At 36.1% G+C, this 144,179-nt stretch overlaps 1 long non-coding RNA gene and 1 pseudogene across 2 annotated transcripts; one reads left to right on the top strand and one right to left on the bottom strand.

The window, feature by feature from the left end:
* Positions 1 to 14,393: 14,393 nt before the first annotated feature.
* LOC309650638 lies at positions 14,394 to 116,874 on the bottom strand. Its single transcript, XR_014257663.1, has 2 exons — positions 100,807 to 116,874; positions 14,394 to 20,039 (listed from the first exon to the last, which is right to left on the bottom strand). It is a non-coding gene; the product is annotated as an uncharacterized lncRNA (long non-coding RNA).
* LOC309650213 (large ribosomal subunit protein uL3 pseudogene) lies at positions 45,565 to 69,658 on the top strand (annotated as a pseudogene). The gene has a single exon. The product of its transcript is annotated as a large ribosomal subunit protein uL3 pseudogene (transcript).
* Positions 116,875 to 144,179: the final 27,305 nt, after the last annotated feature.

Below are 144,179 nucleotides of genomic sequence, written 5' to 3' on the forward strand. Positions count from 1 at the left end.
TCTCTGGGTTTCCTAGTTGCTTAACTTTGACCATTTCAGTTAATGAAATGTAAACATACCATCTAATTAATGAAGCCATTTCTCTTGTCAATACAGATATTTCTCTAACTCTTAGATCAATGTTTTTGTAGGCAGGTATTCCAGATATACAGTTTTACTCCTAGCATTAGTACATGAAATATTTTAGACAGTGTGCATTTGGCATTAAATTTGTTAGGATAACAGTTGCCTAACTCTTGTTTAAATTAATTCTTAAGAATTTTATCAGTATAGTCTGGGTACCTTGGCAGCATTGAGACATAACATCTTTTATATCCAGTGTGGAATAATTACAGACTGAAAAATTTAATGCAGTCCTGATTTTGTCAATGATATATCACTAGAGTCTCTTAAAAGTTGCAATAGTACAGGGCATATGAAAATCAGAAGGATATAAGTGCCTTAGCTTACAACGATAATGAGAATGACAGTTTGCTGAAGTAGCTGTAAATCAAATGTAGTATAGCTATAAAAAAAAAAAAAGAAAAAAATATATGGTATTCAGATAAGATCCTATATTGTTGCTTCCCTCTAAAAGCTGTGCATACAAATGAGAATGAGGCATCCACACTGTCTTCAGGGAATGGTCTGCCCCTGAGCAGAAAAGATGATGATGTAGAGTTGTGTTCGAAAACTGCTGAAGTTCAGCTTCATCTGGTAGGAGCCAAAGCAGGGCAATTACATCTGGGACACATTCGAAATCAGTTCAAAGTAATAAGAAACCTGAAATCACAGAGAACAAATGACATTCCAGGCTATAGAATTGAGGAAATGGGTTTTCCAATTTCATGTTTATTATCGTTGACTGACTAAAGATTTTTCTTTAAACTAAAAGAAAAAAGATGTGGGTCTGAATATTTTCTTCAAGTTATCCAAGTAGAAACATAGTTTTAAGTCTATTTAACTGACTTTTCCTTAGGAGGTTACATAAATGAAAGTCAAAAATGAATCCATCACTGAAAAAAGCAAAGTAGTAGAAATTAGATTTTAGTAAAATTAAATCGGGTAGACTTCTTTTTGGTATTATGTTGCTATTGAATGGAATGAGATGTTTTCTTGTTTATGTTGAAAAGATGTTCATTATAATTGATAAAAAATTAAGCTCAACATGTCGTTCACAAGGTGTTTTGGAAATAATAAAAACTGGTTATGGAGCAAAGACAAAAATTCAGAAAATAGTTAAGGATACTAATATTCATTTAAATGCAATTACATTGCACAAAAATTAATATCCAGTTTTTGTCCATGAGCTCATTGACAGCTATTAGTGTCCAGGTGGGTCAAACCTGAAAGAGAGTTATCAGATCAAGCTTAAGATGGCTTAAACAAAATAGAGTCCTGGATTCATCTCAGTTAAGAAGTCAAAATTGCAGCTGGCAAGACAATGACAGGTGTCAGATTATTATACAGTGGTGGGATGCAAGTCCTACTTGATGGTCCTGTGGCAGTCATCTGTATAGTTAGGATTCTGGGCTAATTTTAAGATATCTGCAGAAATCATGTACATCTTTTGCTATCTTCTTAGATTATGGCAGTTATCTAAGTCATTTCATCCATCAAACATTTATTGAATACCTGCTATTGGCAGGTATTGTGAAAAATAATGGGATACAGCAGGAATCAAGATACAAATGATCTCTGCCCCTCAGAGTTTATAGTGGGGGAAGACCAACGAAAGGAAATAACAACACAGTATGATAAGAGCAATAAGAGTTCGGAAGACTGGTGCTTTACCTAGTCTAAGAATGGAGGGTGTCTGGTCAAAAATCTTGCTGACAGTTCTTTAAATTATATACTTTGCCAGTGTCTAGGTAAAGTTTAACATGTTTACCATTTCCATGATTATTTGTGTGTCAGTAAACTTTTGCTGTGCAACATACCACCTCAAGATTTAGGGACTTGAAACAACAACCATTTATTTGCTCACAATTCTATTGGTCAACTAGGTGGTTCTTCTGGTCTTGAGCAGCTTGTCTCAACTGCTGCCAGCAGTCAGCTTGTCTGGGGCTAGGCACTCTGGGGTGGCCTTATGCACATGTCAGGACCTTCAACTAGGTTTGCTAGAGCATCTAAAATGACTGGTCTCTGATCTTCTAATAGGCTAGCTTAGGCTTGTTCATATGGCAGCCTACAGATTCCCAACAGCAAGAGAGAGCAAGGCCAAGTTTGCAAGATTTAAGCCTCTGCTTATAAGAAATTTACTAACACCCCATTGGCCAAAGTAAGCCCTATGGACAAACCCCGATTCAAAAGGTAGAGAATCAAATTTTTCAATAGATGGGTGGAACTGCAAAATATTCTCTATTACACTTTGTTAAAAGAGGAAATAACTTTGCTGTTAGGACACTGTTTGATTGATAAAACTTTTCAACTCCCCACTAATTTAGGAAGAAGCTTAAACCATTAAAATTGACAAAATGTTCTTCCCCAGTTTGTGCCACTTAACCTTGTTCTCCACCACTCCCTAGTATTAAAGCTTTAGACAGAGAGTTACATGAACTTTACTAATTCTCTCTGCAAGTGAGATTTGCTCATCTTTCAATGCTTAGCATAAGCTCTACTTTTTGTTCACGTGTTTCTTATTACTCTTAATGAAAATGACTGTGGCTCCAACCCAAATCACTTATATCCAAATTGTTTTCAAGAGAGTTGTCTGCTACTGATTTTCCTCAGTTCAGACAGTACCTATTCACTGCAGCACATACTGTTGTTCTTAATCTTAAACTCACTAGGATCTTATTTAACCACTTCTTTAAAGTTTATCTTTTTTCCCTAATTAGAAGCAAACCTCTTGAGGACTAGAGCTCTTTATTTTATGCTTTATCAGTAGTTTTCCTTGAGTCTTTTAAATGTATGTCAAATTATTCTTCCATAAAATATTGTATATTATTTTTCATGATTTTATTTATAAAAATATGCAAAATGAGATATTCATTAACTTTTCATTTACCTCAAAATAATTTACCATTTCTTCTAATATTTTGATTTTTCAACTAAGGAGCCCAAGACCATCAGTTTAATAGATTATGTGGCTTAAAAGAGTTGAGAATAAAAATTGGTAAAACATGGGAGTTGGCCAAATGTGACAGATAAGGAATAACCATTAAGACACTTTCAACAAACATTCATAATGGATGTGCCATTTCCTTCTTTGCAAAATCTTTCCTTCACTCATTTATGACATCTGTTGAGAATCTAGGACAGAGCAGATGCTTTGTATTCACCAAAGCAGATGCAGAGTGTTTGAAGTAAAACAAAAGGTCAAGTAGTAATCCTCTGCAAAGAATATGAACTTTCCCCTATGTGGATATCAATGTTTCTAACTTTTTGTTGCATATTGACATAAATGTGTTAATAAGATGCCAGAAAGTCTAATTGAAAGGGAGAAAGTAGCCAATTTTCTCCATGCTTAGTATATAAAATATCAAGTATATGTATACTTGGAAACATTTGAATCCTTGGAAAATTGCTTTGCTTTAACATCAGAATGTTAGGCACTGAGTAGAGACCTTATAACTACTTTCCTTTATTTTCATAAATATATCACCTTTCTCTCCATTTGAGTAAAAATCTTGAAGAGCAGGCGGCCTACATGCGTGATCCATCCTCTTCTATATAATTAGCTCTGTGACCTCTCTAAGCCTTTGTTGCCTAATCTATAAAGTGGAGACATTAATACCAATCTTTACTATTTTATAGAGTAATGAGAACACAATCAAATAACACACAAGAAAATTCTTTATAACTGGGAAAACAGTAGGGGGAAATTGCATTATTACAGTATTAGAGCATAACACCTAAGTGCTGTTCCACCACTCCCTACTCAATTGTCTCATTCTAGGTAATCCTAGACCAGAATCTCCCAATGATTGGCTATGTAGCCTTTAGCAAGTCAGTCACCTCTCTTTATCACATTTTTCTCATCTAGCTTTACTAGATGATATTAAGGTCCTTTCTATCCTTTAAAATTCTGTGATAAAACAAGTTAAAAAACCTATTATGGAATGCTCTTTGACAAAAACATTAAGAAATAATGTGAGCTTCCTCTCCTTTAACTGATGTCTCTTGGCAAAATTACATTTATAGATTTGATTATATTTATAATTTTGACTAATTAGGTTAATTAATCTTTGATCACTTCATTAATTATATAAGGTGATTAGATTAGAGATTATATTAAAACCCAACTTTTTATAGTGGTCTAAAAGGCCCTTTATTTTCTGGCTCCTGGCTTTGTATAAGTTTTTAAAAATGGCTCCACATTATTTGATACTTCTCCCAATGAGTGGCAGGGTCAATATCTCCTTCCCTTGAATCTGAATGACTTCTTCAAATAACAGAATACTGAAATGATGCTACCTGACCTCAAAGGCTGGGTTATCAAAGGCCGTACCACTTCTGCTTAGATCTTTTGAAATGCTTACTCTCTGGATGTTCCCTTTTGGGACCCTCCTTAGAAATCAGCCTCCATGCTGTGGGATGCCCAAGCCACAAGGAAAGGGCATATGAATATGCTTTAATCAATAGTCCCAGTGGGGTCTAATTCTTCCCAGTCCAGCTTCCAGGCTTGGGAGTAAAGAAGCATCCAGATGATTCTAAAATGAAGCCCCAGACATGGTGGAGCAGAAATAAGCCATCTCTGCTATCTCCTGGACAAAACATTGACCTACCAATCTATGAGCATAAAATAATGCTTATTGTTTTATACCACTTGCTTTAGGATTCTTTGTTATGCAGCCATAAATAACCAGATCAGTCTACCTCTTTGACTCTCTCTCATTTGTTATTCTCTAGATACCCTGACTTCCTTTGGCACCTGGACTATGAAAGGGTTTTCCTGTCTGGGGACCTTTATTCTTGCTGTGCCTTCTGCCTAGAACACTTTCTGTATACAACATCCACCTATGTGTAGATATCTACTTATTAATCTTTGATGGCCATTTAGCTCCTCCTAAGAGAGGTTTGCCCCTAATCACCTTGCCCAAAGTAACCTCCCTACACACCATCACCAGTGCTTTCCATTGTCTAAAATTACCTTATATGTCTATCTGTGCATTTATTATTTGTCTTACTTGTATAATATTCACCATAAAAGCAGAAAGTTTTTGCCATCTTGTTCACAGGTATATACACAGATCCTAAAACACTTTCAGCGAATAATGAACGTAATGTGCATAGGAAAGATCTTTCATATAGGCTTAAATGTATATTCTTAATCCCAACACTGAAAATTAATATCAAAAGTCTATAATGGGCCCTGTACCTTTGAATTTCTAACATGTAATTGAGATTATTCCAAAGCAAGTATACTGTGGATATTGTTTCAAGGATAATACTTTCTCTATACATATGACCATTTCTTCATAAAACAATAAGATAAGACATTATATTGTAATCTACAAAATACTATATCATAGATTCTTAATAGAAATAGCAACAGATATTATATCCAATTAGGATAAATTATCATAGGAAACTATAACTAAGAAATAGATTTTCACTATGCCTCACCTCAGTTCAATACTGATTTGTCTACGATTTTCATTTATTTTCTTGCACAGCTATAATTGATGGTATGAATAATAAACTTATTATCCTCCCTTTACCTCAATAATCCTCTTTCTCTGTCTACTGAAATCCAGTTCTTCCTTATATTACTATTCCCCTATATTTGGCCCATGTATATTTATATTTTAAGCAGATAGCACACAGAGTTCTCACATCTCCCCCTTCCCCACAAAGTTTCCTGTGTTATTAACCTCTTGCATTAATGTGGCTTATTTGTTACGATTAATTAACAAATATTGATACCTTATTATTAAGTAAAGTTCTGGTGGGCCTGGGAAGGCCTTCCTCTGGAGCCTCCTGGCCCTGTTTGCCTCTAACCCTTAGGACCTATGAGGGCAAGACCCTTCTTCTGGAGAGAAGAACATGGTTGTTGTTGTTGTCACTGCATGACTCCCCTTCACTCTCAACTCCATGGGGGGATTAACCAAGGGCCACCCTGACCTTGTTTTCATGGACACACAATAAAAAGATCATTTACTTTAAAAAATTAAAGCTTATTCTTTCTGTTGTACAGTCTATGGTTTTTGACAAATGCATATTTTCATGTATATACTATTACAGTATTATAAAAAATAGTTTCAGTATCCTAAAATCTCCTGTGCTCCATCAATTCATCCTCTTTCTCCCCTAACCCCAGCAACTACTGATCCTGTTGTTTCTATAGTTTTCTCTTTTCCCAAATGTCATATAGTTGGAATTATACTGGCTTCTTTCAGTTAGCAATACACATTCCTCCATTTCTTTTGTGGCTTAATAACTCATTTCTTTTCATTTCTGAATAATGTTCCATTGCATGGATGTACTAAAGTCTGTCTATTCATTCACTTATTGAGGGATATTTTGGTTGCTTCTAGTGCTTGGAGACTATAAGTAAAGCTTCTATAAATATTTGCATGCAGATCTTTGTGTGGCATATTATCTGGTTCTAAGTTACTATGATGATTGTCTAACTAGTATCCCTGTGTCCAAGTGTTTGACCCAATACAAGCTCTACCATGGAGTGATTGTTCACCGTGGAAGGTGATCTTTCTGGAGTGTAACCTTGTCACTGTCACCATTATGCTGAAAGCTTTCAGAATGTACTCAGTGAAGTTTAAATTATTAGCATGACATCAATGGACTTTTATCATCAAATTCCAAAAGATCTCTCCCAATTTATATACCAAACCACTGTGCCGCATGTACCTCTGCCCTCCAGACATGGTAAAACACCTGACTTCCCAGGATGTAGCTCTTATTCCTCTGGTTTCTGCTGATCTCTGGGCCTAGCATGCCCTTCCCTGGGCCTAACATGCCCTTCCCTATCTTGATTTCTTATTCAGACAACTTTATCTCCCTGATGCCTTTGTCAATTTCCAGAATAATCTCTCACCTCTTTATTCCCATAGCACCCGTAGCATATGCCTGTGATAGTATCCACTGAAGTACGTTGCAGTGATTTGTTTGTTTGACTCTTTTCCTCACTGGGTTGTGGCGATGGCATATTACAGTACAGGTTTTATGGTAGTCTACTTAGGTTGGAGAGTGAAGCATGAGGTTTTAGAACGGGTACTGGATACATCAGCAGACCAGACTCTGAGTTCCAGCTGTGCCACTTACTAGCTAGTTGTGTAAGCTCTTGTAAGTCTGCCAAAATTTCAGAAACAAATTTCTATTTGAAACTTTACAGTATTACTTTCTGCTTTACAGTTACTACAAATATTAAATAGTGTCTGCAGATTTTTGTAAACTCTAAAGTGCTAAACTTGTGAAATATTTCCAATGGACTTTCAAGAATTAAACCGTAAGATTATTATTATTAACAGAATAAATCCCATCCAAAACACAGAAAAAATAGATACATTATTATATAATTATAAACTTTCTATAGTTAGAAAATACCATAGAGGTAATTTCATTCAACCCTTTAGTTTTACAGATGAGGAAATCGTGATCATAATAGGTTACAAGGTCTGCGTACAGTCACAGCAATGGCATAGTTGAACTAAAAGCTGAATTCAGCATGGCCAAAGGAAACAGTTAAAGAAGATACGTTCGGCTAAAATGGGATAAATCTTGAAAATCATTAGAGCTTAAAAAATTTGCTTGAATTTTCCAGTTTCTTTACAACTTTAAAAGCAAATTTACTTTTCAGAGAAGATTCAATTCCAAGAAAAAATTCAATTTAATGTTTTCATTAACCTGATCATGGACATGATTGAACATCTATTGGAGTCCTTCCTCATAAAGTGCACAGATCACTATGATTGGGAAATTGCCATTTAGGAATCATATATTGTAAAACTATACATATTGTCATTTTATGTATCTATTATGAGCTCAGGATCTTAGAAGAGCCCAAACCTTTAAACAGCCCTACTGCCATCCCATCTACCTGTACTCATCTAGTTTTATCCTTTTAAATTTAAACCCTTGATCCATATTGCAAAATAAATATCCCATGGGAGGAAAGCACTTTCAAGTGTAAAGGGCTCAAAATAGAAAGATGGGGGCAGAAAGCAGACAGAGGAAATGGAGTCTTGAAGAACTACTTTATCAGTGTAGGGAAGGAAAAAAATAACTGTTAAATTGACTGTGGAAAAACTGTCTGCTAGGAAAATAATGTATTAATATAAGGCTGATAGCACAATGTTCAGGGAAATGGATTGATGATTTATGGTGGGTTAAGTTTCGCAAATGATTGGGGAGGCTTGGAACAGCTGCTAGGAAGAGAAAGAGAGGAGGACAAAGGGAGAGAGATGCTCTGCAACCTGCAGGAGGCCAGGGCACTTTATTGCCAGAGTGTGTTCGGGTGAGGTTCATGCTGAGACGAAGAATGGAGATCTGCTGAGAGGAGAGACTTGAGGGAAAACAACAATTTAGCAGAAGCAGCAAACAAAATAATCAGAATGTAAGTTTTTGAAGTGAGAAGTCCTCCATTTGTCCCTGGAGTTATTTGGAGTAATGTCAAGGTTCTACCTTAGGTGATATTCAAGTTCAAACCACTTCTACTTAAATCTTAAAAGACAAGGTGACTCTAGTACTTGGAGACTATGAAGGCCCTTGGCCTTCAGGTTGTGCCTGCTTGATACTTTATTTCTCTGTTCAAGCGATTACTTTTCAGTTCAACCATAAGAGATATACTTGAGAACATGAATGGGTATTCATTTCTCTGAACCTTACCAAGTGATCATGACTCAAGTTTTTTCTTTCAACCTCACGAAGTAAGAGGCTAGGAATATAGAATGACTGAGTAAGAATGCAACCGCACAAGAGGCAGGAGAGCCCACATGAAGATCTACCCTTCACAAACCAGTTGTGTGACTTGGAACAAGTCACAGTTTCTCTGACCCTTACTGTCTTCATGCTTACATTGAGGAAATGGGACCAGATCAGTGGTTTTCAAACCTTTTTAAAGTTATATGTGCTATATTATATGCTTAATAGATGTTATTACTTATGGGAATAGCAAACAGGCAAAATTTAGATGATAAGATTAAAATATGCACACTCAATTTTTTTTTTTTTTGGTTTTGACAACAAAAACAGTGATGTTAGTTAATATTTGAGGTGGGAGGAAGTATGTTAAAGTAAAATTTAAAATTCTGACAGTTCAGGAAGAAATGAGAAAATAAGTCTGTATTTTCAAAATATAAATTCTATTTTTGTTTATTTAAACATGAAATTTGGAGGGACAAGCATAGCTTATGGGTCTCATAAAAATGGGGCATGGTGTCACAGGCTTAAGAATAACACAGCAGTCAGGCTTAAACTTGTAATACAGGTTTTTTTCTGTCTCCTCCTATTTTTCATTTCACACCTCATTTTCAATTTTTAGTACTGATTGATAAGCCACATAACTTTAGTCTGCACTCATCCATCAGTAATAAGAGCAATTTAAATTAATCTCTTTCTTTTTGATTTGGGAGGCGTGGTAAGGACTATAGAAGTGAGGGCACCACTATAGGTTGTGGTGCAACATGGAAAGGGTTGAGCTGGGTCACCACTCATTAAGAAGTAATTCTTATCTTCAGCTAAAATGTAATTAAATCTAAAGCAAAATTGTGTGAAGCCTTTTGAATATCAGAAATCTTTTCACTCAAGAAACTCATTTTTAATTTTTTTAATTCATAATTTTATCTCAACTCAAATCTGTTTTGTCCATTTTGCATTGATATGGAGTAATGGAAATATGTTGTACTTGGCATCCACAAATCCAGATTCTAATTCTGAACGTACAATGTGCTAATGTGTAACCTCACACCACATTATGGAAACTTTTCTAAAATCTCAGTTTTCTGTCTTGTAAAACCTGTACTGTGATTCTTACACAATAAGACAGTTCTGTGAATCCAATAGACAATTCATTCAATAGGTATTCATCATACTACTGCATGAACTAAACACTGCTATAGGCGTCAGGGACACAGCAGGGACTGACCAGATATGATCACCTCCCTTATGGGGCTCATATTCTAGTGAGTGGACACAGTCAATAACAATCAGAATACGTCCAGTGGAGATCCCTTCTACAAAAAAACTATAACAGATTAAGGGGTGTAGAGAGAAACAGGAGTAAAGAATGTTGATTTTCAAGGGTGGTTGGGAACAGCCTCTGCAGTAAAGGGATATTTGTACACTGAGGTCTGTTTTTGTTACAAATAGCAGAAAACTGATTGAAACTATTTTCCAAGCCCTATTGCCACCCCCAACAAAAGTTGGAAAAGTTGCAGGGGGCCTATTACTCAAAACAATTATATTCAGCAGTTCAAACCATGTCATCAAGATTCTCCCACTCCCTCTCCCCATTGCTAGACTTCAATTTCTTCTGCTTTGTCCTCACTCTTGGGGTAGTTTTCTTATCTTTATTTTTTCAAATCCTGGAAAATATGTTCCCCAGCATACCCTTACAACTTGTTCATGCATAAGTAACCCCTTTTCCCCCAATATTTCCAGAAAAAATCTCAAGGATGGTTTTTTCCCCTGACCTGGCTTGAATCATGTGTCCATTTCTAAATTAATCATCTTGTCTACTAAAAATATTAAAGATGATATGTAATTAAGATATTTACTTTTAAAGGCAATGCTAAGAGATATTTTTTAATATTTCTTTCCTCTTCTTTTGTTCATTCAAGTTGTTTTCTCTAAATTATATGGTGATCCTGAACTTCTCTGATTGTATTTATAAATGAAGTTCCAGGTTGATTATTATAGGTCTGTGTTGCCTTGACAGTTGTAACGCTGGTTTCCACAGCAAGCCTCCCAAAATTGGAGGGCTGTGAACTCTTTGTAAATGACCCAGACATATTCAGGCAGGCAGCTCTCCTTTTAAGTTGCATTGGTGGAGAGTATATAGGCAACATAGGGTTCAATTTTATTGTCAGTTTAGAGACATTCTGTTCTGGGGGTAAAATGCTTAAGGTATTTAACTTCTCAGCAGAGTTAACTTTGTCGAATTCTGGTATGTATTTTGATATTTGCTCTGTTTTGATTTTGTTTAGTCTTTAAACCTAATGCTATGGACCCCTCCAGAGAGGTATTTATTTATTTAGTAAACTCGCATTGTCTCAGTCCTGGGTGGACTCCACATTCTATGTATTCAGGAACGGGTGGGGCATGGTTCACTGACTATGTAGCAGGTGGTCCTTGAACTATGGAAGTGTTTTGTCTCCCTACATGCCTCACGTTTGTCACTAATAGCTTTAGGAAGAAGAAAGTGCGTGGGCGCGAGAGGTAGATCACCTTGTTTTTAAAGCTGAGTATTGTCTGAGGTCAGTTGTCCATGATGAGGTTCTGTCAATGCTCAGGAGCGAATCCTTAACTACTCTGCCTCTGTCTGGGCTACCTCTCTCCAGACTGAAACCTCTCTGGATGACTATAAAAATTTAATTAGCTCATCTCTGGGGACCTTGATACATATTCCAAAGTACAAGGAATGTGCGGGAGTTGGAACAAGAAGGAACCAGTTCCTGTGACCCGTCTGCCTACTCTGTGTCTTAGACAGCACAAGGTTCAGTACCTGAGACCAGGGTGAAAGAAAGTGATGTCCCTCTTGGAAATTCCTCTGACCTATGAGGACATCTCATGAGGACACCTCATGAGGACAGTCTCATTTCCTTACTGTTCATCCCTACCTCAGTTCTTCCAACTCCTCCCTTCTCTTTGTTTTCTGGTTTCCTTTTACTCCTCATCTAATCTCTTGTTGATTCTTGAAGACTCCACAGACAAAGCAGTTCCCTGAATATCATGAATACCAATGACTTACTCTCACCTAGATCTGCTGTTCTAGATGGAGGAGGGCATTCATTGTAATGGAAAATAGTGAATGCACTCTTCCTGCTTGTGACTCACACAGCTATCCCCTCACACACACTAGAGTGTGCAGAAATGGAGGGAGCTTATTCCTTAGGGACCTTGGGAGAGAACTTTCACACAGCTCTGTGGCCAGTTTCCCTGAGAGTTTCTAAAAGCAGGCATCGTGCCAAAAAGAAGCTAAATATCCTTCAGATAATTCACATCTTCTCTACAACAAAAATTTCTACTCCTCTAATTAAAGTCACTTTGATCCTTTTTCCTGTGTACTAATTTCCTTGGCCTTTTTATGATAAGAGAGAATTTCCGTCCTCCTAGTACTGAATTACTCTGCAAAACATCTTATATTACCTGTTAATGAATGTTGCTTTACCAGAACTACTTCTAATTACAAAGCTCCCCACCACAGTATGAGAGATGGCCCTTTTTAATGTGTTAATTTCTCCAGAATCCTTCTGAGAAGAGTATTTCTCCCCTCTCCCAAAGTATTTTTCCATTTAATTCATTGTGTATTCACTAAAGCCCAACACTGTGCAAAGGGCTGGAGAGACAGAGAATGAGATCAAGTCCTTGTCCACTGAGAGATTAAATTATCGTAGGGGAAACAGATAAGAAACAAGTAAAGAAACAAAATATTAACAGATTTTTTAAATTATGTGAGCAATCAGAGATTGTGGTAAAGATATCAGGAGGAGTGACACTAGATAAGGTTGTCAGAAGAGGGGGTAACTTTTAGATTAAGATCTGAAAAATAAGGTGGAATCAGTTATGCAAATAGTTGAGGAGAGGGCCTTTCCAATACCTAGGGTACAGCAGATGCAAAGTCCCTACAAAGTCACAAACACTTGGCATGTTCTTAGAAGTGTAGAAGGCTTATGAAATAAAAGAATAAGAGAAAAGAGGAAAAAGAGCATTAGGTAAGATGGCAAAGGTCTACAGAGATCAAGTCAATCAGGCTATGATAATGAGCTGACTTTATTCTAAGTGCAAGAGGAAGATATCAAAGGATTTTTAAGGGGAGTGGGAGTATGTTACAACCTGAATTCTGTTTTAAAAATGTATCTCTGGCTATTTTATGGAGGTTGAGTTTTAGGGAAATAAGAATGAAGCAGAGGGATGAGGTAGTATGCTTTTCCATTAGCTTGTTCAAGCAATACAAGTCAGAAGAGTGACATTGCAGAGGGCAAGAAATAGAGCACATTTAGATATATTTTAGAATACAACAAATGGGACTTCCCGACAGATTAAATGTCAGTGACAAGGAAAGGAAAAAAATCAAATATCACTGAACCTTCTCCTCAATCTCTATTATTACTGTTTTTAAAGTAATTTAATCTCCCTGTGCCTTCGTTTCCTCAACTTTAAAATGAGGAAATTTTACCTGCTTCATAAAGTTGTAACTAATTTAATCTTAATGTATAGCAAGGATTTAGAACATTACTTGACATATAGTATATATTATATGTGTTGCTTCTATTAGTGTTAAAATATATTATCATTATTATTTTAATCAGATCAAAGCTGCTATTTTACAGATATATTTCAAAATTTCCTGTCAGCTCTTCTCTTCCCTGTGTTTCAGCACTGTTATGAAATTATTCTTTCTCACATATCTTTTTTCTGACATTTCAATTTTGACATTTTCTTCCTAAGGATAATATGAAGATAGATTAAACTTGTATACTGAGGGTACTATCTTGAATTGGAAGGTATTTATCATTTTTTCTATTACTGAATGATACACACTACTCCTCAGCCCCAGTGTGTAGGGGCTGAGGAGTAGTGTGTATCATTACACACTACATATCATTGTGTGTATCATTACAGTAGTAATGAAATATTCTGACCCAAGTAGTCACCACTCCCAGTAATTATACAGTTTTTTTTGGGGGGGAGGGGGAGCCATTCTTTCTCACTTGAATGTGGGCTAATCTCTTAGGACTGGGTTAATGCTGGACATAGTACTGAAGAAAAGCAACCTTTTATCTAACGTATTCAGAAAAGTCTGATGTGTAGAATAATTTTGAAAACAAATGGACATCAGAACAAAGATCCAGGTGTCAGAAAGAAAGTTTGAGTTGAGAGATAAACCTAGGAGTAGCCATAGGTCTGATGAAAATCAAAGAATGCTGCAAATACTTCAGGACCAGGAAGATGAGATCATATGGCGGCATTGTTGGGGGCAGTGGTCACCTGATGCTTTTGAGTCTGGATTTTAAAGTAACAATGAAAGACTTAATCAGCCTTGCTTGAAATGCCTGCTGCATCTTACATTTCACCATACTATACATCCCAGCTATCCTTGGTCACTGCTTAACATGGTGTCTCATCTGATATTTTATTATAATGTATACCTTCTGTTACTTTATTATTTTGAGGTTTCCTTCCTAGACCCAGTCTCCTACTCTTCTGCTTCATGTTAATACATCTAGTGATATCTGGAACCCTCTTATGACAGTACAAAAACAAAACAAAAACAACCTATTCCCAGAATATTAGCTCATTCACACTGCTTTATGTGAAACTTGGTTCTCCTCAAAGGTTGTCACTTATATTGAAACTTTTCAAGCAAAAGCTGCCTTTTCTGGTTCAACATATGGTCTTATCTTGCTGCATGTACCATGTACACTGGTATTCTGCAGCTGTTGATACTGTATTCTATAAATGTCAAATAGGTTAATTTGGTTGAAAATGTTTGAATATTCCATATCCCTATTGGGTTTTTTCTGTCTATCTGTTTTATCATTTATTGGGAGAATTGTTAATATTTCCAACTATATGTTTATTTCTCCCTTTATTCCTGTCAGTTTTTACTTTGTGCATATTGAAGATATATTTTTAGACATATACACATTTAGGATTATTTTGTCTCCATGATGAATTGACTGTTTCAGCATTATGAAATACTTATGTTAACTTCTGGAAATACTTCATGTTTAACATCTATTTTCTCAGATATTAATAAAGACACTCTTTTTTTTCATAATTAGTGTTTTCATGACAATATTTTCCTATCTTTTTAAGATATCTGTGATGTTATATATAATGACTATCTTTTGGAAACAGCATATAATTAGTTGGGTCTTGCTTTGTTATAAAATCTGATAATCTCTGCCTTTTAATTAGATAATTTTATCTATTTAAAAGTAATATAACTAGTTTGTGGTTGACTATAAGACTACTGTCTGGCTAATTGTTTTCTATTTGAACTATTTCTGTTCTTTGTTCCATGTTTCCTCCTTTCCTGCTTTGTCTTTGACTGTGTGCCTTTATTTCATGTTCTATTTTATCTCCCTGATTTACTTTTTTGTTCCTGTTTGCTCTAGAGATGACAATATTTTACTTTAAATTATCACTGTCTACTACAAATTAATATCATTTCACTAACAACTTGTGACTATTTCAACAGTATAATTAAATTTAATATCTCCACACCATCTTTTGTGCTACTTAGAAATACATTTACCTTATACATATGTTTTAAATCCAACAATACATTATTATTTTCACTTTAAATAAGTATCCCTGGGGAACCTTCAAGATGGCAGAGGAGTAAGCTATGGAGCTCACCTTCTCCCCACAAATACATCAAAAATACATCTACATGTGGAACAACTCCCACAGAACATCTATTGAACACTGGCAGAAGACCTCAGACTTCCAAAAAGGCAAGAAAATCTCCATGTAACTGGTTTGCTTTCTGCTTTTCATTTGTTTTCTGTTTTCTGTTTTTGTTAGTTTAGTTTTTATTGTTTGTTTTAATTTTGGGGTTCATTTATTTGTTTGGTTGCTATTTTCTTTTTTTTCTCTGTTTTGTGTGTGTGTCTGTTTCTTTGTGTGTTTTTGTCTGCTTGGTTTCACTTCTACCATTTGTCTTGGGGTTTTGTTTATCTGTTCATTTTCTTTTTCTTTCTTTTTTTTTTTTCTTCCATGCCACGCAGATTGCAGGGTCTTCGTTCTCTGGCCAGGGACCAGGCCTGAGTGTCTGAGGTGGGAGAGCCAAGTCCGGGATGCTGGACCACCAGAGAACTCACAGCCCAGGGAATATTAATTGGCAAGAGCTCTCCCAGAGGTCTCCATCGCAACAGCAAGACCTGGCTCCACCCAATGACCAGCAAGTTCCAGTGCTGGACACCTAGAGTTAAACAACTAGCAAGACATGAACACAACCCCACCCATTAGCAGACAGGCTGCCTAAAGTCATACTAAGCTCACAGACACCCCAAAACACACCACCTGATGGGGCCTTGCCCATCAGGGGGACAAGATCCAGCTCACCTACCAGAACACAGGTATCAAACCCCCCACCAGGAAGCCTACACAGGCCACTAGAACAACCTCACCCACTACAGGCAGACACCACAAGCAAGAGGAACTATGACTCTGCAGCCTGCAGAAAGGAGACCTTAAAGAGAGTAAGTTAAACAAAATGAGAAGACAGAGAAATATGAAGCAGATGAAAGAGCAAGGTAAAAACACAAGGTAATCCAAAACTCGGAAATAGAATGGAGAAAATACTAGAAACTTTTAACAAGGACCTAGAAGAACTAAAGAACAAGTAGTGATGAACAACAAAATAACTGAAATTTAAAATACTCTAGAAGCAATCAATAGCAGAATAAGTGAGGCAGAAGAACAGATAATTGAGCAGGAAGATAGAATGGTGGAAATAACTGCCACAGAGCAGAATAAAGAAAAAAGAATGAAAAGAATTGAGGACAGTCTCAGAGACATCTGGGACAACAGTGAATGCACCAATATTTGAATCACAGGGGTCCCGGAAGAAGAAGAGAAAAAGAAAGGGTCTGAGAAAATATTTGAAGAAATTATAGCCTAAAACTTCCCTAACATGGGAAAGGAAATAGCAACCCAAGTCCGGGAAGCAGAGAGAATCCCATTCAGGATAAAAACAAGGAGAAACAAGCTGAGACACATATTAATCACACCAAAAAAAAAAAAAATTAAACACAAATAAAAAATAATAAAAGCAGCAAGGGAAAAGCAACAAATAACATACAAGGGAATCCCCATAATGTTATCAGCTAACTTTTTCAGCAGAAACTCTGCAGGACAGAAGGGAATGTCAGGATACATTTAAAGTGATGAAGGGAAAAACCTACAACAAAGACTACTCTACCCAGCAAGGATTTCAGATTTGATGGAGAAATCAAAAGTTTTACAGACATGCAAAATCTAAGAGAATTCAGCACCACCAAACCAGATCTACAACAAATGTTAAAGGAATTTCTGTAAGCTGGATAAACAAGAGCAGAAAAAGACCTACAAAAACAAACCCAAAACAATTAAGAAAATGGTAATAGGAACATATATATTGATAATGACCTTAAATGTGAATGGATTAAATGCTCTAACCAAAAGACACAGACTATCTGAATGGATTCAAAAACAAGACCCGTATATATGCTGTCTACAAGAGACCCACTGTAGACCTAGGGACACATACAGACTGAAAGTGAGGGGAGAGAAAAAGATATTCCATGAAAATGGAAATCAAAAGAAAGCTGGAGTAGCAATACTTATATCAGACAAAATAGAGTATAAAATAAAGACTGTTACAAGAGACAAGGAAGGACACTACATAATGATCAAGGGATAAATCCAAGAAAAAGATATAATAATTATAAATATATATGCACCCAACATAGGAACACCACAATACATATGGCAAATGCTAACAGACACAAAAGGGGAAATCAACAGTAAAACAATAGTAGGGAACTTTAATACTTCACTTACTACAATGAATAGATCATCCAGACAGAACATTAATAAGGAAAGGCAAATCTTAAATGACACAATAGACCAGAGAGGTTTAACTGATAATTATAGGATATGCAATCTGAAAACAGCAGAATACAATTTCTTCTAAAGTGCACAAGGAACATTCTCCAGGATAGATCATATCTTTGGTCACAAATCAAGCCTCAGTAAATTTAAGAAAATTGAAATCATATCAAGCATCATTTCTGACCACAGTGCTATGAGATTAGAAATCAATTATTGGAAAAAATCTGTAGAAAACATAAACACATGGAGACTAAACAATATGCTACTAAATAACCAAGAGATCACTGAAAAAATCAAGGAGGACATAAAAAATACCTAGAGACAAATGACAACAAGAACATGATGACTCAAAAACCTATGGGATGCAGCAAAAGAAGTTCTAAGAGGGAAGTTTATAGCAATAAAATCCTAACTCAAGAAACAAGAAAAATCTCACATAAGCAACCATTACCTTACACCTAAAGGAACTAGGGAAAGAAGAAGAAGAACAACAAAAAACCCAGTTAATGAAATGAAAGAAAAAATAAAAATCAGCGCAGAAATAGAAACAAAGAAAGCACTAGCAAAAATCAATAAAATGAAAGATGGTTCTTTGAGAAGATAAACAAAATTGATAAAACTTTAGCGAGACTCATCAAGAAAATGAAGGAGAAGACTCAAATAAATAAAATTAGAAGTGAAAAAGTAGAAGTTACAACAGACATCGCAGAAATACAAAGGATCATAAGAGACTACTGCAAGCAACTCTATGCCAGTAAAATGGACAACCTGCAAGAAATGGACAAATTCTTAGAAAGGTATAACTTTCCAAGACTGAACCAGGAAGAAATAGAAAATGTAAACAGGTTAGTCACAAGAAATGAAACTGTGATAAAAAATCTTCCAACAAACAAAAGTCTACCACCAGATGCCTTCACAGACGAATTCTATCAAAATTTAGAGACAACCTAACACCCATCTTTCTCAAACTCTTCCAAAAAAGTGTAGAGGAAGGAACACCCCCAAGCTCATTCTACAAGGCCACCATCACCCTGACACCAAAACCAGACAAAGATACTACAAAAAAAGAAAATTATAGACCAATATCACTGATGAACATACATGCAAAAATCCTCAAAAAAATATTAGCAAACAGAATCCAACAACACATTAAAAGGAGCATACATCATGATCAAGTGGGATTTATCCTAGGGATGCAAGGATTCTTCAATATACGCAAATCAATTAATGTAATACACCATATTACCTAATTGAAGAATAAAAACCATATGATCATCTCAATAGATGCAGAAAAGTCTTTCAACAAAATTCAACACCCATTTATGATAAAAACTCTCCAGAAAGTGGGCATAGGGGAAACCTACCTCAACATAATAAAAGCCATATATGACAAGCCCACAGCAAACATCATTCTCAATGGTGAAAAACTGAAAGCATTTCCTCTAAGATCAGGAATGAGACAAGGATGTCCACTCTCACCACTGTTATTCAACATAGTTTTGGAAGTCCTAGCCATGGAAATCAGAGAAGAAAAAGATATAAAAGGAATCCAAATTGGAAAAGAAGAAGTACAACTGTCACTTTTTGCAGATGACATGCTACTATACTTAGAAAATCCTAAAGATGCCACAAGAAAACTACTAGAGCTAATCAATGAATTTGCTAAAGTTTCAAGATACAAAATCAATGCACAGAAATCTCTTGCATTCCTATACACTAACAATGAAAGATCAGAAAAGGAATTTAGGAAACAATCCCGTTCACCATTGCAACAAAAAGAAAAAAATACCTAGGAATAAAACTATCTAAGGAGGTTAAAGACCTGTACTCAGAAAACTATTGGATGAAAGAAATCAAAGGTGACACAAACAGATGTGAGATATACCATGTTCTTGCATTGGAAGAATCAACATGGTCAAAATGAATATACTACCCAAAGCAAACTACAGATTCAATGCAATCCCTATCAAAGTACCAATGGTGTTTTTCACAGAACTAGAACAAAAATCTTAAAATTTCTATGGAAACACAAAAGACCCCAAATAACCAAAGCAATCTTGAGAAAAAAAAAAACAGAACTGGAGGAATCAGGATCCATGTCTCAGACTATACTACAAAGCTACAGTAATCAAGAGAGTATGGTACTACCATAAAAACAGAAATATAGATCAGTGGAACAGGATAAGAAAGCCCAGAGATAAAGCCACGCACCTATAGTCAACTAATCTATGGAAAAGGAGGCAAGAATATACAATGGAGAAAAGACAGTCTCTTCCGTAAGTGGTGCTGGGAAAACTGGACAGCTACATGTAAAAGAATGAAAGTAGACCACTCTCTAACACCATACACAAAAATAAACTCAAAATGGATTAAAGACCTAAATGTAAGACCAGACACTATAAAACTCTTAGATGAAAACCTAGACAGAACAGTCTTTGACATAAATCACAGCGAGATCTTTTTTGACCCACCTCCTAGAGTAATGAAAATGAAAACGAAAATAAACAAATGGGACCTAATGAAGCTTCAAAGCTTTTGCACAGCAAAGGAAACCATAAACATGATGAAAAGACAACATTCAGAATGGGAGAAATGTTTGCAAATGAAGCAATAGACAAGGGATTAATCTCCAAAATATACAAACAGCTCACACAGCTCAATATCAAAAAAACAACCCAATCAAAAAATGGGCAGAAGACCTAAATAGACATTTCTCCAAAGAAGACATACAGATGGCCAAGAGGCACATGAAAAGATGTTCAACATCACTAATTATTAGAGAAATGCACATCGAAATTACAATGAGGTATCACCTCACACTGGTCAGAATGTCCATCATCAAAAAATCTACAAACAATAAATGCTGGAGAGGGTGTGGAGTAAAGGAAACCCTCTTGCACTGTTGTGGGAATGGAAACTGATACAGCCACTATGGAGAACAGTATGGAGGTTCCTTAAAAAACTAAAAATAGAACTACCATACGACCCAGCAATCCCACTACTGGGCATATACCCAGAGAAAAACATAATTCAAAATACACATACAGTCCAATGTTCATTGCAGCACTATTTACAATAGCCAGGTCATGGAAGCAACCTAAATGTCCAATGATAGATGAATGGATAAAGAAGATGTGGTACATATATACAATAGAAGATTACTCAGCCATAAAAAGGAATGAAATAGGGTCATTCATCGAGACGTTGATATATCTAGAGACTGTCATACAGAGTGAAGTAAGTCAAAAGAGAAAAACAAATATTGTATATTAATGCATATATGTGGAATCTAGAAAAAATGTGCTGATGAACCTATTTGCAAGACAGAAATAGAGACAGAGACGTACAAAACAAACGTATGGACACCAAGGGGGGAAGAGGTGGTGGGATGAACTGGGAGATTTGGATTGACATATATACACTAATATGTATAAAATAAATATATACACCAATATGTATATAATAGATAACTAATGAGAACCTGCTGTATAGTACAGGGAACTCCACTCAATGCTCTGTGGTGACCTAAATGGGAAGGAAATCCAGAAAAAGCAGGGATACATGTATGATATACAAACATGATGTACATGTATGTATATCATACATGTGTGATTCACTACGCTGTACAGCAGAAACTTACACAACATTGTAAAGCAAGTTTACCCAACAAAAATAAATAAATAAATATCCCTTATTTAAATAATTTAAAAAACAAAAAATATGCCTTTTTTAATCTACCACATATTCACCAGTCCTGCCTCTCTTCATTCCTTTGTGCAAATCATGTTTCACCAATATCAAGGACCCCCTTTAGCTATTCTTATGGTTCAGGTATTCTGGTTATTAATTCTCATAGCTTTCATCTGAAAATGACTTTATTTCACCTTTATTTTTAAAATAACAATTCTGTATATAGAATCCTAATTTGAGAATTTTTCTTCTTTCAACATAAAAAAAAAAATGATCCATTGACTTATGGATTGTATTTTGATGAGAAACCAGTGGCCATTCTTATCACTCCCCACTGGAATCATAATAATGTATCTTTTTTTCCTCGTTGCTTTCAAATTTTTCTCTTTGTTTTTGGTTCTCAGCAAAAGAACTACCATAAGTGTGGTTTTCTTTGTTTTTATCCTGATTGATGTTGCTCTGCTTCACGGTTTTGAGAATTGACATTTTTCATAATATTCAGAAACTTTTCTGCCTTTTTTTTTCAAATATTTTTCTGTTCCAATGTCTCTCTTCTTTTATTCTGTAACCCCAATTATACTATATATATATATATATATATATATATATATCCTCCTATCTACTTACTATGTTCATATAGTTCTTTTTTTAAATATTTATTTATTTATTCATTTGGCTACTCTGGGTCTTAGTTGCGGCATGTAGGATCTTTTTAGTTGTGGCATGCGAACTCTTAGTTGTTGCATGTGGGATCCAGTTCCCTGACTGGGGATTGATCCTGGGACCCCTGCATTGGGAGTGTGGAGTCTTAGTCACTGGACCACCAGGGAAGTCCCATGTTCTCATATTTCTATAAAATTTTAGAATATAATTATAATCATTCTAAAGTCTTTGTCATAATTGCAAGATCTCTGTCTTCTTGCTATATGTTTCCATAGATTTTTTTATCCTGGTTTTGAGTCATATTTCCCTGCTTTTTCACATGTCTAGTAACATTTGATCATATGGTACACATTGCATATGCTACATTGTTGATAATATAGATTTTGTTGCCTTGTTTTAAAGATTTAAATTTTGATTTGTTAGAAAACTACTTTATTAGCACATCAGCTTCATTGTTTGGTCTTATTTTTCAGGTTTGTTAGAATTCCAATGTCTTAGCTGGACTCTTGGTTCAACTTAGAATCTTAGTTCATCTCACAGATCCCCATTATCTATTATTTGCAAAATCTATAGACAGAGAATCATCCTGAACATTAACTGCTTAATACTTCATGGAAGAATCAAGACAATTCCTATGCAGATTTCTGGATCCCCTTCCCTGTGCAGCTTCCTCCTTTCTGTTAGTCTGCCCAAAAGCTAGATATCCATTCTTCTCAGTAACTCCAAATTCTGATCTCTGTCTTCTTAGCTCAGTAAGATGTTCTGCTTAACATAGGCTCCACTTCCCTGCACTGAGGTCCAGAAGTTCCTCCAGGCAGAAAATCAATGCAATTGTAGGCCTAACCCCATGAGTTTTCCTTGCCTCTGGAATCACAGACCTATGCTGTCTATTGCTCAATGTCTGAAACCAGTTGCTTCATATATTGTGCCCAGATTTTTTTGTTGTTTATGGTGGAAGAACTAATCTGGAACCAGGAGCTTGGTCATGGCTTAGAGAAGTCTTAAAGCTGCTCTTTCACCCTACTTATCTCAGGACCTTTGTAAAGTATAAAATCCCTTGTTCCTTTTATGTTTGAGTCATTTTGTTATACATAACACCTCCCAATCACAGTCAATAGACAATTTCCTGGTGTTTAATGTTCACTTATTGAAAGATTTAGCCCTTAGTTTATAGACATCTTATTTACCTCCTGTGTTACCAATATCTCAAGAGGCATCAGTGTCCATCTAGTGACATAAAACATCCTGATCCTCAGTTCTTTGTTTTTCTTCAAAAGCTTTTTATTCTCCTTCAGGTCTCTGACTCATTTTTATAGTTACTCTCTGGATTTTGCCATCACTTGAAATATATTTTACCTCTTAAATAATAAATTCAGAAATCTACGTCTTCAAACACAGCCTTCTGTTTTTTTACTAAGCTACTCCCAGATCTTCAATCATTTCACTTCCTTAGGACTTCTAACTTATACATATTTATATCCACTGTCTCCGTACCATTTCCTTCTGATTTGATTTATTTTGCTGTGCATCCAATTCCATTTCAACAACATTCTTGCCAAGACCTTCAGCAACCACATTTACTTAACTCATTGCACCCTGCCCTACCAAAACAAAACAAAACAAAACATGATACTCAGTTTCCATCTACTCACCTTCTCTGTTGTAGGCTGCTAAACATTGAACAAAAATAGCACCTTACTCAGATTAGTGACACTGAAATTTGTTTATGATTCACAACTTCCCATGAGGCTTCAATTTGTCACAACACTCCTGTATTTCTTTTGTTATGTTCCTTTCCCATTTACCACAGAAACTATATCAAATATATTTACTTTCTTCATGTACCTGACTCACTCACTGTCTCATTCTCAGTCAATGTCCTTCTCTGAATGGCAGTCATCAACTAATGAATCTTTCAATTCCTCCTACCAAACTGCCAATATTAGCACTCATCCTGCCCATCTCTCCTCTGACAGTGGAATGTGTCCCTTCTACCCAAGTTTTCTCATCCTACCCATGATATGCATTCTTGATATCTCTGTCTCTTCAAATATTCTCCCTCTAGTGACTTCTTTATGTTAGCATCTAAATATATTCAAGTCTCTGTTCCCATAAGTCTCTCTTGAACTCAGTTCCCTCTAACACTATACTATTTCTTTCCTCTAGCTCATAGAGAGGCTATAGAGGCAGACTATCTCAGTGTACATCCCAGATCTGCCACTTTTTAGTTAGTTACAATTAATGTAATATTGAGCAACTCATTTACCCTGCTGTGGTTTCTTCCTCTGTAATACCTACCTCATAGGATAGACTAAATGCTAATATATATGAAGCATTTGTAAATGCTTCGAAGATAAAATGCTTAATAAGTATTGGATATAATAATCCTTGTTATTATTAATTAAGCCAAACTTCCTGAGAAGACTGTTAATACAAGTTGCATTTACTTTCTTATCTCCATCTCAGCACTCAGCAATCTGGCAGCTGTGTCAAACATTTGGTGAAATGTTCTTGCTAAGACATTTACTCAATCCAACAGGTATTTCTCTCTTTACCTTTCCTGACTTTAGGCAGTATTTGACATTGCTGATCATTTTTACCTCCTATAACATTCTATTATTTTTATTTCTGTGAAGTCACACTCTGGGTTTTCTTCTACCCTTTGGGTATTTCTTCTTACTATATTTTGCATGTTTCCTTTTTAAAATTTTATTTTAAGTGTTTTTAAAAGTCTTAAATGTCAGGTTCTCCAGAATTCTCTTCTAAGTCTCCCTGATCTCATTACCCCTATTCTTTTAATACACTTGATGATTATTTATGAATCTTGGTCTTCAGCTGAAACCTGTCTCCTGAGTACCAGATCTATTCAGCTCCTAAAATCTCCACAGGAATCTTAGATTTGGCACATATAAAATTTAACTCATCTTCTGCTTCCCTGAGCTGGTCATATATTCCTTAGCTCAACATTGCATAGCATGGCCAGTGAAGAACTCCAGGGGCCACCATTCATTTTGCAGTAAGCAAGGGAGGGCAATTTATATAATATCCCACTTAAAAGGTGCCCCCCTGGATTTGTATAATATGGTCATCTATTTTGTATCTGAGTTAAAATCCCGTATGTTATCTTGGTCTCTTCTCTCCATCACATCCTGTCAAGCACTGTCAACTCCAATTTCTAGTTCTCTCATAATGAGAGCGGTAATTACATTCCTTTAAAGATTGGTCAAGATATTGTAGACTTTAATTCCTTGCTTTCGGCCTTTCAGGTAGAAAGATTGGTATTTGGAAATGACTTTGCACTAAGGTATAAGTCACTGTTTGAGACATCAAAAAGTAATTGTTAAAACAAGGTTTTCTTACATCATGTAACCTGTGTTTAGTTTGCTCTTTATCATTAATCTTCCATCCTAAAATGCTGTTTCAAAGACTTCCTTTGAATGCTCATATTTGAGAAATGCCAGAAGACAAACATTTATGCTATAAAATAAGTGGAAATGTCATCTTTAATATGTTCCAAATGTTTGGCACTTGTACTAATTAGGCTTAATCATATCATCTGGTGAGATTTCCTCTCCAAAGATAACTAATTTGGAATGACATAGTTGTAACAGTGAGTTCTGGGTGAAATAATCAGATATTTCCAATCTGAATGAATGGCTTTTGTGTCAAATGTTTCAGAGCTGAACCATATGTGTTCTTTCCAGATTTATGTATCCCAAATGGAATTAAGTTCTCTTTTTTTCTTCACAGCTTCCATTTATTAGCAGGAAAGTCATCACTTCCTTCCCCTACCCCAAACATTTCATGGACACTATTACCAAAAGTGTCAAGTCCATTGTCTATACCTTAAAGAACATTAATGCCATCTTGTTTGTTTGCTTGTTTCTCACTTTTATACCTTGAGGGTAATAATTAAATAATATTTTGGAGTTGTAGTTATTTTTGTGTGCCTATCACCATACTTAGTATTTCACACATAATATCGTTAATTTAACCCTTAGTGAAATGAGATAATTATCCATGTGGAAACAGATATAGATTGAATAATTTATCAAAAGCCTATAGAGATACAACTAGTATGTGATTCCAAGTCTAACTCAAAGCCAGGACCTTTATCCTTTACATCTTGCTGACTCTTCCAACATTCCTCTGAGGGTCAATACTACTTCAGATGTTAATAAAGAGCATCTCACTACAGTACTGCAAATTACCTACTTTAACTATTTCACAGATGAGAAAACTGAGGTACTACAAGATTAAAAACTTTGCCTGAAGTCACATAGCCACTAAGTGGCAGAGTCTAGACTCAAGACATGTATGTCTGAATACAAAATCTATTATTTTTCCACTCTGCCATTTATTCTCTTTATGTGGGAAATTCTCCCCTTTATTCTTCACAATCAAAACTCTGCCTATCCTCCAAGTCTTAACCCAAATACTATTCCCCTGAGCTCCTTCCTCTGAATTCTAGTAGAACTTACCAAACTAGGTCTCATGAGCATTGCCTTGTACTGTGATGACATGTAAAAAAAAAATACAAACAATAGACTGTCTATGATACATAGGATATTTTCACATACATTACCTCATTTGACTCTCAAATCTGTCCTCATTATTCCAATTTTACATAATATATCGAAGTGACTTCCTGAGAAATTACACATCTGCTAAGTGTCAAGTTTTGATTTAAACATAAGAGCTTATATATTTTTCATTGGCAAAAATATGGAATTAAATAATAAACTACTAAGTCTATGGTGATTCTTACTTCAAGATTCCTTCTAGGTAGGTGATTCCTAACTAGAAAAAGAAGAAGAGAGATAGTGAGGAGTAAAAATCTAGGAGAGCATGATGGCCTGCCAGCTAAATGAAGAAAATATCTCAAGGAAGATGTGGTGGGCATTTGTTTCAAATCTTGCTGATACATCAAGTAGAATGATGACTGATAATCAATCATTGGATGTGGCAATATGAAAGTCATTGGTGACCATCACCAGATTGGCTTTTGTGGAGGGTGATAAATACCTGATGGGAATGCATTCAGAGAGAAGGGAGAAGAGGATTTAAAGACAAGGACCATAGCTGCCAAGAGAAGTAAGGAATCAGAATGGTATCTGGCACTGGAAGAGGCATCACAAAAAGTTTGTTTTAAGATGTAGAAAAATATCATGTGTATATATTTTTGGAAATGACCCCATAGAGAGTGAAAATTTGAGAAAATAGGAGAGAAGGGAACATTTCTGGTACAATGTTCTGGAAGATGCAAAAAGCAATGACATCAAATATAAAAGGTGGAGTAGCTTTAAACAAGAGCATGGATAGTTCATTTATGTTAACAGTCAAGAAGACAGAGTATGTAAAATCAGATGCTGGAGGGTGGATAGATGTGCTGATAGGAGTTTATAAAATTCTCTTCAAATCAGTTCTATGTTCTCAGTGAAGTAAGAAGCAAGGTCTTTAGCTGAGAGTACAGAAGATGTGTAGGGGTTTAAGGAGAGAGGAAGAGGTATGAAAATTTTGTCTAAAACATGAGAGGGTTAATAATCTTATTAACCAACACCTAATAAGATTTTACTGCGCTAAGTATTCTACTGTCATATTTCAGTTAATCTCCACATCCATGGTGTGAGTTTACTACTATTAGTATTCCCATTTCATAGATGAGAAAAATGTTTCATAGAAAATAGATAACTTACACTAAGTCACATAGTTTGAAAATGCTGACATCAATTTTTAAGTCCATCCTATATGACTTCAAACATGACACTTTTAGAACATGTTTTAGTATAAACATGTTCCTTTGGACATGCAAAGGTCTTAGAAGAATTTAAAAATATAAATTGACTCTCTTTTTGTGTGTGTGACAGAATATAACCACATAACATCCGGTTGTTTAAAAAAGTTATTTGATGAAAATCTCATTCTGAAAATTAAGCAAGAGAAGGAAATATTCTAACTTCAATTCTAAGTTCAAACACAAGTCCTTGACTTCCTACTGTTACCTCTTTTGATGTGGAAACTGATATTCCATTTTTTAACTGTTGCAGATGGTAAGAAGTTGTGACTATTATAGTATTAATTTCAAAGGTCTGTACATTCTACTTCCAGCAGCACAACCTAAGGTCGTGTTTGATTTTCAGCAGCTGATAACTGTTAGTTCTGAGTTTAAAAGTAGTGTTGATTAGGGATATTTTTCAGCAGCAAGTAACTGTAGAATCCAAATAAGTGTGACTTTAAAAAGAGAGATTTTTTTCCTCTCTTATATAGCAAGCACTCTGAAAATAGACATCTCCTAGCATTGACTCACTATCTCTAAAATATCAGCCTCACATCTCTGATTCTCTTAGCTTATTTTCTCATGCTCACAATATTAGTGCCACAATTCTAGGCATCATAAACATTGAGGCATGAAAGAGAAATAGATGTCACAATCAACAGCTGTCCTATTGATTTAATAAAAGAAAAGCTTTCTGAGAAACCTCCTGCCCTAACAGATATCAACTCACATTTTACAAGCCAGAAATCTGTCAAATGTCGACGAATAGCAGAAAGGGTGGTTAACAAAACATGGCCAAGGAGAAATGATTGGGAATGGGTGTTGGCGTTGTTAACCAAAAGTGCCTACCTCAGTAGTCATTCTAATTTAATCATTTTTACATGAACTTCTGCTGAGCCAAGGCCTCCCATCCTGTGTGTATATAATTTGGAATAAAAATTGAATAAAATATCTTGGAATAAAAATTGTAATGTTTTGAATTACTTGATAAAAAATCTTATTTGATTCTGACCCGCATTCTTATTTGATGATAAGTTTAAACCTTGATTGATTTTTCTATCATATTGGTAACTCTTCCTACCTCAGTATCATATGCAAAAATGATAGGTGCTTTTGTATCTCCATCAACATCATAAAACTCTGATAGAGTTATAGTCGTGTAACAGTAGAAAGGGAACTGATCTGAAAAGCAAACAAAGATTGAGTCAAGGATATTGGAATACAATAGTAACATAGTTGTAAAGAAATCAATATAAAGGACCTAATTATACAATTTTAATTTATATTTTTTCCGCTTGGACAAATATCCCCACCTACTTTCAAATTATATTGAAATAGATTTTAAAAATCACATTCATGCTTCATATGAAATGAGAACATAAACATGTATTTTTACCTTTTAGTTGCCATATGGAAAACACTGTTCTGTGTGCTGGGGAAGGATGTAATGCAAAAACTAAAAAAGTAATAACCACAATCATATGCTAAAATTATTGAGTACTTACTTTGAGACAGATAGATAGTTCCAAGTGCCTTAGGAATATCAATTCACTTGATCCTTGTAACAGTCTATTAACCAATCCCATTTTACCGATGAGGCACAGAAATATTGATTAATTTTATGAAGGTCGTACAATCAATAAGAGCAAAGTCAGGATTTAAATCCAGAAAGTCTGGCTCCAAAGTCCATGTTTAATAGAGCATAACAAACCTGAGTAGCTCTAACCCTTGTGTTCTTTTGCCTGTGCTTAGTCATGCTGGCTCTGCACCTTTGTCTAGTCAAACAGTACAAGAAGGTTCCCTATAGCCGAAAATATTCTTAATAGCCTTTTCTCAAGCCTCTGCCTCCAAAGCTTGACTTTTAAAACCATAATACTTTTCATTCACATAAAGATAAAAAGTTGCAGAACAGAAAATAACACTTGTCTTGGTAAAACTTTACAGGTACATAGTGACCAGACTTAAGTGGACAGCTGCAAGAACAAAGGATTACCACATCCCCTCTGGGGTCCTGGCAGCACCAAGAAGTCTGCAACAACCAGCCACACCCTCTCCCCTTTTGGTACAAAAGAAGCTTGAATTCTAACTCCAGTAAGATGGTTCTTTGGAACACTAGTTCACCAACTTCTCTTTCTGCTGGTTTTCTGAATAAAGTAGCTATTCTTTACCCCAATACTGCATCTCTTGATTTATTGGCTTGCATGAGGCAAGCAGTACAAGTTTGGACCTGGTAACACATGTACTAACCTTTAGACTACATGCCGAGAAGGAGACTGTGGTTTAAGTCAAGGGGCCAAATAACTTTAGTACAAGTCTAAATAAGTTTTGGCAAAACAATATGGAAAGAAAGATCAAAGTAAGGAACAATGGCAAAGGCTTCATGGAGGTCACAATTTATAAATGGGCCTTAAGGATGTATTTAATTTTAGTAGGCAGGGATGGTTTGAAGATAAAGGAATCTAGAAAGAATAGATATCTTAAGCAACAACAAAACACTGAGAACTTGGAAAAGGTTGAGGAAAAATGAAAGTCCATCATGGTCTGCACGTTAGGGGAGTAGCAGGAAATAAAATTACCAAGGTAGTCATGAAAACAGCAATGAACTTGGGATCAAGAGATCCAAGTCTCAATTCTGCTACTGATGTACTGGATGACCTTGATCAAGATACTTGATCTCTCTGGTCTTCAAATAGTTTTGCAAAGTCCCAACTAACACTGTTGTTTTGAGGATTAAATGAGAGTGCAAATGTTGTAGAATATAGGCTGTGACCGTATTGTGGAAAGATGTGACTATCATACGGAAAGGATGTGGCTAAAGACTTCTAAGAAGGAGTATGAGAGAGTGGCCCAACCTAGAAGCAGGTATAGGATAAACTGGAATGTGGAGAGCAGGGGTAAAGACTGGGAAATCAGTTAAGAGTTTATTAAAGTAGGTTAAGATATAATGAGGATCCAAATTCTAGTTCTGACAATTGGACTTGAAATAAAGAGAGATTTCAGAAACACTATAGAAGTAGACAAAATTGATTTCTCACTTGATTTTGGTAGAAAATGGAGAAAAAAAAATACTCTACCATGATTCTGAAACCTTAAGCCCAAGTGAGTAAGAGAAAAATCATCAACAAATAAAATCTCTATGAAAAAAAGTTCTTCTTGGGAAAGAACATGAGTTGAGTTCAAGGAGTTGGTGAGACATCTTGGTTAAGTTATCCTTTAAGCAGTTGAATATGTGCATCTGGGGCCTAGGAAAGAGGTAGGAATGATAGAGTATGTGGCAGACAGAATAGTGAACACTTAGTGATATCCATATCCTAATGCCCCAAACCAGTGTATATGTTAGATTACACAGCAAAAAAAAAATGAAATTTGGAGATGTAATTAAGGTTGATAATCAGCTGAATTTTAAATAGGGAGATTATCCTGGATTACCTGGGTGGGTTCAATGTAATCACAAAGGTCCTCAAAGATAAAGGAAGGCAGGAGAGGTTGTTGGAGTTATATGATATAAAAAGGACTCAACTAGCCATTGCAGGCTTTGAAGATAAGGAAGGGGATCTCAAGCCAAGGAATGTGGGCTTTGTAGAAGCTGGAAAGGGCAAAGAAAAAGATTTATCCCCTAGAGGCTTCAGAAAGGAACACAGTTGTCAACAGCTTAATTTTAGTTCAGTGAGACCTAGATCAGATATTTAACCTACAGAAATTGTAAGATCATAAATTTGTGTTCTCTAAACCACTAAGTCTGTGGTCATATTTTTTTACAGTGGCAACAGAGAACTAATACAAAGTGATTTTGGAACACTTAGGGTGGAGAAAATGATCAGAAATGGTGTGAGTTCTTCCTGAAAGTGACTTGTGAAACAAATATGATTGCAGCCATTGAGAAAGCAGGAGCAGTGGTAAGTCCTTAGCATGAGTGTGCAGGTTTCTTATTCTATGACTGATTATTCGAACCTTAGGAGCATACAAATTACTTCATTTTCTATATTGTTTTATATTACAGCAAAAAAGAAGTCATCAAAAATTATATTAATCCATTCCAGGATCCTCCTTCTTCCCCCAAGTCATCATGCACAGACCTGTGAGATAAAGAATTCCATCTCGGGGAGGAGGAGGAATTGATCAAACTTAGACATTTTAACTTAAGCAACTACTAAAATAATAGAAATAGAAAAAATAGAAAATTTCAAGCTTCCCCTTTCCAGAAACTGGCACTCTACTTTCTGGAAACACCCAGCTTTTCTAACACCTCACAGCTTTCACCATGGGCTGTATTTGTGTTCCAGGGATGACGTTGGTCCACAGTGCAGAAGGAGAAGTGGGATTGTTTCTGGTTTCACTAGATACAGAAAACATCACAGCAAATTGTACCTCCCTATTGACTCAGCTCCACTGAGGGTCACTTCTCAAGCTACTGCTGGTCACTACCTAGATCTGCTATAAATCTGCCCCCTTTATAGGGTATAGTTTACTCCAGATAGGCATCAGTGGGACAGAGACTATGGTATATGGGGGCAGTCATCTCTCTTTTTTATAGCTCAGATATTTTTTTTTTTCCCCACAGCACAGAGGATATGTCAGTATGTCAGATTTCTCTATGAAGTAGTAACAAAAGACATATTTAAAACCATTTAATTGAGTACTTACCTTACTCAGGAGGACCCTGAGTCCTCCTCAGGGTTATAAGAAAAAATAAAACACTAACTTTTGTAAGTCCTTTTATAAACAAATCCCAATTCTTAGCCTTATTTTACTTATCTCTGGAAGGGTAACACATTCCTCCTTTTCAAACTAACACAGAATAAATCTCTGCTCTACTTTAGTTACTTCCTCACCCTCAATATCTCCAACATCCATCCCCACCTCAGAGCATGGATGAACCCCAGTGTAAAGCAAATCTAAATTATTGACCAGTACTTATGCCATGGAAGGTGGTAGGAGAGGGTGGGGGATCCTAGGCTTCAGCAGAACAGTCCAGGGTGGACATTAGCAAGCAAAGCTCTGACACCTTGGAAGTGAAAAATGAGGATTCTTCCTGCTTTTCCAATGGGTAAATATTTAATTAAACATAAAACATAAAAGTAGCTCTTGAACAGCAAATATTAATTCTCAGTGACTGTGCAATCTGCATCCAGAAAAATAATGATTTTTACCAATGCCATATATACTCAGACCCCTGTTCACAATAGGAATCATAGTTTATAGTATTATCCAGAGAACTCTCAGTGCCCTTCCAAGGCCAGCAAGCACACATCATCTTCTGGATCTCTTTATTAATTTTCTGAATTTGAGGCTGGGCTCTGGGACTTATTGGTATCAGAATGTGTATCCACTGATGTTTGCGTAAATATTGGGCAAAAGTTTGCCAATTAACATTGTTCTCTTCTTAGGCCATATAAATTTCTGGCCAACAAACCCATACTCACCTGACTTTAGAGGAGGGTATATGTGAGAATATTGTATATATCCTCTCAAATTCTGTAAGTGAATATTCTTTTAGATAAAAACAGAATGCTGACAAATTTTTCCTGATGAGTAGTTTGCTTATTTTCTGAAATCATGACAGTAATTGGCCAGAAAGGAGGGTGCAATGTTCAGGAAACACATCAGGTGACTTGAAAGACTGCTTCCAGCTGCTTCCGCATCTTTACTGAAAATCCTTATAAGCCTCAGTAAAGGGTGGATCCGTTAAAAATCCCCTTTGCCTCTTTTCTGGGCTATGTGACCTATGATAGCAATTATCTTGGACCTCAACATTGTAAGTATGTGAGAGCTAATTGTTGCCTAGTATAAGCACTCATATGTTAAAACTGACAGCTGTGATGTAACCAACTCCATGCACCAGCCACCTTGTAGAGCTGTAGTTCTGAGTATGGAACGTCTGGAGCTACACTTTAATCGGTGGTTGTAATAGTTGCACAGCTGTTTGTAACATTTCTAGCTATGTTAATCATAGCTGCAATGATACTTATCAGAAAGCCGCACAAGAGAGGCTAATTCATGAGCATCAACAATTATTGACTTTTAGAAGGTTACATTGTATACTTCCTTACTTAGCATCATATTAAGAAAAATCAAAATACTGTGTGATATCACTTATATTTGGAATCTAAAAAATAATAAAATGAATGTATATGTAAAGCAGAAACAGACTCACAGATATAGAAAACAAATTAGTGGTTACCAAATGGGAGAGGAAAGGGGGGAGGGGCAAATTAGGGGTATGGGATTAAGAGACACAAATTCCTATGTATAAAATAGATAAGCAACAATGATATATTATATAGCACAGGGAAATATAGCCATTATCTTGTAATAACTTTTAATGGAATACAATCTGTAAAAATACTGAATCATTATGTTGTATACCTGAAACTAAAATAATATTGTAAGTCAACTATACTTCAATAAAAAGATAAAAGAAAAAAGAAAAATCAAAAGCACAGAAAAGAATGAAGCTAGTAAGAATCTCAATTCACCAATCTCTAAGTATGTTTGAGTTCAGAAACATTAACAGATTTTTTACTAAAATATACAACCAAATCCACTCAAAATGAGGGTCTATCACTGTGTTGCAGGAATTTTAAGGAAATGAAAGGAAATGTGTTTATAGCATACATTTTGGCTTAACAGAAAAACAACAGTGATAATAAGATAGAAACTGATTTCTATACAACAAAATATTGAAAGGCAACTACATTGGAAAAACAGAAAAGGGAAATTCAGGTTAGAGGTGGGTAAAGGAGCTAAATGTTTATACACGTTTTCACAAATAGACTGTACATTCTGGATAATACCAAATTGATAATATCTAAAAATGACAAATCAAAAAGTTATAATATAAGCACATTACTTATAAGAAAATAGGGTAGATACAAGAAGAAATGCAAAATTAAACTCAGTCGGTTTTGGGGAGTGGGCTTGTGGGATGTTACAGGAAAATGTTTTAATTCTTTTTTTTAATAAAGTTTTTTTTTTTTTTTTAACTTTGGGTTTATTTATTTATTTATTTATGGCTGTGTTGGGTCTTCGTTTCTGTGCGAGGGCTTTCTCTAGTTGCGGCAAGTGGGGGCCACTCTTCATCGCGGTGTGTGGGCCTCTCATTATCGCGGCCTCTGTTGTTGCAGAGCACAGGCTCCAGACGCGCAGGCTCAGTAATTGTGGCTCACAGGCCTAGTCTCTCCGTGGCATGTGGGATCTTCCTAGACCAGGGCTCGAACCCATGTCCCCTGCATTGGCAGGCAGATTCTCAACCACTGCGCCACCAGGGAAGCCCGAAAATGTTTTAATTCTTTATAAGTCTTTTTAAAATGATTTGTCTTTGTGACCATATACAGCATTTACTCTGAAAAAAAAATGTAATCTGATAGCAAATAAAATTTTCTCTCTCAATTTCAGCAATGAATCCAAGTTAGAGACATTAAGAGACTAAGTGTCAATTATGGAATTTGATGTTTCTGGGAACAAATATTTTGATATATTAGGACCCTCAGGACTCTCTCATTACAGCTTTCACACCTCCTCACTGTGCCTTTTCTGTTCTCACGGTCAGAATTTGTCATCTTTCCTCTCCTTTTATTCCTATCCAAATTCCATCTACATCTTCAAGAACAGCTGAAATATCTCATTTGTAAAGTGTTTTGGTTTTATTCCCCAATAATTTAGTACCTTTAATAATGTTGGTGTGGAACAATGAAATTTGTGAAGTTCTTTTAACATTATATTACTCCATTCATTCTTCATTTTAACCATTTATTTGTTAAAGCAACACAGTTACTGAGTTTCTACTCTGAGGTACCCTGACAAGAATTGATGTTAAAATGTCAGCAGGATAGACAGGTTTACTGGCCTCATAGAGCTTCATGTTTTCTCAGGGAGGCAAGTAAACATAGAAGGTATGTATTAAAGATATTTTCTCTGTTTGTGGTTATTTAACCTTGTGGATGAGATGAAATCAGTGAAGCATAATTTCTAGTTTAGAATCTATAATGAATATGTTTCAGCTTAAAATTTACAATGAATCCAAAATTCAGCTATAACAGCATGACTTATTAATCTCATTTCCTTATGTAATAAAATTATTAGCTAGACTTAGTCTTCCTCCCTTCTGCTCTTTTCACCACCCCACCCCCACCCCACCTCAAATAACACAGTCAAACAATAAAGAGCATGAAGCTGCTTCACTGCCTCTGCTCTGACCTACAGAAACGGGCTGGGGTTAGGTACACTGTAAATGTCCAAAGCTTATTCACAGACTGAGGCTTCTGAGATCAATTTTACTTCCATTCTCTTGTGCTGGTTCCCTACTGGTGTTTCACTTCCCCCTCCGTGGAAAGGAAAGATGACATCCCTTGCAACAGTGTCACAGTTCAGTGGGGATTCCTATCACGTTTACTGTAAAGCACATCGATCCTAAAAATAAACATATGTTTGAATCCTTGAGCTGTGACTCAAACCCAGGTCTTCTAACCTCAAAACCTGGGATGATTCCGTTCCGCCATGCAACCTCATTTTATCATTCATTGAACCCCAATGGATCTCTAGTCTTCAAGGCCAATGAAAAGATCTTTCTTTATGTACAGTTTCCTGCACATGTAGTTGCTTGTTCAAATGAAATATCCACTACAGCCTTTCTATGAAAGTACTATCTCTGAATATTTTTTACTATTTCATTGTCACTTAAATATTATTTCACATTTTTCTCAAACAACACTGCTCATACCATTTTCAGGCAGATTGAAACTTCTAAAAGTCATGCTCCCTATGTCAAAGCCACAAGAGAAGTAAGTCAGAAAGCAAGAAAAAATTGTTTTTAAAATTCCTTTGGTTCTCTAGGGTTTACATGGGAATGAGACATAACTTATTTATCATGAAAAATCCAAGTGGGCATTTGCTTTTTTACAGCAGCTGAGACATAAACCTGTGCAAGATCGTCTGGTAACCTGAAACCAGTGGAATAGAACATTTTAAGGGTAAGCCATGGAGATATGCCCAGACTTGACAAATAAGAAAAGATGTTACAGAGTAAAATTCTAAAATCTGAACTGAGAGAATACTGAAGAAAAAAGGACAATATTTGAAATAAAGATACATAATGGATACTTTTTTCTCCAGTTTAATATTCATTCATTCAATCATCCATTCATTCAACAAATATTTATTGAGTGCCTACTACAGAAAATGTGGTGGTTTTGAAGATTTAAATACATTGCAAAAATGTAAGAATGCATAACCTAGGGGAAAAGGCATATTGAGAAACCTACAAAGGAAAAGCTATTCTCATAATTACCAAAAGTAAAAATAATTACCTGAACCTGAGTATAATCTTTAATTTTCTGTTTTTAGAAATGGTTGATTCTTTTTTACAACTTTATTTAAGTATAATTGGCATACAAAAACTGTACAAATTTAGTATGTACAATCTGAGAATTTTTGACATATGTCTACCTCCCTGAAACCAATCGAGAATTCACTAGTGATGCCTCTGGGTCTGGAATACTCCTGCTGTGAAGGTTTTTAAGTACAAATTCAATTTCAAACATGTATATTCAAGCTATCTATTATTTTTCTGGCAGCTTTTATTAAGGTGCAATTGACAAAATTATAATGTATTTTAAACATACAAGGTACTGATTTGATATACATATACACTGTGAAATGATTCCTACAATCAAGTTAATTAACACATCCATCGTGAAACATAAAGTTTTTTTTTTTCTTTTTGATCAGAATGCTTAAGATTTACTCTCTTAGTAAATTTCCAGTATAGTATTATTAACTATGGTGGTCATGGTGCACAATAGATCTTCAGAATTTATTCATCTTATACTCTTTGACCATCTCCTCATTTCCCTCATGCCTCAGCCCCTGGCAACCTCCATTCTACTCTGTTTCTGAATTCAACTTTACTTTTTTTTTCTCCCCCCCGCCCCTTTTCTTTTTTAAAGTTTCCACATATAAAAGTGATACCATACAATATTTGTCTTTATCTGGCTTATTTCACTTAGTATAATGTCCTCCAGGTTATTTGCATCTTTCAAGGAATTTTCCCATTCATCTAAGTTGTCAAGTTTATTGACATAAAGTTGTTTATAATATTTCCCTAGAATTCTTCTAATATGTACAGAATCTACAGTGATAACACACTTCTCGTTCCTAATATTTGGTAACTTGTGTTTTCTCTCATTTTTTCCCAGTCTGTCTGACTAGGATTTATAAATGTTACTGGCCCTCTCAAAGATACCCTTTTTAAATTTCATTATTTTTTTCTCTATTGTTTCTCATTTTTGGCTGCATTGATTTCTGTCCAAATTTACTTTCTACTGCTTAACTTGAGTTCAGTTTTTTTGGTTTCTTAAGATGAAGTTCAGGTCACTTAAAATCTTCCTTTTTTTAATAGAGGCATTTAGTCTGTAAATTTCTTTGTAGATATTACTTTATCTTCATCTCACAAAATTTGATGTATTGTTTTCATTTTCATTCATTTCAAAATACTCTGTACTTACCCTTTGATTTCCCTTTGACTCATGGGTTATTTAGACATGTGCTCTTTAGTTTCCAAACATTTAAGTATTTTCTAAATATATGTTGGTTGTTGTTTTTTTGGTCATTGAGCATGCTTTGTATGCTTTAAATCCTTTTAAACTGAATGAGACTCATTTTATGGCTCTGAATATGGTCTATTTTGGTAAATGTTCCATATGCCATTGAAAATAATGTATATTATGTTTTTGTTAAGTGGAGTGTTCATATTTTAGTTTTTAAAAATTTATTTATATTTTTCATTTTGGATAGTCTTTACCAATTTTTCTTCAAGTCCATTAAGCTTTCATCTACATGTTTAAAATTAATACCTTCTAAGGCATTAATTAATACCTCCCAAGGCATTTTTTACTTTGACCATTGTAGTTTTCATTTCTAGAAGTATTAGTAAGCTTTTCTTAATCTTCTATGTTTCTAACAAGTTCAATCTTTCTTTTACCTTTTTGATATCTAAAATTATAATAACTATTTAAATGTCTTTATCTACTAATTCTATCATCTGTGTCTTTCTGCATTTTTTCTACTGATTAAATTTTCCCATTATGTGTCACATTTTCCTGCTTATTTTTGTGCCTGGACGTTTGTGACTGGATGACAAAAACATTGCGATTTTCACCTTTTTGTGTGCTCATTATTTCATAGTCCTATAAATATCCTTAGCTTTATTTGAGACATCGTTAAGTCACATGGACTCAATTCGATTATTCCAAAGTTTGCTTTTAAGCTTTTTTGGTGACATCAGAGAAACTGGATTAATGAGATTTCAACTCTGGCTGGTGAGAACACTGATACTGTGTGAGCTCTGAGAGTTGTTCCCTCTTCTTGTGGATGGTTCTCTCCTCAGAGTCTTGGACCATTCCATCATACATCAGCACAGAGCAACACTCAGTGAGGACTCTAATGAGACATTATGTGGATCTCTGAAGTTCTTTGTGCAGCTCTCTTCTCTTCAAATCAGTATTCTGTGACCTTGACCTGCCTTGAACTATCTGAACTCCTAAAGCTCTGCCTCCTCAACTCAAGGAGACCTTATATTCTGCCCACATTCCCCCTCCCTGTAATCAGGGGCAATCATATTACTCATCTCATTCATTTCCCCTACGTCAGTTATCACTGTCCTATGTTACCTGATATCTCATGTCAGAAAACCATTGTTTTACATATCTTGTCCAATGTTTTGATTGCTTGAGGTGGGTGGATAAGTTGGGTCTCCACTATGCCACCTTGGCTAAAAATAAAGACACTTGATAATTGATTAATTTTACAATTGGATTTTCTTGGTCTAATTAGCAGGTCACCTTACTCCATATACCATACCTTCAAAATAATTGTATTTTTCTTTTGTTTTTCAGAATGTCTTTTATTTTTGTATTATAATTGCATGTAAGAATTTAGTCATCAAGGAGCAGAAAGGTCTGTGGTATGGCACATGAAGTGCCATGTTTTAATGAGTTTGTTACAATGCTTACATTGGTATTCTCAAACAGTACCCATGAGGGACCATTTCAGTGACTATCCAACTGCCTTTAAGGATTAGAGTGCCATGAAATATTTAGTATGGGATAGAGAACATCCATGGGGACATGAAAACTAGTGTCCAACATTATAGTAGCATTCATGTTGTTTTAGTTAGGTCTTTGTTATTAAAAACAACAGAGCCTTTCTCAAACAAATTAGAGTAAAATAGGGATGGTGGTTATTATAACAATCAATATGGTAGACAGGAAATCATCCAAGAAGAGAAGTCCAGAAACTGGAACATGGTTTCATTGCCCTTAAATCTATGCTTTACTACTGTTACTATCACTATTCCCTGTACCTTTTTTTATTCCCTTTCAGCTTCTTCTTGATACTTATTTCACCATCAACTAGCTCTGTTGTCCTCTATTCTGTACTGTGGTTCTCCATCCTCAAGGTTCTGCTTACTCAGATTATCTTCCTTTTCCTTATTTAAACTCATTATGACATCCACTCTGTTTCACCCTTGCTCTGTAGGTAGGGCATTTTCATTTTTATTCCACTACCATTTTATTCCAGCTATTTTATAATTCACAATTGAAGTATCCCAGAGTAAGAATGTCATTGACCTAACTCATCTTTTGGCACAAGATCATACCAAAACTGACAGTTTAGCCTTTGAGTTGGTTGCCTAGTGATCAAGTATGCAAACATTTAAAGGTTCAAAATATAGCCAATATTTTATAAGTATAAATGGAGTATAACCTTTAAATTGTGAATCACTATACTGTAGACTTATACGATTTTGTACATCCACTATACTTCAATAAATAAATGAATAAATAATTAATAAAAGATGAAATCATCTATATAACCTCCTTAGTAAATATATATATGATGTAACTTACTTTAAAAGGTGCTATGAACCTAGAAAGCACTGTGATTCACAACTCAGGTACAGTTGTGAATGCATATGGAAAAGGCAGAATAGAATTAATAAGGAAATAGATTTTGGTTCAAAGGAATGACTGCCTGAAATAAAGTAGTATTTGAGATATTTTACTAGGTATCCAAACATCTCATAAGGTGCGCTCTTTAAGTTTAACCTTGAAATTTTGATTTTTAAGTATAAGATTATATTAGAATTATCACAAATCATTGGAATATTTTCTACTTCCATTAAAGCATGAGTGATGGCATATCTTCAAAGAGTACAATTTGGAGTGTGATTGCCTAAAAATTTTTTTTTAAAAAGACACAGGATTCCAAAAACTTATCATTCTTTTCTACTTTATCGAGGTTAATTATTTAACATGACCAGAGGACAGGATGAGCCAATTCCAGATGTTTTGCAAATAGCAAACATTTTCTCAGGATTGTTCTGAAATGCAAAGTTTAAATGTGAAAAACTAAACAATCACTTTTTTACCCTGACAGCTTTTCTTATAACTGAAAAACTTCCAGAAAAGCATCTGATAACAGTTGTCTCCCAAATGTCTCTTATTCACCCTCTTTGTAGAAGGCATCATGCCTTCATCAATGACATTTTTCTTTTCACAATTGTAATTGTCAGTCAGTCAACATCCACTTTCACCAAATGTCTGATATGGTAGCTAAGGGGAAAAGATCTCACAAAAAAAGGCAGTATTCTCTTAAAAGCATAATATTATAATCTGCGAGATTAGTCCTAAAACTGAATTGTTAGCCTCTGAAGCCTAAACTAGATACACAGAAGAAAATTATTAAATGTTTATGTCAAAATATCCTGGTTGATCCTATCACATTTGAGATGTTTTAAATTTAAAGGCTGTTACTTAAAGAGTTGTTGAAGAGGAAGAGGTGAATAAATTGCAAAAAAAAAAAAAAAAAAAACCTTTACCAAATAAGAATTTTGAAAATAGTATAAATGAACACATCTTCAGGCAAACGTTTGCAGGTATCTTCTTGTGCTGAAATAATTATTAAAATAAAAAAAAAGAGCCAATATATATAGATGTACCCTACTCCTCAAGGAGAAGAACAAATGTAGTATCCAGGCATTGGCAGGTCATTAAATTAAAAGCAATTGTGATAGTTAACTATCCAGAAACAGAAATCTAAATTTGAAACACAGATGTAATCACTCTATGGAAAAATCTTTAGTATTATACACTTGACAGAAAGGACAGGTTGACGACGTAGTAAAACCCTTTGCATTAAATTCACTCTGTTACCTCTAATGGAGATTCAGGCATCATCAGTTTTGGGTGCATAATTTTGTTATCTCACATTAGATAGAGAGCTATGTAAGCACTTATTACACAGAATTGATTTCAATGGTTAGAGTTTTAACTTTGTTGCTTTAAAAATTAGCTAGTAATTTAATAACTTCCCATCGAGAAATTTCATTGTGAAAACTCTTTTTGTCACCATGAATTGTGTTGACTTAAAGAGAATATGATCCTTTTATAGCATTTTCCTTTGTGTGGGTGGGAGAAACACCTTATATCATTGCATTAGTTTACTCATCCATAGCAGATGTAATTACTCTTCCCACATCCTTTTAAAGATTTTGAGGAAAACAGCAACAGGAAAATTTGTAAGAATAAACATAAGGTAGAATTTGTAAAAGTTCAAAAATAACTGAAAAAACTGTTTATATATGCAATATAAAAATAATAACCATTAAAAATGGTAATGAGAGAGATGCACTACTTTTTTTTTTTTTTCTTCAAAGTTGGGTTTTATTCTCTTTTTTTAAAAATTTATATTTATTTATTTATTTTATTTATTTTTGGTTGCGTTGGGTCTTCATTGCTGTGTGCACTACTTTTTCCAATCTGTAATATTTTCTTTAAACCTGTATCAATTATCATTTTGGTTTCTCTCTTTTTTCTTCTTACATGCAAATACCATCACCACCACCACCATCATCATCTTCAACATGATGATAGGTTGTTCTTCGTTTTCACTCAGAGCTTCTAATTTGTTCTCAGTTTCAATAAAGGTTTGGAGACATAGAACCTAGGAAAGCATTGCTAATGTATAACTTTCTGAAGGTAATAACATATCTCTCATAAAAATGTAAAATGAACATGGCAAAGATATCATTTAACTCGTTAATGAAGCAATGTTAAAACTGGTTCAGTTGAGAATTTAAAGAGCTACTTATAGAAATTTTAATAAAGGAATGTTAGGATAAGATTGCTGGATGAGATACAAAACTGATTAATGTACAATATGTTACTAAACTATAACTTTTGTGGTATCTTTTCTAGTGGAAAAAATTATTTGCACCTCTACCCTGCATAAATGTACAAGTTAATCTGTGCCCCTCCAGAGTTATAAAATATACTAGTCAATAGAAAGTCAATCAAAAGGACAAACTCAGCACTTCATTGAAAGAACACCCAATAATCTCTTTTGTCATTTCCAAATTTTCATAATATTTTGACAGTGACTTGAACTAGCTGATATTTATTAAATATATGTGGAATTGGATAAATGGAGACCAGGTGGATCTTAAATTTTCATGTCAAATTGTTGGGATATCACTGGTAAAAAACAGTTCTGATTAAAGATCATATGATTGTTGTCAAGCAGTCTCCACTAGACAAATAGCAGAGTCAAGGAGGTCAGGGGACACAGAACAGAAGTGTAACTGCTTTCTGAGCAAAGCTGGGAAAATAGTCCTGGGTAACATATAAATGTCACTGCTCTTGTGATGTCTTGAAAACCTGAAAGAGCTAAAGGCATTTTGTAGGCTTCTGAAATTAGAAAGTAATTTTTGCTCTTATCTTGATGAGGATACTCCTATATATGAAGCCTCCTGTAGATTGGGGCTTCTTTTTAAGTCTTATGTTGTGAGAGAGAATTGATCAAAAGTTCAAATTTTTAGCACGAGTTGCCTCAAAAATTGTGTTTTGATTTATTTTCTGTCAGGGTTATTTATCTTTTTTCCTCCTAATATTTGAATTTAAGTTTGCACACTGAAATTCAATTTACCTTCCCCATTTGTAAAGGTAAGCCTAACATTAGCTTCTTAAAAATCTTATTTAAAAAATGTTTAAAAATTAATACAATTTGATAATTCTATGCTGACTGTTTAAAGCTTGCTTTGTTCTCTTAAACATCTACTGTGAAGTATTTTTCTACTATAAACAATAATATGACTCCTCTTAAAGTTAAATTTTTGTCAAATTCTATGATATTTTTCTTAGGCTGGATTTCTATAAATATTTCTGAAATTCCATAACATTTTCATATGATAAATTTTTGTTTGTATAATTTCTAAGTTAAATGATATATGTAATTTTAAAACATTTGAAATGGATTGCCAAATTTTCATCCAGGAAATTTTTTTTTTAAATTTTACCTCCCATCAAAAATGTATAAGAATTCTCAAACCCATCCTAATACTGTTGACAGTTTGAAGGCTGAATAAAGATACTTAAATTTTGTTTTTAATTTTCATATATGTGATTACTAGGATAAAACATATATTCAAGTTGTTATTGATTGAAATGTTGAGTAGTAGACATTTTTCATTTTCCCTTCCAGAATCGCTTTTCTCTGCTCTACCTCCATGCTCTGTGCCATGGCCCACTACTCTGTACAGAAGGTATCAACAGGCATGCTCTCCCTCTGCATCCAGCTGCATTGAGCTAATGGGAGGCACTGACAGAAGATGGAATGGTGAAAGTAATATTAAGCCATTTGTTCCCCATTTGCCTTTCTCCTGCTTACCATGTATTGGATGTGTCCCTCTAAGTAGTGGAATCTGTAGGCATGCCTCCTGGATCCTCTTTACTGAAATAGTGTCTCCATCCCCTGGTTGTTATATTGGTTGCTAACATCTGCCCCTTGTCTGCAGAATTGGCCTTGACAAAATGGGAGTAACCTTACCAAGGAAATTATGCCTGTGCCCCCAGGGGCAGCCAAAAGGCAATCACTGACTTAAGTGGAATTAAAAACTTTCCCCCGCCTTCCCTCAGGTGGAATCAACTCTGTGGGGTAATTAGTATTCCAGAGCTCCCTGCAGGATCAGATTGAAGATTCTCTCCAGCTGAAGCCACACAGTTGCTTAGCTTTTATCTTCCTTGTTCTTTTCTTCTTTGCACATTCACCTTTCTCTTAAGACCACTCTCTCAATAAATTGATTGCCCAAGAATCCCTGTCTCAGGCGTGGCTAAGGAATTTGACCCAATGCCATTAATACCAGGACAAATCTTAAAGAGTAGATCCTAAAGATGAGTTTGGATCTCTTGTAATGAGAACCCCATTACTGGTGATAGGTGAGGTATTGATGGGCTGTGGCATGCTGTAGTTGTGCAATTTTTAAGATTTCATCTCTGGTGGAAAGAGACTGGAAAAGGTGGAGGGAATGCACTATCCAGGGAATGTCTCTTACATCTGAGGAGTATAGAGAAACGAATATAAGGACTATGGTACTGGACGTGTGCTGTTAAGTATTATTGATTCATTTAAAGTGCAAATGACAAGCTCAAATCTAGTAATCACCAATATAAAGCACACTGTGAAGTTCAGAAGGTCTCTTTGGCTTCATTATAGAGATCCCCATCTCTTGTAGTTGGTGGATAATCAGGGCTAAAGATTAGGCACAAGACGTCATTATAAGAATGACAGAACCTCAGAGAAGGCTGAACTTTCAGCCTCAGTAAGCCTCTTATGCTAAAGTCAGATCCTGGAGAGGGAAGGGTTAGGGTATTGAAACAGGGTGTGTAGATACACTTAAATTTGAATCCCCTGATTACTCTGATAATGCTGTGTCTGCAGAAGTGAGCCACTCCTCACCCCCTGCCCCCTTTTCTTCAGTTGTACCATATGTTTTTATTTTAATTGAAGTGTAGTTGACTTACTTAAAGTTTCAGGTGTACAATATAGTAATTCAAAAATTTTATATATTATATACCATATGAAGTTATATTATTGACTACATTCCTTGTGCTGCACATTACATCCTTGTAACATTTATTTTGTAACTGGTAGTTTGTACCTCTAAATCCCTTTCACCTATTTCACCCTTCCCTCAACCCTTCTCCCCTCTGGTAACCACTTGTTTGTTCTCTGTATCTGTGAGTCTGTTTCTGTTTTGTTATATTTGTTCAGTTTTTGTTTGTTTGTATTTTAGATTCCACATATAAGTGTAAAACATAGGGTGTTTGTCTTTCTCCATGTGACTTATTTCACTAAGTGTAATACCCTCCAGGTCCATTCATGTTGTCACCAATGGCACGATTTCATTCCTTTATATGGCAGAGTAATATTGCAATAGATTTACACATATGTACTACGTATATATGTTCTCTATATATGTATGTGTACATACACACACACACACACACACACACACCACATCTTCTCTATAGATTCATCTGTTGATGAACTTAGATTGCTTCTATGTATTGGCTAATGTAAATAGTGCTGCTATGAACATCGGGGTGCATATATCTTTTCAAATTGTCTTCAGATAAATACTCAGGAGTGGAATTCCTGAATCATATGGTAGTTCAATTTTTTAATTTTTTGAGGAAACTCCATACTGTGTTCCATAGTGGCTGCACCAATTCACATTCCCAGCAACAGTGTACTAGGGTTCCTTTTTCTCCACATCCTCACCAGCACTTGTTATTTCTTGTCTTTTTGGTAATAGACATTCTAATAGGTGTGAGGTGATATCTCATTGTAGCTTTCATTTGCATTTCTCTGATGATTAGTGATGTTGAGCACCATGTCATGTGTCTGTTGGCCATCATATGTCTTCTTTGGAAAAATGCCTATTCAAGTCCTCTGCCCACATTTTATTTGGATTTTTTTTTTTTTTGATATTGAGTTGTATGAGTTTTTATATATTTTGGATATTAAGCCCTTATGAGATATATCACTGGCAAGTATCTTCTCCCATTTAGCAGGTTACCTTTTCATTTGCTGATGGTTTCTTTGCTGTACAAAAGCTTTTTAGTTTGATTAGGTTCCATTTGTTTATTTTTACTCTTGTTTCCCTTGCCTGAGGAGACAGATTCAAAAAAGTATTGTTAAGACTACCAAAGAGCACACTGCCTATATTTTCTTCTAAGAGTTTCATGGTTTCAGGTCTTACATTTAAAGACTTTAATCCATTTTGAGTTCATTTTTTTATGGTATGAGAAAACATTCTAGTTTCATTCTTTTGCACGTAGCTGTCCAATTTTCCCAACACCACTTATTGAGGAAACTGTCTTTTCCCCATTGTATATTCTTGCCTTCTTTGCATAGATTAATTGACCATATGTGTGTGGGTTTATTTCTGGGATCTCTTTTCTATTGCATTGAACATGTCTGTTACGTGTACCAGTACCATATTGTAGCTTTGTAATATAGTCTGAAGTCAGGGAGTGTGATACCTCCAGCTTTGTTCCTTTTTTCCTCAAGATTACTTTGGCTATTCAGGGTCTTTTGTGTTTCCATGCAAATTTTAGGATTATTTGTTCTAGTTCTGTGAAAAATGCTGTATTTTGATAGGGATTGCAATGAATCTGTAGATTGCTTTGAGTAGTATGGACATTTTAACAATATCAATTCTTCTAATCCATAAACATAAGGTATCTTTTCATCTATTTGTATCATCTTCAATTTCCTTCATTGATGTTTTATAGTTTTCAGAGTACAGGTCTTCTACCTCCTTGGTTAAATGTATTCTAAGACATTTTATTCTTTTTGGTTTGATTGTAAATGGGATTTTTTTTTGATTTCTCTTTCAGGTAGTTCATTATTAGTGTATAGAAATGCAACTGATTTCTGTATATTAATTTTATATCTTGTAACTTAACCAAATTTATTTATTAGTTCTAACAGTTTTTTGGTAGTGTCTTTAGGGTTTTCAATATATGTTATTATGTCATCTGCAAATAGTGACAGCTTTATTTTTCCTCCTCCAATTTAGATACATTTTATTTCTTTTTATCATCTTGTGGCTGTGGCTAGGACTTCCAATACTATGTTAAATAGAAGTGGTGAGTGGCATCCTTGTTTTGCTCCTCATCTTAGAGGAAAAGCATTCAGTTTTTTATCACTGAGTATAATGTTAGCTGTGGGTTTGTCATAAATGGCATTTACTGTGTTGTATGTTCCCTCTATACCAACTTTGTTGAGAGTTATTACCATGAATGGATTTAAATTTTGTCAAATGCTTTTTCTGCATCTATTGAAATGATCAGGTGACTTTTATGCTTTGTTTTCGTAATATGGTGTATCACATTGATTTGCAGACATTGACATGCTTGCATCACTGGAATAAATCCCACTTGATCATGATATATGATCCTTTTTATATGTGATTGAATTAGTTTTGCTAATATTTTATTGAGGAGTTTTGCATTTATGTTCATCAGAAATATTGACCTGTAAGTTTCTTTTTTGTAGGATCTTTGGTTTTGACATCAGGGTAATGCTGACCTCATAGAATGAGTTTGGAAGTGTCCCTTTCTCTTCAATTTTTCAGAGTAGTTTGAGAAAGATAAGTATTAACCCTTCTTTAAAAGTTTTGGTAGAATTACCCTGTGAAGCCTGAAATTTTGTTTGTTGGGAGTTGTTTTTGTTTTGTTTTGTTTTTTAATTACTGATTCAATTTCATTACTAGTAATTGGTCTGTTCTATTCCTTTTTGGTTCAGATTTTGGAGATTACATATTTCTAGGAATTTGTCCATTTTTTCTAAGTTGTCCATTTTATTGGTGTCTCTATTTTATTTATTTCCACTCTTGTCTTTACTATTTCCTTCCTTCTGCTGACTTTGAGCTTTGTTTGTTCTTCTTTTTCTAGTTCCTTTAGGTGGAATGTTACATTGTTTATCTGAGATTTTTCTTCCTTTTGAGGTAGGCATGTATCATTATAAACTTCCCTCTTAAAACGGCCTTTGCTATGTCCTGTAGATTTTGCAAAGTTGTATTTCTATTTTCATTCATTTCAAGGCATTTTTTGATTTCCTCTTTGATTTATTTGTTGACCAGTTGATTTTTAGTAGCATGTTGTTTAGTCTCCACTTGTTTGTGTTTTTTCCATTTTACTTCCTGTGATTGATTTCTATTTCATACCGTTATGGTTGGAAAAGAAGCATAATATAATTTCAATCATCTTCTTAAAATTATTGAGGCTTGTTTTGTGACCTTGGATGTGTTCTATCTTGGAGAAAGTTTCACTTGCACTAGAAAATAATGTGTATTCTGCTGGGTTTTTTGTTTGTTTTTTTGTCTTTAATTAATAATATCTCTTCCCTCTTGCGTCTCCCTCCCTCCCACCCTCCATATCCCACCCCTCTAGGTGGTCACAAAGCTGTTTTTGAACGGAATGTTCTACAGATATCTATTAGGACCATATGCTATAATGTGCCATTTAAGGCCAATGTTTCCTTATTGTGTCTTCTGTATTTTCTGTATCTTTATTGATTTTCCTGTCTGGATGATGTATCCTTAGTTGTAGAAAAGCAGTTCTGTGAGTCTTTTGATCATTTCCAGCAAGAGTTGCTCTATATGTAGTTGTAAGTTTAATGTGTTTGTGGGAAGAAGTAAGCTCAGTGTCTTCCTATTCTGCCATCTTGATCCTGCCTCCCACTGCTTTTTGTTGGAAAATAAAGCCCTTGTCTCTTGCTAAATGATTATACAGAAGCCTTAGATTACACAGGTGCCTTATAGCATAATACTTGCCCTCCTCAGGATGCTATCAAATCTCAGCATTACTTGGGTCTGCTAAAGGATAAGAGTGAATATAAGCACATGAGCTTCAGGACCTGGCTAATATACTGGGAAGAACCAAGATATTCTATCTAGGAATGGATTCTGAGTGTGTTGGATCATGGAGATTAAAACATATAACAGGATAAGGAAGAGTTTGGTAATATGGGACAGGTGTAGCTCTTTTTATTGTACCTTATTTTATTGTACTTTGCAGATATTGCATTTTTCACAAATTGAAGGTTTGTGTCAACCCTGTATTATCAAATGATTGTTAGCATCTTTTAGCAAAAATATTTTTTAACAAAGGTATGTAAATTGGTTTTTTTTTTAGACATAATGCTATTGTACTTAATAGACTACAACATAGTATAAACATAACTTTTATATGCCTGGGAAACAAAAAAAACCATATGACTCACTTTGTTGCAATTTTTGCTTTATTGTGGTGTTCTGGAACAAAACTGGCAACATCTCTGAGGTAGGCCTATATTATGACAGAGAATTTAACATCCCGGCAAGAGCCCCAGGAGGAGATTCTAATATGCTGCTGGAATGGCTTTTGGAAGCTTGGAACAAGTAGAAGTACAGATGCCAGAACTACCAATAGCAGACCATGAAGAAAAAGAGAAAGATCATGAGGCTCAGAAAGTGGGTCTTTTAAAATAAGTCTAGTGTCTAAGACCAAAAAAACAAAACCAAAAAGCATTAGCTAACTACATTTCTCATAAGGGTTCAGAGTACATTCCATTATATTTACAAAGGTGATAAGGAATGTTCTGAGGAGAGAGGTTCCAGCAACATTTAGAGGCCTGGGGTGGCTGGGCTATGTAAGCAGTACTGACAGCAGGAGATACTACCACAAACAGCACCCTCTAATAACAGTGGGTATGACAAAATGTGAAGAAAACAGAGGCCAGGTGACAACACTTAACCATTAGAATCAAGGTGAGCATAATTATAATGGTAAAGATCATTATGGCAGCAGGAAGGCCTAACCTACAGAGATGTATGAAGATGGTTAATAGAACACGGTGTTCTTGGGAGCATGATAGATAAATAGCCAACAAGGACATTTTTTAATATATAGAATACAAAGAAATCAATAATAGTTGTGCAGAAAGCTGAGGTCAGTGGCCCAATAGAAAGCCACAGTCCCCTGCCCAATTTCCAGCCCTGAGCAGTCCTCAGACTCAGGGAAAACTGGTTGAAAACATGGCTGCATTCCAGTGAGAAAAGACTCTACAAAACCATGGTAAGAGCATGCAGTAGTAATTTCCCCCAAAGGACCTATGACTTTTAAGTCAGGTAGCCAAGCCCTGGAGAAGGGGGAAACCAGATCTTTTCAGTGTTGTTGGATATAGGTTCAAGCTGATGCTCCTATAGTTATAATAGAAATGTGTGCATATCAAGTCAGCTGATGAATAGAGCCCTGGCCCATGACTCATTGGCAGAGTCTTCACATCATTTCCTTGACTTGTAGATTCTTGTGTAGTTCTGACTTTCGTATAGTTTTCAAATGTATTATATTCTAAAAATAAGAAAAAGAATGGGGGGTTATACCTAAAATGAAATACAGCAGAAACAAATGAACCTAACTGTATTTCACATACATAACATGACCACACTAAAGGATGCAAAGTAAGGGACCAATCCAAGTCACTGTTACACATAGTATTGGACAAGAGGACATCCTGTGTCTCCTGATATGAAATAGCAAGAAGTATCCGTTCTTTGGTGTTCTGCCAAAAATGTATAACCTAAATCTAACCATGAGAAAACATTAGCTAACCCAAATTGAGGAACATTCTACCAAACAATAATTATTATCTTCAATAATAACAAGGTCATGAAAGACAAAGATAAGTATTGAGCTATTCAGTTAAAGGAGACTATAGACACATGACAAATACATGCCAAGTATGATCTGGATTAAGTTCTAGGCCAGAAAAAAAAATCTTTTTTTATTAAGGACACTAATAACAATTGGTGAAATTTAAATAAGGCCTGCAATAACAGCATTATGTCTTTGTTAATTTCCTGATTTTGACAATTGTACTGTGGTTAGGTTAAATATACTGGAGTACTTAGAGGTAAGGAGACAGTATATGTGAGATTAAGAGAAGAAATTATGGTAAAATATTTAGGTAATCTGGGTGAAGTGTATGCGAGAATTCTTTGTACTAATTTTGCAACTTTTCTGTAAGTCTGAAATTATTTCATAATAAGAACTAAAGATACATGTACAAGTTTTAATTCTTTAAAGGAGTATATTTTTTAATTCACAGCAGCATTTATACTTTAGTATTTTGTTTTCAGTACTTATAATGCTAATGTATCTGATAGTATCATAAGCATACCAAAAACTTAATTCAAATTATCTCTGTATTGAAATGACTTAACATCACAAGGGAAAAGAGTATAGAAAACAAGTAACATAATTTAATTATATTGGCCCTCTTCCTTTAAGCATGTCTGATATAATATATATGCACCAGTAAAACAAACCATGGTTATCCCTGTGGTTTTCATGGCAGTCCCCAGTACATTTTCTGATTTGATTTTGTGTTTAGTTTTGGCTCTTGTCTCTAACTTCCACAGAGGTTTCATTTACTGTTCCTTGGATTTAGTGACATGGTATTTATTCTTCCATTCATTCATCCACTCATTTATCAGCAAATACTTATTGACCGTATAGTAGGTGCCAGACACCTGGAAATAGAGTTTTAAAAGATGGACATAACCTTTTACAGTCTTCAAACTGCCCTGTAAATGACATTAATTTCTCTCTAAAAACACTGGCTTGTAGTCGTCTCTCTTGATTTGTCCCAATTTCAGTATCTTTAGGAGGATATTTTAATTCTTCAGAGCCCAACTTCATCCCTCTGATCCATATCTGAATGAATCATTCCAGTAATCTGCAAAGGGAAGATTTGGATAAGATAAAGCTGGGTGAATATTTCAATGAGATTTCCATCTTCCCAATCTGCCTGACATGCTCCTTGAACAAATTTAAGCAATCAGAGAAAATATGTATGTATGAATGTGTGTCAAAACATGTTAGTAGAAAACAATTTCAAGCTAAAATCTACACAAGATAGTGTATTTTTAAAAATCAAATAGATGTAACACACTAAGGAAATATAAAACAGTAAAAAGTGTTTATTTTTAGCTTCATAATATTGGAAACTAATATTGGTCCTGTCCATAGGTTTCCTTTGGGCAATTAGGGGAATATTTAAGCCATTTAAGTTGAGAGTGTGTGATGAACAAAAAGCGCTGATTTTATTCAAATCAGTTATGTCCACCCCAGGATAGTTTTAACTTATTCCTCTGCCTAACAGAAGAATATTGATACCCAAGCACTAAAACTTTTTTTTTTCCATATTGTATATTTAGTCCAGAAACTTGCCTTATTCCAAAAATATATGATTTTATCTTTTTCATACTAAAGAGTAATAAGGTCCTGCAGATGAATTAAAATAAATAAAACAAAACTTTTGTTTAAAATTCTATAATTGCCAGAGTTGAATGATAGTTGGATTATTGATAAATTCACACAAGCTGTATAAAGCACAGTTATTCCTTTTCCTCCTAAGAATCATAAATTATAAAATTTTGAGTTAATGCTAAAATAATGACAACAAACTTTAATATAATCAGGGGCACCTCATCACTCTATAAAACTGTGAGACCTAGTAGGGCTCATTTATTATATGAAACAACATGCCTGGACGCCCCCCCCCACCACCAATTCCTTGCCATTTGACTCTGAAACTGATATAGCAACAAATTGATGGAATTATCTATCCCTAACCCATATCAAGAGCAAGTTATGTTCTCTGGATCCCTGAGTAAATTACATCTTTGGCTATTCTGATGAAACAAGAAACATGTCCAAAATTCTAGGCAATTGGCATTTGGGGATTTTACCACTGCTGTCTCTGACAAATTCATACAACCCTGCATTTTAGGCAGGATTACTAATGCAAAAAAACACTTGTATTCATCTCACCGGTGTTGAATTCAAATGATTACTGTAGAAAGAAACTCCAGCAACAAATTCACATAGTATTCTCATAGGGTCAAGAAATCAAATAAGGTCACCATGTCCATGAGATTTGGCTCAAACCTCCCATTCTCTTTTTCTTGAATTCCAATATTCTTGTCAAGCTATTCTTTCCCAGAGTTGTAAATTGTTGTGACCATTTCTCATTCTTTCTGATTTTACAAAATTCTTGATCTCTTAACCTTGAGTTACCCTGGATTTCCTCTCTCTCTATTTACACTCCCTTGGGATCTTATACAGTCTCAAAGCTTTAAATAGCATATGCACACCCATGCCCCCAAATTTATATCTCTATCTCATTCCTCTCCCTGAACTCCAGACTTTTATCCAATGCTTACTTGCATCTCCACTTGAATACCTAATAGTTATATTAAAATTAACATAGCCAAGACTCTATTCATAAACTTCTCCCTCAAACCTCCAGCTTTAGCCTCACTCTTCCACATCTCCCCTAGTGATAATTCAAACTGTCAACTTTTTCAGAATTCAAATCTTAGGGTGATGTTGAGTCTTCTCTTTCTCAAACCCTTTATCCAATCTATTCAGAATACATATATGATCTCACTTCAAAATATATTTAAGACAAATACCATAATTGTTGCAGACAATACCATTTATCATAGAAGCAAAAAGAATAAAATACCTAGGAATAAACAAAAAAATGACAGATCTGTACACAAAAACAATAAAACTGATGAAAGAAATTGAAGAAGACACAAATGAAAAGATACCCCATGTTTATAGATTGGAAAAATTAACACTGTTAAAATGTCCATTCTACCCAAATCAATCTACAGATGCAATGTAATCTTTCAAAACATCAATAGCGCTTTTCACGGAAATAGAAAAAAATTCTAAAATTTATATGGGAGCAAATACAGACAGTCCTAGCTTACAGGAGCACAGACGTGCCAGCAGAGACCACCATGCAAACCAGTTCCTGAGTAGAAAAACCTGAACTGTAATTGACAATTTGCTGGAGGCTCAGTGTGGACAAGTCTGAGAGTTAAAACCCCAGAGGGACCCAATCATGAGGGGAGCCCCACAATATTGAGATTTACCTCCAGGAGCTTGACCAGGTGCCACAGAAACATCAGAGAAAAATCCCCTTGTGCTTCCAATAGGGAGAGAAGAAAAGTAACCATTTAAAAATATGCCAGAACACTCTTCTTAACAAGGTCCGACCTCAGGAGAACTAGTTAGCCATACTATAGTTGTAACTATACTAATCTGTTGGCATATTAGCAGAGCCTAACTGACATGGGGCAAGGGAAATACTCAGCTGCAGCTGATTCTAGGCTTTCATGTTGGAGAAGGAAAATACCCAGCTCCAGCCCACTCTAGCCATTCTGTCTCACCTAAGAGGGGGAGAAAAAACCGAGAAACATTGTGAAGTTCACATTCCAAAGGTATAGGGTCACTAAAAGACTGAGACCTAACCATAGGACTATAGAAGGCTTCCCCTCCCCCTACCCCTCACCACAACATTACTGAAGGCCTATTACAGCAATTCATTTGGGCCAGTACATCATGTCTGACTATCAAGAAAAAATTACCAGGCATATCAAACGGCAAAAAACACTATTTGAACAGACAGAACAAACATCATAACCAGACATGGAATTATCAGGCAGGGAATTTAAAACAACTATGATTAATATAGTAAGGGCTCTAATGGATAAAGTAGACTGAATGCAGGAACAGAAGGGCCATATAAGCAGAGAGATGGAAATCTTCAGAAAGAATCAAAAAGAAATGCTAGAGATAAAAAAAAGACACTGTAACAGAAATGGAGAAAAACAAATATCGTATATTAATGCATATATGCGGAATATAGAAAAACGGTACAAATGAACCTATTTGTAGGGTAGGAATAGAAACGCAGATGTAGAGAACGGACGGGTGGACACAGTGGGGGAAGGGGAGGGTGGAATGAACTGGGAGATTAGGATTGACAAAGATACACTACTATGTGTAAAATAGATAGCCAGTAGCAACCTGCAATGTAGCGCAGGGAGATCAGCTCGGTGCTCTGTGTTGACCTGGATGGGTGGGATGGGGGTGGGGTGGGAGGGAGGTCCAAGAAGGAGCAGATATATGTATACATATAGCTGATTCACTTCAATGTACAGCAGAAGCTAACACAATATTATAAAGCAATTATACTCCAATAAAAAAAAAAGAAATGAAGAATACCTTTGGTGGGTTCATTAGTACACTGGATATGGCTGAGGAAAGAATCTCTGAGCTAGAGGCTGTATCAATAGAATCCTCAAAAACCAAAAAGCAGAGCAAAGACATAAAAAAAAAAAAAGAGCAGAATATCCAAGGACGTTGGGACAACCAGAAAAGGTAGTTTTCTACTCAAAATCCTTTGCTAGCATCCCATTTCATTCAGAGTAAAAGCCCAAGTTCTTCCAAGAACCTAAAAACCCTAGTGTACAATCTGGTACCATTATTGCTCTACTTCATCTCACTCCTTCCACTGCAACCACGCTGGTTTTTTGCTGCCCGGAAACACATCCTGTCTAAGGGACCGCAGTTGTTCTCCTCACCTGAAGTAGGGTGGCTCACTCTCATCCTCCTTAAAATCTTCTCTCAAACTTCACCTTCTCTGAGATGCCTCATCTGATTACACAATTTAAAAATTTATCCCCCTCTCTTTTCCATCTCCAATTATCCATACTATTTTATTTCTATTCATAGCATTACCAGATAACTTACTGATTAAGTTAATAAGATAACTTACTTATTGATCAACATGTTTACTTTTTGTCTTTCCACTAGAATATAAGCTCCTCTGAAGGACAGAGATTTTCATTGATTTTATTCACTACTATGTCTCCAGAACTTAGAAAAGTGCTTGACAAATAAATAAATATTTGCTGCAGGAATAAATGAATTTCTTTTTGTGTATGAATCACTCCTCTCATCTCTGAATCAGCCTCCTGGCAATTGCCCTGATGGTATCCCCTTAACATACTCCTGATTCAAAAATGGCCCTGTGTAGCAAATTTTACTAAAAATTTTGTTCAGTGGAGAAAGATTAAATTGCCACCCAGAAAAGAAGACATTCCTGCCCTAAAAGTATCAGCATCCACCCTGCATAGGGCTTCTCCCTTAGCTGCATTTCTCTGTAAGCTCTAATTATGTCATGCAGTTTTTTTCCTCCCTCCCACTCTCACCACCTTACTTTCCATCTTTTCTGCTCCGCTCTCTTGTTGCTCTACCAAGCCCAATATTTCTGTTAACCACTTATGCAGAGTGTTCAATTACCTCTTTTAGTGCTGTCTTTCTTTAGATCATGCTTTCGGTACTATTGTGCTCACAATTTCAAAACCTAGCCAAGGTGTGTTCATAGACAAAGATAGTCCTCTCCTCAAGAGGAATTTTGGTGCAAGCTGTTTAAAATACAAAACCTGTGTTTTGCTGTATAAGTTAAATGTAGTAGCACAAGGAATTCTAGGATGCTTTTAATACCAAACTTCTCTGGAGCACCAAAACGCAGATATGGGTATAACAGCCAAATCTCCCCAGTGAGTCAAGTTGTCACAATTAACTACAGAAAAATCTCTATAGAAGTTAGTGTCCCTCAAATGTAGACACTGTGGCACTGACCTTGAGAGTGATTATGGTGTGATACTAGTATATATCAGCTTTGTGAAGAAAGATTTTTGCTTTTAAAAGAAAATACCAATTTATATAGAAAAGTCACATTTTTAAATTGAATTCAAACAAGTCCATACTATTAAGCAATTAATCCTTTTTAATTAACAATTACTTCTTAACATTTAGGTAAGTCATCTTTAGTACTGACTGACTTTCTCCAGTTTTTAGACCTTGTTTCCTTTGACAACTTGGTATGGCATTTCCTACAATTCTACCTGAGCCAAGGCTCAATCCACAGATTGAGGTATAGAAGCTTTTCTAAAGGTGGAACAGCCACTTGAAATTACAAATTATTTATTATGAAATTTTCACATCATGCATTATCTTATTTGAACCATGATGTGGAATTATTCTCTTCAGGAAAATCAGATCTTTTAACATATACCAAAAAGAATAATGCTTGAGAAAAAAAAAACATAGCTTTTAAAGTTGTATCCAGAAATGATAACAGTAACACACCACCCCAGGGACCTCTGATTCAGATTAAGAATATTGCTTTTGGGCTTCCCTGGTGGCGCAGTGGTTGGGAGTCTGCCTGCCAATGCAGGGGACACGGGTTCGAGCCCTGGTCTGGGAGGATCTCACATGCTGCGGAGCGGCTGGGCCCGTGGGCCGCAGCTGCTGAGCCTGCGCGTCTGGAGCCTGTGCTCCACAACGAGAGGGGCCGCGATGGTGAGAGGCCCGCGCACCGCGGTGAAGAGTGGCCCCCGCTTGCCGCAGCCGGGGGAAGCCCTCGCACAGAGGCGAAGACCCAACACAGCCAAAAAAATAAAATAAATAAATGTCAGGAGCGCTTTAAAAAAAAAAAAAAAAACCTAACCCATGAAGGATTTTAAGTCCTTATTGTTAAAAAAAGAATATTGCTTTTATTGCACTATGAACTATACTTTTTTGCTCAAGCTGAGACATTCAGCAAATAACAATGTTACTGTTAAGTGCACGTTAAAAGGAAACTAGGGTATTTCTTTGTGTAGAAACACCAAAATTGGGAACATACTGTAATCATATTGCATTTCCTAATGGTGCCATAGAGAAATGGACAAAGAACAAAAATAGGTGTAGATAAAACCTTTAGATATACCGTAGAGCTAACTTATATAAAAGGAATTTAATATAGAGACATCTTTATAACAATCAACATTGCCTCAGGAAGATAACACCACAAACTGTTTTATCTTCCATGAGAGAGTACTGTAGAATTTAATAAATGCATTCCAAATTCTTTGCAAGCAAGGCAAAGTAAAAGTTAGTATAATTAATAAATGATGCAATGTTTGGCTAGAGAACTGTGTTCAAATGATAAGGTTGGCTATCTCGTGAATAGGTTAGGTATTTATTATAAAATATAGCTTTTAAATATAGGCTTCTCTGTAAGATCATACTTTCAACTCATTTATGACACAGTTGACCTTAAGAGATCAGTATACCCACTTTCTTATATTCATAAAAGTCCTTATATACATTTTCCTAATTTTGTTTGTATTTGTGATTTTTAAAAATACTTCAGAAAAGATGATATCCTGGTCCACCGTGGCTATAAATTACCTGAATATAGAATCACCTTCAACTTCTCTCTGGAGAGATTTCCTTTGAAACACAGCCCAAGTTTTCCTAGGTTCTGTATCATGCATAGATATCTAATATGACATGAAAGACAGTTATTGGATCCTTTTGGCTACCACAATGAGAATAGTCACCTACCTCCCTATTCCAAGAGATATTGTTTACTATAATTGAATGGAGCATATATAGGTACTGGAATCAGACAAATCAGTATGAATCTACTTCATAACTCTTGAGGTAAGTTTAAAAGTCTATTAACCTTACTGATACACCCTCCTGACGCTATCACTTCCTCCACTGTAAAATGTATAAAATGTCCCCCACTCCTGGTTGCTCTGAGGATTAAATGATAATAACATGCAAAGGGCCCAGCATATAGAAAGTATTAAGTGAATCTTCTTTCCAGTTTCCTTTTCTTGTCCTGAAAAATACACAACACGAAATTAAGTCTAATCCAGCCACACAATTGAAATAAATTTTCTTATAGTAAAACTTATGTTTGGCTTTATTTTCTACCTGAGTACTCCTCAAGTTAAAAAAACAAAGAAATAATTGACTTTTGAAAAAGAAACCAACCAATTGTTTTCAAAGTTTGTACCATCTAGAATGGAGAATGTCACAATTTATTTCCCAAGCATGTAACAAGTGAGGGCATTCCTACTTCTATGATGTTCAAACTTTGTAGCCCAGTCAAGCAATGTAGGAATGTGTTCTTAAATCTGGAAAAGGGCTACATCTTCCTTGGAGCTCAGAGAATCTTAAGATGATAGTTTCAGATAACTTCTTTCTTCAATGTTACCAAAATCAGACAGAAAAGTTTAGAGAAATGGAATGTATTGCTTCTTTATTGTCTTAAAAATCACATATCTGATCAAGCTATACCTTATTCAATCTAAATAAGGCAACTGGTCTCTGTGGATAAGTGAGTAGTGGGGGTCGAAGCTTGCTGTGTTGTGACTATTGCAAAAGGAAAGTATTCCACAGAAATCCTGTTTATAGAAGGAGTACTCAGAGTCCAGTGGATGATGATCCTCAATGCTTTTGTAAAGCCTCTTGTCCTGTGACCAAATGAATGGGAAAAACCAGTGTGTGCTTCGCTCATATGGAAGAATCTTTATTGTCTGTGATAATATGATTAATATATAGTTGAGTTCAACAGCAGTTCAAATAAATATTTCTTCAGCACCAACTATAACCAGCATTATTCTATGCACTCAGGATAGAGAGTTAATGAGCCACAGTCCTTGTCCTTGGGGAGCTGATAGTCTAGTTGAGGAAAGGCTTAAGGCAGAAATGTTGAGTTGTTTCAATTATAGCTACATAATCTGAAGGCTAGTTCCACATTTTAAAAAAGCTTAGTAAATATTTTTATTATTTAAAAAATAAATTTAAGTGAAAAGAGCACCTGAAAAACACATGCCAAATAAGTCTCTATAGGAAGATTATGTTTTTTATCACTTTATCTGAAAATATGTCACAGCAATTTCAAAAGATAATTACTATTTTTAATAGAACCACCATAATACATTATCACATATAAAAATATTAACACATCTCTTAATATATTGCCCAATGGCTACCCAGTGTTCAAATTGCCAATTGTCACATAAATGACATTCTTTTTTTTTTTCATCATTTGTTGTTTAAAATCAGAATCCAAATAAGGTCTGTTCATTTTTATTGGTTGATAAAGCTCTTATGTCTCTTTAGTCTACAGATGTCCCCTCTTCCTCTCTTCTCTCTCCATCCCTTTATCTCTCTAACTTTGTCATTTATTTGTTAAGGAAACCAGGTTGTTCATCTTAAGTGTCCCATATTCTGGGTCTTGTTTGATACTTCTTTATGGCACCGAGGTGGTGTTCTACCAGAGTCTCTGTATTCCCTGTAAATTGGATCTAGAGTTTCATCAAATCCAAGTTTTAGTTGTTCATGGAATTATTTTTGGCAAGGGTATTGCATAGACAGTGCTGTGTCCCTTCATCAGAAGGTATACACATCTGATTGTTTCTCTTTTTGTGGTAGCAGCAGCCATTGCTAATAGATGTCTCAATCCATTCATCCATTAGGGCTGTGAAATGGTGATATTCTAGTACCATCATCTCTTCTTCTTTTATTAGCTAGAATACTTCCATAAAGATAAAAATCTCATCTACCATTTGGTTTCCAGTGGAAGAGTACATATAAAAAGTCAGGAAAAGAGCTTGATACTTTAACTTTATTTGGCAATTTTAAAATAAGTGATATCACTCTTAACCAATTTCACTTCTCTTTTTAATATCATTATGATCTCATGGGTTTTAATATATTTGATGTCTTTTATCCATTAGGTTTACTATGCTTATTAATGTGCAATTTGTCCCATTCTTGACCAGTGGAAGCTTCCCTAGTTCTCTTAAAATCTTTTTAATACAATCATAGCGTCTGTGATAGTCTTCTTGCATTCTGGTCATTACAAAATAATCCAGGGTTTTTTTTGTACATTTTGTGTGCCAGACTTCTAATGAGCCTTAGTTCCTTTTTAGTGGGAAATGATATTTAGAGACCACAGCACGTGTACTAAGGTTGCTCATTTCTACTGAGTTGATAATTGACCTTTTCAGTGTACAGAGTGAAGAAATATGTTTTTCTCCATAAGCATAAAATACAACCAGAATACATATCCATATTGATATTTCTAAATCAGTTTCAGAACCTAATCTCTTTCATCAAATATACATTTCCCATTTCTGCTGAGAAATTCAAATTTTCAATATTACTGGAAATCAGGGAATCCAGACCTATTTTACTTTTGTAAACAATACTTTACAATGCGTAGTTTCTTAGTGTAATTTTAGTGGAACAGAATTTGCATGGCTCCAAATTCTACTATGATTAATAAAAATAACAATGAATACACTGAGCTTTTACTATGTAATATTATTTAAACTTTATAATAACCCCACACAAAGGTATTATTCTCAGTTTATAGGTGAAAAAATTTAAAGCTCAGAGATGTTGTTAAGTAATTTACAGAAGGTGACACTATTATAAATGGGCATCTCAATCACTGATTTGTCTGACACTAAAACCCACAGAGTTAACCAATTATTAATGATTATGCTATGGTGCCTGTTTAATTAATAACATTCTCCTTCTGTTGTAATTATCAACTGATCCAAGCCTATTAGCAAGAACCCTGGTGGCATTTAGAGAAAGTAAATGATTAAGGTCTCATAGCCTATTATTTCACACATGCTACTTAATTATATATGCATGTGTGTGTAACAAGCAGGGCATACCTTGGGAAAGTCAATAAATTTTAGCTTGTGGTATCACATGAGTTGTTTGACCATAGGCTCTTCTTGATGATCTGATATGCTCTTGAGAGGAAATTTGTAATGCTCTCCTAGGCAGCAGTTTTAAGGTCAATTAACAGATTTATAAACCTTATTTTTACATCTTTTGTTAAAAGACTAGCTGAATTTTGTACTTCCAGGCATTGTTCAAATATTGGAATGCAGCAGTTTTAATTGGCTTTAAAGTTTTAGGAGAGACACAATAATATTCATTTTCAATTGATTTTGAAATGATAAATGTTCAGAGTATAGAGTACTGTACTTGAATTATAACAGTGAGCAATTAAATTGGGTAAATGTTATTTGTTCCCCCTGCTACACACTGCAAAGATGGGTACATAAATAGAGGTTCTGAGTCTTCCCCTTTCACTAGCTTCAGGAAAAATGGTGCAATCCCTTCAAACTAATCAGAAGGGGTTGGTTGTGATCACATCTCCAAAAGTGAAATTTTTTGCTCCTAAGGCAATAAGAGGTCTGTCCATACGTCTTCCTAAAGCCTCCATTGATGAGACTACATGAGGACTTCCCTGCCACTAAGGGAACAAGTTCCCAGGAGTGGACTGCTTATAGCACCTGCCTCCAGCATTCCTTATGAACAAATACCTGCACCAGTTTAGGAGATTTAGGGTGGAAATCATAAATGTGGTGTGAGTGCAACTATTGGATACATTCCTATGCCTTGAGTAATACTATTTTATGTGAGTTAAAGAAAACATAATAATGGTCAATGACTATAGAAGTAGAACTTCCTGCCATAGTTTTCAGCAAGTGTGCACAAAAAATAACAGATTTATATTTTTATTATGAGGACAAATCAACGAAGGCTACTGCTATGTCCATGTGCTACTCCGTAGTAGAATTCCACTAAGGAGGTAAAATGCACTGCTGGATCAATTTTGTCCTGTTATATTTTAAAAACAACAAATATGTATTTGCATGCATTGGGGATTAGGAGGGAAGGATCAGTTTAAAAAGGAACATTCAAATGCTAATATTATCCAAACTTTGTTGTTTAGATATTCTGCCATACTGACTCCTTATACCAGCTTATTAAGACAATTACTAGAATTCTCCACTTTATAGATAATAACATCAATCTTAATAAAAGCTAGAAATGTGTCACACTTTCAGCATGCAATATCTCACTTAAGCCTCACAAAAATTCCTATAAGGATAACATTATTATAATCTCCAATTTACAGATGAAAAATTGAGATCCCAAAAGATTAGATTAATTGGTCAAATTAAAACAGCTAGTAAAGATTACTGCTGGGAACTTAATAAGCCATCTTGACTCTTAAAAGCCCATGCATTACTTGACCTTCAAGCAAATGTGAATACAAGGGCTCAGAGAAGGTAAGTCAATTCTAGATAATTTTGAATATAAAATCAAAAGCTCTCTTTTCACTGTAGCATGCAATTCCATAGATAGCACAAAATAAACCTATGATAACTTCATTTACATTACCAATTACATATTTTACATTTACAGCACACTCTGTAATAAATATTAATTAATATAGCACCAAGCAATGACATAAAAACTAAAGAAAGGCAAAATAAAATTCAAATTTAATGGAATTAAGCAGGTGATGTTTTCAGCAGAAAGGGAATTTTTACCCAGAAAGAAAGAAGGAAGTGAAAATGAGAAAAGGGCATTCTAGGTAATTTTTTTTTCATGTCACATTTGGGAGCATTAGAGAAGCTGTCCTAAAATGAAGAGATGGGAGCTATTTCAGGTATTACAGTAATGTTTCTTCATAGACTCTTCAATGGATCTTGAAGAAATTGAAAACTGTCTTAGAGAAGATCTTATTTATCAGAATTAATAAACCCCCCATAGGTAGCTTTACCTTATTTAACTTAAAATGTCCCTAAGTGACAGGAGAATTCTTTAAGATCTTGTAACACATGTAAGCAATATATTCTTCTAAGAAGAGGTAAGGTTGTGCCATTCTTATTGCCTTTAAGGAAAATAAAAATAAAAAATAAAATCTGTACAAAGTTAAATTGAAGTTAATTTACTCCAATGAAGTCTTCAAATTTCACCTGGAAATAGAAACGTTAAATTTTATAAAGTGCTTTCTATATTAATGATATTTCAAATTATGAATTGGGGCACAGGAGTCTGCAGGCAGAGCGTGCTCAGATAAAGGACACTATTTGGACCTTTACTTGTTTACATTCCTCATTCTGTACATTCTCACATTCTGACTAATTTTAATGTCAACCACACTTTCTCCCACTTATAATCCATTTCTTGCTAAAAACACTTTTCTTCTGTCTATGGCTTTGTATCTCCTTAGATCTACTCAAATTATCTCGGAGAGACAGCAGTGAGTGGTCCTGAAGAGAGATCTTAGTTCCCTGCCCAGAAATTGAACTGGGGTAACCTGGATGAAAACCAGGAATCCTAGCTGCTAGACCACCAGGGGCTAGAGGTTAGAAGCAAAATGGCCCTGGCTGTTTTCCCCATTTGAAAGCAAGAATGTTTCAAGGAGGTAAAAACTGTAAAAACAGGTACAATGTTTATTGTTAGAGACACAGCACAAAGTATGGGAGAGCACGCAGAGAAAAAGTTTATTTTTTTAAGTCAGAAGCTAGGCAGAAATACACACTGGGAGAGTAGTGCGGCCATCCTGAATGAGGAGCGCAGTAAGGAGGTGATTTAAAGCACTTATATAGGACAGTCCTTCCGGGTCTTTGTTTACCTTTGGCCAATTATCTTGTTTCTTTTTCCACACCTGACTGGTCCCAGGACTCTCCCCAACATGCGTGCACAACTTTTCGCTAAGATGGATCCCATTTCAGAGGCCTGTGGGTGCATATCCACACTGATTATGGGGTGGTGGCCCCCTCCCTTTTTGACCCCCAAGGAACCTTCTTGTGTATGTGCAGACTCAGAAGTTTCCCTTGACCTCAGGAGTGGTCATCTTATCTCTTTACTTCAGCAGAGCTCAGCTTCTGCCACTAGTTTTGTCCTTGGAGTGTCCAGGTGAGAACAAAGCTTAAATTTTACTCCACTTGACAAACACCAGCTGTCCAGCACAGGGGTCCTTCTATCTCCTACCTCAAAATTGCCAGTTTCTCGTGGTTTAACCTTCCAGTCCTCCCATCCTGAACTGTAGTTTCCTATATAGCTTCTCTAGAGGCAGTAGACTTCTGTTCTTGCTATTTCCCCAGCTTGGTTCTTCATATTTTCTTGACTTTACTGAACCAATTGTATTGAGAGATTACCAAAGAAATGGAAGCAATGGTCTGTGTCTGTATTGGGTGATGATACAGGAAATGCTGAGTTGGGCTTGGCTGCAGAGAATTTTATGCTAATAAGCAGAAAGTAACAGAGAAAAGAAGTTTTTGGCAGAAGTTGAGGTAATATCTTGATCCAAAAGGATCATCCTAAAGGCCTAGGAAGAGAGCGATAATCATTATACAAAGCCAAGTGATGAAAATCAGAACACCAGATTAAAGCAAGAATATTAATTCTGTTCATCCATTCATTCCACTTACCATGTGCCAGACACTGTTCAGGGAATCTTGCAGATCATTTTTAGAATTCTGCCTATCACACCTCAGTACCTTAATAATATCCAGCAGCTTGAAGGCACTCTGAACTAGATCCTGTGTCCCCTTAACTAAAAATCTCATAATGTCTTCCCATTGACACATGGTATAGTTTATGGACAAATGATTCAAAATAAAGAATGGAAAGTAGAACCTGAAAAAAATTCTTACCAAAAGAAAATGACTTTTTAATGACTGCTCAGAGCTGTGGCTCTTTAGAGAGGCTGGTCACAGTTGTGGTTTAAGTGCAGAAGATGCTGTATGAGGCTTCTTGCAAGCTGAACAACACTGAAAATCTTTATGTAGAAGCATTTTGTAAATAAATGCTATACAAATGAAAGATATTAACATGCAGAACCAGCCAATTTTCTTGTGTCTTCTAATTTTTCTTATCTTTCCCTATTGATAGCATTTATTGTTCACTCTATGATGAATATATGTCACAATGTGGCAGCTTAGAAAGCCGTTAGAATTCTGACAGTCATAGGGCAAGCTTTCATTCTAGTTTGTATGTCATTCTCTGAATCTCTGATACAAATAGAATTTTAAAATTCAGGACCACATTTGTTTTTATTTATTTATTTTATTTTTTCAAATGTTAACAGGATATTCCTTCTAACAGCCTTGCCAAATTATTCTCTCAAGCTCCAGATTGCATTCTCAATATTGAATTCATGGAGTTATGGTTTTCTACTCCTCTTCCTGTTTAAGAGATTTAGCCTTGTCAACCTTTCCATTAAGTGGCAACTCAAGGGTCAGAAGGTAGAGAGTGAGCCTTCTCAGCAAGGCTTAATAATAAGGATAGGAAAATTAAGACTCTTTCAACCTTGGCAAAAGTAAAAAAAGGAATTATCTCATAAATTTAATTGGCATATGCAATCAGTGTAAGTTATTCTAAACAAAATATCCCCTCCACATTTACAATAGGGATTTTCGCAGGAAATACTTATAACAGTTTATCTTACTCGGTTGACATAAGCCCAGTCTTACAGTAGACATCCAGGAGTTTTAAAATTTTGATATTTTATCATTGTGTGAGAACTGACTCTGGGTTGGACAGATGTTCTGTAATACTTCCAGGAGACAAAAAATCTTATTTGAATCTTCAACTACAGTTTTTAGTATATTAACCTGCCTCTCTCCACATTTTTTACAATCTATGATTTGTTTATCAGTTTTATTTTATGTATATCTTGAGCTTTACCAAATTCGCTTAGAGATAAGCATGAAAAGTTTTATAAATAAATAATATAGTAATTCTTAGACTTTGCATAAATTTATCATGCATGAACTGAAAAGCAGATGTAGGGGGAAAACTTCTCAAAACGTAATCCATAGTAAATTCTAACAAACAAAAATATTTCTTAGGAATTTTTATTAGAAAATCTTGCATACATTTACCATGTTTGAGTCTACCTTTCCAGGGTTCATTCTTATACATGTTAATTTTAGTGTACACTTTATTCTTAAAGAATGAATCTTGTCTCATAACTGAAGAAAGAAGGAATTATCATGAAGGTTAGTGTCTAAGAAAATGTTTCATAACCAAAGAAAATATTTCAGTACATTAGATATTTATAGGAAATGAATAGTCAAAAGAATAAAAAGCATAAAATTATTTATTTAAAAGAAAACATGTTTTAAGTGTTCTTTAAGTGTTAGTCAATCACAATCTGGTGTTATCTACAGTCACTGGACTTTGTTTGGAGGTAAGGGTTACATTCACTGTTAACGGATTTGTTCATATATATTTTATTTCTTTATCAACAAAAATTTCCCATAAATAGGTTAAAACGCTTGTTTATGTGAATATTTTCCAAAGTTCTAAGAAAATTCTTAACTTGAAAATTTTTTATTTAGATAATTCATTGTTAATTATTCTTGCCAACTTAGTCAATGTATCCCCTGATCAATGAATCAGCGTTAATCCCTTAACATTATTTTCTATTCTATGTTCTTAGTGCCTCTTCTCTGATTTCACAACTACTTATCAAAACAAACAGCTTATCCTGTTTCACTGCTCTCAACATCTTTCATAATTGCCCTGTGATGTTTAAAGTTGCAGATAATTCACATATGAAATATACTGTCTTTAATGTATCCCATTTCCTCAAATTCTCTGCTTTCAATGAAACGTGAAATCTAATTTAAAGCAAAGTTCAAAATACGATCTGTATAGCATCCATGCCAGTATTTTCACTTTGAAGATTTATGGCATGCTACAGCCTAGCTTTTTTAACAGGAATGAAAAAAGTAAACATCAAAAAGAGGGGATTCTAGCTCAAAGTAAGTTGAGAACTCATAAGAAATCACTTGTCAGCTTTAAATTAATCCATTCATTCCAGTCTTGACTAATTGCTTTTCAGAATAGTGAATTTCAAGGTACAATTTCATGGCCACTATCATTATTCTTGGAAAACAATGGAAATGCGAATGATATTATGACCAAAGACAGATACACAATTCCATTTCCAAAATGGCAGATTCTGGAAAGTAATGTGCTATTTTTAATAAATTTGAGAACTGATTGTTAAAGTAATGGGCAATGACCATGTAGGATAAAAAGTGAGGATAATTGAGAATCAACATGAGTTCCCTGGGAGGAAATTAATCCAAAGTAACATAATGTTGCTCTACCGGCAGCATCCTATGGCAGGATGTCTCCCTGGAAGTTCTCCCCTCCCAGGCATGGGTCCCTGGGCTTCCTGCCTCAGAAGCTCACAGCAGCTGGCACCACGGGAAGGTGAAGAGCTTCCCCAAGGATGACTCTTCCAAGCCTGTACACCTCACAGCCTTCCTCGGCTACAAGACTGGCATGACACACATGGTGAGGGAGGTCGATAGGCCAGGGTGCAAGGTGAAGAAGAAGGAAGTTGTGGAGGCTGTGACCATTGTGGAGCCGCTGCCCGTGGTGACTGTGGGCATTGAGGGCTATGTGGAAACACCTCGAGGCCTCCAGACCTTTAAGACCATCTTTGCTGAGCATTTCAGCAATGAATGCAAAAGGCACTTCTATAAAAACTGGCATAAATGTAAGATGAAGGCCTTTACCAAATACTGCAAGAAGTGGTAGGACATAATGGCAAGAAGCAGCTGGAGAGGGACTTCAGCAGCATGAAGTACTACCAGGTCATCTGTGTCATTGCCCACACCCAGAGGTGCCTGCTCCCTATAAACCAGAAGAAGGTCCACCTCATGGAGATCCAGGTGAACAGAGGCACTGTGGCCGAAAAACTGGACTGGGCTGACGAGAGGCTATAGTGACAGGTCCCTATGATTCAAGTGTTTGGGCAGGATGAGATGATTGCTGTCATTGGGGTGACCAAGGGCAAAGGCTACATAAGGGTCACCAGCCATTGGCACACCAAGAAGCTGCCCCATAAGACCCACCGAGGGCTGCATAAAGTTGCCTGTATTAGGGCATGACATCCTGCCCGGGTGGCCTTCTCTCTGGCTCAGGCTTGACAGAAAGGCTACCATCACTGCATCGAGATCAACAAGAAGATCCACAAGATTGGCCAGGGCTACCTCATCAAGGACCGCAAACTGATCAAGAAAAATGTCTCTACTGATTACGATCTGTCTGACAAGAGCATCAAACCTCTGTGTGGCCTTGTCCACTGTGGTGAAGTGACCAATGGCTTTGTCATGCTCAAAGGCTGCGTGGTAGGAAACAAGAAGCAAGTGCTCACCCTGCGTGAGTCCTTGCTGGTGCAGACCCAATTGTGGGCCTTGAAGAAGACTGACCTCAAGTTTATTGACACCACCTCCAAATTTGGCCATGGTTGCTTCCAGACTGTGGAGGAGAAGAAAGTATTCATGGGACCCCTCAAGAAGGACAGAATTGCAAAGGAAGAAGGGGCCTAATGTCAGAACAGATTGCACAGCTGGTAGAATCTCAATAAAATTATTTTCCAGTGGTGGGGGGGGAAGTTACATAATGTTCTTTCTCTGATAAATTTTTAATGTTACTGATCAGCAAATCACTGCCAAGATGATGTATTAATTTCAACAAAGAAAAGTATCACATAATACCCTTGGAAATAAAGTAATAAATATTAACTTTAATAACACTCTTATTAATTAATTAATTAATTTTGGCTGTGTTGGGCCCCAGTTGCAGCACGTGGGATCTTTCACTCTTTTTAAATTTATTTATTTATTTATTTTGGCTGCGTTGGGTCCCAGTTGCGGCACGTGGGATCTTTCATTGTGGTGGGCAGGCTCTTTGTTGTAGCATGTGGGCTTCTCTCTAATTGTGGCACTAGGGCTCCAGAGTGCATGGGCTCAGTAGTTGGAGTGCATGGGCTTAGTACCCCCACAGCATGTGGGATCTTAGTTCCTTGACCAGGGATTGAACCCATGTCCTCTGCATTGGAAGGTGGATTCTTAACCACTGGACCACCAGGGAAGTCCCCCAGTAATATTACTCTTAAGAGGATTACTTAAGTATTGATTAATGGCTATAGATCATGCTGAATAAAGCCTCAATTACAGCACTGTAGTTTTCTGACTCTATTTGGTACCACTTAATCATTGACTGGATGAGAAAAATAATTTTCAAATCAGATAGTAATTTTTAATATCAGTTAGATATCTAAAGCTGCAAAGATTTGTTAGAGTGATGTTCTCAAACAGCTAAAGTCCCTCCAACCAAAATCAACAAGATAATGATTAAAGATATATAAAAATAATCTAAGAAATCTTACACAGCCCATTATGCAAAATCTGGTTTCATAGCAGGTCCTATGAAAAAAATATCTGGAGGATTGATTTATTCACAATTTTTATTTTCATTCACTCATTTAATAAATATTTATCACCATGTCCTATTCTGGGTACTGGAAATATAATAGTGAATCAGAAAAATAAAGACTTTTTTCTTCTAGAGCTTACATTTTAATAGGTTGTAGCATAAGATTAACAAATAAATAAACAAGATAATTTCAAATAGAAATAAGATTCAAACTATTTTGACTAGAAGTAGTGTTGAGGACTAATTTAGGCTAGGTCAGGAATGCCCACTGAGGATATGGTATTTGATCTCAGAATACTAAAAGGAAGGATCCAGATATAGGAAAATCAGGAGTTAAAGTTTTAAGGCAGAGAAAACATCATATGTGAACACCTTAGGTAGGGGAGGATGAGCTTGGCCAAGTCAAGCAAGTGGCAAGTGGTAGAATAAAAAGATAACAATGATTGTGCAGAGTAAGATCATTTAAGAATTTTACAAGTCATAAAAAAGAAATCCGATTTTATCCCAAGTGAAATGGGAAATTCCTAGAGCATCTTGAGTAAGAAAGTAATATGATTATATTGAATCCATTTGACAGATCATCCCAGTTTCTCTGCAGAGAAAAGGACAGTGAGAGGCCAAGAGTTGACACAGTGAAATTTATTAAGAGTAATCCTGGTGAAATAATTGTGACTTAGACCAGAATGGTGTCAATGGAAATGAAAATAATTGAATGGATTTAGAATGTAATCTGAGGGTGAACCAAACAGAGTGAGTGAGAAATTAAACATGAGGATGCAGAGAAGACTCAAGAGTGACACTTGGTTATAGGGATTAAAGAACGAGGTAAATTGTGGTAGAATTTACTTAAATCAGGGAAATATAGGGTAGGCATACGTTAAATTTAAGAAATCATTTGGGTATTCAAATGTAGTTTTTAAATAGATCATTCAATATTAATGTACTCAGTACAAATTAAGCTCATTGGAGAGGTCAGATCTAATGATACAGGTTCTGTAGATGTCAGCAAATAGATGGGACAATGCCATTGAAGAATACATAATGAGAAACTGTAGGAGTAGAAAAATGGAAGAAATAGGGTTAAGCCCTGTGACATTTTAATATTTTGAGGTCAAACAGAGAAGTAAGGACCAGTAAAGCAGTTTGAGAAGGAGGAATAAGAGAAAAAAATCAGGAGAATATGGTGCTACAGAAGCCAAGACAAGAGATGGTTTCAAGAATGAAGAAGTGATCAGCTAAGTGAGGTATTGCCAAGAGGTTAAGTAAGATGAGGAAAAATAAGTGACCATAGGACTTCTTCTGGCCATAGAGGATAAGATAATACAGACCAACCCATCCACTAATAATAACTAGAAGTGGTAAAATATTAAAATAATATGTAATACTTAGTGATAAATCTGACAAAAGATATGCAAGACCTGTACACTGAAAACTACAAAATACCACAGAAAGAAACTGAAAGACATGTAAATAAATGGAGAGTGGAGAGAGACAATTCGTTCATCTTTTGAGAAATTCAGTGCTTTTAAGATGTCATTTTCCTCAAATTGATCTATAGCTCCAATGCCATTCTGATCAAAGCAGATATATCTTTGTGTAAAAAAATGGAGAGCTAATCCCAGAAGGCGTCTAGAAATGCAAAGGACCTACAGTAGGAAAAACAAATTTGACAAAGAAAAAAATTGGAAGACTTATATTACCTGATTTCAAGAGTTATTTTAAAGCTTAAGTAGATAAGGCTGTGCAGTATTGACATCAAGAGATACAAATGAATCCAGGAAACAGCATGGATAGTCCAGAAGTAGTCCCACACAAATGAGGTCAATTGTTTTTTAACAAAGTTGCAAAGGCCATTCAGTAGAGAAAGAATAGTCTTTTCTATAAATATTGTTATGATTATTTAGAAGTCCATATTAAAAATAAAAAGTGAATTTCAATCCATTCTTTGCATGATTTACAAAAATTATCTTATGGTATATAGTAAACCTAATTTCAAGAACAAAAATTAAATCTTCCAAAAGCAACAGGAGAAAACTTTAGTCAATGATATATATGACACCAAAAGCAAGATCTAATTGAAATTAATAAATAACATTTCATCAAAATTGAGAACCTCTGCTCTTCAAAAGACACTTAAGAGAATTAAAAGACAAGCCATAGGCTTGGATAAAATATTTTAAAATTACATATTTGATCAAGGCTTTATATTCAGAATATTTTTTAATGGAAAGAAGACTCTCAAAACTCAATAATAAATGTACACAACTCAATAACAAATGGGCACAAGACATAAAGAGAAATTTCACTAAGAAAGATGTACAATTAGCACATAAGTAAATGGAGAGTTACTCAATATCATTAGTCATCAGGAAAATGCAAATTCAAACTGCAATGAGGTATCATGAAATAACTACTGAACTGGCTAAAATTTGAAAGATTGACCATATCAACTGTTGGCAAAGATGTGAAGACAACTGAAACTCCATACACTGCTGATAGGGATGTAATGTGATACAACCTGTTTGATAAACAGTTTGACACTTTCTTAAAAAATTATACATACACCTACCATCAGACTCAGCCATTCTACTCTTAGGTATTTACTCATGAGAAATGAAGGCAAATGTCCATATAAAAACATGTACAGGGATGTTTATTGAATCTATATTTATAATGTCCAAATCTATAAACAATACAATATCTATAAAAAGGTTAATAGGTAAATTGTGATGTATTCATATAACAAAATACCATTCAGCAATAAGAAAGTATGAAGAATGGTTGCATACAACAATATAGATAAATCTTAAAACTATTATGCTGAGTGAAAGAAGCCAGATAAAAAAGAACACATTGTATATAATCCCATTTTTACAAAATTATTTGAAATAAATGCCAATCCATAGTTACAGAAAGCAGAATAGGGATTGCTGGAGCCCAGAAATGTTCAAGAAAGGGGAGCAAGGAGAGAATATGAAGTGGTCCAAGGAAAGTGTTGGGGGTGATTTTATGTTTATCTTGATTGTGGTGATGATTTTATAGGTACATGTATATGTCAAACTTGTCCGGCTGTGTAATGTATTCTAAGCTTCTATATCAATTAACCTCAAAAAAGATTTTAAACGTAAATGTAAAAACATTCCCCCTGCCTATGAAAATGAGAACCAAGGGAGATTTTTACTGTGCTCCCTTTTAAAATTTTTGGATTTGTACCATGCAAATGTTCTTCCCATTCAAAGTGCAATTAATTAAAAATTTCTGTCCAAGCTGCTCCACATAAGATACTAATCTTGATATCATTCACTACTAACACCTTTCTCTTCTTTTCAGTCATCTTTGTTTAATCAACACAAAATTCTGTCGATTCTGTCTTAGAACCATCTTTTGAATCTGTTATATTTCTCCCCTATTTTCACAGCTCTTGTCTAACTTTGCCAACTTTCGTAAATGTCATCTTCTTGCTGAAGCCTTTTCTGATTCTCCCAGGCAGATGATTGCCTTGGTCTTTGGACTTGGTCTTTTGACAGATTTCTGTAACAGATTTTGGAATATTTATTACAAATAAATAATATGTGTTTGTTCCTTTTTGTTCCTATGTCCATCTCCCCAAGACAATGTCTTATTCTTATTCAACAAATATTTGTTTCAGTGAATGTGAAGAATGGTTAAATGAAAATATTTCTCCTGGAAGGGTTATCTAGGGGAGATATAACTGCTTTCATCTATTTTAAAAGCTATCATTTTTAGATAGGTATATACTTATTTTGTGTTTTTTAAAGATGTAAACCATAGGAAATAAATGGAGAATAGTTTTGATTAACCAAAGAAATAATATATTTAAAATCTATTTCAATTAGATAATAAGCACATAAAACCAGTAAATTGAAAAGATTAAGCATTACAGGTAAAACAAGAGTTCCTTTTATGCAACATATTCAATTTCTGCCCTTACCTTACCCCTTGCCAAAAATAACCACTATCGTGGGTTTGATGTGTATCCCTCCAGACTGTTAAATTAATTTCTTCATCACTAGACTTTCCCCCAAATAAAATAAACTGCCCCATGAGGTGATGGAGGTGATTTCCTCCATCATAGTCAGCTGGATGCCCAAATGTTATAAAGACTCTCAATGCAAAACCTGTATTAGTACGAAATTTGAATTTGGTCTCAAATATGTCTTCCAGGAATATTATTATGTAATTATATATTTCTACACCTGAAAATATTTTGTCCGCTTTACCATTCTCAAATTGGAGCAACTATTTAGAACCCAAACTCTTAGGACTTTAGATCTTAAAACAAAAATATATGTATTCAAGTAACACCTTCTTCTACTCTTTCACTGTCTTTCAAGACTCCCAGTTCTCATACTCTTAACAGTTTCATTCTTTAAAGATCTGCAAGTGACTAGACGTAGAAAAAAACTTCCATAGCATTAGTAATAACCCTTTTCAGAATGTGTTGACACCCAACTTTTTGGAATGAAACTGAGCTGTTCTCTCTAAATGATCTGGTTATAAATATGTGATTTTGTGATTTATAATAAAAAATATATATTTGGTCTTCATCACTATTTTTGGCACAGAGCTCCTAAAACCCTTAGAATTTCCTAAGTGATGAGATCCATAAAGGTGTCTTTGGTTATGTCAATGAGGTAACTTTTGGACTCCACCTAAGGATGGGGGCTCTTTGCAGGTGGAGCCAACTAAGTGATTGATGGGTTGAAACTTTCAGTTTCACTCCCTCAGCCTCCGGAGAGGGGAGAGGGACTAGGGGTTGAATCAATCACCAATGACCAATGATTAAATCAGCCATGCCTATGTAAGGAAGCCTCCATAAAAACACAAAATAATGGGGTTCAGAGAGCTTCTGGGTGGGGGAACAACACTTGGAGGTTCAGAGGGAGTGGCACACCTGGAGAGGGCATGGAAACTCTGTTCTTTCCCCATATCTTGCCCTATATCTCTTTCAACTGGCTGTTCCTAAGTTATACCCTTTATAATAAATCCATAATCTAGTAAGTAAACTCTTTCTGTGAAGTATATGAGCTGCTCTAGCAAATTAATCAAACCAAATGCACCTCTGATTCATAGCCAGTCGGTCAAAAGCCCAAGTAAGGTGGTACCTGAAGTGTGGTGGGGAGTGGTGGATATGATATTATCTCCAGGTAAATAGTTTCAGAATTGAGTTGAATTGTAGAATACCTAGCTGGTGTCTGGAGGATTGTTTGCTGTTTGTGTGGGGAAAGCCCCAATCTCTCCCATCTTGGACTTGATCCAGAAACCCGATAGAAAATAAATAACCATACCCATTTTCATATGTGACATTTTCTAATTATAGACCTGTCAATGAAAAAATTAATCAATAGTCAATTGAAGAAAGAAATGGAAAATTTTATTCCAGCCAACCTAAGGATTATAACCCGGGAGATAGTCTTTCAGAAAGCTCTGAGGACTGTTCTGCCTGTTAGAGGTCAAAGCACAGTCATATAAGGTTTTGAGACAAAGGGTTTGTGGACTAGGAATGTTGCCTGACATTCCAGCAAACAAAGAATGTTGCCTGGCACCCCGGTTCTATAAGGATCAAGCCATCAGCCACAGCAGTTGCCCACTGATGGTGCACCCTGAGGGGAATTCAAGATGGAGAAAAACAGGAAGCATTCTGTGCTTTGAACACTGGTTCTTAATAGTTAAGATGCATATCTAAGGAATAACTTCAAGGAACCCAGATCCTTGTATCTTCCCAGGTATAGAAAAATGCTAAAATAATTAACTTGAGTTGTCTGTTTTTTTTGTGTGATTAACAGTAATCTTTTGATGTTCTACTACATGTTTTTTGCAGCAAAAATACTCCTATATATCCTGACTTCTCCCTTACCTCTTTGGAGCAGTTCTTGAGAGTGACCTGAGAGGCTGTCTCCTGGGATATAGTCCTCAGTAAGATCTCCAAGTAAAACTTAACTCGCAATTTTTAGGTTGTGTGTTTTTCTTCAGTAGACAGTTTGTACATCAAAGTAACATACTGACAGTTTATAATCCAACAAGGCGAGTAGTGTGTCATCATGATCCCTTACAAGATTGAGAAACAAATGTTATCTCCTAAGGAGGAGTTACCTTGCTGGTGCCAAGAGGAAATTGCCTTCTTCTTTTCTTTCTTTTTTTCTTTGTTTTTTGTTTGTTTCTTTGTTTTTGCAAGTAGGCATTCCTGTGTCTTCCACGGGGATCTAGATAATGTATAATACAGATATACAGTGCACATTAAGTGGGAGGGGGTAGTGGCTCAAATGGGCAGAGAATTTAAGAATTTTCTTGTCCTGCCTTAAAAATAATTTTATTTAATCAGATCATAATACCTATAAAACTGTCCAATTCATTGTGCATGTATAGATGTCTTAAAATGTCAGAAGTACTAAATAGCTGCAATGTGTCTGTACTACCAAAATTATAATAATGCCTATATTATAAAGTAGTATAAAAATAAAATTACAAATAGTGATTTATATCACAAATAGTATAAAAAATAATATCTTCCAGATTAGGGGAATTTTACCAACTTTTTTCTCTTTAAGAAATAAAAAGACATCCAGATGTGTTGCTAAAATTCTCTTCTGGGCCCAGAAGGAATATGATAGATTTTTCAGAGATGTGTTCCAGATTTCTTAGTTATGTGTACCCTGAGAATACCTGATGGATTTAGAGTGCAGGAGGCAAATTATCAGCAATGTGCCTTGATATGAGCAAAGAGTATGATTAAAGTCCACCTGGGATGATGTCTCAAAGGTGCATTTTGTCCCTTCATTCCTTTCCTCCTAATTAGACTCCAGTTTAGATCTGTGCTCCTTCATCAGTTATACTTGTCCTGTGTAGAAATTAGTCCAAGACAGCCACCCTAGACTTGATACAAATTAAAAGAACTAAACAAGATTGGAGCATTTTAACACTGTTATTTAAAAAACTAAAATATCAATGCAAAGTTTTATATAATGATCCAATATATCCTTAAATTCAATAAAGTAGCAATTTAATAAAACGAAGGATTGTGGTGTTTACTTTCTTTGTTTAATAAAGCTTTTTGTCCCATCAGGATAAAAATTGCCAATGGCCAGTCAATGCCTACAAGATCGAATTTCTATTTCTAGCATAGAATTGATGACATGTCTCAGTTTGGCCTCTTGCCTCAACCACTTGGTCAACGGCACTATCAGTGTTTCTTGAACACAACCTGTATCTTCAGACCTTCATGATTTGGGGATAATTATCTCCACAGCAAAATATTTGACAATATATTCTATGTGAAATATGCTATGCTAGGTGCTGGAAATATAAAAATGGATAAGCCAGAATCCTTACCTTAAGAAGACTAACAGATATAAAACAGAGGTATTTTAAGAAACATGCCATATAGTATGGACAACTGCTATAAGAGATTTATGTAGAAAGTGTAATGACAGCTCAAAATAGCAGACTGTGTTCCATACCTTCTACTTGAAATATTTGTTTGGCATTTCTCTCCTAAAATACTTCTGAAACTTCAAGAAGTTGCACAAATGTCTCCATCTCAATGTTATATTTCAAGAAGGAAGAGATCTAGAGTTGACCAAGAGGGTAACATAGGTGGTTCCCGAAATCACTTCCTCCACAGATGCACCAGATGTACCACTACCCATGCAGCAAGTCTCTCAGAAAGAAATCCATAAACTAACTGAGCAACTCCTACACATCAGGTGAATGAGAAAATACCCACATCAAAATAGGTAGGAAAGACTAAGACACACTCTAGCCACAAACCCCATCCCCAGCACAGTGCCATATAATCAGAAGGGAATCTCCAACTTCCAGCTTCCCTGAGCTGTGAAGGGTTTGGACTGTACCCCTAGCACCACAATTTTTATAGCTCCCACCTGAGGCATGGGCCCCTCAAACACCCTCTGAAAGTCAGTAGGGCTTGTGTCCACAAGTTCCATATGACTGTAGAAAACAAAGGAACACTTTCTAAGGAGCACCGGCATAGAGCACTCTCCAAGGCTATTCCCAGGGCTCAGGACAGAAAGAGCAGGCAGAAATAGCAACTCCCAGTGTCTCCCTGAAAGGGATCCATCTCCATACTTTACAGCTGCTGCCTGAGGGTTCAGTTTCTAATTTAATAGCATCTAGGTGCTGGCTGCAATATTTCCTAGGCACTGGGGAAGCTGGCAGGCATTTCCCTACCCTCTCCCTCTGGCCCACTCCAACAATAAAAATCAAGTTGCTGGTATCTCCCTGATAAGAGCTTGTGCATACATCTGGTGCCCCAGCTTTTGCGGCTGCTAAAAGGATGGGCCCACAGATAGTCTTGCTCTGATAGCCTATAGGACTTGCAATTATGAATCCTAAAGGGCAACTGCAAACAAAGAAGCAGTTGTTTAAGAGTATAAGCACTCATGGGGATATCCCCCCAATGCTCAGCACAGAGGAGCAGGCAGAAACACCCAACTGCCATTATTTCCCTCAAAGGGTTCTGACTACATACTCTACAACTGCTGCCTGAGGTTCTGGATTCTAATTTAGCACTCATCTGTGTGGCTGGCTGTGATCCTCCCAAGACTGGGAAAGCTGGTGGACATTTCTCCTGCCACTAACCCTGATGAACATAGATGTAAAAATCCTCAACAAAATATTAATGAATTGAATTCAATGGTACATTAAAAGGATCATACACCATTATCAAGTGGAATTTATTCCAGGGATGCAAAGATGGTTCAGCATCGGCAAATCAATAAATTTGATACACCACATTAACAAAACAAGGGATAAAACTCATATAATAATTTCAATAGATATAGAGAAAGCATTTGACAAAATTCAACATCTTTTCATGATAAAACCTCTCACTAAACTGGTTATAGAGGGAACATACCTCAACTAATAAAGGCGATAAATGACAAGCCCACAGCTAACATTAAACTCAATAGTAAAAAGTTTTCTCTAAGATTGACAACAGGACACGGATGCCCATTCTCACCACTTTTATTCAACATAGTACTGGAAGTCCTCACTAGAGCAATCGGGCAAGTAAAAGAAAGAAATCCAAAAGAAAGGCATACAGATTGGAAAGGAAGAGATAAAATTATCTCTGTTTACAGCGACATAATCCTATAGGTAGAAAACCCTAAAGAATCCACCTAAAAAACTGTTAAAAATAATAAACAAATGCAGTATATTTGCATATTACAAAATTGATATGCAAAAATCAGTTGTGTTTTTATACTAACAATTAACTATCAGAAAGAAATTAAGACAATTCAATTTAAAATAACATCAAAAGGAATAAAATACTGGGGAATAAATTTAACTAAAGAGATAAAATATCTGTACACTGAAAACTATAAGACTATGATGAAAGAAATAGAAAATGACACAATTAAATGAAAAGATATTTTGTATTCATGAATTGGAAGAATATTGTTAAAACACCGATACTACCCAAAGGGATCTATAAAGTCAATGATATCCTTATGAAAACTCTAATGGCATTTTCCACAGAAATAGAAAACACAATCCTAAAATTTGTGTGGAACCACGAAACACCCCAATTAGCCAAAACAATCTTGAGAAAGAAGAACAAAGCCTGAGTTATAGCTGTAGTAATCAAAGCAGTATGTTATTGGCATTAAAACAGACACACAGATCAAGGGAGCAGAATAGAGAGCCCCTAAATAAACCCATGCATATATGATCAATTTTTGACAAAGGAGACAAGACTATACAATGTGGAATGGAGAGTCTCTTCAATAAACAGTGTTGGGAAAACAGGACAGCCATATGTAAAATAATAAAACTGGACCCCTATCTTGCACCATACACAAAAATCAGCTCAAAATGGGTAAAACATTTGAACATAAGACCTGAAACCATAAAACTGCTAGAAGAAAACATAGAGGTAAATTCTTTGACATTGGTCTTGACAATGACTTTGGGGATTTAACACCATAAGCAAGGCACAAAAGCAAAAATAAACAAGTGGGACTACATCAAACAGAAAAGCCACTGCACAGCAAAAGAAACCATCAAAAAAATTAAAAGCAACATATGGAATAGCAGAAAAATATCTGCAAACCACATATCCAATAAGGGTATCTAAAGCATACAAGAAACGCATACAACACAAGAGCAAAAAAGCAAATAAAAATTGGGCAAAAGACCTGAATTGACATTTTTTTTTCAGAGAAGACATGTAAATGGCCAAAAGGTACATGGAAAGGTTCTCAATATCACTAATCATGAGGGAAATGCAAATCAAAACAACAATTAATTATACTTCACACCTATTAGGATGTCTATTACCAAAAAGTCAAGAGATAACAAATGCTGGTGAAGATGTGGAGAAAACAGAACACTTGTTCACTGTTGGTAGGATTGTAAACTGGTATAGCCACTGTGGAAAATAATATGGTGGTTCCTCAAAAATTAAAAATAGAACTACCATATGATCTAACAATTTCACTTCTGGGTGTATATCCAAAGGATTTTTGTATTCCCATGTTCATTGTAGCTTATTCACAATAACCAAGGTATGGAAACAATCTAAGTGTCCATAAACGAATAAATGGAAAAATAAATGAAGTGTACGTATACACTCACACACATGTACACAACATTATTCAGCCTTAAAACAGGAGAAAATCCTTCCATTTGCAACAACATGAATAAACCTGAAGGGCAGGTGAAATAAGCCAGACAGAGGAAGGACAAATACTGTATGGTATCACTTATGTGTGGAATCTTAAAAAAAAAATCAAGCTCATAGGAACAGAGAATTGAAAAGTGGTTGCCAGCGGCTGAGGCAGGCAGGGGTGGGTGTTGGTGGGAGAAATAGGGAGAGGTAGTAAAAGAGTACAAACTTTCAGTTATAAGATGAATAAGGTCTGAGGATCTAATGTTGGACGTATTGCCTATAGTTGATAACACTGTGTTGTATAATTGAAATTTACTAAAAGAGTAGAACTTAAATGTTTTCATCAAATAAAAGGTATATACGTGAGGTGATCCATGTGTTATTTAACTCAGTGGGGGGAATCCTTTCACAATGTATATGTCTATCAAATCATCATGTTGTACATTTTAAATATCTTACAATGTTGTCAATGATACCTCAATAAAGCTGAAAAAGGAAACATATCCATCTTTTTACCTTCTCCATGGCAGATGGCATATATAATTATCACATTATATACTAATTATCTGTGGTTATATATCTGTTTCCCCAGATGATATATGAAAGTCTCAAAAGCAGGTAGCCTATATTAGCCAAGAATAGCAAAGACATCAAACATCATTAAGTGTTCACTGTGTGTTTGTCATAATCAGAGCACTTTTCATAAATTATCTTATTTAATTCTAACTACATCTATTGAAATTGATATTATTACGTCAATACTTTGCATGAGGAAACTCAGAGAGATTAAGTCACTGGCATCAGATTACTTAGCTACCAAATTTGCCACTAATCTGTTTGACACTCAAACCTATGTCCTTATCATTACAATGCAGTAGAGGGAAATGTCACATCCTGGGACCTGCAGGAGTCCTTAGGACAGACCTCCAAGTGAGGGTTCTTGGCTTTGAGCAGGAAATAATTCAAGAGCGAGCCAGAGTAAAGGAAAAGCAAGTTTATTTAGAGAGATACATATTCCATAAGCAGAATGTGGACCATCTCAGAAAGTGAGAGCGGCCCCAGGGCATGAGGTCCTAGGTATTTATGGGTTAAGTAATTTTATAGGCTACTTCAGGGGTCAAGTGGAATTTCTCAGGAATTGGACCACTGTCCACATTTTGGCCTTTTATGGTCCATCCTGGAACTGTCATGGCATGAGGGGAAGTGATTTTTAGTATTACAATGAAGGTATAATTAGCTAAAGGTCAATGACCAGACTATTCTCAAAGCCACCTTGGTTTCAGCTGGTTCCAGCCTGGCTCTATCACATCTCAACAGCTGCACACTTTCTTCATTATCTAGTGTTTGTGTCCTGCCCCTTTTCCTCCAGTCTCAGTTGCACTGCAGTAATGATTTTTGAACCCTTAACACACTGATAAAGTCAATTAATTGATTGCTTTGCACGGTATTTTAAGTTGAAAACTATTTATATTAGGTGCCCTATGTATACTTTGACCTGCAGAGCACAGACATTGAAGATCTTCTAGAAAAGGTAACAATATTTCCCTGGTTCTATAGTAGCAACTGTATATGTGTTCAAGAAGGTATTTAGATATGTTACCATTGAGTGACTTTAATACCTTTCCCCAGAATACAGCTGTACACTGAAACAGAACTTCAATATAAAGCATTTAAAACCAGAAAACAGGTTGTAAATAAGATCAGAAATAGAGAACGCAAAGGTATTTGTGTAATAAAAGTGTGGAAAGTTAATCTAAGCAGAAGATGCAAAATATTTTGGATTTAATTTTATTTTACATTTTTGTCTCTTCTTATTTAATCATTCTCTTGGATGCTCTAGAATTAGCTCTGGTGATTAAAAAAAGAAAGCTTGGTGTCAGAAAAGGAAAAACATACTGCTTTGGGTTCTGAACTCAGACCAAGAGTTAAGTTTTTCAAAGAACTACAACTTCCTTTACATAGAAGTGCATAGCTGACATGAGCCACTTCTTTCCTGCTTTATTCTTTTTCTTCACACATGATGTGACATCTGAGAGTGAGCCTTCTTATGTCTGATGTGATGCAAACTGTATCAGATAATTGTAACTGGTACTTACTGAGCAACTGAGATGCTTAGGATCAAGTGATCTGATTTGTTCAGTTTCTTGTGAACAATCTGCCAGGAGTTATTCAATTCCAGGTGTCCCCCTGATAAAAATAGTGCTAAGGACTTCACCTTGTGGTGGCTTAATACTAAATTTTAAAAATAAGGTGGTGATAATCATTACTTCCTTTGAGACATCAATGGAAAAATATATACCAAATACTCTGACCAGCTTAGGTAAAAGATCCCAGCTACTAGAGAGCTGCAACTACTTTCGTGTGAATTGCCATTTTACTTACACAGGTTATCTTTTAGTAAAGCAAGCTTACTTGGAAAATTCCAAGAATGTATTCAAACAAATTCTTAGAGTTGTAGACATTCAATTTTCAATTTGATTGTCTGACACTATTTCATTAATGTTCATAATCTTGCTTTCTTTATCCTATAAGCTTTGCAGAAGAAGGCATATGTGTTACAGAACCAAACTTGGGTCTGTTCACCCGTGCTCAATCGAATGACACCGGGTTGTAGTGAAGGAAAGGGCAGCATTTATTATAAGGAAAATGGGTGGCTCATGCTCAAAAACCCAGAACTCCCCAAAGGGTTTCAGCAAGGCATTTTTAAAGGCCAGGTTAGGGAGTGGGGTTCTCAGGGTATGTGATCAGCTCATGCACAATTGATTGGTTGATGGTGACGTAACAGGGAAGTATCACAGGGGTAAACATCATCAATCCTTATGCTTCAGTAGGCCTGGGGGCTATGTGCTCATGGTCATCAAGTAGTTAATGTCTAATGTTAATGTTTTCCTTTTGGTGGGGGTTTTAGCATCTGTACAACTCAGGAAATTTGCATCAGATACTGTTATCTAGGTACTTCAGAGAGGAGCTAAAACAGAGGATATGGGAGAGGGGTATGTCCCGGGAAGACCCCATAGGGTCCTGCCTGGTTACACTTGGAATTTGGAGCCAGAGAGATTTGGACCTGAAGTGAGGTTCCCACTCTTACCAGGTATCTCAGATATGGTTCATAGTCAAGGAATAGTCTCAAGGAATCCTTTTCCTCACCTGCAAGTTTAGAAAATGTATATAAATAACCTGGTAGAGGGCACAGCCTCAGTAGGCCCCCCAATAATGATATTTTGATACTTACTCTTTTGTACTGAAGTCACGGAAGGAAAGTGAAAAATGATTTGAGGTAGAAAAATAATTGAGATTCAAAAGAACATTAAGGGGAGCAGAATTTGCCACCCCAAAATATGCCTTTTTGGCAAAAACATTATTTTAGTCTGATTATTTTTAAGAAAATGCAGACACAGGAAAAGCTCTAAAAACTTAGTATAAATTACCCTTTTGTAAGAGACATTTACAAGAAAAATTTCCATTTGTGAGGGTGTCTTCCTTTCTGTACCAGGAAGAGGAGGATGACTAAACTCTAGAAACTCTTATCATTTGAGAAGCAAAGACCTAAATCTATAATACCAACCTTACCCTGTTTACTGCGCTTTGCCTGATAATCTCCCATAACTAACTCTCCTTACTCCCAAAATCTTTCTTTTGTCTTTAGCTTAAGATTGTTTTTAGGTGATGGCTTGGGCCATTTCAGTATCTCCCATGTAAAAAGGAGGTATAAATGTTATTAAACTTCTATTTGTCTCCTACTAATATTTTTTTTGTTGTTGTTACAGTGGGGTCTCAGCCAAGAATCTAGAAGGGTAAAGGGAAAATTATTTTTTCTTCCCCTACAATATAAAGATGTGATTCCTGCATGCAATGAATGTGCATTTTAATCATCTTAGTAATTCTATTCATCAGAATATACAGACAATTACAAATATTGAGTAAAAAAAAAAAATCATTAGCAGTCACTTAGCACTCTACATTGTGTCAAAGATTGAACATTACCCTCAAAACTCTGAAAAAAAAAAAAAAAAAGACTATGTGGGTTTCAATCCCAAAATAACAACCAGGGAGAAGAAAGATGTTAGGGAGGAATTACATAATTAACACTGCAACCAAACCAATACCCAGGCTGCTCATACCTACATCTTGGGTTAAGTTTCCAAATACTGATTCCAGTTCCCTTCCTGAATACAGTAAGTCCCCTACCTACGAACCTTCAAGCTGTGAACTTTCAAAGATGTGAATGTGTTTTTGCATGTCCAATCATATAAGTTAGTTCATATGTCTGGCATACATTGTCATGAGTGTGCATCCTCTACAAGTAGTTATGCTTTTGTGTACTTTACAGTACAGTAGTGTATAGAGTACAGTAGTACAGTATCTTTATTTCAAGCCCAGGATGTCCAGAAGCAAGAGTAAAAGCAGCAGTGATGTAGCTGGTACTAAGAAGCACCAAGTGATAACAATAGAAACAAAAATGAAAATAACTGAGAGAGTGGAGTGAGGCAAAAATATGGTAGACGTTGCTTGTTCATATAACATGAACTGTTCAACCATGATTCTAAAAACAAGGACAAGATCATGGAACATGTGAAGTCTGCTGTGCTGATGATGTTGACAGTAATATCTTAGAAGCTGGAAAAGTGATGGAGGAGACGTGTGGATGCAAGATCAACATCAGCATCGAGTCTGCTCAGCTTAATAATGCTGATTCAAGAGAAAGCTAAAAGCCTTTATGAAGACTTGAAGAAGAAACATAGCGAAGAATCAGAGGGCACATCTTTTAATGTCAGCATGGCTGGTTTCATTGGTTCAAGTCTAGAGCCAACTTTCACAACATAAAAGAAAGTAGTGAGACAGCGAGTGCAGATACGGTAGCTGTCCGGGAATTTCCTGAGACACTTCAAGAAATTATTGATGAAAGCATATATTTACCTGAGCACGTTTTTAATGTGGATGAGACAGGACTATTCTGTAAGAGGATGCCAGGCCAAAGTTACATCAGTAAAGAGGAAAAGTTGATGCCAGACTATAAAGCAGCGAAGGATAGGCTAACTCTGCTGTTTGGTGGCAATGCTTCTGGTGATATGAAGCTGAAGCCTCTCTTAGTTTATCATTCAGAGGACCCAAGAGCCCTTAAAAACATAGCCAAAGGCTCTCTTCCTGTTGTGTGGAAGAGTAATCCCAAAGCCTGGGTTACACAGACCATTTTCCAGGACTGGTTTTTCTGCCATTTTATCCTGGAGGTAGAGAAACATTACTTGGCAAAGGACATTCCATTCAACATTCTTTTGCTGCTCAACAATGCTCTGAGCCACCCCCCATTCATGGATGACTTTCATCTCAGTGTCAACGTAGTTCATCTGCCAACGAATACTACGTCACTCATTCAACTTATGGACAAGGGAGTTATAGTGACTTTCAAGAAATATTATTAATGTCACACTTTGTCAGGCAGTAAAGGCGAGTGATGAATAAGGAACAAAATTGCAACAATTTTGGAAGGACTATAACATCTACAAGACCATAAAAAACATCGACTTTGCGTTGTGTGAGGTTACAGCCCTCACCATGAGTGGGGTTTGGAAGAACCTTTGCCCACAGTTTGTCTACCATTTTCGTGGATTTGAGAAGGTGATGAGGAGTCCAAAGAGATCTTCAACAACTTAATTAGCCTCAATGAGAAGCTGGAGCTAGACCTGCAAGAGGATGACTTCACTGATCTCCTTGCTGCCCAATAAGAGGAGCTTACTAATGAAGACCTAATGGAATTGGTGACCCAGAGAAAAGGCCAAGAGAGACCAGAGGAAGAAGAAGTAACTGAATAACAGAAGAGATTCATGATGCAGGAAATGGCAAGAAGATTGTCTTTATTTGAGGAGGCACAGGACCCAAACATAGAATGGTCCACGAAGCTTGCAGCAGCCTTTCAGAATGCAATCCAGTACAACCATGTCATCTATGATGAGAAAAAAAGAGCTACTACCCAGACATCACTGGATAGTTTTTTCAAGAGGTAGATAGAATTGAATCCAGCAAGGAACCAGAACCTGTGCTATCAACGTCAGGTGTGAGTGAAATTGCAGCTTGCCATCCATCTCCTATTGCTGACGATCCTTCAGCTCTACCATCTCCCAACTCCTCTCCCTCCTCCAGTCAGTAACTCTTCTTGCCTGTTCACTTGATGCCAGACCCTGCATGCTAACTGCTGTACTATACTACTTACTTTTCAAGGTACTGTACTAAAAGGTTAAAAATGTTTTCTTTATTTTTGGTGTTTGTTTTTTATGTATTATTTATATGAAAAGAATTATAAACCTATTACAATACAGTACTATATAGCCAATTATGTTAGCTGGGTACCTAGGCTAACTTTGTTGGACTTATGAACAAATTGGACTTACGAACTCACTCTCATTCGTATGTAGGGGACTTACTGTATGATTTTGATGTCTCTTTGCTTCGCTCTCTGCAGGTTGTCCTGCTTCCTGCTTTTAGATACTGAGTTAAGCCATGTTTATTCATAAACAGTAGGCACAGCCCTTTGCTACTTCCTTATTCCCCATTCCCAAAGTCCCTTCAATATATATATATATATATATATATATATATATATATATATATATTTTATTTTTCCTTTGTAGGCAAGTTGTGAGTTACATAAGCTAATGGGTATATTCCCATATACAGAGAATCACTATTAGACATAGAAGATGGAAGATCTTAACCAAAGTAGTAAATAAGTATCAGAGCTTAGATATAAATCTAGGTCTTCTAACTCTAAAACCAAACTTAACGCATTATACTACTCTGTCTCAATGTACGTAAGGAAGACATTTATCACAGCTAGTAATACAAAGGAGTAACAACTCCTTTTTCCCCCTTAATGTACCAGGTAGAAGAAAAAATAAATGTTTCCATACAGAGTATTCGTTTATAAAGGGAACTTGTTGCTGTTAAGAGCAGCAAAAATATAAATTATTCACATACTGTACACTTAGCATTAACCCAATGAATAAGAAACAGCCTTTATCCAGTATAGACTAATGGCTCTGGGATGTTTCCTGGGAAAATATGCTACCTTCTGAAAACAGGCAGTATTACTCTGAATTAACAGTACAATCCTTCTATTTAAAAGAGAACTTGTTCTAAAGAAGCCTGTGACATTTAAAGAGAAAGCACACTTTAGGATTAATTGGACAAGACACAGCTTGATCATTGTCATGGAAAATACAGTGTTTGATTCTCTTCCAGGTGAGATGCTAAGACTGGAGACAAAATACCATGGAAAATGTTCTCAATGAATCCAAGGGATTTAATATGCATTGTGTCAACTGAAAAAAAAAATGCACAACCTAAAAGTTGAGAATTATGTTTTATTTGGCAGAAAAAACAGAAGACTTAAGCCCAAGACACAGCATCTCAGATAGCTCTAAGGTACTACTCTGAAGAGGAAAGGGAGGAACCAGGATATATAGGGATTTTTGCAACAAGACCAGGTAGTTGGAACATCAAAAGATTACTGTTAATTAAAGAAAACCAGATATCTCAAGTTAAGGAATGTAGTGCTTTTCTATGTATGGGAAGATGCAAGAGTCTGGGGTCACTGAAATCATTCCTTTGATATGCACCTCAGCTCTCTGGAGCCAGCATCCTGTGCTTTCTCACCCTGAGTCTCCTCAGGGTACACTGCTGGGGGTGCCTGCAGTGGTTGACTGCTAGATGGCAGGGCATTCTATTTCTACTCTGAGTTCCCTCTCAGCTCAATGGCCAGGCAGCTATAGGGTGATGGCTTGATGGCTGCCACATCCTTTGTATACTGATATGGCAGGCAACTTTTTTCATTGATCACAGTCTTAAACAGGAGACTTAATTGTCTATTTTTGTTATGATCATTGATCATATGCTGACTTGCAAATTCAAATACTCTATCACATAAGAAATATATATAAAACCCAAATAAATCATCATCAAGAAAGAAAGAAAACTGATAAAATGCTGCAAGGCACTGAAGCTATATGAAGTGTATTTGTGGGTTCATTTTACTCTTCCCTCAATTTTTTTGTATGTTTGACATTTTCCATAGTAAAACTTTTTTTAAAGTAAAAAGAAATGTTCTCTGAACCCCCAAGTCCCATTTGCTTTAGTTTTGTAACTGTAAACTTAAAAAATATTATTAAAAATATTGTAAAAATGAAAATGTTGAAGAGGAAAAGAATAAAAATAAAAATACTTTGGGGGACCATCAAGATGGCAGGGAAATAGGACATGGAGATCACCTTCCTCCCCACAAATACATCAAAAATACATCTACATGTGGAACAGCTCCTGCAGAACACCTACTGAATGCTGGCAGAAGACCTCAGACCTCAGACTTCCCAAAAGGCAAGAAACTCCCCACGTACCTGGGTAGGGCAAAAGAAAAAAACAGAGACAAAAGAATAGGGATGGAACCTGAACACCTGGGAGGGAGCTGCAAAGGAGGAAAAGTTTCCACACACTAGGAAGCCACTTCACTGGCGGAGATGGGGGGTGGGCGGGGGGGGAAGCTTTGGAGCCATGGCAGAGAGCGCAGCAACAGGGGTGCAGAGGGCAAAGTGGAGAGATTCCTGCACAGAGGATTGGTGCCAACCAGCACTCACCAGCCTGAGAGGCTGATCTGCTCACACGCCAGGGCAGGTGGGGTCTGGGAGCTGAGGCTCGGGCTTTGGAGGTCAAATCCCAGGGAGAGGACTGGGATTGGCTGCGTGAACACAGCCTGAAGGTTACTAGTGCACCACAGCTAGTGGGGAGGGAGTCTGGGGAAAAAGCCTGGACCTGCCTAAGTGGCAAGAGACCATTGTTTTGGGGTGCACGAGGAGAGGGAATTCCTTTCCCATGTTCCCACAGTAGGCAGAGGACCACCTAAGCAAGGTCCAGAGACAGGCATGAGCCACAGCTATCAGCTTGGACCCCAGAAACGGGCATGAAATGCTAAGGCTGCTGCTGCTGTTACCAAAAATACTGTGTGCAAACACAGGTCACTCTCCACACACACACCACTCCCCCAAGAAACTGTGCAGCTGCCACTGCCAGGGTCCTGTGATCCAGACACAACTTCCCTGGGAGAAAGCACAGTGTGCCTCAAGCTGTTGTAACATCATGCTGGCCTGTGCCGCTGCAGGCTCACCCCACATTCCAATTATGACTACTGTACCCCTCCCTCCCCCCAGCCTGAGTGAGCCAGAGCCCCCTAATCAGCCACTGCTTTAACCCCCTCCTGTCAGGGTAGCGAACAGATGCCTTAGGGTGACGTATAGGCAGAGGTGGGGCCAAAACAAAAGCTGAAACCCAGGAGCTGTGTGAACAAAGAGAAAGGGAAATTTCTCCATGCAGCCTCAGGAGCAACAGATTAAATCTCCACAATCAACTTGAGGTACCCTCAAATGTGGAATACCTGAATAGAAAACAAGTGTTCCCAAAATTGAAGCTGGTGACTTTAGGAGCAACTGTAGACTTGGGGTTTGCTGTCTTTGACTGATTTCTTTCTGATATTTATGTTTATCTTAGTTTAGTTTTTAGTGCTTGTTATCAGTGGTAGATTTCTTTATTGGTTTGGTTGTTCTTTTCTTTTTTTATTTTTTAAAATTATTATTATATTTTTAGGTTAAAAAATTGTTTTTCTCTCTTTTTCTCTCCCTTTCTTCTGAGCCATGTAGTTGACAGGGTCTTGGTGTTCTGGCCTGGTGTCAGGCCTGAGCCTCTGAGGTGGGAGAATCAAGTTCAGGACATTGGACCACCAGAGACCTCCCAGCCCCATGTAATATGAATCAGTGAGAGCTCTCCCAGAGATCTCTTTCTCAATGCTAAGACCACTCAGCGGCCAGCAAGCTCCAGTACTGGATACACCATGTCAAACAACTAGCAAGACAGGAACACAACCCCACCCATTAGCAGAGAGGCTTCCTAAAATCATGATAAGGTCACAGACACCCCAAAACATACCACTGGACTCTGTGCTGCCCGCCAGAAAGAAAAGATCCAGCCTCATCCACCAGAACACAGGCACCAGTCCCCTCCACCAGGAAGCCTACACAAGAGACTGAACCAACCTCACCCACTGGGGGCAGGCACCAAAAACAATGTGAACTATGAACATGCAGCCTGTGAAAAAGAGACCACAAACAGAGTAAGTTAAACAAAATGAGAAGATAGAGAAATATGCAGCAGATGAGGAGCAAAGGAAAAACCCACCAGACCAAAAAAATGAAGAAGAAATAGGCAGTCTACCTGAAAAATAATTCAGAGTAATGAGAGTAAAGATGATCCAAAATCTTGGAAATAGAATGCAGAAAATAAAAGAAATGTTTAACAAGGACCTAGAAGAACTAAAGAGCAAACAATGATGAACAACACAATAAAAGAAATTAAAAATTCACTAGAAGGATCAATAGCAGAATAACTGAGGCAGAAGAACGGATAAGTGACCTGGAAGATAAAATAGTGGAAATAACTACCACACAGCAGAATAAAGATAAAAGAATGAAAAGAATTAGGGACAGTCTCAGAGACCTCTGGGACAGCATTAAATGCACCAACATTCAAATTATAGGGGTCCCAGAAGAAGAAGAGGAAAAGAAATTGTCTGAGAAAATATTTGAAGAGATTACAGTTGAAAACTTCCCTAATGTCGGAAAGGAAATAGTCAACCAAGCCCTGGAAGTGCAGACAGTCTCATACAGGATAAATCCAAGGAGAAACAGGCCAAGACACATATCAATCAAACTATCAAAAATTAAATACAAAGAAAAAATGTTAAAAGCAGCAAAGGAAAAGCAACAAATATCATACAAGGGAATCCCCATAACGTTTTTAGCTGATTTTTCAGCAGAAACGCTGCAGGGCAGAAGGGAGGGGCAGGACATATTTAAAGTGATGAAAGGGAACATCCTACAACCAAGATTACTCTACCCAGCAAGGATCTCATTCAGATTCAATGGAGAAATTAAAACCTTTACAGACAAGCAAAAGTTAAGAGAATTCAGCACCACCAAACCAGCTTTAGAACAAATGCTAAAAAAACTTCTCTAGGAAACACAAGAGAAGGAAAAGACCTACAAAAACAAACCAAAAACAATTAAGAAAATAGTAATAGGAAAATACATATCGATAATTACCTTAAATGGGTATGGATTAAATACTCCAACCAAAAGACATAGACTGGCTGAATGGATACAAAAACAAGACCCATTTATATGTTGTCCACAAGAGGCCCACTTCATACCAAGGGACACATACAGACTGAAAGTGAGGGGATGGAAAGACATATTCCATGCAAATGGAAATCAAAAGAAAGTTGGACAATTCTCATATCAGACAAAATAGACTTTAAAATAAAGACTACTACAAGAGACAAAGAAGGACACTACATAACGATCAAGGGATCAATCCAAGAAGAAGATACAACAATTGTAAATATTTATGCACCCAATATAGGAGCACCTCAATACATAAGGCAAATGCTAACAGCCATATAAAGGGAAATCAACAGTAACACAATAATAGTAGGGGACTTTAACACCTTACTTTCACCAATGGACAGATCATCCAACATGAAAATAAATAAGGAAACACAAGCTTTAAATGACACATTAGACAAGGTGGACTTCATTGTTATTTACAGGACATTCCATCCAAAAACAACAGAATACACTTTTTCCTCAAGTGCTCATGGAACATTCTCCAAAATAGATCATATCTTGGGTCCCAAAACAAGCCTTGGTAAATTTAAGAAAAATTGAAATCATATCAAGTATCTTTTTCGACTAAAATGCTGTGAGACTAGATATCAATTACAGGAAAAAAACTAAAAAATACAAACACATGGAGCCTAAACAATATGCTACTAAAATAACCAAGAGATCACTGAAGAAATCAGAGAAGAAATCAAAAACATCCAAGAAACAAATGATAATTAAAACACAATGACCCAATACCAATGGGATACAACAAAAGCAGTTCTAAGAGGGAAGTTTATAGCAATACAATCCTACCTCAAGAAACAAGAAAAATCTCAGATAAACAACCTAACCTTACAAATAGTAATTAGAGAAAGAAGAATGAAAAAGAAAAAAATCAAAGTTAGCATAAGGAAAGAAATCATAAAATCAGACCAGAAATAAATAAAAAAGAAATGAAGGAAACAGTAGCAAAGATCAATAAAACTAAAAGCTGGTTCTTTGAGAAGATAAACAAAATTGATAAACCATTAGGACATCAAGAAAAAAAGGGAGAAGACTCAAATCAACAGAATTAGAAATGAAAAAGAAGTAACACGTGACACTGCACAAAGACAAAGAATCATGAGAGATTATTACAAGCAATTCCATGCCAATAAAATGGACAAACTGGAAGAAATGGACAAATTCGTAGAAAAGCACAACCTTCCGAGACTGAACCAGGAAGAAATACAAAATATAAACAGACAAATCACAAGCACTGAAGTTGAAACTGATTAAAAATCATCCAACACACATAAGTCCAGGAACAGATGGCTTCACAGGCGAATTCTATCAAACATTTAGAGAAACGCTAACACCTATCCTTCTCAAAATCTTCCAAAATATTGCAGAGGGAAGAACACTCCCCAACTCATTCTATGAGGCCACCATCACCCTGATACCAAAACCAGACAAAGATGAAACAAAGAAAGAAAACTACAGGCCAATATCACTGTTGAACATAGATGCAAAAATCCTCAACAAAATACAAGCAAACAGAATCCAACAGCACATTAAAAGGATCATACACCATGATCAAGTGGGGTTTATTCCAGGAATGCAAGGATTCTTCAATATATGCAAATCAATCAACATGATACACAATATTAACAAATTGAAGGCGAAAAACCATGTGATCATCTCAATAGATGCAGAGAAAGCTTTTGACAAAATTCAACACCAGTTTATGATAAAAACTCTCCAGAAAGTAGGCATAGAGGGAACCTACCTCAACATAATAAAGGCCATATATGACAAAACAACAGCCAACATCATTTTCAATGGTGAAAAACTGAAACCATTTCCTCTAAGATCAGGAACAAGACAAGGTGGCCCACTCTCACTATTGTTCAACATGGTTTTGGAAGTTTTAGCCACAGCAATCAGAGAAGCAAAAGAAATAAAATGAATCCAAATCGGAAAAGAAGAAGTAAAGCTGTCACTGTTTGCAGATGACATGATACTATACATAGAGAATCCTAATGATTTTAGCAGAAAACTGCTAGAACTAATCAATGAATTTGGTAAGGTAGCAGGATAGAAGACGAATACACTGAAATCTCTTCCATTCCTGTACACTAATGACAAAAAATCTGAAAGAGAATTTAAGGAAACACTCCCATTTACCACTGTAACAGAAAGAATAAAATACCTGGGGATAAACCTACCTAAGGAGATGAAAGACCTGTATGCAGAAAACTATAATACACTGATGAAAGAAATTAAAGACGATACAAACAAAAGGAGAGATATACCAAGTTCTTGGATTGGAACAATCAACATTGTGAAAATGACTATACTACCCAAAGCAATATACAAATTCATTGCAATCCCTATCAAACTACCAGTGGCATTTTTCACAGAACTAGAACAAAAATTTCACAATTTGTATGGAAACACAAAAGACCCTGAATAGCCAAAGGAATCTTGCGAAAGAAAAACACAGCTGGAGGAATCAGACACCATGACTTCAGACTATACTACAAAGCTACAGTAATCAAGACATTATGCTACTGGCACAAAAACAGAAATATAGATTATTGGAACAGGATAGAAAGCCCAGAGAAAAACCCATGCACATACGGTCACCTTATTTTTGATAAAGGAGGCAAGAATATACAATGGAGAAAAGACAGCCTCTTCAATAAGTGGTGCTGGGAAAACTGGACAGCTATATGTAAAAGAATGAAATTCGAACACTTCCTAACACCATACACAAAAATAAACTCAAAATGGATTAAAGACTGAAATGTAAGGTCAGACAGCATAAAACTCTTAGAGGAAAACATAGGCAGAACACCCTATGACATAAATCACAGCAAGATACTTTTTGACCCACCTCCTAGAGAAATGGAAATAAAAACAAAGGTACACAAATGGGACCTAATGAAACGTAAAAGCTTTTGCACAGCAAAGGAAATGATAAACAAGACTAAAAGACAACCCTCAGAATGGGAGAAAATATTTGCAAATGAAGCAACTGACAAAGAATTAATCTCCAAAATTAACAAGCAGCTCATGCAGCTCAATATCATAAAAACCCAACCCAGTCCAAAAATGGGCCGAAGACCTAAATAGACATTTCTCCAAAGAAGATATACAGATTCCCAACAAACATATGAAGGGGTGCTCAATATCACTAATCATTAGAGACATGCAAATCAAAACTACAATGAGGTATCATCTCACACCGGTCAGAATGGCCATCAACAAAATATCTACAAACAATAAATGCTGGAGAGAATTATGAGAAAAGGGAACCCTCTTGCACTATTGGTGGGAATGTAAATTGATACAGCCACTATCAAGAACAGTATGGAGGTTCCTTAAAAAACTACAAATAGAACTACCATATGACCCAGCAATCCCACTACTGAGCATATACCCTGAGAAAACCATAATTCAAAAAGAGACATGTACCCCAATGTTCACTGTAGCACTATTTACAATAGCCAGGACCTGGAAGCAACCTAAGTGTCCATCAACAGATGAAATGATAAAGAAGATATGGCTCATATATACAATGCAATATTACTCAGCCATAAAAAGAAAGAAAATTGAGTTATTTGTAGTGAGGTGGATGGACCTAGAGTCTGTCATACTGAGTAAAGTAAGTCGGAAAGAGGAAAACAAATACCATATGCTAACACATATATATGGAACCTAAAAAAAAAAAAAAAGGTTCTGATGAACCTAGGGGCAGGACAGGAATAAAGACACAGATGTAGAGAATGGACTTGAGGACATGAGGAGGGGGAAGGGTAAGCTGGGATGAAGTGAGAGAGTAGCGTTGACATATATACACTACCAAATGTAAAATAGATAGCTAGTGGGAAGCAGACACATAGCACAGGGAGATCAGCTTAGTGCTTTGTGTCCACCTAGAGGGGTGGGATAGGGAGGTTGGGAGGGAGACGCAAGTGGGAGGAGATATGGGGATATATGTATACATATAGCTGATTCACTTTGCTATAAAGCAGAAACTAACACAACATTGTAAAGCAACTATACTCCAATAAAGATGTTAAAAAATAGATAAATAAATAAATATACTTCTGTTAACAAAATGGTGATTGAGAAAACTCTCTTCAAGACACGATTATCATTAAAAAATATTGTATACTTACATGCTCTTATATTTCTTTTTGGAGGAACAGCTACCTTAGATATAATTTATAGCACAGAATCCTCTACTGAGGGTGTTATAATACTATGGATGGTAGCTCATGACTGAGTTGTTTCAGCAATGTCCAATACCCTCAAAAAGATAGCTAGCTAATCAAAAATGGGAATTCTAAAAACTTATCATTATGAGAAATATTTTATGTCAATTTCTTTGTCCTAAATGCTAAAGTTTATTTTCTTAAATATTCCTATGATTACTAGATGAAAAACCAAACAAGCTCTTAGGTTAAAAACAAAGCAGCTGACCCAGTGTTCATCTCCAGAGTTGCCGGTTTCTGCTCAAATGTAACCCAATAATGGACCACAGACAAATTAGTTGTGTGGTTAGAAGTGAGTCTCTTAGGGCAGACAACAGAAGCAAGAAGAACTACAATCCTGCAGCCTGTGGAACAAAAACCACATTTACAGAAAGTTAGGCAAGACGAAAATGCAGAGGGCTATGTACCAGATGAAGGAACAAGATAAAACCCCAGGAAAACAACTAAATGAAGTGGAGGTAGGCAACCTTCCAGAAAAAGAATTCAGAATAATGATAGTGAAGATGATCCAGGACCTCAGAAAAAGAATGAAGGCAAAGATTGAGAAGATGGAAGAAATGTTTAACAAAGACTTAGAAGAATTAAAGAACAAACAAACAGAGATGAACAATACAATAACTGAAATGAAAAATACACTAGAAGGAATCAATAGCAGAATAACTGAGGCAGAAGAACGGATAAGTGACCTGGAAGACAGAATGGTGGAATTCACTGCTGCGGAACAGAATAAAGAAAAAAGAATGAAAAGAAATGAAGACAGCCTAAGAGACCTCTGGGACAACATTAAACGCAACAACATTCGCATTATAGGGGTCCCAGAAGGAGAAGAGAGAGAGAAAGGACCCAAGAAAATATTTGAAGAGCTTATAGTTGAAAACTTCCCTAATATGGGAATGGAAATAGCCACCCAAATCCAGGGAGCACAGAGAGTCCCAGGCAGGATAAATCCAAGGAGAAATACACCAAGATACATAGTAATCAAACTGGCAAAAATTAAAGACAAAGAAAAATTATTGAAAGCAGCAAGGGAAAAATGACAAATAACATACAAGGGAACTCCATAAGGTTAACAGCTGATTTCTCAGCAGAAACTCTACAAGCCAGAAGGGGGTGTCATGATATACTTAAAGTGATGGAAGGGAAGAACCTACAAACAAGTTTACTCTACCCGGCAAGGATCTCATTCAGATTCAATGGAGAAATCAAAAGCTTTACAGACAAGCAAAAGCTTAGAGAATTCAGCACCACCAAACTAGCTTTACAACAAATGCTAAAGGAACTTCTGTAAGTGGGAAACACAAGAAAAGAAAAGAACCTACAAAAACAAACCCAAAACAATAAAGAAAATGGTCATAGGAAGATACATATCGATAGTTACCTTAAACGTGAATGGATTAAATGCTCCAACCAAAAGACACAGGTTTGCTGAAAGGATACAAAAACAAGACACATATATATGCTGTCTACAAGACACCCACTTCAGACCTAGGGACACATACAGACTGAAAGTGAGGGGATGGAAAAAGATATTCCATGCAAATGGAAATCAAAAGAAAGCTGGAGTAGCAATATTCATATCAGGTAAAATAGACTTTAAAATAAAGAATATTATAAGAGACAAGGAAGGACACTACATAACGATTAAGGGATCAATCCAAGAAGAGAATATAACAATTATAAATATATATGCACCCAACATAGGAGCACCTCAATACATAAGGCAACTGCTAACAGGTCTAAAAGAGGAAAAAGACAGTAACAGAATAATAGTGAGGGACTTTAACACCCCACTTACACCAATGGACAGATCATCCAAAATGAAAATAAATAAGGAAACAGAAGCTTTAAATGATACAACAGACCACATAGATTTAATTGATATTTATAGGACATTCCATTCAAAAACAGCAGATTACACTTTCTTCTTAAGTGTGCATGGAACATTCTCCAGGATAGATCACCTCTTGGGTCACAAATCAAGCCTCAGTAAATTTAAGAAAACTGAAATCATATCAAGCATCTTTTCTTACCACAACGCTATGAGATTAGAAATGAATTACAGGGGAAAAATACGTAAAAACACAAACACATGGAGGCTAAACAATACGTTACTAAATAACCAAGAGATCACTGAAGAAATCAAAGAGGAAATCAAAAAATACCTAGAAACAAATGACAATGAAAACACGAGGATCCAAAACCTATGGGATGCAGCAAAAGCAGTTCTAAGAGGAAAGTTTATAGCTATAGAAGCCTACCTCAAGAAACAAGAAAAATCTCAAATAAACAATCTAACCTTACACCTAAAGGAACTAGAGAAAGAAGAACAAACAAAACCCAAAGTTAGCAGAAGGAAAGAAATCATAAAGATCAGAGCAGAAATAAATGAAATAGAAACAAAGAAAACAATAGCAAATATCAATAAAACTAAAAGCTGGTTCTTTGAGAAGATAAACAAAATGGATAAACCATTAGCCAGATTCATCAAGAAAAAGAGGGAGAGGACTCAAATCAATAAAATTAGAAATGAAAAAGGAGAAGTTACAACAGACACCACAGAAATACAAAGCATGCTAAGAGACTACTACAAGCAACTCTATGCCAATAAAATGGACAACCTGGAAGAAATGGACAAATTCTTAGAAAGGTATAACCTTCCAAGATTGAACCAGGAAGAAATAGAAAATATGATCAGACCAATCACAAGTAATGAAATTGATACTATGATTTAAAATCTTCCAACAAACAAAAGTCCAGGACCAGATGACTTCACAGGTGAATTCTATCAAACATTTAGAGAACAGCTAACACCCATCCTTCTCAAACTCTTCCAAAAGTTTGCAGAGGAAGGAACACTCCCAAACTCATTCTATGAAGCCACCATCACCCTGATACCAAAACCAGACAAAGATACTACAAAAAAGAAAATTACAGACCAATATCACTGATGAATATAAATGCAAAAATCCTCAACAAAATACTAGCAAACAAAATCCAACAACACATTAAAAGCATCATACACCATGATTAAGTGGGATGTATCCCAGGGATGCAAGGATTCTTCAGTATATGCAAATCAATCAATGTGATACACCTTATTAACATATTGAAGAATAAAAACCATATGATCATTACAATAGATGCAGAAAAAGCTTTCAACAAAATTCAACACCAGTTTATGATAAAAACTCTCCAGAAATTGGGCATAGAAGGAACCTACCTCAACATAATAAAGGCCATATATGACAAACCCACAGCAAACATCTTTCTCAATGGTGAAAAACTGAAAGCATTTCCTCTAAGATCAGGAACAAGACAAGGATGTCCACTCTCACCACTATTATTCAACAGAGTTTTGGAAGTCCTAGACATGGCAATCAGAGAAGAAAAAGAAATAAAAGGAATACAAATTGGAAAAGAAGAAATAAAACTGTCACTGTTTGCAGATGACATGATACTATACATAGAGAATCCTAAAGATGCCACCAGAAAACTACTAGAGCTAATCAGTGAATTTGGTAAAGTTGCAGGATACAAAATTAATGCACAGAAATCTCTTGCATTTCTATATAGTAATGATGAAAAATCTGAAAGAGAAATTAAGGAAACCCTCCCATTTACCATTACAACCAAAAGAATGAAATACCTAGGAATAAACCTACCTAAGGAGACAAAAGACCTGTCTGCAGAAAAGTATAAGACACTGATGAAAGAAATTAAAGATGATACCAACAGATGGAGAGATGTACCATGTTCTTGGATTGGAAGAATCAATATTGTGAAAATGACTATACTACCCAAATCAATCTACAGATTCAATGGAATCCCTATCAAACTACCACTGGCATTTTTCACAGAACTAGAACAAAAAATCTTAAAATTTGTGTGGAGAAACAAAAGACCCTGAATAGCCAAAGCAGTCTTGAGGGAAAAAAATGGAGCTGGAGGAATCAGGCTCCCTGACGTTACACTATACTACAAAGCTACAGTAATCAAGACAACATGGTAGTGGCACAAAAACAGAAACATAGATCAATGGAACAAGATAGAAAGCCCAGAAATAAAGCCATGCACCTATGGTCAACTAACCTATGACAAAGGAGGCAAGGATATACAATGGAGAAAAGACAGTCTCTTCAATAAGTGGTGCTGGGAAAACTGGACAGTTACATGTAAAAGAATGAAATTAGAACACTCCTTAACACCATACACAAAAATAAACTCAAAATGGATTAGAGACCTAAATGTAAGACTGGACACTATAAAACTCTTAGAGGAAAACGTAGGAAGAACACACTTAGACATAAATCACAGTAAGATCTTTTTTGATCCACCTCCTAGAGTAATGGAAATAAAACCAAAAATAAACAAATGGAACCTAATGAAACTTAAAAGCATTTGCACAACAAAGGAAACCATTAACAAGATGAAAAGACAACCCTCAGAATGGGAGAAAATATTTGCAAACAAATCAACGGACAAAGGATTAATCTCCAAAATATATAAACAGCTCATGCAGCTCAATATTAAAAAAACAAACAACCCAATCCAAAAATGGGCAGAAGACTTAAATAGACATTTCTCCAAAGAAGACATACAGATGGCCAAGAAGCACATGAAAAGCTGCTCAACATCACTAATTATTAAAGAAATGCAAATCAAAACTAAAGTGAGGTATCACCTCACCCCAGTTAGAATGGGCATCATCAGAAAATCTACAAACAACAAATGCTGGAGAGGGTGTGGAGAAAAGGGAACCCTCTTGCACTGTTGGTCGGAATGTAAATTGATACAGCCACTATGGAGAACAGTATGGAGGTTCCTTAAAGAACTAAAAATAGAATTACCATATGACCCAGCAGTCCCACTACTGGGCATATACCCAGAGAAAACCATAATTCAAAAAGACACATGCACCCCAATGTTCATTGCAGCACTATTTACCATATCCATGTCATAGAAGCAACCTAAATGCCCATCGACAGATGAATGGATAAAGAAGATGTTGTACATATATACAATGCAATATTACTCAGCCATAAAAAGGAACGAAATTGGATCATTTGTTGAGATGTGGATGGATCTAGAGACTGTCACACAGAGTGAAGTAAGTCAGAAAGAGAAAAACAAATATCGTATATTAACGCATATATATGGAACCTAGAAAAATGGTGCTGATGAACCGGTTTGCAGGGCAGAAATTGAGACACAGATGTAGAGAACAAACGTATGGACACCAAGGGGGGAAAGCGGCAGGGTGTGTGTGGGTGGTGGTGTGATGAATTGGGTGATTGAGATTGACATGTATTCACTGATGTGTATTAAATTGATGACTAATAAGACAAAAAAAAAAAAAAAGAGAAGAAGTGAGTCTCAAATTAATTTTTTCTCATCAGCAAATGGAATTAATAATGCCTGGCTCTGCACATTTCAAACCTAATTGAAATAATACATTTCAGGAAAATGGGATTATAGTGAGGATTAAATAAGTTTCCTCTGAGAATAATAACTATAATTTGTTGAACATCTAACCTATCCCAAATATTTTACAGAAGTGGTCTCTGATCTTTTCAACAATCCCCCAGACTGATATTTGTAAACTCCACTTTGCAAGTTTAATATGTTTCTCTGGTCATACAGTTAATAATTGCTGGACTTGAAATGAAATCCTTATCTTTGTCTCTCCACTTCTCTCCACCCTACCATGTTGTCTCCCTTGAAACAATGAGGAAATTACCAAAGTACAAGTACATTCTATTACTTCAAATTTCTTTATTAATGGATTTCAGGCCAGAGAAAATTACTCATCAGAAGTAACAGATAAAGAAAAAAGTGCAATCTCCAATCCTGTTTCTCTCATTTCTGTTTTCCTCTTAATGATTCATAACAATGCAAATTATTGAAAATATCTTTGATCCTTGAATAAGAAAGCAGGAGGTAAAAAATCCCCAGGCCATTTATTATCCCTATTTATGCAACATGTAATGTCAATTAAGTACCCCCAAACAATCACAAAGGTAGTTATTTAATTGTAATTTTGTTGCATTGTTAGCAGACTTCTTTGTGTCATTTGCTTCTTAAATGAAGAGACTGTATCAACAGTGAAACCAGGTGGCAAACTGGCATTTGGGCTGCAATTCATTAAGATCTGAGCAGCTGGGGAACTCAGGCACATTTAAAATTCTCCATTTGAATTTTTACCACTTATATTGACAGTCATTTAAACACAAAGTCATAAATCAGTAGGCAGTACTAGGGGGCCATCTACTGGAATAACTAGCTGGGTTTTGCTGCCATGGTTGCAAAAAATATAAATTCACTTAATATTAATTCAATTATGAATTTGTCAAATTCAGATTTCTTTACACTAAATATACATATCTTTCACAAAAACTTTCCAGCTAAACTTGGAAATGACAAAGACAGCATTATTACAAAAGAAGGCAGAAGTCTTCAGGAAAGGAAGGAAAGGAAATATTCATTGAACATTAATATGTGATTGAAATGTGAAAATAAAATAGTTAATGGAGAAGTTCCAAAGACACCAGTGAAATTGTTAAAATTAGGTTATCTACTGTTTCAAGATTATTTCTCTTTAATTTGTCAAGGATGTTCAGCCTAATAATTGTTTTACCCAGGTATCATACTTAAATGGCAACTTATTTAAATGATAATATTTTCATTAATATGAAGATGTATTTTTTTTAAAAAAACCTACTAGCATTAAAGGAAAAACAGTAGATCTAATTTGGGATCAAGTGATGCAGATTTTTTTTCTCCTCTTCTAAGATGTCTGAAATCAATCTCCGTTAAAACTTATTACCTACAATTCTGGGTGCTGATAAATCAAAGAATTTAGCTGAAAGATGATTAGCATAGTATTTTCCCCCTGGCTGTGTTGTTCAAAAGTCTGTGCTAAATATAGCTATCCATTTTCCTGCCTTTGCTGTACTGTGTGTAGAGTGAACATGAAGGACATGTTCTTTGATGATGCTTTTAGGTTGCCTGAGGGTCACCATTTTTTTTTTTTTAAATAGGAAACATTTTCTTTTTTTTTTTTTTTTTAGTTTTATTTATTTATTTTATTTATGGCTGTGTTGGGTCTTCGTTTCTGTGCGAGGGCTCTCTGCAGTTGTGGCAAGCGGGGGCCACTCTTCATTGCGGTGCACGGGCCTCTCACTATTGCGGCCTCTCTTGTTGTGGAGCACAGGCTCCAGACGCACAGGCTCAGTAATTGTGGCTCACGGGCCCAGCCACTCCACAGCATGTGGGATCTTCCCAGACCAGGGCTCGAACCCTTGTCCCCTGCATTGGCAGGCAGACTCTCAACCACTGCACCACCAGGGAAGCCCGGGTCACCATATTAATATGCTCTGTGTGTATAGCATGGAAATATTAAAAACAAGATATGAAAGATTGTTCTGAATATGAACTATTTTCAACCAAGACAGCCTGGAGTTATTTTCCTTGATGATTCCCTATTATCAGCTTGCTTTTTATCACTATCTTCATTCTCTAAAGAATAACATGCCTAAAAATTCCATTTAATTGAGGATTCCAGTTAATCAAGGCTATGATTTTATATAAACACAAGCACTTTCATGACGGTAGGAGCCTTAAGTAATATGGGTAAGCAAGGATAATTCTATAACTCCTCTGTTGGGCTGACAGTGTTTGATAATTCCTGTGCCAAATGCAGTTGCTTTATTCTAAAGAATTTCCTTTGACTTACATTGGTAAATCCTTGGCTAAAGCCTTGGTATATTCTAATACCAAGTCATTTGCCTTAACCTATTTGATACCTAACAAACATGAAAGATGTGATTCTTATTATCTTCACTCTACAGGTGAGTAAGTGAAGTTCAGAGAAGTTAAGTAAATTGTACCCTGCCACATCCTAGTGAATGCCTAAGGAAAGATTCAAGTTCCTGACAAGACCACACTGAATCCAAAAGTTTATCCAAATTCTTAAAAAGAGCAAAGCACTTTTCTGTGTGTTCGTATTGCCCCCTTCTCCTTGTGTTTGTCATATTATAAGTGTCTTTTATTTCTCCCCAAAGTCTGTAAGCTTCTCCAAATGGTAAACTCCTTTTTACTTCTTAAATATTCTCAGAAGCTGGCACAAAACCTGATATTCATAGTAGATGATAAATTAGTGCTAGTTGAATAAGTATTTACTGGAGAAGATTTTCTTTTCCTTAAACGATATAAATGGAATCTTATGTTCAGTTTTATTTACATTTCATGGAGTAGGGTAATTTATATATGAGAAGGGAATGGGACATGATGTAAAATGAAGCCTTACTATGTCAAGTCCCATGAAAGTACCTTCAATTCAAGCCTGCAGGGGATATAATATTATACCTACATTAGAGGCAAAGAGACAGAAAGACAAAGTGGTTAAGTAACTTGCTCAAAGTCACCCAAAGCACCCTAAATGTTTCTCAACTTTTTCTCATCTCCTTCAATGATTTTTTTCACTTTCATAGTCTCAACCATCAATCATCTCTATGGAAGTGACTACCAAACTTACACCTATCTCTCCTCAATATCTCACAACCTTAAACTTCATTTGTAGTCTTATATATTCTCAAGAAATAGTTATGGAATTACTGTTTAAATAAATACCTACTAAGTTCCAGGCACTGTATTCAGTTTTGGATATCTACAATGAGCCAAACAGCCTTTTTCTGCCTTCAGAGACTCTCAGGCTAATAAAGAGTTGAGCAATACACTCTATTAGGAAATCCATGAACAAACAGGGTTTAGTGACAAAGTAAGCAAGGAAGGAGTCTCTGAGGAGTTAAAAATTAAGTTGAGGCCTGAAAGATGCAAAAGAATCAACCATGCAAAGAGTGAGAATAAAAGTGGTCCAAAGAAAAGGAAGACCCTCAAGCAGGGAAGACTGATGCAGATTTTAAGAACTAAACGTTTGCCTCTGTGCCTGGACATAACTGGAATCTCCTAAAGAACTTCAAGTAGGGCCTTAAAATGCTCCATTTTATGATTTAAAAAATATTCTGACTGCTATGTGAGCAAGACATCAGAACTGAGCAAGAGTGGAAGTAGAAAGAATCATTAGATGACTTTTTCAGGAGTCCAAGCATGAGATAACTGTGCCTGGGACCTGATGGAGTACAGATGGAGAAAAACAGAGATTAAACATATATTTCTTGGATTTTAGAGAAAACAAATTGATGCACTGAAGAGAAGAGACATATTAGGCTTCTAGTTTGAACAACTGATAAGATGGTGAAATGTCTTTTGTTCAGGTTCATTCTGGGAACAGCTTAGTGAGACTATACCTAAGCAAAATTAAGTATATTGGTAAAAGAGGAAAAATCAAGTACAGTAAAAAATTAAGAGGAAGGATATAATATTATACCTACATTAGAGGCAAAGAAACAGACATGGGACATGTCTGACATTTGGGACATGAAAAATTAAGAGGCCTGAGAGGAATTTAAGGCAGATCATATACTATTTCCCTCCAAATGTCCTGACATTCTTGTTTAAACCTTTAATGTTCACATGTTTTCACTCATTAATTCTATCTTATCTTCAAATTCCATCTCAAAAGGAAAAGAATGGTGTGATACATTTGCCTAGTATCTCCTTACTGTAAATGTCCATAAACTGTGTTTGTACTTCAATCCTGGTGCTTGTCTTATTCCACTATTAATCTGTAAGATCCTTAAAGGCAGGGCTATGTCTGTTCTTCGTACCCACAACAGCAGTAGGGGCCCAGTAAACATTTGTTACATGTAATTGAATTAAGTGTATCTTTCATAAGAAAAGAATACTCTTAATTTCTTAATAAGGAACTGTGTATTTTGTTAGTAAAAGGAAGTTGAGATAAGGTTCCATTAAGGGCAGTTGGTACATATATTTGGAATCTTTCTGGAATGCCTCCAAAGCTATGGCATTCTCTCAATTTCCACTTCTGCATTAACAAAGCTATTCTCTTGGAAAATTTCCATCCACTAATACAGGGATCAGCAAGCTACAGCCCAGGCCTCAGGCTAAATTCAGTCACAGGTGGTGCCAAATATGTCCACAGCCATTTGTTGGAGCTTTTGTAGTATAATGGCAAAGTTCAGTAGTTGTAACAGGAACTGTGTGGCCTACAAAGCCAAAAATTTTTGCTATCTGGACCTTTACAGAAGATTTATGCTGACCCTTGCACTAATGGAATGCTTTGAAGATTTCTTCTTTAGGTTCTTTTTAGGAAGTTTGGTAAGAATATACCTAAAAAATATTAGGTATATTTAAACCTTACCATTTAGCATACTTTCATAGAAAAAGTGGCAAGTGATGACTGGGATCAGAGCTGAACAACATGAGGGGGGAATGGAATCCAGAACAAGAACTTGTAGTATAGGAGTTAAGAATCAATAACAGGATTCAGAACAAGGAATTGCTCAGATCAATACAAACTAGTGAAGTCAGTTAATTTATCTTTGGGCTCTTCTCTACTTAACTGTTCTCAACCCTAAGGCCATCTCCCCAACTCTCTTCCCCCACTATACAGAGCTGTTCTCACATTCACAAAGGCTCAGCTCAAATTCTAACTGAAGCCCTTTTAAAATTTATCCACTCAACAAAACTAGGCATAATAGCTCATACTTGGATTCCTAGAGTATTTTTTCTTGTGGAATTTACCAATAGTGCTAATTTATTCCCTTGCTAGATTATAAACTCTAATCTGAATCAATATCTGAAAGCAGATATTGTCCTTAGCATTGAACTAGTGTAACTGAAATTAATTCATGTTAAGATATGGATACACAAAAATTGCCTGATAAGAATTTAGAATATATATACTTTGAGAGACTGAATATATAAATGGACAATGACCAGACCATATATGACAATAAAACTCTGCAGCAATCAGCTCAGGAATCCAAAGCACCACCTCTGTCGCAATTGGTCCAAAACAGCCAAGACTTGGCAAATGACTGTCAGCTTCCCTAGTTTTTGTTCATGCTTCCAACTCAGGACCAACAAAGAAAGCTATATATGCTCTACAAGCCAATCACATAGGATGCCCTGTTAGCATCTATTTAGCATGACTTCAGCTTTCCCATGCCAGTAACCTCCAGTAAAAGCATACCTGAAGTCTCTTTTTTTTTTCACTATAAACCTTTCCCACTCTCTTGCCTGTCTTTGAGTCTTCTAAACACAGGTGTTGGTAGTTGACTTGCTTGCTATAGCAAACTTCAAATAGCCTCTCTTCTCATTTGGGTTGTCTTCATGTATTTCTATAACCCTTTAGTTTTGTTTGTTTGTTTGTTTTTTCAAACTTAGATAAAGCTTTGGAGGCCAAGCTTTAACCAGACCAGTTTGGAAGATGGAAGCCACCATAGCATTCCAGCTGCTGCTTTGATTCTGCTATTTACTCAAAGTGGAAATACTAGGCTTAAGACTGACAGGCATTGTTTTCAAAATAGGGTGCCTTCAAGACCAGCTGAGGACTTGGACAGAGCATGAGACTTCAAAATTCATAGGTTCCACCTCAACAAGGAACAATCCAAGAACCATGGCTTAAATCTGTCCCTGGGATCTTCCTAATTCAGCATATTTACTTTTTGGTCAATCCCTGCAAGTTAGGACTTCAGCGTTACCCATGGATATTCATCCTCACACACAGTCTTGCTCAGATTTGCCATATCTTGCCCTTTGATTCTGTGCCTAACTCCAACTTTGATTCATGTCATGGACAGGACTTTAGTGATTCTCTAAAGTCCTTCTGTTACTAACCTGGGCTAAAACTCTAATATTGGACATGCCTTCCCAGGATCAGCATGACTGGTCTTTGTAATCCTGCAATATTCCAAGGACTGAGACAGGACAAGGACCAGCAGCTATTGAATTATCAAACCCAGAGTAGGAATATATATCTTGGAACATAGAATCAGTTTTGGAGAGGCCAGCAAACATCTAAATTCAAATGCCCAGGTAAACACAATAGAAGATGCTCTGCACCCATAAAAGTTGAGTGAGATGCTGTCTTCTTGAGCCCTTGGGCCCTTGGCTTTCTCATTTTCCAGTTAACATTCTTATGGAACAATCCAATGGCTCATTAGGGAAAAGGCATTATAACTGACTAAAGTAAGATAGAATTGTCAAAAGTATATGTAATTAGCTAACCAAATTGTGAAACATAAATCAGGGTTCTATTTGAGACAATATAGAAACAATATCAAAATTTTCGTTTAGCTGCAACATATCTCATGGAGAGAACATCACTACTGTCATGTCTGAGGTATGTGTACCCCTACTCCACCAATGACTTTAATCATATTTTACCTATGCATGGATAGGTAAAGCATGATTAACCTGCTGAGTTCAGTAGCAGAACCAGCCTAGGAAAAGGAGAAAATGTCAGCCAAAACGTTAGATATAGTGTTTGGTCAAGGGCCAGCAAGCTTTAGCCACCAGACCCTAACAATATTACATGGGTAGAGTCATCTTAAAATAAAAACAGATTAAGAATGCCAGTATTATCATTTTCCCACATTTTATTTACTTATATTTATGTTATATAAAATAATCTGTGTTGGGGAGAGATGAGCAGTCAGGAATGCATGGGGAGAGGAGGGGATACAGCTCTTTGATCTTGGACAATTGAAAATCATCAGCATAATATCAAAATTTAGATATAATACTCATAAAGTTGCTTTGAAAATAATATTTACTCTTGATATGTAGCTTCTAAGCCTACACAGAGGCAATTACCATAGACAAGTAACACATTCTATCTCCTTTAGGAGCCATAAGTCTGAGAGTATATAGTGCAAGCTACAAATAGTAAATAATACAAGTTCATATGCTCCCAGTTGTGGAGGGATTGTATGTCAAATGTACAGGTCATTGAAGAACACGTATAAAACTTTCAGCTAAATCAGATAAACTTAGAGATGCCAAGGATGCATATCATGCTTTCTATAATAGATCAGTATAGGAAACATTCATTACTACATGTCCTTCTCATCACCGCTCTTGACAAAATGTCTAAAATTTACATTCCAGATTAAGATTTGTACCTTAAAGAGTGGTCTACTAAATATGCACACATTCGACACCCCATTAACTTGTAATACCATTTGGAGGCATGATCCTGAAAAGATAAGTAGAAATTTATGAAAACAAATCAAAAAATTTGTGTCAAAATGTTAACTTTAAAAAAATAATAATAATAAAATTTGGAACAGTAAAAATATCCATTGATATGAGAATTAGCTTTAAAATAATTTATGTTCAAATGATGAACTCTTATGAAGGCTTTAAAGTAATTTTTGAAGAACATATAATCATGAGATAAAAATCTCTTCATATATTTTAAAATGAAAAAGCAATATTCATAACTAATACACAGAATGATCACAAAGTGTAAAATATAAATGTTTTATACCCTAGTGTCTATAGTAACAGGATTGAAAAAAATGACATAAAAATGATTATCTCAATGTGGAGGAATGACAGATAATTTTATTTTCTTCATTATTTTATGTATTTTCCAATTTTTATAATGAGCATGTATTACTTTCATTATTTTAAAAGAATAATAATTATAATTAAATAAATATGAGAATATATATCCAGATACCCCAGGGAAAGATAATACCTCTAGCTATTATTAGTTAACACATTAGGGAAGATTATGACAATTAGTTAAGCACTGGGATGGGGAGGATGGCATAAAGAAAGTGAAGTCGATGTTTGGAAGAGTCAATTCAATTAAAGAAATAATAATCCATTACAAGTTTATAGTGCTTTGTCTTTTACAAAGTGTTTTTACATACTTTATTCTAGGAGGACTCTCAACCTTCTAACGCACACATAAACCCACACGCGGACACAAAGTGTTGTCATTTGTTATTTTAAATACCTAAGAAGATGTATCTACCCTATAGCTACAAAAGTGGGTTTTTAGAACGAGGGCTTTTATAACCTAGTTTTTAGTGCAAATAATTTGGAAAGCAGCTTTAGTAAAGACAACAAGTGATGATATATTTTTCTTCACTCTGCACTGTGGTTGCGACATGTCCTTTTGGCTCCCTGTTAGAGACCAAGCCGCCTGCTTAGAATGCTGACCAGTATCCTTCCCCAGGCAGCAACTAACCCCTTTCTGACCTTGCTTTCCAAAGCCATGCTCAGAGCTGAGCTTACCACCCTCATCTTTCTCTCCCTTGATCAAAAGGGCAATGATATTACAAGCCTGGACTCACCAGCGAAGACCCTGGGGCACATTCCATTTCTACCCACACTGTAAAACTGCTACAAAGAAACAGGTCAGAGAAATCAGGACCAGGGTGTACAGACTAATATATCACCTCATCGACAGAGCACAAGCTTCTGACTTCCTTTCTTGGCTTCATGCTGGAGGCCTGATTCTGGGCCATTGACAGCTGTGCATCAGTTACTACAGAGAAAATAAGGTCTTTAGGGGAAGACTGGTGATCTAAGAAGTGCTCAGCTGGGACTTGTTCACTTAATGTGTATCTTAATGCTATACAGATTCCTTTTAGTTAAAAAATAATGCATCTCCTTTTGTTTAAGTAACAGGTGATTGGAATAAATATTTTTTGCCTTTAGAAAAAACACAAAGAGATCAAATACTGTGCTTGAAGCCGAGGGGCTAGACAACATGGTAAGGCATCAGCTAACAGGAGGATACAAGAGTGGCCTTTGCTTCTGAATAGCAATCCTACTGGGAAAGACTTACGAATAAATAGAAGTTAGGATAAGTGACATAACCTTGTAAATAATAAATCAAGATTGGGAGTGATTAGATAATTAGCCCTAATCTACACAACTTGAAGAGCTATAACTGGTACTTGAATGGAGATGATTTTGATACCATATTCTGAGCTTAAGTCAAATACACTTAGCAAAACTGTTGTATTTCATTTATGAAATGCCTACTGTGGACATGACTCTGTGTGTATGTGTTAGGAGAGTGGATACACAGGGGCAAAAGGATAGAGTCCTTTTCCGTATTTCATAATGGTTGTGTTACTGAACCAGGTTCATTTTGCCCGATGCACAGCAAACCAAAAGGCTGAGACAAAGGGGTTTTCAGCAAAAACAAGGTTTATTCTTAAGGCAGCCAAGTGAGGAGATGGGAGAACAAATCTCAAATTCTCCCCAAAGGCAAGGGGCTCAGGGTACTTATGGGATAATGAACAAAGAAGCAGGGCACTCTAAGGCATGGGGAGTGTGGAGAAAGGTGATTGGGTAAAGGTGCAGTAATCCTGGTTCTGCGCAGGTGTATCTAGGCTACAGGCCTCTGCATGTTCTAAGGGGTGGAATTTTCAATCCTCTGATGTCAAAAGGTCACTGAGTAGACACTTGTGCATGCCCAGTTGAAGGGTCAGTGGTCCTATCCAGTCTTAAGGAACTCAGTTTAAACTGGACACAGCTGACCCCAAATTCCTGGAAAATAACTTGGGCAAACATCTTATTGTTTAGACTGTGCAGTTTGTAGGGCATGCAAGTCTAAAAATAACCTTAATTAATTAAGGTAGGTGATTTAACCGATGGTTTTAGCTACATGCATAAATAATGACAGACATAAAACATAACAGACATCACCATTAGGGAAAGACAAAATAAAACATGCAAACATGCTCTACAAATTGTAATGCACCATGTAAACCTGAACTGTTATGACTTTAGTTGCCGCAGTAGTACACAATATGCCATAAAGTATTGGCCTACTGTAAAAATGAAATTCAGCACTGTCCCATCATTCTTTCTTCCCAGCTAAGATTTGCAGTCTATGCTTCAGCCCCACTCTTCTCATTATCCTCGGCAGACCCTTCCCACTGTCTTTCCATGGTGCTGTCCTGACGAGACCTGGAGTCTGAATCATTTATAGCCATTGCCTGTCCTCTGACTACCACATATGCAAGCTGGCTGGTGGAAATAACATGACCTGCAGAGTGGAGCAACTATAGAATCATGGTCTCCAAACTCAGTTAGTCTCCTGGTGCTCCCTGACAAGACCTTTGACTTCTTACTCATCATTCTCTGCTCCTTGTGGCAGCAACTGTGCACTCTTCTCAACTCTCCCATCTCACCAGCTCCTCACTCACTCCCAACTGATCATCTATTCTACACATTTGCTTCACACACACCCAAAGAGGCATTGAGCTCCTTCAACTTCCTGCCACCTTAAGGCTTAGTCTTCACCCGGACCCATCAGGTACTCCCTTCTTTAATGTCACTTAAAAGCTGTCCCTTCTCCTACCTAAAAATCATCCCCGCCCCCACAATGAATCATATTTTCCCAACCCTACTTCTCGCTCTATTTTTTAAATAACAGCTTTATTAAAACATAATTCACGGGCTTCCCTGGTAGCGCAGTGGTTGAGAGTCTGCCTGCCAATGCAGAGAACATGGGTTCGAGCCCTGGTCTGGGAAGATCCCACATGCCGCGGAGCAACTAGGCCCGTGAGCCACAATTACTGAGCCTGCGTGTCTGGAGCCTGTGCTCCACAACAAGAGAGGCCGCGATAGTGAGAGGCCCGCACACCACGATGAAGAGTGGCCCCCGCTTGCCACAACTGCAGAGAGCCCTCCCACAGAAACGAAGACCCAACACAGCCATAAATAAATAAATAAATAAATATTTTTAAAAACCACATAATTCACATTCCTCACACCAACTTAATCAAAGTGTACCATTTGGTGATTTTTAGTATATTTACCCAGTTGTGCAACTGTCACCACAATCAATATTAGAAAAATTTCACCCCTTTCCAAAATAACCTTACCCACTAGAAGTCATTCCCCATTACCCTGACCCATTCACCTCCACCTCCCAACCCTAGGCAATCAATAATCTATTTTCCCTGTCTATAGATTTGTCTGTCTGGGAACATTTCATATAAATGGAATTGTACACTATACGGAGGCCTCACTCAACTTTCCCTCTACCCCCTGAGTTTTTAATATCTCCTCCTCCACTTGTTCTTTCTCATAAGCATCACATATGTTCAAATCTTGCCCATCTTTAAACCAAATTAAACAAAATTTAATTATCCATCAGCGTCCCACCCTACTTCAGTTTCTGCACTGTTTCCTTCCCAGCTAAGCTTTCTAAAAGAATTGTTTCTGGCTCTCCACATTCTCACTTCCCACTCACTCCTCAAACTATTTCCAACTGTTCCCTACCAAGGTCACTAACAATAACAATCTCCTTCTTGCTAAATTCAATGGATTGTTAACACCTACTCAACCTTCAACTCTCAGATCAAACATCACTTCCTTTAGGAAGTCTTCCTAACCCTTTACATCTAGATCAGAATTTCTCCATCTTGGTACTATTAACATTTTAGGATGAATAATCATCTGATGTGGGGGATGTCTGTATACTGGAGGCTGTTTAGCAACATCTCTGGCCTCTACCCACTAGATGCCAGTAACATCTCCTCCCCCAACTATGGCAACCAAATATGTCCACATATATTGCCAAAATCCCTAGGAAGGCAGAATCACTCCTGGCTGAGAACTGCTGATCTAGATGATGTGATTTTCCTGCATCTCTCATGCCATGCTTGATTTCTCCTTTCACAGTACTTCTTGTATTGGATTTAGTTGTTTGTGATCTCCTCTGTAACCCTAACTGGACCAAGATTTATGTATCAGAATAAATGGTTATCTGGTTCATTACAATATTCTCTACACCTGGAACTGTGCCTAGCTCACAGTAATTAATCAATACATATTTGTTGAATGAATGAATGAATAGAGTGCCTTTTTTTGGCTTGTAAGTTTCAAGTAAGTAATGGGAGCCTCTTGAAGAAATTATCTTTTCTCTATAGATTTTGTTTGTTTGCTCTTGCTGTGACTACATATTGTTAAGGAGTTTGTTTGGACCACTAAAAATCATGACATCTGAATCAAAGTTTACGAGTAGAAAGCAGAGTCTGGAAAGTAGGAAAACGTTCTTGCGTGCAATCCTGTTACTCTTCATCGTCTCTTGGTTCAGCCTTCTAATCACAAGCACATTTGCACTAATTCTTTATATTATTGGGCTTCAAAATATCTCCACAACTCTTGTTGGTCCCATTTCTAGGTTCTGTCCATCATCTCAGAATTCTCTATTGTTCCAAGTTTCCTCTGATATTAATTCTGTATTTCACAGAGGGAAGTAGTTCATAGTCATAGTTACTAGACTCATAAACCCCAGTTTCAACTGGCTAATTGTACTAAGTATTTACAGAAGAGAAAATTAATCCATAAGTGACACGTTAAATGTTCAGTGATAGTCTTTGAAGAACTAAACTAAAACAAGTGTTTCATGATTTTTTCGATAAGTAAGATTTGATCATCTTTGAATAGGTCTCATTTGTTGACCACTTACTATGTGCCAGACCCTGTCCCCTGAGCTTCAGGGGCAGGCCTGGTTTCCTTTCATCTTCACAACATTGTAATCTTCTTCACAAAGTTACAAATGTAACAGCATGAGGTCTAGCTGACTGTCTAATTGATCCCAAAGCCCCCACTTTCCATTACTCTAGACTGCCTATGCTAGACCCCACTGTTAAAAGTTTTCTTGTTTCTGTTTTTGTTTTTGTTTTTGTTTCATAGTTCCACCACATTTAGAACAGTTTGAGGTATTTAGTAGGTACTCCATATCTAGTAAGTGATTCATGTTATTCCATACACAATCTTAGGTTTCTGTTATAAAAGAATACAATGATCAGCATATAAACATGAAGGATATCAGTGGAAATGAAAAGAGAAGAACTAGAAAAGAGGGAGAAGAGTTGAGAGGAATTATGTAATTTCCAGGATGATGCCAAGACAAAGGCTGATATATCACTATTAGTTTATCCTGACCATGTAACACAGGATTTTTAAATGAGTTGGACTGGCTTTACAGTGCAGGATTTTGGCAGAATGCATGACCATTGCCCAAGTTACTTTATGAGATGACATGTTTTAATGGCTTTGAATACTCAGAAAATCACCCTTGTGGACAGCCTACTTTGCTGATTACAGCAGCCCCGATTTAAACCATATTGGTTTAAAAATAAGTTTTATTGCAATAAAAGAGCTGTAAATATTAGCTATTCTGAAACATATACATTCTAAAGTCCCCAAATGACCTGAGAATAAACTCCTCACAGTCACTTTCTGATTTTGTTTGGAGAAAAATTACAGGAATCACCTATTGCAGCCCTCACAGCTGTGTGATTCTTCTCTTTTCCCTGTGTCTCATACAGTGTGTGTTGCTTCCCTCCCTCCTCTAGCAGGGCTCCCACTCTGCTAGTTGTCTGCTATGCTGGTGCTGGTGACTGCTTCCTGAACTGTGTCTTTTTTCATTTGACCATAAATAGCAACCGTTTTCTCTCCATACTGTGAGAACAAGGGGACTTTGGGAGTTGTTTTCCTGATCTAAGTAAGGACTGTATCTCCTTTAGCAGAATAGAAATAAAATAACAGGTCAGATGTATTTATTATCTTCTTGGGAATCCTCATATTTCATAGCTCAACAACCTCTTCATAGCCAGTAGTCTACTCTCATCTGGGTTTAATTCTGTCTTTGGCTCCAGGAGCACCATCAGTATTCACTCATATTCAAAACATTTAACAACTGGTAAGGCATAGGTACTGATTAACAGGGGGTTGTTGGCCATAAAAATAAAAAACAACTGGTGTAGACATATCTAGGTTACCTGTTGACTATCAGCCCTTCCTGTAAGGTGAATAGGGTCTTATTCTAGCCTGATGTCTTTTTCAAGTGATGAGGCATCAATTCCCTGGGAAGTACTCCTTATTTTGTATGCAAATCACATCAGCTATCCCAGAATTTCCTCTTGCAATGTCTTTGAATAATAGTGCAAACAATCCAGATTCTAAGATATAAATACGACCCACCACCCACCACCATCTCCTATCATAGATGAAGTGACTTCACTTTCTGAAAGATGTGACTTTAGTATCTTCCTTCTTAATATTCAGAGATACACAAAGGAATCACCTCTAGCTAACCAAGGTAACAAATGCATAATGCCAGGCACCAGTCCAATACATGAAGGGAACCAATTACATGTTCCAGTGGGTAGACTGACCCTCTCAGAGTAGAGAATTATTATACTTGTCAAACTCCTATGAGAGGACCTGAAACAAGGAGGATCTTTCCATCTTTGTTTACAACAGCAGGTAGCTGGAAAGCCAAGTAGACTCACCTGTCTATGTTTAGTTGTGTGCTGTTTGAATTGCCTTAATGGCCTGAGTATTTTGTTTTCAGAGTCACACAGAAATTTACCTAATGGCTTCCAGTCATTTTTACATTTGAAAAAAACCATTCATAAATCAAGTCAACCATTCTTGAACTTCTAAAAGAGAGCAGAGATGGATGGGATGGTATGTATCAATTTTCAATATGTACTATATGTATATAGCATAACAGACCTCTCTTGGCCAATTTAATTATTAATAAGTATTATAATATAGTGGCTAAGAATATGGACTTAGGATGGGAGTCAGAGAAAACTGGAACTAACTCTTGTCTCTGCCAATTACTAAATTGTGATTTTGGATAAATTACCCTCACAAAGCCTCAATTTCCTAGGTTGTTAAGTGTAGATAATTAATAACACCTACTTCATGGGGTTGCTTATGAGGTTTAATAAGGTACTGAGACTAGTGCCTGAAGTAAGCCCTCAAAAATGATAGTTACTATTATCATCCACGACCATCACAATAACATCTTAAGATTAGGTGTTAGATCCGTTTTACAGATGAGGAAATGAAGATCAATGGAGGTTAAACAATTTCCAAAGCCTGTGCTTTTTGTAGTACATCACACAATAAATTATGTGACCACCATTCTTGCATGGTTTGAAAACTGCCTGAAGCTGTGATTCCCAAAGAGAAGCCAAAACATATTCTGCACAATAATTTATTCCTCTATTCCTCATCCTTATACACAAAGCAGCCAGCTCAAAGGACAATATTCATATGGATGCATAAGTTCTCTAATGTGTATTTATAAAATTCACATTACTTCATGGATAAAGTCCTTATTGTTTTTGTTCTCTTACCCACTCTTCCAAAGCTGCCTTTTTTTTAAAGAACCAACTGGCAAGATGTTCTGGAAACAAGATGTTTCTTAGCAACATTTGGTTTATATAGATAAAAACATAACCTTTACTGCCACGTACTAGAGAGGAGAGATCCTCAGCATTTAAACGATACACACTTATTGGAGCTCTTGGTTTTAGTTTGTATATATTGTCCTGTTTTTCTCTCCTTCAGATAGGAGTGTCCTTCATTTTAACAATAGATCTTCCTCGGGCTATAGCTAACTGTATAGCATCTCTTCCTGGATTTCCACACTGTGTACATGTGAAGGTGTGTGTGCACACAAGCTCATGAGAGTGTGCATGTGCATGTCTTAAAAGAAACACATGACTGGTGGGTTTTTCTGTCTCTGCTCGTTTGCAGTAGATCTTCCCCATTCCACCTTTCTGCCTTAGATACTGTGAAAATAATTCCTCCTGCAACTTTTTGATTATTTAGAGGATTTACTCTTCCCATAAAGAAACTTCACTGAACTCAGAAAGTTGTTTAGGAAAACTAACAAAAAGATTAAGGTCTTAAGAATAACTAGCCTTCTCCATATCTCCATTATAGAATAGAAGTGTTGGCTGTAGATGATCAAATCCCTCGGAGAGGACTGCTCCCCGACCCAAATGAAGTCACTTGCAAGTGAAAATTTGCACTAGGGGAGGGAAGCCTTAGAGAGACAACAGACATTGTGACCAGATAGGTATTTGAGGGGGTTCAAGATTTTTTTTTATAAAAGTTTCCCTTAGGCTGCTTCTGTATTAATTAGGGTTCTCCAGAGAAATGGAACCATAGGAATGAGTGAGAGAGAGAGAAAGAGGAGATTTATTTTAAGAAATTGCTTCATGTGATTGTGGGGGTTAGTGAATCCAAAATCCACAGGACAGGTCAGCATATTGGAAACCCAGGGAAGAGTTGATGCTGCAATCTTGAGGCTGAAAGTGATCTGGAAGTAAAAGTCCTTCTTTGGGGTTTTCTATCTGTTCTCATAAGGTCATCAACTGATTGGATGAGGCCCACCCACATTACAGAAGGTAATCTGCTTTACTCAAAGTCTACTGATTTAAATGTTAGTCACATCTAAAAAATACTTCACAACAAATTCTAGACTGGTGTCTGAATAATGACTGGGCATCATTGCCCAATCAAGTTAACATGTAAAATTAAACATCATGGTTTCCCAGTCAGCACTGATTCTCTTCTATCATTGTCATCTGGAGGTAAGCAAAATCTCACATAGAAGTCCAGACACCTACCTGGGATATTCTGGGTGCCTAAAATCACCTGAAGCATCAATCACCTTGTTGTGCTATCCTATAAGATTATAGCTGGATTTCTTTCTGCAATTCCTTTTTTCATTTTGACAAAATAATAAATTCACACATAGTTATAAGAAAAAATACAGAGAAATTCTATGTATCCTTTACCCAGTTTCCCCCAATGGTAACATCTTTCAAAACTATAGTACAGTATCACAGCCAGGATATTAACATTGATATAGTTAAGATACAGAACATTTCCATTACCACAAGGATCACTCATGTTTCCCTTTTATAGCCATGCCCCTACTGCTTACTTGACTGCTTGAAAACACTAATATGTTCTCTATTTTTATAATTTTGTCATTTCAGGAATGTTATATAAATGAAATAATGTTTCATGACCCTTGGGGATTGACTTAGTCATGTGCATAGTTCTCTGAAGATTCATATAAGTTGTTGCATGTACCAATAGTTTTATTGCTGAATAGTATTCCATGGTATGGATTGTTTAACCATTCACCTATTAAAGGACATCTGGATTGTTTCTGGTTCTGGCTGTTTGTTAGAAATAAAACTGATATAAATATTTGTGTACAGGTTTTGTGGGAAGATAAGTTTTTATTTCTCTGGGATAACACAAAGGAGTATAATTGTTGGGCCCCAAAGTAGTTGAATATTTAATTTGTTAAGAAACTGTCAAACTGTTTTCCAGAGTGACTGTACCATTTTACATTCCCTCTAGCAATGTATGAGACATCCAATTTCTCTGCATTCTTGATAGCATTTAGTATTGTCATTATTATTGTAACCATTCTGATGGGGTATAGTGATATCTTATTGTGGTTTTCACTTGCATTTCCCTAATGACTAATGATGTTGAATATCTTTTCATGAGTTTATTTGACATCTGTACATCTTTTTCATTGAAAAATTTCCTCAAATCTTTTGTCCAATTTGTAATTGAATTGCTTGATTTTTTTCCTGTTGAATTTTGTGAGTTCCTTATATATTCTAGATACTAGTCCTTTGTTGGATATGTGGTCTGCAGATATTTTCCCCCAGTCTGTACCTTGTCTTTCATCCTTTTAACTGGGTCATTCTCAGAGCAAAAGTTTTTATTTTATTTTATTTTTACAAAGGTCAATTTATCATTTTTTCTTTTATAGATTGTGTTTTTGGTGTTGAGTTTAAGAACTTTTTACCTAGCCATACATACCCAAAGATTTTCTCTTACTTTTTTTCTAGAAGTTCTCTAGATTTACTTTTACACTTAAGTCTGTGATCCATTTAGAGGTTTTGTTTGTTTGTTTGTTTTAAAAAGTTATGAAGTTTAGGTCAAGGTTTTTTGCTTGTTTGTTTTGATTTGCTTATGGATGTCCAGTTGCTATAGCACCATTTGCTGTAAAAGCTATCTTTCTTCCATTAAATTACTTTTGTCCCTATGTCAAAAATCAGTAGGACATATTTGTGTAGATCTATTTCTGGGTTGTCTACTCTATTCCATTTATCTATGTATCTATCCCTCCACCAATATGTCTTGATTAGCGTAGCTACATGGTAAGTCATAAAGTCTAGTAGAATGATTTCTACCACTTTATTCTTTTTCAAAATTATTTTAGCTATTCTTATTCCTTTGCATTTCCATATACATTTTATAATAATCTTGTCTATATCTATAAAATTTCTTGCTGGGATTTTATAGTAATTGCACTGGACCTGTATATCAAGTTGGAGAGAATTGATATCTTTACTATGTTAAAGCTTTTATTCCATGAAAACGGTTTGTCTCTCCATTTATTTAGATCTTTAAAAATTTTTTCTCATCACTCATTTTAGCATATGATTTTTATATATGTCTTGTTAGATTTACACCTGCATATCTTTCTTAAAAAACAGAATGCAATAAAAATCTTTATTTCTTTATTGAGCAGACATCAAATCATTCTTGCCTCTATGCTTCTATATATTCAGTGTTTACTACCTGGACTTTTTGTTAAATTTTTTAAAATCATGTGTTTACCATTTAGAAACAATATCTTCTGAATGGAACATGTCAAAAATTGCTGATATAATTGACAGAATCAGAGAAACCAAAGGCTGCAAATTAAGTGAGTTTGGCAAAGTTTGTCCCTTTCCATTTTTTTTCATCAGAGGATGCCTTCTAGTAGCACTAGCGGAGTCCAAAGTCTTGTGTCTTGTGATATATAGTTTTCTTTGTCCTACTTGTATGCTAAGCCAGACCTTCGTATTTTTCAAGGCTCCTGATTATGTCACCTTGTGCTAGGATAGCATTCTAATGGAAAGTGGTGGTTTAGATGCACAGCTTTTGACATTAAAATTATACGTGGCAGTGAAAAATGAGAATCTATACATCAGGGCTTCTACTGGAATTAATTTGCAGCTCACAGTGTAAACTATTGATATGCAATAGCCTTGTGACAACACAAATATTTCATTGAAACAGAACAATGTGTAGATAAAGTGGTTTGTTTCTAAATGAAACTGTGTATTACAAATTACTTCTTTTCTCTGATTAAATTAAGAATTTTACTATAGGTTCTAAGGTGCAATGTTTCCCTGCACATCTCCTGAGGTTTCTTGTGAAGAAAGAATGCAATTCAAAAGCCTGGGTATGAATCCTGGTTTGTTGTTCATAGTCTAAAACAAGTAAACCAGTGAAACCCACGGCAAGAAACTTTAGTTTTGCAGTCTGAGAGATCAAATGTACGTTGAGTAAATTGAACCATTGAAAAGTACCAGCGAAACTCTGAAGTATAAAGAAAGAAAAGAGGATTGTGCTCAGAATTCTTTGATTCAAGTTCCTCCAGGTGCGGTGACCAATTTGTCCTGGTTTGTCCAGGACTTTTCTAGTTTTAACACTGAAAGTCTCATGACCCAGGAACCCCCTTGGTCCCAGTGTTAAAACTGAAGCCCCATATATCAGAAGACTTGTCTGCCCAGGAAAAGGAGAATGGTTGGTCACCCTACTTCCAGTTCTCCCTCTTATTAACTTTGGGATTTCAAGTGAAACTTATCACTTGTTTCTAAGTCTACTTCCTCATCTTTAGAAAGTAGAAGACTGTTCTACCCTCCACAGGGTCTTTGAAAGGAATATGCATAATAATGTAAATGGAATACTTTGTAAATAGTGGCACACTATACAAATGTATGGGTTTGGTACCATCATAACTCATGGCCGCCCCATGCTGACAATATATTTATCCTACACTTTACTCAGTTGGACTCTCTGGCAAAGAAACAGTCCTAAAATGATGAAAAGCTTTGCCCAGTTGCTCATCTCTTTTCAACCAGAACAATATTTTCTGCCATACTCTAGAGAACCCATTAGCTAAACACAAAGTATCATCTACCCCCAAATTACTGCTAAATGCTATTTACCCTCCAATCTCCTAATTCTATTCATCTGACATCACTTTATGGATCTCTGGCAAATAGCACAGTTCAAGTGTACAAGCAAAAGGAGTGGAGTTGAATAATTGCATGTTTATGTTCAAGAAGAATATAATAAAATATTTACAAATCCAGTTACCTTTCCAAGAGTAATACCCGGTTCTATGTTAAAGGCAACGGGCTGGTTGCAGATTGCCTTCTGCTTTATAATGATAGCATTTAGGAAAATAATAACTGGGCTTTAGGTAGAGGTCTGTGCAAGTTTCTGGGATGTAGATAGTTGAGTGTAGCATACCAGCAGCTTTAAACACATTCATTAGGCTTCAAAGTTAATATGTGAAACACTGTCAAGTGCCAGATCTTTTGTTTCACTCTGTTAGTAAATGTAACAGATGGTTTGCAAACATGTTTGTGATCTGAAGTCTGACTGATCATGTCAGTCTGATAGAAATAGCATGCAGCCATTTACCACATCAGAATGTGAGAAAAGGAAAGCTTCAAAATTAAAACTTAAAAGACAGCAACTTTCTCACTGGCGCTAACAAGAGAGAACATTGAGTTTAAAACGTCTGTTACCTCATCACTAACTTTTGAATTTTTCCTTTTATTTGATTCCAATGTGGATATTGGAATAAGGATCTGTCACCTTCCAAAAAATAAATAAAAACCGTATGTGAATCTTTGATGCAATAGTGAAATCACCAACATAGAGTTCTGTTGCTATGGCAACAATTATGCTCTCACAAAATCCAGTAATTCAACTTCTTTGTGAATCCAGCTAAATAAGAGACTCTTTTTTTTGTCTCTTTTCTTCAGTCTGAAAATGAAAACACAGTTAACCTTGTAGAAAGGAGTGTTAATAGCTGGACTGCTCTATCTGTCTCACTTCCACCTCTACCCTTCCCATCACTGTGCTGAGGCATAATGTAGGTCAGCCAGGACCAAAGAGAGTTGCTGCTATTACCAGAAATGCATGTGATAACATATTTAGCTTTATTCTTACACCAGTTTGAGGAAGAGCCAGAGGAAGACAATTTCCCCAATTCAAGACTCTGAAATGATAGGGTCAATGGCAGGCTAGTTGGGGGTTTCTGACAGGGAAGGTGCACAAAATTTCAAGCATTCCCGGAAGACTGCTGGTAAATGATTATTTGATATTGGATGCCTTCAAAATGGGGATGCCTGGAGAATTATGGGATAGCTCTTGGAATAAACTGTACTCACTTTCTTTTATCTTCAACAAGTTTAATTGAGGACCTCCTCTCTGCCAGGCACCGTACTGGCTGTGGAAGATATAACTGAACAGACAGTGTCAGCTATCATGGAGTTTATATCCAACAGACACCAGAGGAGATCTCTCTGAGGTGGTCACAATTTGTGCTGAGCCTGGTTATACCAAATGAGGAGTGCCATTTTGTAAATTTCCCTACAGTAATCTCATGTTTTATCTTCAGCTTTTCTCTATGGTGAACCTCCCAGATGGAAAAATTGAGATGCAGAGTGGCTACAAGGTACCCAGCAAAGAGAAGCAAGGGAGATATCAAATGAAAAGAATTCAACAGCTGAAGGTTCAAATCCCACCTCATCCACTAGCTGTGTAGTTATCGAACTTAGCTTGAGTTTCAGCAGCAGCACATATACTGACCTGATGCCTTATCAGCCCCAATACTATAGTGTATATTTCTTATAAATAAAGGCAACCAACACAACCACACATAATCATCAAAAGCAGGAAATTAACAATGATAAATTATCATCTCATCCTCAGACTCCAAGTTTCACCAAATGTCCCAATAATGTGTTTTACAATAATAGGATACTATTCAAACTTATATATTCCATTTGGTTGTCATGTCACTTTAGTACCCTTCTGTTTGGAGCAGTTCCTCAGTCTTTCCTTGACTTTCATGTCCTTGTCATTCTTAAATAGATAGGCCAGTTATTTTGTAGTACATCCCTCAATTTGAGCTTGTCTGTTTTCTTATGACTTGATTCAGATGCCCTCCTCAAGCTGCATGTCTCTGACATAACATGATTGGCCACCATTCCACATGGACCCTCTCCCTGCCTTGCTTGGGGTCTGACACCAAGCTCAGACTCTCATCTACAGAACTGCCTTCCTCACCCTATTTGCACTCTGACCCCCAACACCAAATTGTTTCCCTGAGGGGATGATTTCCTACTAGAGCTCTGACTTCCTTGCCAAGCAGCCCTCCAGTATCGATCCCCCCTCCCCACTGTTCCAAGCCATTGTGTTCCTCCCCACCCTAAGTTCGGTCTACTTTGCTCAGCTCCACCCACTGAATTCAGGGTGCAGTTGTTCAGGAAGAAAGAAGAGGAATATGTTCAGGAAAGGATAAGAGAAATGTAATTAATATTTTGAATATTATTCCAGAATGTTCCCGAGTACTTAGAATAACTTAATACAGACATATTATTTACAAATAGAACCAATTAATATGGGACATGTTGTCCAGAAGCCAGTGAAATTAGAACAATTACCACTATACTCTGCCTCTCCTCAGAAGGAAGTCTTTATTAAACTCTCGTCTACATGGGTCCAAAGCTATCCACTTGGGATTTGTAAGCTTCTTAGCAGAAAACGATTCTAAACTTGTCCAGCCGAGCATAAGTTCCCTTTTGCTTTGCACATCTTTACTTTCCAGTTTTGCAGCTGACTCCCAAAATTCTCCTTATCCACAAGTAGCTTTATGCTTTCATTTTCAGTCTATTTCTGGGTGTGTCCATTTACCTGACATCTCCATCTATCCTACTTCTACATGTATGTAATAGAACTTGTTTATTGATGCATGTAAAACATTGTCTTTCCATGTTACATCAAGCTTGCTGACACTTTAGCAGTGACTTACTCTGTAGGCTATTATTATACCATAAATTAGATCATGTTATCAATACAGAAGTAACAAGCCTCTCCTTTATCTTTCATACACACACACACACACACACACACACACACACACAGAGACTTTCTAAGTTTCATAGTAGCTGACCATAGAGAATTCTGCCGTAAGTCACTTATTCATTCACACATACTTTTACCACATATTTTTGAATATTGGTCATTCCAAGGCCCAGGCTAGGCACTGGGTTGCATACATGAATCAAACTGAATGCTAGTCAGTGTCTGCTGAATGTATCAACAAATAATTACCATTTATTGCATTGCTCTTTGCTCTTTCTTTTTTGATTTATCTGTTCAAGCTCGTCTAAGTTGACAATGAATGGGACCAAAGAAAAATATGCACTTTTAATTTTATTTTATTTTTTAAAGTTGTATCGTTTTAGAGCAGTTTTAGGTTTACAAAAAAAATTGAGAGGAAGGTACAGAAATGTCTTATATACCTCCTGTCTCCACACATGTATAGCTCCCCCATTTATTAACATCACTCACCAGAATGGCGTATTTTTTTTTTACCAAGGATGAATCTACATTGACACATCATAATTACTCAAAGTCCATTGTTTACCTTAGAGTTCGTTCTTGGTGTTGTACATTCTATGGGTTTGGACAAAAATAAAATGTCATATATCCATCATTAAAATATCATACAGAGTATTTTCACTGCCCTAAAAATTCTCTGTGTTCTGCCTACTCATCTCTGCCCACCCTCACCTTAGGCAACCACTGATCTTTTTATTCTCTCCATAGTTTTCCTTTTCCAGACTGTCATATACTTAGACTCATACAGTATGTATCCTTTTCAGATTGGTTTCTTTCTCTTAGTAATATGTATTTAAGTTTCCTCTATGTCTTTTCATGATTTGGTAGCTCATTTCTTTTTTAGCACCAAATAATACTCCATTGTGTGGACGTACCACAGCTTATTTATCCATCCACCTACTGAAGGACATCTTGGTTGCTTCCAATATCTGGAAATTATGAATAAAGCTTCTATAAATATCCATGTGCAGGATTTTGTGTTTTAAAACTCCTTGGGTAGCATGGTTGCTTGATCATATGGTAAAAGTATGTTTAGTTTTGTAAGAAACCACCAAATTACCTTCCTAAGTGACTGTACCATTTTGCATTCCCACCAGGTGAGTATGAGAGTTCCTGTTTTCCTCACCAGCATTTGGTTTTGTCAGTGTTTCAGATTTTGGCCATTCTAATAGGTATTTAGCTGTATCTCTCTTTCAGTATAGCTTATATATTAAAAAGTTCATAAGGCATAATATCAGTTTAATGAAAAATGTAAGCACTGATGTTTCCCATAACTTATATAAAGAAATAGAACATTGCTAGTTCTCCAAAATTCTTCAGGCTTCCCACTCCTCATCCCTACAGAAATAACAATTCTCACAAAATTATAATGTGTCATTTTTTTAAACTTTTTCAAAGATTTATCACCAATTTATCACTTATCATCACTGAAAGGTTGTTCATTTTCCTGTTTTTTATATTAATGAAGTCATAGTGTATGCTACGCTTTTTTCTCTTGCTTCTTTTATTCAACATTATTTGTATGATTTATTAATGTTGTTGATCGTGAGTGTAGTTTGTTCATGTCATTGATGTAAAATATTCTATGGTTGGGATACACTTTGATGTATTTATCTATTCTCCTGTTCAAGGACATTTGAGTTGTTTCAAATCTGGGACAATTATGAATACAGCAATAAATATTCTTTCAGTCATAACCTGATGCATAACCTGGTACATAAATTTCTCTATATTTAAGAATGTAGGGCTTCCCTGGTGGTGCAGTGGTTGAGAGTCTGCCTGCCAATGCACGGGATGTGGGTTCGAGCCCTAGTCCGGGAAGATCCCACATGCCGTGGAGCAGCTGGGCCCGTGCACCACAGCTGCTGAGCCTGTGCTCTGGAGCCAGCAGGCCACAACTACTGAGCCCATGTGCCACAACTGCAGAGGCCTGCGTGCCTAGAGCCTGTGCTCTGCAACAGGAGAGGCCACCGCAATGAGAAGCCTGTGTGCCACAGCGAAGAGTGGCCCCCGCTTGCTGCAACTAGAGAGAGCCCGCAAGCAGCAATGAAGACCCAGTGCAGCCAAAAATAAATAAATAAAATAAATAAATTTTTTTAAAAAATGTAAGTACTGGGTTCTTGATCATATATTCAGCATTGTCAGAAAATACTTATTGGCAGAGGTAACTATACCTATTTGTACTGCCATTAATAGTATTAAAGAGTTCCCATTATTCCATATTCTCATCAATACTTGACATTGTCAGGCTTTTAAATTGTTACTTTGATGGTGTGTAATGATACTTTGCTGTGGCTTTAATTTACATTCCCCTGATTACTTAGGAAGTTAAACACTAATCCATGTACTCTTTCAAATGTTGGCCATTGAGTCTAAAAAGATCACTTCTTATCGGATGATGAATAAACAAATGTTCAGCATTACGCTTGTGAAATAGAAATAGAAAAATAAAAATCCCTCATCATTCTTAAGAATGAGAGGAAGATAATATCCCTTAATATAATTTCAATATTAGAACTTTTTTCTTAAACAAAGTGGCTTCATCAAATATGAAGAGAAATTTTTATGAAGTGTATAGTGAAATAAGCCAAGAGACTACATTAGATAAAAAATAATTGTAAGAAAATAAAAATGCAATAGTAAAATACAAAAGATGCATTGTAGGCAGCAAAGAACAGAACTTGCATTTGGAAAACTAAATTGGTGGTATCTGTCGTGAAGAAAGGAGAGTAGACTGCAAAGCCCTGTAAGCCCCCTTCCTCTCATCCATACTTTCACATACACACGTATCCCAACACTTGACCTGCTCTCTGTTACTCTGGCTTTTACTGGCATGTATGGCCATGGTACTAAAGTCTCTTTTGGCTTGGGCTTTAAAAAATTTTTCCATTTTTAAAAAACTCCTATGTACTACCCATTCTCCACCAGTCAACTTCCACTTATACTTGTTCCAATTTTTTTACCAGAACATTTCTTACTAACCATCTGTTATGGCTTCATTCTGTTAAATGTCTTCCATTCCTCCTTCTGTCCACTGAATCATCGTATTTATCTATTTCCATATTTTTACTTAATATTTTTCAAGAATCTGGCTGCCTTGACCAAGGGCTAAAATTTTATGGGCATTCTTGATTATTCTCAGTGGTTAAACAAATTCTGTATATAAAAATGAAGGTTTTTGTTAATGTTTGTTGTAAGATTCCTGGTATGCCTAAGACTTATAAAATTAATTGTGAGGCTCTTCCCCACCAGTCATTTCTAATACATTTCTGACTTTAGAATAAATGTTAGAGTATGAATGTGTGCAGCTTAAGGGTAGCTCTTGTCCTAAAGTAGTGTTAGTGATATTATTCTAGTTAATATCAAGTATGCAATCTTTAATGGGTATTTTTTTTCTCCACAACATTTTATTTTATTTTATTTTATTTTATTTTTTTATACAGCAGGTTCTTATTAGTCATCCATTTTATACACATCAGTGTATACATGTCAATCCCAATCTCCCAATTCATCACACCACCACACACCCCATGCCACTTTCCCCCCTTGGTGTCCATACATTTGTTCTCTACATCTGTGTCTCAATTTCTGCCCTGCAAACCGGTTCATCTGTACCATTTTTCAAGATTCCACATATATGCATTAATATGTGATATTTGTTTTTCTCTTTCCGACTTACTTCACTCTGACAGTCTCTAGATTCATCCATGTCTCTACAAATGACCCAATTTCGTTCTTTTTTATGTCTGAATAATATTCCATTGTATATATGTACAACATCTTCTTTATCCATTCATCTGTCGATGGGCATTTAGGTTGCTTCCATGACGTGGCTATTGTAAACATTGCTGCAATGAACATTGGGCTGCGTGTGTCTTTTTGAATTATGGTTTTCTCTGGGTATATGCCCAGCAGTGGGATTGCTGGGTCATATGGTAATTCTATTTTTAGTTTTTTAAGGAACCTCCATACTGTTCTGCATAGTGGCTGCATCAATTTACATCCCCACCAACAGTGCAAGAGGGTTCCCTTTACTCCACACCCTGTCCCGCATTTGTTGTTTGTAGATTTTCTGATGATGCCATTCTAACTGGTGTGAGGTGATACCTCATTGTAGTTTTGATTTGCATTTCTCTAATAATTAATGATGTTGAGCAGCTTTTCATGTGGTTCTCGGCCATCCGTATGTCCTCTTTGGAGGAATGTCTATTTAGGTCTTCTCCCATTTTTTGATTGGATTGTTTGTTTTTTAATATTGAGCTGCATGAGCTGTTTATGTATATGGAGATTAATCCTTTGTCTGTTGATGTGTTTGCAAATATTTTCTCCCATTCTGTGGGTTGGCTTTTCATCTTGTTTATGATTTCCTTTGCTGTGCAAAAGCTTTTAAGTTTCATTAGGTCCCATTTGTTTATTTTTGTTTTTATTTCCATTACTCTAGGAGGTGGATCAAAAAAGATTTACTGTGATTTATGTCAAACAATGTTCTTCCTACGTTTTCCTCTAAGAGTTTTATGGTGTCCAGTCTGACATTTAGGTCTCTAATCTATTTTGAGTTTATTTTTGTGTATAGTGTTAGGAAGTGTTCTAATTTCATTCTTTTACATGTGGCTGTCCAGTTTTCCCAGCACCACTTATTGAAGAGACTGTCTTTTCTCCATTGTATATCCTTGCCTCCTTTGTCATAGATTAGTTGACCATAGATGCGTGGGTTTATCTCTGGGCTTTCTATCTTGTTCCATTGATCTATGTTTCTGTTTTTGTACCAGTACCATGTTGTCTTAATTACTGTAGCTTTGTAGTGTAGTCTGAAGTCAGGGAGTGTGATTCCTCCAGCTCCATTTTTTTCCCTCAAGACTGCTTTGGCTATTCAGGGTCTTTTCTTTCTCCATACAAATTTTAAGATATTTTGTTTTAGTTCTGTAAAAAATGCCATTGGTAATTTGAGAGGGATTCCATTGAATCTGTAGATTGATTTGGGTAGTATAGTCATTTCCACAATATTGATTCTTCCAATCCAAGAACATGGTACACCTCTCCATCTCTTGGTATCATCTTCAATTTCTTTCATCAGTGTCTTATACTTTTCTGCAGACAGGTCTTTTGTCTCCTTAGGTAGGTTTATTCCTAGGTATTTTATTCTTTTGGTTGCAATGGTAAATGGGAGTGTTTCCTTAATTTCTCTTTCAGATTTTTCATCATTAGTGTATAGGAATGCAAGAGATTTCTGTGCATTAATTTTGTATCTTGCAACTTTACCAAATTCATTGATTAGCTCTAGTAGTTTTCTGGTGGCATCTTTAGGATTCTCTATGTATAGTATCATGTCATCTGCAAACAGTGACAGTTTTACTTCTTCCTTTCTAATTTGTATTCCTTTTATTTCTTTTTCTTCTCTGATTGCTGTGGCTAGGACTTCCAGAACTCTGTTGAATAATAGTGGTGAGAGTGGACATCCTTGTCTTGTTCCTGATCTTAGAGGAAATGCTTTCTCTTTTTCACCACTGAGAATGATGTTTGCTGTGAGTTTGTCATATATGGCCTTTATTATGTTGAGGTAGATTCCCTCTATGTCCACTTTCTGGAGAGTTTTTATCATAAATTGGTGTTGAATTTTGTCAAAAGCTTTTTCTGCATTTATTGAGATGATCATATGGTTTTTCTTCTTCAATTTGTTAATTGGTGTATCACATTGATTGATTTGCGTATACTGAAGAATCCTTGCATCCCTGGGAGAAATCCCACTTGATCGTGGTGTATGATCCTTTTAATGTGTTGTTGGATTCTGTTTGCTAGTATTTTGTTGAGAATTTTTGCATCTATATTCGTCAGTGATATTGGTCTGTAATTTTCTTTTTTTGTAGTATCTTTATCTGGTTTTGGTATCAGGGTGATGGTGGCCTCATAGAATGAGTTTGGGAATGTTCCTTCCTCTGCAAGTTTTTGGAAGATTTTGAGAGGGATGGGTGTTAGCTGTTCTCTAAGTGTTTGATAGAATTCACCTGTGAAGCCATCTGGTCCTGGGCATTTGTCTGTTGGAAGATTTTTAATCACAGTTTCAATTTCATTACTTGTGATTGTTCTGTTCATGTTTTCTATTTCTTCCTTGTTCAATCTTGGAAGGTTATACCTTTCTAAGAATTTGTCCATTTCTTCCAGGTTGTCCATTTTATTGGCATAGAGTTGCTTGTAGTAGTCTCTTAGGATGCTTTGTATTTCTGCAGTGTCTGTTGTAACTTCTCTTTCATTTCTAATTTTATTGATTTGAGTTCTCTCCCTGTTTTCCTTGATGAGTCTGGCTAATGGTTTATAAATTTTGTTTTTCTTCTCAAAGAAGTAATTTTTAGTTTTATTGATCTGTCCTATTGTTTTCTTTGTTTCTATTTCATTTATTTCTTCTCTGATCTTTATGATTTCTTTCCTTCTGCTAACATTGGGTTTTGTTTGTTTTTCTTTCTCTAGTTCCTTTAGGTGTAAGGTTAGATTGGTTATATGAGATTTTTCTTGTTTCTTGAGGTAGGCTTCTGTAGCTATAAACTTCCCTCTTAGAACTGCTTTTGCTGCATCCTATAGGTTTTGGATCCTCGTGTTTTCATTATCATTTGTCTCTAGGTATTTTTTGATTTTCTCTTTGATTTCTTCAGTGATCTCTTGGTTATTTGGTAACGTATTGTTTAGCCTCCATGTGTTTGTGTTTTTTACCTTTTTTTCCCCTGTAATTCATTTCTAATCTCATAGTGTTGTGGTAAGAAAAGATGCTTGATATGATTTCAGTTTTCTTAAATTTACTGAGGCTTGATTTGTGACCCAAGAGGTGATCTATCCTGGAGAATGTTCTGTGCACACTTGAGAAGAAAGTAATCTGCTGTTTTTGGATGGAATGTCCTATAAATATCAATTAAATCTATCTGCCTTATTGTGTCATTTAAAGCTTCTGTTTCCTTATTTATTTTCATTTTGGATGATCTGTCCATTGGTGTAAGTGAGGTGTTAACGTCCTCCACTATTATTGTGTTACTGTCTATTTCCTCTTTTAGACCTGTTAGCAGTTGCCTTACATATTGATGTGCTCCTATGTTGGGTGCATATATATTTATAACTCTTATATCTTCCTCTTGGATTGATCCCTTGATCATTATGTAGTGTCCTTCCTTGTCTCTTGTAACACTACTTATTTTAAAGTCTATTTTATCCAGTATGAGTATTGCTACTCTAGCTTTCTTTTGATTTCCATTTTGCATGGAATATCTTTTTCCATCCCCTCACTTTCAGTCTCAATGTGTCCCTAGGTCTAAAGTGGGTCTCTTGTAGACTGCATATATATGGGTCTTGCTTTTGTATCCATTCAGCAAACCTGTGTCTTTTGTTTGGAGCATTTAATCCATTCACATTTAAGGTAATTATTAATATGTATGTTCCTCTTACCATTTTCTTAATTGTTTTGGGTTTGTTTTTGTAGGTCCTTTCCTTCTCTTGTGTTTCCCACTTAGAGAAGTTCCTTTAACATTTGTTGTAGAGTTGGTTTGGTGGTGCTGAATTCTCTTAGTTTTTGCTTTTCTGTAAAGCTTTTGATTTCTCCATCAAATCTGAATGAGATCCTTGCCACGTAATCTTGTTTGTAGGTTCTTGCCTTTCATCACTTTAAGTATATCCTGCCACTCCCTTCTGGCTTGTAGAGTTTCTGCCGAGAAATCAGCTGTTAACCTTATGAGAGTTCCCTTGTATGTTATTTGTTGTTTTTCCCTTCCTGCTTTCAATAATTTTTCTTTGTCTTTAATTTTTGCCAACTTGATTACTATGTGTCTCTGCGTGTTTCTCCTTGGGTTTATCCTGTATGGGACTCTGCACTTCTTGGACTTGGGTGGCTATTTCCTTTCTCATGTTACGGAAGTTTTCAACTATAATCTCTTCAAATATTTTCTTGGGTCCTTTCTCTCTCTGTTCTCCTTCTTTGCCCCTATAATGTGAATGTTGTTGCGTTTAATGTTGTCCCAGAGGTCTCTTAGGCTGTCTTCATTTCTTTTCATTCTGTTTTGTTTATTCTGTTCTGCAGAAGTGAATTCCACCAATCTGTCTTCCAGGTCACTTATCCGTTCTTCTGCCTCAGTTTTTCTCATATTGATTCCTTCTAGTGTATTTTTCATTTCAGTTACTGTGTTGTTCATCTCTGTTTGTTTGTTCTTTAATTCTTCTATACCTTTGTTAAACATTTCTTGCATCTTCTTGATCTTTGCCTCCATTCTTTTTCCGAGGTCCTGGATCATCTTCACCATCATTTTTCTGAATTCTTTTTCTGGAAGGTTGCCTATCTCCACTTCATTTAGTTGTTTTTCTGGGTTTTTATCTTTCTCCTTCATCTGGTACATAGTCTTCTGTCTTTTCTTTTGTCTATCTTTCTGTGAATGTGGTTTTTGTTCCACAGGCTGCAGGATTGTAGTTCTTCTTGCTTCTGCTGTCTGCCCTCTTACATGCAAATGATTTTAATGGCCTTCCTTGTTCGTCTCTTGGTGCTTTCTTGTAAACTCCAACATTTACAGCCTCCGCTGGTGCTTCAGTTTTCCTATGCCCAGTTTTGTTGGCTCACCAGACTGAAGCACCTCTCTGCTCCTGACACCAAAAATACTCGATCTCCACAACATTTTAAATCATTGTTTTCTCTGAATTCTCATATGAAATCCCTGTTCTTCTTCTCAATTCTCAGTTTTCCCTCCAACCGTGATAACTGGCAGAAACATCTTTGTGCCACGGTCTCCGAGGGCTGCTGCCCACCTTGGCCTCAGCTCAACAGCCCCTTGGCACCCAGGAAGTGGATCATGGAACCCCAGCCACAGCTCAGATCTGCTCCAGCCACTGGCGGGCACCTCAGAGGCCCCAGCACTGAGGGGGAGGGGAGGGCCTTTAATGGGTATTTTTAAAGATATGTACAAGCTTATATAAGTACACATGTGTTCATTTCAGGAATTTCAATCCATGTAGTTTTTAAGATATTGATTTGATTTATATTCTAGAAGTAAATGAAGCCCTGAAGTGTTTTAACTTTTTGTTGTTGTTGTTTTATTTTCTATTCACACATTTTTATTAGAAGTGCTTTCTTATCTAAGCCAGCTAATTAGCCAAAAAGGACAGATAAATGCTGTGAAAACACTAATATGTTGCTTGGAGACCTTTTCCTCTAAAGCACACTTTTCAAGTTCATTGTATATAGGTATTTCTTTTGTTGATTTGAATGTTGTGAAAGGACAAATCACATGAAACTTTAACAGAGTGAGTTTCCAGTCTAGTTGGGCGTCAGCAGATGTGATTTTGTTTAGTTTGTTATTGTTTAGTTTACTGCTGATTTCAGCTTGAGAGAAGTCACTCTTTATGGGGAAGAGAGAAAAGATATTACTGATGAGATTGGTAGTGTAGCCAAGTCTTGGAGAACTTGCCCCAATGCTGCCAGTTATTCACTATGAGAAGCTTGACAAGTTGCTTCATCTCTTATTCCCCATTTCCTAATAGGGGTATTGGGGGAAATAAACCAAATGATCTCTGTGGAACTTTGGGAGTGTGCTATATTATTCAATACTTTTTGAGTAGCATTCCACCCATAGAGCCACATCTTATCACAAAACATCACATAATCTAGCTGATTTCAGCCTGGATATACTCAAAGACTAAGACCATTCTTTAATCATAATCTAAAATATCTATCTCTGGAGAAGGATACTCACTAACCTGAAAAATCAGTTCAAATGATAACCCTTTACTTAAAACTTCTTTATCTCTAATTCAAATCTCTTGCATTTGTAAGTCATGCTTATTTTTTCATATCCTATCCATGGTGAAAGGAGAAGGTAAGACTTTAGAGGCGTTTCTGATGTTGCTGATCTACCTACATTAAAAAATTTGACATGGAAAAAACATTAAAATAGTACCAAGGCAAATTACAAGCTGAGAAAAAATATTTGGAATTCATATCACAAAGAATTGTTTTCCTTATTATACAAAGATTGCTCTTATAAGTCAGTAAGAAAACACCAATAGTCCAATACATAAGTAGACAAAGGATCTAAACAGAAAGTTAAGAGAAAAGAAAATATAAATTGTTTTGAAATATATGAAAAGATGCTCAGTTTCACTCAATAATGCAAGTCAAAAGACACCTTTTTCACCTTTTAGAGTGGCAAAAATTTTTTAAAAAAAGATGGAAGAGATGGGTAATAAGCATTTCTTATACTGTAGGTTTAGGTGTTATAAATTACTACAGCTCTTGTGAATGGCAATTTGGCACACACCTTTTGACACAGAAATTCTATTTCTTAGGATCTTAACAATATACTAGCACATATATAGAATGATACATATACAGAGTTATTAATTGCAACACTTTTTCTGTATAGCAAAATACTCAAAATATGTTAAATGCCATTCAGTATAATACTGTTTTTAAAAAATGAGGAAGAGCTTGCATACTGCTATAAAAAAAAACCCACAAGACATATTTTAATAGAATAAAGCAAAATACCAAACAATGTTTATAATATGCTACTATAATTTGGGCTTAAAAGGGTGGACTATATATATCTGCTTTTCTTATATTTATAAAGATAATTTCTGGAGCAATGAGCAAGGTGCAGTAACACTGCTGCCCCTTAAGAAGGGAATTGTATGAGAGAGGCAATAAGAGTAAAAGAGACATGCATTATTTTACACACTTCTTGTCACTTTTGAGTGTTGTGCCATGGGCAAGTATTCACTATTCAAGATAAAATAATTGAAATGTAAAATTTGAAATGTTTCTCCTCAGTACATTTGACTGCCACCTTTTAAAATTCATTTGTTAATTTGATATTAATGTTACATGGCTATATATATGTATACACACACACAAATTTAGTTTATTGATTGAGAAACACATATCACTCAATGATTCACTTTGGAAAGAAAAAAATTCCATAAATCCTATTAGGTATATTTGCTGGCAGGCATATAAGTTATATATAATATAAATGGGTGGTAATTTTTCAGTATTATAAAAATCTTGAATTTCTATGACAGCAATTCACTTCTAAAAATGTACCCTGAAAAATTTATGTAAATTGGAAAGCACATATCACATCATTGTGCAAAATTTAATAACCTGGCCAACAGTGGGGGATTAAATAAACTGTAGGGCATCCGTTACAATGGAAAACCCCACAGTTGTTATACAGTTGGCCCTTCATATCCACGGGTTCCACCTCCACGGATTCAACCAGCTGCCGGATACAGACAGCCGACTGTACTACACCATTTCACATAAGGGGTTTGAGCATCCTTGGATTTTGGCAAGGGAGGGGCGGTCCTGGAAGAATCCCACCAGGATACCGAGGGACAACTCTACATGTTGATAAATGTTGATTTGGATGCAAATTTACAACAATAAAAGATTTTTAAGATTCATTCTTAAATGAAATAAAAATCACACACACACATATCCTATAAGCTCATTTGGGGTTTAAACGATCAAGGGCTTGTACCTGAGTACTCCCCAATGCAGTTTATCTGGAGTTAGCATCTCACTCTGAGCCTGAGCTTAACAGAGCTGGCTTCATTGGACTATCCACCGTAAGTACAGAAAGATCAGTACAGATTTGCATATTTGTTCTTGAGGCTCTGTCTGCTTCTTCAACCTCGTTTGCTGTCACTTTCTCCTCTAATTCATCTTGGTTTCTCAGGTCTCAACTGACTATGGTTTCCAAAACTGGTGTTACAATTTAGTTCCTCCACACCTTTGTATATGCCCATTCAATGCCTTTCTTTCAACCTCTGCTGTCTGGAAAATATTTATCCACCTTTCAAAACTTTGCTCAGGTAGCACCTCCTTCAAGACGGCTTTCAAGATCCTCCAGCATATCACCCTGCCCACCTCCAAAGGAGATTGTCCTGCAAAGAAGATTATACATATTATATTTACATCCTTTAAAATTTTATTATTGAAAATATAATCAGGGGTTGTTTTAGTTTATTTTTTCTACTTATGGTGAGCTTTTGAGGGTGGAATATTTAATTTTAATTATTTATCAATAATGCCTTATGTGTTACATATCAAGAAATAAATGTTCACAGAAGAAAAACAGACACTGTAAAATTAAAAAGTGTAAAAGTGTAAAATGATTGATTTGACATTTCTTTATAATAAAGCCTCAGAAGTTAAATCTGTGAGTTAATCATATTGAGATATTGCCAAGCTCGGTATTAGAATCTTCCTCCCCCAAAATGTAAAGGATTCATCACACAATGATTTACTTTAATTAAATTGTTCTATGTGCATTTTCAGCAGATGTGTTTTCAATTCCTACTTTTTAGATTGATTTTTGACAAATTAAACGGCCTCATCAACTTTCTCTTGCTTTACAATGGAAGATTGCAATGGGGAAAAAAAATCAACCTGGGAAAAATGGTAAATAAGCATGTGTCAAGCTCTTTAAAAGATTCAGCTGTCCTGAGGAAAATCTCAGATGTTGTGAGGGTAAAACACGTCTGCTCTTCTCCACAAACTAAGTTTCTAGGAAGCCCCAAGAGAACATTAATTCCCACTATTTCATAGACTCCAGCAGTTCCTGCTGTTGTTTTCGTGGCTTGACAATATTCTAGCCAACATCTCCGTGATTTCCTTGGCTATAACCTCCTACGTGTTGCTTCAGGACACCAAGATAGCTGTCCTGCTGCCATATTAAAAGTAGGAAGCTAGAAAGAAGGAGACCTCTCCAACTGCATTTTCTTCTTTTGATTGAGAAAGCTAATCTTCCCAGATTTCTGTTCTTTTCACTTAGGCCAGACCTGAGCTGCACGGCCCACCTTCGGCAAGGGAAAAGGGATTCTAAATGGGTTTTAGGTAGTCAGTAAAGAGTAACTTCTACGTAAGACTAAGGTGGAGAGTTACTTGGCTGGGGTATTGAGATGCTTCATCTCTCAAATCAAGTGTTACTTTCTAAAGACATCTTCCTTGACCCTCCAGGGTGTGTCAGAGCCCCCTCTTATCTGTTCTAACAGCATCCCAAGGTTGTGTTCCATAGTCTTTATCACAGTTACAATGTATACTTATTTAAGAAGGTCCAGTTTAAAACTGGGATGTTTCTTAGATAGTGCTTTGGAGTAGACACTAAGAATTGGTCATGGTTTAGGGTTTGAGTTTTTTACAGCTCCACCACACATGTATAATATGCCCTAAAATATTTACTCTATATAGCTTAGATATTGCACTAGATAGTTGTTTCATTTGAGATTTGAAAATTCAAGCTAAATACTAAAGTGTTCAAAAAATATGTTTGTAGTGCATTTTTATTCAGAATTATTTCTAAAAGTGAATTATAATTTCCTTCTTGTTAGCAAGTTTCCATTTAATGAGTGAACTATACCCCCAAGTACAGTTGCAAGTTCCAGTGTGATCTATGTTAACATATTAATTTAAGACAACATCTCCTTAAATTGTTTTCTCCATGACATTAGGTGAATTGATCACAAGAGACTTATAACTTTGGTTTAAGTCTACATCCTTTATAAATCTGTAATCACTTCACATCAGACGTTCCATTAAAGAGGTGATATTTGTACAGCAAATCACTGGAGTCTTCCCAAGCAGTTTGCTGAATGGTGACATGAACTAATTAGTGTTTATTACAACCTACATATCTTCTAAGGGAAGCTTTAAGCAGGCAAAACAGCATATTTTAACTAAGAGCAATATGTAACTACTTAGAAGACAGAAAATAAATTTGAAAGCCTACACATTCTTTTAAAGCTGCCTATTTGTTTCTCAAACCAATAAACAATAATTCCTCAAAAGACCGTGCATTGTCATTCTGATAAAGATAAATGTGCCATGATCAATATATTTTAATTAAATAGAGAACATTTATCAATGTGGAGATGCACATTTATAGGACTGGGCTGATTGCATCAGCTCAATTGTTCTAATTGTTTAGGTGATCCTTCTTAGGATGCATAGGCATATTAGTCCTATTAAAGAACAAGTTTTTATATTTAAATTGCAATAAAAAAAATCTGCCTAAGAGAAGAGGTAAGTAAGCATGTAGCAAGCACTTTAAAGACTATCTGCTCAGAGGAAAAACATACATTCACAACCTATGGGTGAAATGAGCAAAACTTTAATTCTGCCTCCTCTACTCCTGAAACCTAGTGAGAAAGCAAAGGATAAAATATAGAATAAAGAGAAAACCAATCTCACCATTCATAGAATATAATGCGTGCTATGCAATCTTTTGTTCCAACAGTCTATTGGATCCCCAAGCAATTGATTTCTTCCTTCTGTCATTGAGGGAAGACTAGGATTTGGGTCATCAGGTTATACCAGGTGAAACAGAAACAGCATGTTGCATTGGGAGCCTGACCCAAAAGACCTCAAATCCCTTTTTTTAAGGAACCACCTAGTATATTCCTGACTCATGCCACCCAGGCACAATTAACCTGCTAACCTGTTTTATTTTATAACATTACCTGTTCATTTCTTCTCTCTTACTTAATTATTTATGCCTTATTTTCTTTTTATTACTTCTAGAAAGTAATTTCCATGACAGCAAAGGCTATGTCTCTTTAGATTACCACAGGAAACCCAGAATCTAGAATGTGATTTTGTATATAACAGACTCTCAATAATCCTTTGTGAAATGAATGGATTAAGGTGAAGTACCTAAATAAAACAATGGCCTGCAGATTCAATTAAGTGTTGTTTTATTCCCCATAAACTCCAAATAAAATTACCAGGAGCAAAAACACAACAAAATTTTGTTCTTAGCATTTTCTAGTCTGCTTGGAAAATGCTATTGTAGGCTTAATTCTCTCTTCTCTCCTGAATATTTTAACTAAGGAGTTTTCATCTGCACTGTCTGATAGAAAGTGTTATTGAGCCAAAGCACATCAAAAACAAAAAAAAAACGAAAAAAACCAGGGCACTGAAGATCAAGAAACGCTAGCCTGGCAGACTTTGAAACATAATGAGGAGGCTATGAAGTCCTAGGAGTGCAGTCCAAGCTATTTGACAATTCCTTCGGGTAAACAAGCATATTTGTTTTTGCCTAGATTACTAGACCATGATCCAGAAAGTTGATTCAAACATTCTGGGATAGATAAACAAGTGACACTGCTGGGAGGCAAACTAAGGGGAGACTAATAAGAATTTTCCACCCCCCTATTTCAGATACATTATTCCAGATGTGGAAACAATTCTTTTTCATACCTGAGCCAGCTTGACAATCTTGAAAACTGCTGCTTTCTCTGATTTTAAGTTTTGGAAATCCCACTGGAAATAGCAAACACCATATGTTAAGAATCACTCAGTCAAACAAGGAGAGGGTACTTCTTTCATATAACTTTGGAAGCCCTGATGTCTGTTGACAAAACACATTTAGAAGTTGCTCTGATATTCTTAACTTCAATTTACTTTAATTTACAGAACTCTGAGGGGAAAAAGTAATGTGTTTAACTGTCTTTATTTGATAGTAATTCAGCTCAAGATAATCTTCCATATTTCTTTAGTCATAGCTTTAAAAAAACCCATTAGGTTAAGAGGCATTAATCATAATATTCTCCCCTGCTAAACAGAAAATACCAGGAAGGCAAGAATTAACCTTGCCACAAATGCCTGATTTTCTTACTAGCATAGTAAATGATATTGACCACATGATTAGCCTCTCAGCTACCCAAATACCAGGAATGCGAAGGTTTCATGAAGAAAGCCACTGTCTAGAAGTCCTACTAACTAGGTTTGTGATACTAGGTAAATAACTTCTGATCACTGGGCTTCTGTTTCCTTATATATAACATAGGTGTGGGGAAGGGTATGGTCCAGTTACCCTCCTTTCATTTAGAGCAGGTTAGCTATTTTCTGCTTTAAGTATTAGTAGCTTGTATGAGTGAGTGTAGTGGGTTGAACGGTGGCTATATAGTTAAAGATCTTGAGATGAGATCTTCCTGGATTACCCTGGTAGACTCAAAATCCAGTAGCCAGTGCCCTAAAAAGACAGAAGACTGAGGAAGATGCCATGTGAGGACAAAGGCAGAGGCTGGAAAAAGGTAGCTACAAGCCAAAGAACTCCTGGAACCATCAGAATCATGAAGACGCAAGGGAAGATTGTCCCCTGGAGCCTTCAGATAAAGCATGGTCCTGTCGACACCTGGATTTCAGACTTCTAGACTCCAGAACTGTAAAAGAATACATTTCTGTTGCTTAAAATACCCAGTTTGTGGTAATCTGTTTCAATGGCCATAGGAAATGAGTATAGTCAGGGTGTAACTGGTATTGAAATTCTACTCAAAATGGTTATAGGGAAGAGAATTTCATGAAGGTACTTTTGAGAGAGGCATGGGCAAGACTGAAGGACTCAGGGATAAGCAACAGCAAGAAGGAATCTTTGCCACTTCTAGACCTAAAGACACAAAAGGAAGAAACAACTTTATTTTTACAGGGCTAAAAGAGCTGAAGCAATGCAGGAGGAACTACCAAGAGGTTGCTGTAGAGGTACACCAGCACTGAGGAAATGTAAGGTCAAATCAGCAAGGGAACCAGAGCAGAAATGCACAAAACACACTGGTCTCTCCTTCTCCTCCTTGTCCTCCAGGTGCTTGGTGGTTCCTCTCACTGTCCAAAGACAAGCAGAAGCAGAGAGCAAGGAAACTGAGGGTTACATCCCACAGGGTTTAGCCCTCTGGGGGCAGAGCAGGGTAGAGGATGACGGGGGGAAGTCAAATGGAGAATAACCTACAGAAGTGCCAAGTAAGATTTAGTTTTTTAAAAGGAATTTATTGGGAAAAAGAAAAGCATAAAATCTCTGCAGATTATTTCCCGGAACTGTTTTAACTCTGACAGTCCATGATTCTCTGAAACACTGTATAGAAACATGTTTCTCTTTCTTAAATTTCATTTTTCCCTGCTTTGAAAGAAATTGTCTCTGCAAAGTTTAATACACTTTAATATATCTCTTCAGTCAGGCCAATAGAAGGAAAGTAGCATTTTACAACACTTTCAAGAACTCTTGGAGGTCATTTATATAAATTCTCAAGTAGACCTTCTAACAGCTATATAATGAAAGTATTTTTGTATCAATATTATATACAATTAAACTGAGACTTAGAGAAATTGAATAAAATTTCACGGTTAATAAACACCTAAGCTGGGGTCTAAGTCACTTCTATCTGACACCAAAAGCTGCTCTTACCACTCTTCCCTGGTGCCTTAATTGTACCTAATATGCAAAAATTAAGGTATTATTGCCCCCATCCCCTCTACTAACCTTACTCTCAATCTAGAAAACTATGTAAACTAAAATTCTGCTGAATGAAAAACAAATATGCTGTCGTCTTCTAAATTTCTATTTTTATATCATTTCCAGCCATATTTGCAATAGGAAAGTTAAAATACTAGGACCACCACCAAATTATAATCTTTATCAATATGTTCAAATCATCCTCATATTTTCTTATTATTATTCACAAAATGTATCCCATTCATGATGGAATAATAAGAAGAAAAGTTGTCATCCCACTGTAAACAATTAAAGAGCTGGAAAAAATATAAAACAAATGTTTTCAGAGATTAGACAACAGGTAGTTTACGACTGTGATCATTCATATATGGGAAACAAGTGAAAAAGTAAGCCCATTGCTCTGGCTTTCTACCCGGAGGCACAGTCCAGACTGCAGTGTGAAGAGTAGGGTCCAAGCAGGTACATTGGGCTTGCTCTCTGGAGGAGACAAGAGATTATATGGCAAGGCAGCGGGAATTTGCTGGGCAGGATTCTGGAGAGGGGGGAGCCACACAGGGAAAAATATAACATTAAATTTAAGTTTATAAAATTTTTTTTAAAGCTCCAAAAATCTCCACAGGGGTTTCCTTGAATTTTTGCTGAAAACTTCATATGCAGTGAGAGAGTGGCATGGACATATATACATTACCAAATGTAAAATAGATAGCTAGTGGGAAGCAGCCGCAGAGCACAGGGAGATCAGCTCGGTGCTTTGTGACCACATAGAGGGGTGTGGTAGGGAGGGTGGGAGGGAGTCGCAAGAGGGAGGAGATATGGGGATATATGTATACGTATAGCTGATTCACTTTGTTATACAGCAGCAAGTAACACAACAATGTAAAGCAATTATACTCCAATAAAGATGTTCAAAAAAAAAGAAAGAAAAAAAAAAATAAAACTACATATGCATATGCATAACATGAAACTCCTTGAATCTGGGCAAAGTCCAACTGGGAGATTATAACCTGAACAATTTCCAAAGCTTACACAGGACATGAAGACAATTTAGCTCTGAGCAGCCGGAAGGACGCATTCTCTTTCAACACCTGGAATATTCAAGTGATACCCCAGACTAGTCATGCCATAGTAGTAGAACTAACTTATCTCTAGAATAAAAACTAGTGTAGACTTCCTCTGATAAAGCTTAAAATGAGCCTTGAATAGATCCAGCTAATCTGCAAGTAATTTAACTGTCTGTCAAAACAAAGCATAACATACTTAAGAGGAAGACAACAAAATCCAGACACAAAGCAGTGCAATATTCATAAAGTCCAGAATCCAATAAAAATTTCTAGATGTGTCAAGAAATAGGAAAATATAGCATCACCTGGGGAAAAAATCAGCCAATAGAAACAAAACTCAAAATTAAAGAGATGATAGAATTTAGATATGACTTAAAATCAATTATTGTAAATAGGTTCAGTGTGCCTAAATATCTAAGGAGCACATAAACTCAATAAGAAGAGAAGTAAAATATAAAAAAGAACCAAATACCTGAAATTAAAATTCCACTTAGTGAAATTAATAGTAGACTGCAGAAAAGTAGATCAATCAATTGAAA

This window comes from Balaenoptera physalus, assembly GCF_965194825.1.
Source record: "Balaenoptera physalus genome assembly, chromosome: 20".
Taxonomy (NCBI): domain Eukaryota; kingdom Metazoa; phylum Chordata; class Mammalia; order Artiodactyla; family Balaenopteridae; genus Balaenoptera; species Balaenoptera physalus.